The sequence below is a fragment of the Desmodus rotundus genome, chromosome X, assembly GCF_022682495.2.
Source record: "Desmodus rotundus isolate HL8 chromosome X, HLdesRot8A.1, whole genome shotgun sequence".
Classification (NCBI taxonomy): domain Eukaryota; kingdom Metazoa; phylum Chordata; class Mammalia; order Chiroptera; family Phyllostomidae; genus Desmodus; species Desmodus rotundus.
Genome location: NC_071400.1, coordinates 47,639,685 through 47,783,863, shown reverse-complemented (window position 1 = coordinate 47,783,863; position 144,179 = coordinate 47,639,685).

Here is a 144,179-nt window from a genome sequence, read left to right as displayed (position 1 = left end):
GTCTGTATGGTTAATTAATATTTGACAAAGGGGGCAGAAGCATAGTATGGAGTAAAATTAGCCTCTTCAATAAATGGTGTTGGGAGATCTGGACAGGTATATGCAAAAAAATGAAACTAGACCATTAATTTACACCATACACATGGATAAAATCAAGATAGATAAAAGACTTAAATATAATTCATGATGCCATAAGAGTTCTAGAGGAAAACATAGGCAGTAAAATTTTAGATATCCCATGCAGCAATATGTTTGCTGATATGTCACCTACAACAAGGGAAATAAAGGAAAAAATAAACAAATGGGACTACATCAAATTAAAAAGCTTATGACAGCTAAAGAAACCATCATTAAAATGAAAAGGGAACCAACCGTATGGGAAAACATATTTGCCAATGATACCTCAGACAAGGGCCTGATCTCCAAAATATATAAAGAACTCACACGACTCCACACCAGGAAGACAAACAACCCAATTAAAAAATGGGCAAAGGACCTGAACAGATACTTCTCCAGGGAGGACATACAAAGGGCCCAGAGACATATGAAAGGATGCTTGGCATCACTAGTCATCAGAGAGATGCAAATTAAAACCACAATAGTATACCACTTCACACCGGTCAGAATGGCCATCACTAATAAATGAACAAACAAGTGCTGGTGAGGTTGTGGAGAAAAGGGAACTCTCATACACTGTTGGTGGGAATGCAGACTGGTACAGTCACTGTGGAAAACAGTATGGAATTTCCTCTAAAAATAAAAAAAAAATGGAACTTTTTACTCAGCAATTCCACTGTTGGGATTATACCCTAAGAATCCTAAAACACCAATTCAAAAGAACCTGTGCACCCCAATGTTCATAGCAGCACGATTTACAATAGCCAAGTGCTGGAAGCAACCTGAGTGCCCATCAGTAAATGAGTGGATCAAAAAACCTGTGGTACATTTACAGAATAGAATAATTCACAGCAAAAAGAAGGAACCTCTACCCTTTGTGACAGCATGAATGGAACTAAAAAATATCATGGTAAGTGAAATAAGCCAGGCAGTGAGGGACAAATACCATATGATCTCACCTATAAGAGGAACCTAATGAACAAAATATGCAAATGTGCAAAATATAACCAGAGGCATGGAGACAAAGAACAGACTCGCAGCAACCAGAGGGGAGGATGAAGGGTGAAAGAAGAGCAAGGGACTAGTCAAGAAACATGTATGAGTGACCTATTGACACTGACAACAGGGTGGGGATTTACTGTACAAGCAGGGGTGGGCTGGGCAGAGGAGAGAGCAAAGGGGAAAATTGGGACAACTGTAATAGAACAATAATATATTTAATAAAAAATGAAGTTGCAATAACAAAGGCATCAGACAATAAAAACATTAAAAAAAAAGAAAAACACTAATTTTGGCCCTGACTGATGAGGCTTAGTTGGTTGGGTGTCATCCTGCAAGGTGAAACATTGCTGGTTCAATTCTCGGTTGGGGCACATGCTTGGCTTGTGGGTTTTCTCCCCAACTGGAGTGCTGCGAGAGACAATTGATATTTCTCTCTGACATCAATGTTTCTCTCCCTCTCTTTCTCCCTCCCTTCTCTCTCTAAAAATCAATAAGTAAATTTTTTTTTAATAAAATCAAATAAAAATACTGATTCTTCCGATTCACCCTACATCAACAAAATCAGAAGGTCTGGAAATAGGAGTTTAGTATGTGTATTTAAATTAAAAAAAATAATAGTTGACATACAATATTATATTAATTTCAGGTATACAGCTCATTATTCAACATTTATATAATTTAAGAAGTGATCACCTAGATAAATCTAGTACCCCTCTCACACCATATACAGTCACTACACTATTATTGACTATTTTCCCATCCTCCTAACCCCTCTCCAATCCAACAACTATCAAAATGTTTTCTGTACCTGCTAGGATTATATCCGAAAAACCCTGAAACACCAATCCAAAAGAACCTATGCACTCCAGTGTTCATAGCAGCACAATTTACAATAGCCAAGTGCTGGAAGCAACCTAAGTGCCCATCAGTAAATGAATGGGTCAAAAAACTATGGTACATTTACACAATGGAATTTTATGCAGCAGAAGAAAAGAAGGAGCTCCTACCATTTGCAATGGCATGGGTGGAACTGGAAAGTATTATGCTAAGTGAAATAAGCCAGGCAGTGAAAGACAAATACCATATGATCTCACCTTTAACAGGAACCTAATCAACAAAACAAACAAACAAGCAAAATATAACCAAAGACATTGGAATTGACAACAGGCTGACAGTGACCAGAGGGGAGAGGGGAGGGAATTTCAGGGGAAAAGGGTGAAGGGTTTGCAGGAACAATTATAAAGGACACATGGACAATAACTGGGGGGGTGGAAACAGGGGAGGGAGGTGGGGAGGGCTGGGATGTTGGGCTGGAGTTGGGGGGAAAGGCAGAAAACTATACTTGAACAACAATAAAAAAATTTAAAAAAATGTTCTCTGTATCTATGAGTGTTTCTGTTTGCTTGTTAGTTTATTTCTGTTTTTTATTCCATGGATAAATGTATGGTTTCCATGTCCTTTTCCATGCTGTTAAGTTTTCACTAAATTCCTCGAGCAACCTTATCATCATTTTTTTGAACTTTGTATCTGGTAGTTTGTTCACTTCCCTTTCATTTATTGTTGACATTTCTCCTTTTCTTTTATTTGGGACATGTTTCTTTGTCTTCTCATTTTGGTAACCTTCCTGTGTTTGTTTCTATGGATTAGGTAGAGTTGATAAGTCTCCCAGACTTGGTAGAGTGGCCTTATGTATAGGTTTTCTGTATTGTCCAGTGGCACAGCCTCACAGCCTCCCGAGCTGGATGTTCTGAATGAGCACACCACCCTCCATGTGGGCTGTGTGCACTGTCCTGTTGCAGTTGAGCCTTCATTGCTCTTGGCTTCACTGGTAGGGATTACTTACAGGCCAACTGGCTGTGAGGACCTGATGCAACTACAGAGAATGAGCTGCTGTGCAGGGACCAATCCCCCAAAGCAGTACTTGATTCAGTGGCGCTTTGGTGTTCGCCAAATCCATCACTTGAGTATGTTACTCATGAAGGTGGTTGGGTTGTAATCTGGCATGGTCTGAAGCTGACTACTGGATGCACTGGCCCTGCCACCTCCCAGGAGGTATAGGGCATCCACTGCCTATGCCCTGCCTAGGACTACTGAGCATGAGTTACAGAGTGATCTGCAGATGGCTGTTAGGTGTGCTGAGCTTAGGGGTACCCCATAGAGGCCAAGGTGTGAACTGAGGCTGGCTACATCTAATGCTATGTGTGGAGCCATTTAGCAAGAGGTGCAGGATATACAGAGGCCAGATACTGCTTTTTACAGATTTTAGGAAAGTCCAAGGCACGAACTAGAACAGGCAGTTAGTATGGAAAAGCCACTGGTAGCAGCTTGGGTAGGTCCATCAGTTGGGTGGGGTTGGGCCTTAGGGAATCACCAGAGTAAAGTAAACAGTGTGAGCCAGCTTGATGGAGACTCAGATATATTACCTGTTTTCAGGTTCTTTGTGGGGAATGGCTCAGCAAAGGAACAAAGGCCTCTGCCAGCACTTCTGTAATAGGGCAGCATGCATGGGGTCCAGCCATTTATTATTGTGTATGAGGTCAGTCCAGAAGGTATCTAGCCATGTCATATGAAAAATAGAAACATTTATTGAAGAAGATACAAGGTACAAGACACATTGCACGTAAGACAATGACACCTCAGTCCCCTTCAAAGTAGGCACCTTGGGACCTCACACAGTTTTCCCATCAGCTGCCCCATCGTATTTCCCTGAATCTCATTGACAGTCTGAAATCTCATCCCTTTCAAAGGTGATTTTAGTTTTGGGAAAAGCCAGAAGTTGCAGTACACCACATCTGGGCTGTAGAGGGGCTGAGTCACCTGGGTGATTTGATGTTTCACAAAAAAACTCTGTACGAGACATGATGTATAAACATTGTTGTGATGAAGCTGCCAATCACCAGTTTCCCATAGCTGTGGCCTTCTGAGTCATTCGACTAGTTTCCAGGGAGGAATGTCCAAGCTTAACGCAAAATTTGATGCAGATTTTTTGCTCTACTCGCTCAGTCATTTTGAATGCAGTGGCCACACAGCACACATGCTCACTCAACAGTGTCTACCACCCCCACTGACAAGTGAAGTCATCATTGTTCACACATGCACGTTCCAATCCACTCTCCTTGGCTGCCAGGTTACATCAGTGTCATGCAAACCATCCTCATTATATTAAAATGGCTGGACTTTTTATGGACAGACCTCATATAAATATAACACAAAGATTTGTGTGGTAGGAAATAGGGTTTTATTAAAAGGGTATCCAATTTGGAGGGGCTGGGAGTGTTCATATTCTGAATGCTTCTCTTCTACAAACACAGAACCTCCCTTGCTCTCAAAAAATATTGTAAACCAAAGTCATGCCCAGAAGTCCGTCATTATTGTTCATCCGTCCTTTTGAAGCTTAAGCTAGCCATGCAAATAGGTTTCCATCCTCTCTGGTATATGCAGTCATTGATTTCAGAGTCACCATCGTGTCATAAGAGCTCTCTCTCTCTCTCTCTCTCTCTCTCTCTCTCTCTCTCTCTCTCTCTCTCTCTCTCTCTCCCAGGGTCTGGGGTGCACTGCCAGGTTATTCCACATGCTTGTGCAGGACAAGCTCCACTCATGAGGAACTTCGCAGCTCATGCCTCCATGTGCTGTTCTCAGTTTCAGTGTGCTGCTCTCAGGGCAAGAGAGAGGAAGTTGCCCAGAACCCATGAGCCATGAGGCATTTGTTTATAGTGTCCCAAAGGCTGGAGCCTGGTGAGGCACACATCCCAGCGTGGAACCCTGCCTCTAGAGAGCTGGCTTCCAACCATGCTGTGCTTAAGCCCCAAGTGGGCCTGGCATCTTTCAGTCCCACAAGCACTCCCATCTATTGGGGCAAAGCAGGAGCCCAAGAAGCCAAGAAAGCGAGAGAGTGAGCCTCTGCCCATCTGCTGCTAAAAAGTCCTGTCCTAGAATCCCATGCATTTTGGAAGCCAGTCGAGTGTCCAGCTTTCCAACCAATGAGGGCCAGTGTTGGCCATATTTGTCTTTGCCCCTCTTCCAGCCATCATGTTTAGCAACAGGGCAGTCTTCAGTCATGTATGCTTCATACAAGGTCCCTTCTGCAGAGTTACGAGTTGCTCAGCTCTCTCGGGCAACCCATGCTGGCTTGTTTACAGTTTGCCTCAGGTAATCTTTCTGCTCTAGTGGCCCCTCCCTTTGGAGAACACAGGCCACTTTAATCTGCCACCTCAGCAGCTTTCCCCACTGCTTGCCTTCTCCTGGCAGGAGGGTGAGCAGCCTCTTGTACCAGATTGGAGTTCCTCTAGACTGTGGTCTCCCCTGTTCTCTGGTGATCTCTGGTCTGACTTACCTTGTTACACTCCTGTTTGAGAGAAAGCTGCCCCTCTAGTAATTGACCCAATCCCAGATAATTCAGTTCCCTCTGTATGCCCCCAGTACCTTTCAAGCTGCTGCTCAACTGCTGGAGCTCAGAGGGAATGAATTTGACTACGTCTGTGCACAGGCCCTATGAGAGGAACTGCCCAGGACTCCAGAAGCCCTCTGTCTCAGACACAATCCCCGCTGGTTTTTATAGCCAGAAGTTATGGGAACTTCTCTTCCTGACACTGGAACCCTGGGCTAGGATTTCTAATGTGAGGCTGGGACCCCTGCTCCTCAGGAGGAACCTCCACAGCTGAGATATCCTTTCAGATTTTTATCTGACACCCATGGGTGTGGGGCCATCCTGTTCTGTATCTCTGCCCCTCCTACCTTATTTTGATGTGACTTCTTCTCTATATCCTTAGTTATAGGACTTACATTTGGCTAGATTTCAGCCTGCTCTCCTTGATGGTTGTTCTTTAGTTTAGTTCTAATTTTGATGTGGTTGTGAGAGGTTCCAAGTACCGTGTTCACCTATGCCACGCCACCATCTTCTTTTCCAGTATGGGTGTTTTTTTAAAACCAGGGTTGAGAACTGCTTGGGTCTGATTCCTACAGCAAAAAAACCTAAGGCTGCTTCAACAGTAGTGAGTGGCCAAGGGTTCCTGTATACATTATGTCATTTAAGCCTCATGACAATCCTAAGAGATAGCTACTATTATTGTGATCCTCACTTTATAGATGAGAAAATAGAGGCTCAAGACATACTGCCTGTGTCAAAGCTGGGACTTTATCTGAGATCTGTTAGCCACAAAGGCAGTGAGTGACCTCAACCCATACACAATATTGCCTGTCAACCAAGCATGTTACTATGGAAGCACAGGCAGAGTTTTTGATGGATGAGCTGGCTGTTTATGAAGAGATCACTGCTTTTTAAATGACCTTTCTTTTTTATTGAAGGCTAATTTACATACACTAAAATTAGTCTTAAGTGTACATTTCCATGAGTTTGACAAATGTATAAACTCCTGTAATCACCACCCAGATCTTCTTGCCCACTCTCAGTTGATCCCCAACTCAAGAGGCACTCATTGTTCTAATTTCCATCATCATAAATTAGTTTCACCTATTCTTGAATGCCCTATAAGTGGAATCATACAGCATACACTCTAGTGTGTCTGGCTTATTTTGTTCACTATTCTGTCTGTGAGTTTCATAAGATCACTTTTTATGTCAGACAATGAATACTAAAATTCTAGAAGATGCTAAGTCAATCAGACTCAGGGCCCACCAGGGCTCAGGGCTTTAATTGCAGAGCTGGGAACTACTGTTGCTGGGAAGCCCTTTCCCACCCTGTCACTATTGTTGCAGCCATGCTCCCACAGCTAATATTATTAATGGGCCCCCCCATGTCAAATTTTTACTGAACTGTTTGAGACACTTGGAATACATTAACCTCATACAATCTGGGAAGCAGCAGAAGCCAGCTTCCTGGAGTGCTGCAATGAACTTGGCCTCCTGGAACACTGGACTTCTGGTCCTTCCAGTTTCAGAAAGCCCCCAAAAAGCATGATCAATATTCGGCAGGAGGTGGCGAGAGCATTTCTGGTGAAACCCCACCTTAGGAAAGTTCAAGTAAGTTCTCATATTCCACTATATTTCCCATAAGAGCTGATCCCAGAATGCCATGGCTGACCCCAAAATAAAACAAAGTATACACAGCCATGTTTCCTCTCCTTCCATCATCCTTTCACCCCAAGGTAATGCCAGACTCTTTTGTTCAGCTATTGTATTATTGTAGGCAGTTCCAAATTTCTAGATTTTCTGTGACCATTGCTATGTGTTAGCTCTTCTCCTCATATAGAATCCATATAACCATTTTGAATGGGTTTACTCATATGGACACAGATTTATTTATTTATTTATTATTATTTTTTTATTCAGTTACAATTGTCTGCATTTTCTCCCCATCCCTCCACCCCACCCCAGCCAGTCCCACCTCCCTCCCCCACCTCTACCCTCCCCCTTGATTTTGTCCTTGTGTCCTTTATAGTAGCTCCTATAGACCCCTCTCCCCACTATCCCCTCCCCACTCCCCTGTGGCTATTGTTACATTGTTCTTAATTTCAATGTCTCTGGTTATATTTTGCTTGCTTTTTTCTTTTGTTGATTATGTTTCAGTTAAAGGTGAGATCATATGGTATTTGATGGACACAGATTTAATCTCTCTCTCTCCATTCATTCAATGGTCTCCAGGACGACGTGAAAATAACTTGAGCTCACTCAATGTATAGAGTTTTCCAACCAGAGCTGTAAGTGACAGAGAATCACAATTCTTGTGTTCTATTTCCTGACTTTATTTTAAGGGTTTCCTTACTGTAACCTTGAACTTTCCCTTTTGGACTTTACTTGTAAGTCTACTGTAGTCTCCAGACATCAAGCTAACTCTTCCATATGGTGCCCTAGTATCTAGTGGAGTTTTTGCTTGATTGTTGTGTTCTTCATTGTTTGGATCTCTAATTTCTAACCTACTTGATCTCTCTAGTAGCAATTTTTACTTGCTCCCCACAGTATCCCTTGATAACTGAACCACTAGTTGAGAAAATACTATGTTTGAAGGCAAAAAACATCCAGGTTCTAGCCTTGGGTCTTTGACTTGCTGTCTAACTAACTTTATCCTTTGCTTTCCTCATATTTGGCAGAAATGTACAAATCCCAACCTTTCCCTGCTTCACAGAAACGTGCACAACATAAATAAGAGTATACACCTGAGGCTCTTAGCAATCATGCTGATATATAAATTCAAAAGATGATTACCATCAGAGTTGGGAAAGTGTGCAGGGTTTGAAACACGGGTGGATGACGTGGACTAGCAACACTGTGGAAGAGCCCCTGGATCTTATCAGGCTGAGCCTGGATGAGCGAATTTATGTGAAAATGAGAAATGACAGAGAGCTTTGAGGTAGATTACATGCTTATGATCAACATTTAAATATGATATTGGGAGATGTGGAAGAAACTATGACTACTATAGAAATTGATGAAGAAACATATGAAGAGATATACAAATCAACAAAACGGAATATCCCAATGCTCTTTGTCCAGGGAGATGGTGTTGTGCTGGTTGCGCCTCTGTTGAGAGTTGCCTGAAACAAAGAATTTATCCTACATGGAAATTAGGAGACTTTGTATAATTGCATCTTTAGATGTATAAGATATTCAAAAGAGAAGCCTGTGTAAATTTTGATGTTGAGAAATGACCAAGGATTCTTCTGCTCCTGAAATGAGTTTCTGTGCACATAACCTACAAGTTCTTAAGCTAAACGACATTTTTATTTTTCTCTAACCCTTCCAATAAATGTGATCACCAAGATGCAAAAAGAAAAAAGAAAAAAGAAAAAAAAGATGATCACCATCATTAAATCTTAACTAATGAGAAAATAATGCTTTCACAAGGGAAGCCGTTTAGAAGTGTTTGTCAGGTACATGCTAAGAAAAAAATTAAAACTTCAGTAACAGCACAAAAAATAAGGTTTTGTTTTGGGGTAAGCTAACTTTAAACACAAGCCAATATCATTAAAACTTTTACTCAGAATCTACAAAAGCCAAGTTCAACACTAACAAATTACTGCTTGAGCTTCCAAATTTAAACTCTCCCTTAATTTATTAACAACTATTAGTGGAGAAATGTTTTGTTGGCTTCTCATCCTTAGCTACTACTTACTCTGTCATCATAAAATAATTTTGGCGTCATTTGGTCATTTAAATCATGAAGCAGTCAGGCAGTTGTCTTTTTTCCCAGGGTTCCAAGAAAGGTCTACGGTTAAATGTCACAGGCTCAGTAAGAGTCAAAAACTTTCTGTGGCATACTGGGAAAAGCAGGGGAGTCTTTGGGTCTTGGGCTGCTCACTCCGCCCTTGACACAGCATGGGAAAGCCTGGCAGGATGGCAATATCACATAGTTAGTTGAACGAGAAGGAGGTAGGTCGGGAAGATGGCGGCGAGATAGGTGGAAGCGGAGTCCACTTCCCCTCAACACCAGTGAAACGCCTAGCTGATCTGAGGAGCAGAGCGAACAGCCAATGGCATTCCAGCATATATGAAGATCAGAGACCAAAGATAGAGGACATTGAAAGATCTGACGGTAAGAAGAGTGCTTAAGTACAGTAAGGTCCCTGGGACTTGCGCGGGGACCAGGGCGGCTGAAGCCCCCGGACTGGGCACAGGGTCTGCTGCAGGATGCTTGGGAGAGAGCCAGGCTGAGCTGTGTGAGCAGCCAGGTGCTTGTTTGGACCAGGGGGTCTTGAATAGGAAGAATTTCTCAAAAAGAAAAAGAAAATAGAGGCACTCAGCAGATAGTTAGAGAACTCTCCTCAGCAGCCGCGGCCTCTGGCACCACTCCCCTCTCAGCCCCTGGACTGTGAATGCTGGAAGAGCAGCCCCAGCGATCACCTGAACACCGGTTGCGCGCACCCAGATGAGCGGACTGGGGGCCCACACCTGAAACCTCGAGTGGGTGTGCACCGGGAGCAGAGGCTAGCTGCCCCACGCACAGGCCCAAAGTGGCGGACCGACTAGCCTTGCCAGACTCAGGCTCAACCCACAAGATCGGCTGATCAATGGCCTGGCTGCCTGGGAGGGACCACACCTAAAAGCACTGGTTCTGAACAACTCCCACCTAGCCCCTGCGCACTGAGCCCTGCAGGGCAAACTGGCTCTCTAAGACTAAGGCAGAACACCCAGCATAGGGGAGCTGCAGGGCTTGGGGAGACTGCATTTCCCGGAAAGACTCGTCCCAGTAGGGGGCTGAACTACCCCATAGCAGCACAGAGAGCCCCTACCATCTAAGACAGCAAAGATCAAGAATGGGGACAGTGAGTTGACCTAATTGGTGCAACTCAAGGACAGCACAACTGGTGAACTAAAGGCCTAGTGGGGAGCAGAAGGACCCTGAGGAACTAGACTGAAGGCTGAACAACAGCCAAGAGTGTGCCCCAGGAAGGCACAAAAGTGAAACCAATCCTTCCAACCACCCCCTCCCATATCACAGACAGAAAGACCAGAAGAACTAACCCGACTGGTTTAAAGCCAACAGAAGATTTTTTTTCCTTTTCTCCTTTCCCCCTGAATTCCTTCTTCCTTTCTGTCCTTCTTTCTTTTTTTATTCCTTCTCCCTTCCATCCTTTACCTTATTTATTCCTTCTTCCTGCCTTCTTTTATTTATTCTTTTCTTTTCTTTTTTCTTAAAATTCCTTCTTATCTTGCCTCCGATCATTCTTTATTCCTTCTTCCTTCCTTCCTTTCCTTTTCTATTCCCTTTCCCCTCCTTCCCCCTTTTTTTCTTATTGCCTCCATTCCTCTTTTTCCCAAAGGTGAGACAAGAAAACCTGGAGTGCTGAAAAGACCAGAGTTAGACTGTGTTACACCCATAAATGTCACCTCAAGACCAGTGAGCACAGGAGATTAAGGAGACAGCACCACTGAATCCCATTGGCATTCTACCATAGAAGTTCATACCATAAACCCAGGGAGTCAGAATAGAGCAATTTAAGAAGCAGAGGCTAACAAGAAGAGTCTCACAAACAATGGGAAGACAAAGAAACAATTCCCAAATGAAAACAAAGGAGGAAGCCTCAGAAAGAATGCTAACTGAAAAAGAGGGAAGTGAACTCTCAGATACTGGGTTCAAAGCAATGGTTATCAGGAAGCTCACTGAGCTCACTGAGCTCACAGAGAACTACCAGAAACTACAGGGAAACTACAATGAACTCACTGCAAACTATATCAACATGAAAAAGGAAATAGAAACTATCAACAAGGACCAAGAGGAAATGAAGAATACAATTTCTGAATGGAAGAACACATTAGAAGGAATGAAAAGCAGACTTGATGAAGCAGAGGATCGGATTGGCGAGCTGGAGGACAAAGTAGAAAAAAACACCCAGAAAGAGCAAGAAAAGGAAAAGAGGCTCAGAAAGAATGAAGAGGGATTAAGAGAAATGCAGGACAACATGAAACGTAGCAATATCCATATAATAGGAATACCAGAAGGAGAAGAAGAAGAGCAAGGGATAGAAAACCTGTTTGAAAAAGTAATGATGGAAAATTTCCCTAACGGGATGAGAGAAAAAGTCACCCAAATCCAGGAAACACAGAGAGTCCCAAGTAAGAGGAACCCCAAGAGGCCCACTGCAAGAGACATCATAATTAAAATGGCAAATCTCCAACAAAAAGAGAGGATCGTAAAGGCAGCAAGAGAGAAACAGGAAATAACATACAAGGGAGCCCCAAATAGGTTAGCAGCTGACTTCTCAATGGAAACGCTCCAAGCCAGAAGAGAATGGCAAAAAATACTCCAAGTAATGAGAACCAGAGGCCTGCAACCAAGACTACTTTACCCAGCAAGGCTCTCAATCAAGACAGAAGGCAAAATAAAGAGTTTCCCAGACAAAAGAATTCTAAAAGAATACACTTCCACCAAATAACTGCAAAGACAAAAATCACATGATCATATCAATAGATGTGGAAAAAGCATTTGATAAGATACAGCACCCATTTCTGATAAAAACACTCAGCAAAGTGGGAATAAAGGGAGCATTCCTCAACATAATAAAGGACATATATGAGAGACACTCAGCCAACATCACACTCAATGGACAAAAACTTAGACCTTTCCCACTAAGATCAGGAACAAGACAAGGATGCCCTCTCTCACCACTCCTATTCAACATAGTATTGGAAGTCCTAGCCACAGCAATCAGACAAGAAAAAGAAATAAAAGGCATCCAAATTGGAAAGGAGGAAATTAAACTGTCACTGTTTGCAGATGACATGATAGTATACATGGAAAATCCTATAGACTCCACCAAAAAGCTACTCAACCTAATAAATGAATTTGGCAAAACAGCTGGATAAAAAGTCAATACTCAGAAATCAAAGGCATTCCTGTACAACAATGAAACTGCAGAAACAGAAATCAGGAAAAAAATCCCATTTGATATAGCAACAAGAAAAATAAAGTACCTAGGAATCAACCTAACCAAGGAGGCAAAAGACCTGTCCTCAGAAAACTACACAACACTGAAGAAAGAAATTAAGGAAGCCACAAACAAATGGAAGCATGAACCATGCTAATGGATTAGAAGAATTAACATCATCAAAATGGCCATACTACCCACAGTGATTTATAGATTCAATGCCATCCCAATAGAGTACCCATGACATATTTCACAGATATAGAACAATCATTTCAGAAATTTATATGGAACCATAAATAACCCCTCATAGCTGCAGCAATTTTGAGAAAGAAGAACGAAGCAGGAGGGATCACAATACCTGATATCAAACTGTATTTCAAGACCACTGTAATCAAAACAGCCTGGTACTGGCATAAAAACAGGCACATAGACCAATGGAACAGAACAGAGAGCCCATAAATAAACTCAAGTCTTTATGGTCAATTAATATTTGACAAAGGAGGCAGAAGCATACAATGGAACAAAAATAGCCTCTTCAACAGATGATGTTGGGAGATCTGGACAGCTCCGTGCAAAAAAATGAAACTCGATCACCAACTTACGCCATACACAAAAATAAACTCAAGATGGATAAAACACTTAAATATAATTCGTATCACCATAAAAGTCCTCGAGGAAAACATTGGCAGGAAAACCTCAGACATTCCACGCAGCAACATCCTCACAGACATGTCCTGTAAAGCAAGGAACATAAGGGAAAGAATAAAGAAATGGGACCTCATCAAAATAAAATGCTTCTGCATGGCTAAAGAAAACAGCACCAAATTACAAAGACAACCAACAGTATGGGAAAATATAGTTGCTAATGATACTCAGACAAGGGCCTGATCTCCAAAATATATAAAGAACTCACACGACTCCACTCCAGGAAGACAAACAACCCAATTAAAAAATGGGCAAAGGACTTGAACAGACACTTCTCCAAGGAAGACATACAGAGGGCCCAGAGATATATGCAAAGATGCTCAGCCTCACTAGCCATCAGAGAGATGCAAATTAAAACCACAATGAGGGTACCATCTCACACCAGTCAGAGTGGCCAGCATAAACAAATCCACAAACAAATGTTGGAGAGGATGCGGAGAAAAGGGAACCCTAGTGCACTGTTGGTGGGAATGCAGACTGGTGAAGCCACTGTGGAAAGCAGTATGGAATTTCCTCAGAAAACTAAAAATGGAACTGCCCTTTGACCCAGCAATTCCACTGCTGGGATTATACCCTAAGAACCCTGAAACACCAATCCAAAAGAACTTGTGCACCCCGATGTTCATAGCAGCACAGTTTACAATAGCCAAGTACTGGAATGAACCTGAGTGCCCATCAGCAAACGAGTGGATCCAAAACTATGGTATATTTACAGAATGGAATTTTACGCAGCAGAGAGAAAGAAGGAGCTTATACCCTTTGCAACAGCATGGATGGAACTGGAGAGCATTATGTTACGTGAGATAAGCCAGGCGGTGAGGGACGAATACTATATGATCTCACCTTTAACTGGAACATAATAAATAGAAGAAAAAAGGAGACAAAAATATAACCAGAGACTTTGAAGTTAAGAACAATGTAACAATGGGTAGTGGGGAGTGGGGAGGTGACACTGAGGAGAGGGGATTACAGGAACTACTATAAAGGATACATGGACAAAATAAAGGGGGAGGGTGGAGGTGGGGGAGTGAGGTGGGTTCAGCTGGTGTGGGGTGGAGGGATGAAGAGAAAAGGCACACAACTCTAATTGAATAACAATACAAAATTAAAACTGAAAAAAAAAAAAAGAAAGAGAAGGAATGGACAGGCAGCCAGGAGACCTGGGTTCGATTTGGTTAACTAGCTTGGTCTAGTCACACCATTTCTTTAGGCTTCGTATTTCTCTTTTGGAATCAAAAGGATATCAGTCATTCACTTCTAAATTTTATTCTAGAGTATTAATATTTCTTGTAAGTAATTGGGATTGTTGGTGTGAAGAATCTGGCCTTAGGAATTTGGACTCCAGTTTGGAATCTTGGATATCTAGTTCATTTGTCTTTTAACTATCCATACCATGCTGAAGTAATGAAGGAATTGTTTTATTGAATTGAGACATAGACCTATTCATTTCAGGCTAAGGTAGCCACAGGTGTATAGATGGAAGACCCAGCATCTTTCTGAGGGAGGCTCATTTATAGTGGTTGTATTTCCTTACATCCTTTGTTATTGTTATGTCCAGAGAATATGCATCGAGAGCCACTATATGCCAGGAAATGTGTGCAAACTGGTATTTTATAGCTAAAACCTCATAGACAATATATATTTCAAACATTAGAATGCACAAATGCACATCCCTTGTTTGTTTGTGCAGAAGTTGAATATTGCAAGAAATATTTTAAGTCTATGATGTTGAGTTAACATGAAAGTATCAACTTTGTTTCATGAATTAATATTTGAATAAGAAAGTAAATGAACAAATCAGACCTGAAATCAGACAGTCAGGGATTCAATTCATTGTCAATAATGAGTTTGGTCAACCCCAGGCAAGTGGTTTAACCTCTCAGAGTCTATTTCCTCATGTATGATAGGTTATTGGTAGTATCCACCTTGCAAGGTGTCTATCAAGTAAGTCACTCAACAACTGTTTGCTTTGGGGATTGTTCTCCCTTTCCAGTTCCCGATATTCTTGTTGTAATCCTAAGACAGAAATCAAATCTACCCCAAGTGCATCAAGTGGGCCAATTTTTCTGTTGAATACTCTTTCACTTCAGTAGCCTCAGGTGAAACTGACATCCTATCTCACTACAACATAGCAGGGAGAGTTATTAGAAACTACACCTTTTCTTGCAGGGGAGGAAAAAGAGTGAAGAAAGGAGAGAGAGAGAGAGAGAGAGAGAGGGAGGGAGAGAGAGAGAGAGAGAAGAAAGAAAGAAAGAAAAAGAAAGAAAGAAAGAAAGAAAGAAAGAAAGAAAGAAAGAAAGAAAGAAAGAAGAAGAAGGAAGGAAGGAAGGAAGGAAGGAAGGAAGGAAGGAAGGAAGGAAGGAAGGAAGGAAGGAAGGAAGGAAGGAAGGAAGGAAGGAAAGGAAGGAAGGAAGGAAGGAAGGAAGGAAGGAAGGAAGGAAGGAAAGGAAGGAAGGAAGGAAGGAAGGAAGGAAGGAAGGAAGGAAGGAAGGGAGGGAGGAAGGAAGGAAGAAAAGTGAGCATCTAGTATACATGCAATTGATTTGGAGATGTGGGCAAGCTAGTTGTTTGTAGTTGCTCTTTTCCTGATGTGCAATGCTCTCAGAGATCAATACGCTGAAAGCAGTTTTGGAGAGCCATCTCGGGAACCCCTGGAGGATTCTAAGATCTTGCCCCACCCATTCTAGCTCTAGGCAAGTCCCCCAACCTAACCTGGTACTCTATTTGTAAGATAAACAGTCAGGGAACTGTCTCCTCCGTTACAGTGAAGATAAAGCTATCTTGACTCTCGGGTGAGGGTGGAGGCCAAGAACTTTGATTCATTGTTCTAGCAGTGGAGTCAGACAGGGAAGAGAAAATAGATTTTGTTTGACTTTAGCTCCCACTGGTAATAAAATGGAAGGGCAAGTTTCCAAGAATGCCTATGTTTCTAAATGCCTTTTGCCCAGAGTCTCATATGACCTGTGGCTTGTTCTTGCAAAATGACTGACAAGGTATGGAGGACCAATTTCAGGACAGGAGCACAGTCTTCTACTGTTTGGACCTGGGGAGTTGAAAAGCAAAGGAGCCACACAGGGTTTGGGCCCAGGACCTCAGCCTTATGATCACAATATTTGATCATCTGAGCACTTGGTTATACCTCCTACATTTAAAGATGGGTAGGCATTTTTTCACTTGCTGTTTCAAATCTGGAAGTGATTTGGCTCTTTCAAGGACTCATTTGGCATAGCTAGCATGTGCTTTCAAAACATTTGGGGATTGAATATCTTCAGAGCTGTTCCTTCTTAGATGGCATTCTCTGGGTAGTGATGGATTTGTTTCTAAGGAAACAGACTGAAAAAAACCAGAGGAATGAGAGACAGGAATCCTCGTTTCACCCTTGGATTTGTGTCCCTAGAATGCAAATCATATATATACACACTAGGAGTCCAAAAATGAATATTTTATACTCAGATTCATAAGTTTATCTCATTCACACCAGCCTCTTTCCAGAGCTTCTCCCACTTGATGCAACCCTTTGTGGAAGAGCGTTAAGTTCAGGGCCACTTTCTGCTCCCTTCCTTCGTCTCTTCTCCTTATCAACCTTCCATCTGTCCTTTCATCCATATTTTATTTCCAGATGTCCTCCTTCCACTGTGAAGAACATGCAACATGGCATTTATGTGACCCATATGGCTCCTGATTCGCTATTAGCCCACAGCATAGATGTAGATTCCATTCCTTTCCATATTTGATATTTTCTTTACTCTGGTTTAGAACAGTTTGTGGGGACTATACATAGAGAAAGGTCCCATTTCATCAAGGCAGGTGAATAAGATGTGGTGACTACAGGAGACTCAGATGGAAGTTTCTCCTTCAAAATGGGCCATCTCTGACAGTCTGTTCCCTGTCACATTTCCTGGTTCTTCAGAGATTACACATCATAATGCTATATGAACTTAATCATGTATTAATACATGAAGAGTGAAGAGATTGACTAAAGTAAACTCTAATTGGACTTTTAAAAGTATACATAGTAACATTCGTGGTGGTAGATGGCGGTGAGATAGGTGGGAGCGGAGTCCACTTCCCCTCAACGCCAGGGAAATACCTAGTTGACCTGAGGAGCAGAGCAAACAGCCAACAGTATTCCAGCATATATGAAGATTGGAGACCAAAGATAGAGGACATCGAAAGATCAGATGGTGAGACAAGAAAACCTGGAGTACTGAAAAGACCAGAGTTAGACTGTGTTACACCCATAAACGTCAGCTCAAGACCAGTGAGCACAGGAGATTAAGGAGACAGTACCACTGAATCCCATTGGCATTCTACCATAGAAGTTCATACCATAAACCCAGGGAGTCAGAATAGAGCAATTTAAGAAGCAGAGGCTAACAAGAAGAGTCTCACAAACAATGGGAAGACAAAGAAACAATTCCCAAATGAAAGCAAAGGAGGAAGCCTCAGAAACAATGCTAACTGAAAAAGAGGCAAGTCAACCATCAGATACTGAGTTCAAAGCAATGGACATCAGGAAGCTCACTGAGCTCTCTGAGCTCAAAGAGAACTACCAGAAACTACAGGGAAACTACAATGAACTCACTGCAAACTATATCAACATGAAAAAGGAAATAGAAACTATCAACAAGGCCCAAGAGGAAAAGACGAAATACAATTTCTGAATGGAAGAACACAGTAGAAGGAATGAAAAGCAGACTTCATGAAGCAGAGGATCGGATTGGCGAGCTGGAGGACAAACTAGAAAAAAACACCCAGAAAGAGCAAGAAAAGGAAAAGAGGGTCAGAAAGAATGAAGAAGCAATAAGAGAAATGCAGGAAAACATGAAATGTAACAATATCCATATAATAGGAACACCAGAAGGAGAAGAAGAAGAGCAAGGGATAGAAAACCTGTTTGAAAAAGTAATGATGGAAAATTTCCCTAATCTGAGGAGACAAAAAGTCACCCAAATCCAGGAAACACAGAGAGTCCCAAGCAGGAGGAACCCAAAGAGAACCACTGCAAGACACATCATAATTAAAATGGCAAATTTCCAAGACAAAGAGAGGATCTTAAAGACAGCAAGAGAGAAACAGGAAGTAACATACAAAGGAGCCCCAAACAGGTTAGCAGCTGACTTCTCAATGGAAACGCTCCAAGCCAGAAGAGAATGGCAAAAAATATTCCAAGTAATGAGACCAAGAGGCCTGCAACCAAGACTACTTTACCCAGCAAGGCTATCACTCAAGATAGAAGGCCAAATAAAGAGTTTCCCAGACAAAAGAATTCTAAAAGAATACACTTCCACCAAACCAGCTCTGCAAGACATGCTAAAGGGACTGCTTTAAGGAAAGGAAGGAGAAGAGAAAGACAGAGGAACACAGGTAGGAAAAAATGGCAATGAATAACTACCTATCGATAATAACCTTAAATGTAAATGTATTAAATGCTCCAATCAAAAGACAGAGAAGACCTAAATGGATAAGAAAACATGACCCACACATATGCTGCCTACAAAGACCCATCTCAGGACAAAAGATTACACAGACTGAAAGTGAAGGACTGGAAATAAATTTTCCAAGCAAACAGACAGGGAAGAAAAGCAGGGGTAGAAATACTCATATCAGACAAAATAGACTTCCAAAGAAGAGCCATAAAGAGAGACCCAGAAGGTCACTTCATAATACTCAAAGGAAGAATCCAGCAAGAAGACATAAACATTGTAAATATACATGCACCCAACATAGGAGCACCGAAATACATTAAGAAAATCTTGGAGGATTTCAAGAAAGATATTGACAGCAACACAATTATAGTAGGGGACTTTAACACCCCACTATCAAAAATGGACAGGTCTTCCAAACAAAATATCAACAAGGATTTTGTGTCACTGAACAATACCCTAGAAGAAATGGACTTAACTGATATATAGAGAGCTTTTCATCCCAAAGAAGCAAAATACACATTCTTTTCAAGTGTCCATGGAACTTTTTCAAAGATCGACTACATGATAGGACACAAAGCAAGCCTCAACAAATTCAAGAAAATTGAAATCATATAAAGCACTTTCTCTGACCACAAGGGGCTGAAACTAGAAACCAACCCCAAAGGAAAAAACCCAAAACACTCAAAATCATGGAGACTGAATAGCATGCTATTAAACAATGAATGGGTCAAGAACGAGACTAGGGAAGAAATCAAAGACTTTCTGGAAACAAATGAAAATGAACTCACAACAACGCAAAAGCTATGGGACACAGCAAAGGCAGTTCTGAGAGGGAAGTTCATAGCAATACAGGCCTACCTTAAAAACATAGAAACATTTCAAACAAACAACCTAACCCTACGCTTACAAGAACTGGAGGAACAACAACAAAGACAGCCCAGAGCAAGCAGAATAAAGGAAATAACCAAGATCAGAGCAGAGTTAAATGACATAGAGAATAAAAGCACAATTCTAACGATCAATGAATCCAGGAGCTGGTTCTTTGAAAAGATAAACAAAATCGACAAGCCTTTAAGTAGGCTCATCAAGAAGAAAAGACAGAGGATCCAAATAAACAGAATTAGAAATGAAAGAGGAGAGATTACAACTGATACCACAGAAATACAAAGGATTGTAAGAAATTACTACAGAGAACTGTATGCCAAGAAATTTGAAAACCTAGGTGAAATGGACACATTTCTAGAAAAATATAATCTTCCATAACTGAATGAAGAAGTGGAAAGCCTGAACAGACCAAAAACAGCAGACGAAATTGAAGCAGTCATCAAAAAACTCCCAACACACAAAAGCCCTGGACGAGATGGTTTCACAGGAGAATTCCACAAAGCATTTAAGGAAGAGCTAACCCCTATCCTTCACAGACTATTCGAAAAAATCCAAACTGATGGAACACTCCCAAACTCTTTTTATGAAGCCAGAATCATCCTAATCCCAAAACCACATAAAGACACAACGAAGAAAGCAAACTTCAGGCCAATATCTCTGATGAACATAGACGCTAAAATTCTCAACAAAATATTAGCAAACCGCATCCAGCAATACATTAAAAAGATCATCCACCATGACCAAGTGGGATTCATCCCAGGGATGCAAGGATGGTACAATATTCGCAAATCAATAAACATAATATATCACATCAATAACTGCAAAGACAAAAATCACATGATCATATCAATAGATGTGGAAAAAGCATTTGATAAGATACAGCACCCATTTCTGATAAAAACACTCAGCAAAGTGGGAATAGAGGGAGCATTCCTCAACATAATAAAGGCCATATATGAGAGACCTACAGCCAACATCACATTCAATGGACAAAAACTTAGAGCTTTCCCACTAAGATCAGGAACAAGACAAGGATGCCCTCTCTCACCACTCCTATTCAACATAGTATGGGAAGTCCTAGCCACAGCAATCAGACAAGAGAAAGAAATAAAAGGCATCCAAATTGGAAAGGAGGAAATTAAACTGTCACTGTTTGCAGACGACATGATAGTGTACATGGAAAATCCTATAGACTCCCCCAAAAAACTACTCGACCTAATAAATGAATTTGGCAAAACAGCTGGATACAAAGTCAATACTCAGAAATCAAAGGCATTCCTCTACACCAACAACGAAACTGCAGAAACAGAAATCAGGAAAAAAATCCCATTTGATATAGCAACAAGAAAAATAAAGTACCTAGGAATCAACCTAACCAAGGAGGTAGAAGACCTGTTCTCAGAAAACTACACAACACTGAAGAAAGAAATTAAGGAAGACACAAACAAATGGAAGCATGTACCATGCTCATGGATTGGAAGAATTAACGTCATCAAAATGGCCATACAACCAAAGCAATTTATAGATTCAATGCAATCCCTATTAGAGTACCCATGACATATTTCACTGATATAGAACAAACATTTCAGAAATTCATATGGCACCATAAATGACCCCGAATAGCTGCAGCAATTTTGAGAAAGAAGAACAAAGCAGGAGTGATCACAATACCTGATATCAAACTGTATTACAAGACCACGGTAATCAAAACAGCCTGGTACTGGCATAAAAACAGGCACATGGACCAATGGAACAGAACAGAGAGCCCAGAAATAAACTCAAGTCTATACGGTCAATTAATATTTGACAAAGGAGGCAGAAGCATACAATGGAGCAAAAATAGCCTCTTCAACATATGGTGTTGGACGATCTGGACAGCTACGTGCAAAAAAATGAAACTCAAGCACCAACTTACGCCATACACGAAAATAAACTCAAGATGGATAAAAGACTTAAGTATAATAGGTATCATCATAAAAGTCCTCGAGGAAAACATTGGCAGGAAAATTTCAGACATTCCACGCATCAACATCCTCACAGACACATCCCGTAAAGCAAGGGACATAAAGGAAAGAATAAAGAAATGGGACCTCATCAAAATAAAATGCTTCTGCATGGCTAAAGAAAACAGCACCAAATTACAAACAGAACCAACAGTATGGGCAAACATAGTTGCTAATGATACCTCAGACAAGGGCCTGATCTCCAAAATATATAAAGAACTCACACGACTCCACTCCAGGAAGACAAACAACCCAACTAAAAAATGGGCAAAGGACTTGAACAGACACTTCTCCAAGGAAGACATACAGAGGGCCCAGAGACATATGCAAAGATGCTCAGCCTCACTAGCCATCAGAGAGATGCAAATTAAAACCACAATGAGGTACCATCTCACACCACTCAGAGTGGCCAACATAAACAAATCCACAAACAAATGTTGGAGAGGATGCAGAGAAAAGGAAACCCTAGTGCACTGTTGGTGGGAATGCAGACTGGTGAGGCCACTGTGGAAAACAGTATGGAATTTCCTCAGAGAACTAAAAATGGAACTGCCCTTTGACCCAGCAATTCTGCTGCTGGGATTATACCCTAAGAACCCTGAAACACCAATCCCAAAGTACCCGTGCACCCCAATGTTCATAGCAGCACAATTTACAATAGCGAAGTACTGGAATCAACCTAAGTGCCCTTCAGCAAATGAATGGATCCAAAAACTATGGTATATTTACACAATGGAATTCTGTGCAGCAGAGAGAAAGAAGGAGCTTATACCCTTTGCAATAGCATGGATGAAACTGGAGAGCATTATGCTAAGTGAAATAAGCCAGGCGGTGAGGGACAAATACCATATGTTCTCACCTTTAACTGGAACATAAGCAATAGAAGAAAAAAGGAAACAGAATATAACCAGAGACATTGAAGTTAAGAACAATCAAACAATAGCCGGGGGGGGGGCAGTGGTAAGAAGGGATTACAGGAACTACTATAAAGGACATATGGACAAAACCAAGGGGGAGGGTGGAGGTGGGGGAGGGAGGTGGGTTCAGCTGGGGTGGGGTGGAAGAATTGGGGAAAAGGCATACAACTGTAATTGAATAACAATAAAAATTAAAAAAAAAATAAAATAAAAATAGAAAATGGGGAAAAAAAGAGAAAAGCAAACAAAATATAACCAGAGACATTGAAGTTAAGAACAATCTAACAATAGCCGGGGGCGGGGGGTGGGCAGTGGTAAGAAGGGATTACAGGAACTACTATAAAGGACACATGGACAAAACCAAGGGTGAGGGTGGAGGTTGGGGAGGGAGGTGGGTTCAGCTGGGGTGGGGTGGAGGGATGGGGAGAAAAGGCATACAAGTGTAATTGAATAACAATAAAAATTTAAAAAAAAAGTATACATAGTACAGCATAGTGCCTATAGTTGATAATATTGTATTGAATACTTAAAGTTTGCTAAGAGGGTAGATCTTCTGTTAAGTGCCCTTATCACAAAAATAAATAAACAAAGAAGTCAAGAAGAAAAATTTGGAGGTGATGGGTATGTTCGTGGCATTGACTCCAGTGATGATTTTATGAGTGTGTACTTATCTCCAAACTCATCAAGTTGTATATATTAAATGTGCACAGCTTTTCGTATGCCAATCTTACCTCAGTAAAGTGTTTTTTTTTAAAGCAAGCATAACTGGGTAATGAGTACACAGGATTTTTCAGTATTGTTTCTTACAACTGCATGTGAATCTATAACCATCTCAATTAAAGAGCTTAATTTTGAAAAATCAAGTAGAAGATCTTTATATACAGGATTTAGTCTGGAGTTTCTAAGAGAAAGAAATCAGTGGTTAATTAGGTATAAAATGTTCTGTTTCCCTCAAAAATCAAAGGACCGATTCTGAGTGCAGAAACCATGTCTAATGGGTTAATATTAAACCATGTCTAATATTAAACCATATTTAATAAATTAAATATTATTAATATTTAATTATTTTAAGGTAACGAAAACAAAAAATACAGTAAGAAGAATAAGATATTTTTCATTGTGTTTTCAGTTCTCTTTTTTTGTCCTCAATGTGATTTGTTCCACTCAGTTGGGTCCACTGCAATAAGTAAAGCTTACTTTAACCCAGGCACATTATCTTATTGGGATGGTCATGTAACTTTAAACACAAGGGAGCTACCCCAAATGGTGATTTTACAAAAAAGGATTTATCAACCTTCTAATGCCATTTACATCATCTATGGTTCTCCCAACCCTGCGAATCAATCTCTCTCTCTCTCTCTCTCTCTTCCCCCTCCCTCTCTTGTTCATCACATTATCCAAATATTGAATTTCAACCTGTTTTCTATAGGAGATAGACTAGGCTTGCCTGAAAAAAAAAAAAAAAAACCATCCCTGGAGAGATTAGACTGACTAATTCTCATTTCCAGTATCTAAAAGCAGAGGATTAGATTAAGAAACAAATAACATAACATAACACAAAACATGCTATGCTCCAATTGCAGTTCATGAGCTCTCTAATATATGGCATTTTTAATAGATGCCAGGCAACGTAGTTCTTAGAAGCAAATGGTGCATACTACATCGATGAAAGGCCCTGCACACCTAGGAGGAGAACAAGAGGCATAGCTAAGATTTAAAGCAGAGAAATTTTTTCTGGTTTTTCTTCTTGCTATGATATACAATATTCAGTTTCATAAATTTCACATTGATTATATGTTGTTTGCTTTTTTTCTTTTGTTGATTATGTTCCAGTTAAAGGTGAGATCATATGGTATTTGTCCCTCACCACCTGGCTTATTTCACTTAGCATAATGCTCTCCAGTTCCATCCATGCCAGAGACATTGAAATTAAGAACATTGTAACAATAGCCACAGGGGAGTGGGGAGCGGATAGTGGGCAGAGGGGTCTATAGGAGCTACTATAAAGGACACAAGGACAAAATCAAGGGGGAGGGTAGAGGTGAGGGAGGGAGGTGGGACTGGCTGGGGTGGGGTGGAGGGAAGGGGAGAAAATGCAGATAATTGTAACTGAATAAAAATAAATCAATTAATTACAAAAATTTCACATTGAAGTGTGTGTTTGGGCGGTTGGGAGAGCAGAAATGCTATTTTATTATAGTTTGTACCTATTATTAAAGGGAGCAAATAACTAGCATTAAGCAGGACTGGCTTGGATTTTCACTTGCTATTCCTTCTGATATCCCTCCAATGCCTTTCACTGTTCCTTCCTTCTTGTTTTTACCTTCTTTCTCTTCCTTATCCTGTCACCTTCCATTTCTCCTTTCCCCTGGCCCAGAAAATTTTATGTACTCTCAAATAAAGCTAAAAAGTGTCCAAATAGTGCCACCTGACTTGGAAACTTGGCAAGTATTTTGGTCAACCTCTCATCATCGGCCCCTCCTGCTCTGGATCAGCTTACATCTCTGGGGGTAGACATCTCAGCCACCTTGAATGGCTCGCAGAGTAACACAATGGATCTGGATGCCTTGTGAATAATGGAAGGAAGGTAGGTACAATATTTGCCTCTGTTAAGGGGACTTCTTTTGCTATTCTTCAAGTCCTGCAGAGGAGCATATTTGCAACAGGGTGACTCTGACAGTTCCCTGCTTCCCACCCCCCTTCTCACTCCCACCTGCCAAGAGTTTCACCCATTCCTTTGGGCAGGTGAGGAAACACCTGAAAAAATGACTATTGCTTCTTGGATTGCTATAATAACCAGTGAGAACAACATTAGAAGTCTATAGAGACTGAGAGAAGAAAAATGGAAGGGAGACAAAAAGTATTCTCTGCCCATTAAACTAGTATTACAAAGAAGACCAAGTAGTCACTGGCCTCTTTTATGGATTCCCTTTTCTTCCTGCAGTGAGAAATAAAATCAGAAGGGAGAAGGAAGGGCTTTAGGGATTCAGAAGAGAAGCAAAAATCATATTTCATTGATTTAACTATTCCCCTAGTTAAAGTTCCTGTATATATTTAATGGGTATTGTCTGGGTAGCATGTAGCATGGATTGTAGCATGGTAATTGACAGTAAGAGTTTGGGGAGATTGTTTGTTTTTTTGTTTAGGTTTTATTTTTTATTTATTTATTTTTAATCTTTTTGTTGTTTATGCTATTATAGTTGTCCCAATTCCCCCCCTTTTCCCCCTTCCCCCCAGCCACCGCTTCCCACGGTCAATCCCCACGCCATTTTCATGACCATGGATCATGCATATATGTTCTTTTTCTAATCCCTTCACCTTCTTTCAACCAGTCCTAAACTCCCCTCTCCCATATTAGAGCTAACAGTCTGTTCCTTGTTTCTGTGCCTCTGATTCTATTTTGCTCATTTGTTTATTTTGTTCCTTAGATTCCAGTTGTAAGTGAGATCATATGGTATCTGTTTTTCATTGCCTGGCTTATTTCACTTAGCATAATAGTCTCCAGTTTCATTCACGCTGTCGCAAAAGGTAAGAATTCTTTCTTTTTTTTTACTGCTGCACAGTATTACATTGTATAGATGTACCACAGATCTTTTTTATCCACTCATCTACTGATGGGCACTAAAGCTGTTTCCAAATCTTGGTTATTATAAATAACACTGCTACGAACATAGGGGTGCACATATTCTTTGCAATTGGTGTTTGGGATTCTTTGGAAATATTTCCAGAGTGGAATTGCTGGGTCAAAAGGCAGTTCCATTTTTAATTTTGTGAGGAAATTTCATACTGTTTTCCAGAATGGTTGTATCAGTCTGCATTCACACCAACAGTGCACTAGGGTTCTCATTTCTCCACATCCTTGCCAGCAATTGTTGCCTGTTGATTTATTAATAGCCATTTTTGCAGATGTGAGGTGGCATCTCATGTGGTTTTAAGTTGCATTTTTCTGACTGCTAGTGATGTTGAGCATTTTTCATATATCCATGGCCATCTGTATGTCTTCCTTGGAGAAGTGTCTATTCAGGTCCTTTGCCCCTTTTTTTGTTGTTGTTTTCCTGGTGTTCAGTGATACGAGTTCTTTATATATTTTGGAGAATAAACCCTTGTCCAATGTACCATTTAAAAATATGTCTTACCAAACACTGGGTTCCCCTCACATTTTGCTTATGGGTTCTTTAACTGTACAGAAGCTTTTCAAGTTGATGTTATCCCATTTGTTTATTTTTTCCTTTGTTTTCCTTGCCCTAGAGATATATTGGCAAAAATTTTGCTATGTGAGATATCTGAAACTTTACCCCCTATGTTTTCTTCTACAATTTTTATAGTATGACAACTTATATTTAAACCTTTTACCCATTTTGAGTTTATTCTAGTGTATGATGTAAGTTGGTGGTCCAGTTTCATTTTTTTTTTTTTTTGCAAGTACTAGTCCAGTTCTCCCAACACCATTTATTGAACAGACTGCCTTTACTCAATTGTATGCTCTTGCCTCCTTTGTCAAATATTAATTGACCATAAAAGTGTGGGTTTATTTCTGGGTTCTCTATTCTGTTCCATTGATATATGTGTCTGTTCTTATGCCACTACCAGACTGTTCTGATTACAGTCATGTTATAGTATAGTTTAATATCAGGTATTGTGATCCCTCTAATTTTTTAATTCCTTCTCAAGATTGCTGAGGCTATTCGGGTTCTTTTTTGGTTCCATATGAGTTTTTAGAATATTTCTTCTAGACTGGGAAATATGCCATTTTAAGAGGAATTTTGTTGAATCTATAGATTTCTTTGGGTAGTATGAACATTTTAATAATGTTAATTCTTCCAATCCATGAACACAGTATATGCTTCCACTTGTTTGTATCTTCCTCAATTTCTTTTTTCAATGTCCTATAGTTTTTCAAATATAGGTCTTTTACCTCCTTGGTTAAATTTATTCCTATGTACCACCTTTTGTTGTTGTTCTTGCAATAGTACATGGCATTGTTTTCTTAGTTTCTCTTTGTTATAGTTCATTATCGGTGTATAGAAATGCCATCAATTTCTGAATATTAGATTCCGGGAAGATGGCGGCAACATAGGTGGGAGCAGAGTCCACTTCCACTCAACGCCAGGGAAATACCTAGCTGATCTGAGGAGCAGAGCGAACAGCCAACAGTATTCCAGCATATATGAAGATCAGAGACCAAAGATACAGGACATTGAAAGATCTGACGCTAAGAAGAGTGCTTAAGGACAATAAGGTCCCCGGGGCCCGGGACCCGGGACCAGGGACCACACAGTACAAGGGCGGCAGAAGCCCCAGCCCAGGCGCAGGGGCTGCTGCAGGAGTCTTGGGAGAGGGCCAGGCTGAGCTGTGAGCAGCCAGGTGCTTGTTTGGACAAGGGGGGCTTGAATAGGAAGAATTTCTCAAAAAGAAAAAGAAAATAGAGGCACTCAGGGGCTGGTTAGAGAACTCTCGGCAGCAGCTGCGGCCCCTGGCGCCCCTCCCCCCTCTGCCCCAGGACTGCGAACGCGGGATAAACAGCCCCTGCGCTCACCTGAAGCCGGGTTGCGCACACGCAGATTAGTGAACTGGGGGCCCACGCATGAAACTCAGGCGGGGCGCCCACACCTGAAACCTCAGGTGGGAGAGCATCTGGAGCAGAGGCTAGATGCTCCACCCACAGGCCCAAAACAGCGGACCCAAGTGCCGCATGACTCAGTCCCAGGGAAGCCCAGCCCGCCCAAGCCTCTCCAGCCCAAAGTGGCTGGATCCACTGATCAACGGCCTGGCTGCCTGCCAGGGACCACACCTACAACGCCTAACTAACACCTGCACACAGAGCCCTGCAGGGCCTACTAGCTCTCTAGGACAAAGGCAGAACACCCAGCCGAGGGGAGCTGCAGGGCTGGGGGAGACTGCATTCCCCAGAAAGACACAACCCAGTAGGGGGCTGAACTACCCCATAGCAGCACCCAGAGCCCCTAGCATCTAAGACAGCAAAGAGCAAGAAGGTAGAGTGTGAATTGCACCTAATTGGTGCAACTCAAGGACAGCACAACTACTGAACTAAAGGCCTAGTGGGGAGCAGAAGGACCATGAGGGACTGGACTGCAGACTGAACCACAGCGAAGAGTGAGGCCCAGGAAGGGAGAAAAGTGAAACCAATCCTTCCAACCACCCCCTCCTCTTCCACAGACAGGACGACCAGCAGAACTAACCTGACCAGTTTAAAGTCAGCAGAAGATTTTTTTTTTTCCCCTTTCCTCCTTTCCCCCTGAATTCCTTCTACCTTTCTTTTTCCTTTTCATTCCTTCTTCCTTTCATCCTTTACCTTTTTTATGCCTTCTTCCTGCCTTCTTTTATTTATTCCTATGTTTTAATTTTTGTTAAAATTGCTTCTTATCTTGCCTCCGATCTTTCTTTATTCCTTCTTCCTTCCTTCCTTTCCTTTTCTATTTCCTTTTTCCCTCCTTCCCATCTTTTTTTTATCTCTTTTTTTTTCTTTCTTCCCCCCTTTCTCTTTTTCCCACAGGTGAGACAACAAAACCTGGAGTGCTGAAAAGACTAGAGTTAGACTGTGTTACACCCATAAACGTCAGCTCAAGACCAGTGAGCACAGGAGATTAAGGAGACAGCACCACTGAATCCCATTGGCATTCTACCATAGAAGTTCATACCATAAACCCAGGGAGTCAGAATAGAGCAATTTAAGAAGCAGAGGCTAACAAGAAGAGTCTCACAAACAATGGGAAGACAAAGAAACAATTCCCAAATGAAAGCAAAGGAGGAAGCCTCAGAAACAATGCTAACTGAAAAAGAGGCAAGTCAACCATCAGATACTGAGTTCAAAGCAATGGACATCAGGAAGCTCACTGAGCTCTCTGAGCTCAAAGAGAACTACCAGAAACTACAGGGAAACTACAATGAACTCACTGCAAACTATATCAACATGAAAAAGGAAATAGAAACTATCAACAAGGCCCAAGAGGAAAAGACGAAATACAATTTCTGAATGGAAGAACACAGTAGAAGGAATGAAAAGCAGACTTCATGAAGCAGAGGATCGGATTGGCGAGCTGGAGGACAAACTAGAAAAAAACACCCAGAAAGAGCAAGAAAAGGAAAAGAGGGTCAGAAAGAATGAAGAAGCAATAAGAGAAATGCAGGAAAACATGAAATGTAACAATATCCATATAATAGGAACACCAGAAGGAGAAGAAGAAGAGCAAGGGATAGAAAACCTGTTTGAAAAAGTAATGATGGAAAATTTCCCTAATCTGAGGAGACAAAAAGTCACCCAAATCCAGGAAACACAGAGAGTCCCAAGCAGGAGGAACCCAAAGAGAACCACTGCAAGACACATCATAATTAAAATGGCAAATTTCCAAGACAAAGAGAGGATCTTAAAGACAGCAAGAGAGAAACAGGAAGTAACATACAAAGGAGCCCCAAACAGGTTAGCAGCTGACTTCTCAATGGAAACGCTCCAAGCCAGAAGAGAATGGCAAAAAATATTCCAAGTAATGAGACCAAGAGGCCTGCAACCAAGACTACTTTACCCAGCAAGGCTATCACTCAAGATAGAAGGCCAAATAAAGAGTTTCCCAGACAAAAGAATTCTAAAAGAATACACTTCCACCAAACCAGCTCTGCAAGACATGCTAAAGGGACTGCTTTAAGGAAAGGAAGGAGAAGAGAAAGACAGAGGAACACAGGTAGGAAAAAATGGCAATGAATAACTACCTATCGATAATAACCTTAAATGTAAATGTATTAAATGCTCCAATCAAAAGACAGAGAAGACCTAAATGGATAAGAAAACATGACCCACACATATGCTGCCTACAAAGACCCATCTCAGGACAAAAGATTACACAGACTGAAAGTGAAGGACTGGAAATAAATTTTCCAAGCAAACAGACAGGGAAGAAAAGCAGGGGTAGAAATACTCATATCAGACAAAATAGACTTCCAAAGAAGAGCCATAAAGAGAGACCCAGAAGGTCACTTCATAATACTCAAAGGAAGAATCCAGCAAGAAGACATAAACATTGTAAATATACATGCACCCAACATAGGAGCACCGAAATACATTAAGAAAATCTTGGAGGATTTCAAGAAAGATATTGACAGCAACACAATTATAGTAGGGGACTTTAACACCCCACTATCAAAAATGGACAGGTCTTCCAAACAAAATATCAACAAGGATTTTGTGTCACTGAACAATACCCTAGAAGAAATGGACTTAACTGATATATAGAGAGCTTTTCATCCCAAAGAAGCAAAATACACATTCTTTTCAAGTGTCCATGGAACTTTTTCAAAGATCGACTACATGATAGGACACAAAGCAAGCCTCAACAAATTCAAGAAAATTGAAATCATATAAAGCACTTTCTCTGACCACAAGGGGCTGAAACTAGAAACCAACCCCAAAGGAAAAAACCCAAAACACTCAAAATCATGGAGACTGAATAGCATGCTATTAAACAATGAATGGGTCAAGAACGAGACTAGGGAAGAAATCAAAGACTTTCTGGAAACAAATGAAAATGAACTCACAACAACGCAAAAGCTATGGGACACAGCAAAGGCAGTTCTGAGAGGGAAGTTCATAGCAATACAGGCCTACCTTAAAAACATAGAAACATTTCAAACAAACAACCTAACCCTACGCTTACAAGAACTGGAGGAACAACAACAAAGACAGCCCAGAGCAAGCAGAATAAAGGAAATAACCAAGATCAGAGCAGAGTTAAATGACATAGAGAATAAAAGCACAATTCTAACGATCAATGAATCCAGGAGCTGGTTCTTTGAAAAGATAAACAAAATCGACAAGCCTTTAAGTAGGCTCATCAAGAAGAAAAGACAGAGGATCCAAATAAACAGAATTAGAAATGAAAGAGGAGAGATTACAACTGATACCACAGAAATACAAAGGATTGTAAGAAATTACTACAGAGAACTGTATGCCAAGAAATTTGAAAACCTAGGTGAAATGGACACATTTCTAGAAAAATATAATCTTCCATAACTGAATGAAGAAGTGGAAAGCCTGAACAGACCAAAAACAGCAGACGAAATTGAAGCAGTCATCAAAAAACTCCCAACACACAAAAGCCCTGGACGAGATGGTTTCACAGGAGAATTCCACAAAGCATTTAAGGAAGAGCTAACCCCTATCCTTCACAGACTATTCGAAAAAATCCAAACTGATGGAACACTCCCAAACTCTTTTTATGAAGCCAGAATCATCCTAATCCCAAAACCACATAAAGACACAACGAAGAAAGCAAACTTCAGGCCAATATCTCTGATGAACATAGACGCTAAAATTCTCAACAAAATATTAGCAAACCGCATCCAGCAATACATTAAAAAGATCATCCACCATGACCAAGTGGGATTCATCCCAGGGATGCAAGGATGGTACAATATTCGCAAATCAATAAACATAATATATCACATCAATAACTGCAAAGACAAAAATCACATGATCATATCAATAGATGTGGAAAAAGCATTTGATAAGATACAGCACCCATTTCTGATAAAAACACTCAGCAAAGTGGGAATAGAGGGAGCATTCCTCAACATAATAAAGGCCATATATGAGAGACCTACAGCCAACATCACATTCAATGGACAAAAACTTAGAGCTTTCCCACTAAGATCAGGAACAAGACAAGGATGCCCTCTCTCACCACTCCTATTCAACATAGTATTGGAAGTCCTAGCCACAGCAATCAGACAAGAGAAAGAAATAAAAGGCATCCAAATTGGAAAGGAGGAAATTAAACTGTCACTGTTTGCAGACGACATGATAGTGTACATGGAAAATCCTATAGACTCCCCCAAAAAACTACTCGACCTAATAAATGAATTTGGCAAAACAGCTGGATACAAAGTCAATACTCAGAAATCAAAGGCATTCCTCTACACCAACAACGAAACTGCAGAAACAGAAATCAGGAAAAAAATCCCATTTGATATAGCAACAAGAAAAATAAAGTACCTAGGAATCAACCTAACCAAGGAGGTAGAAGACCTGTTCTCAGAAAACTACACAACACTGAAGAAAGAAATTAAGGAAGACACAAACAAATGGAAGCATGTACCATGCTCATGGATTGGAAGAATTAACGTCATCAAAATGGCCATACAACCAAAGCAATTTATAGATTCAATGCAATCCCTATTAGAGTACCCATGACATATTTCACTGATATAGAACAAACATTTCAGAAATTCATATGGCACCATAAATGACCCCGAATAGCTGCAGCAATTTTGAGAAAGAAGAACAAAGCAGGAGTGATCACAATACCTGATATCAAACTGTATTACAAGACCACGGTAATCAAAACAGCCTGGTACTGGCATAAAAACAGGCACATGGACCAATGGAACAGAACAGAGAGCCCAGAAATAAACTCAAGTCTATACGGTCAATTAATATTTGACAAAGGAGGCAGAAGCATACAATGGAGCAAAAATAGCCTCTTCAACATATGGTGTTGGACGATCTGGACAGCTACGTGCAAAAAAATGAAACTCAAGCACCAACTTACGCCATACACGAAAATAAACTCAAGATGGATAAAAGACTTAAGTATAATAGGTATCATCATAAAAGTCCTCGAGGAAAACATTGGCAGGAAAATTTCAGACATTCCACGCATCAACATCCTCACAGACACATCCCGTAAAGCAAGGGACATAAAGGAAAGAATAAAGAAATGGGACCTCATCAAAATAAAATGCTTCTGCATGGCTAAAGAAAACAGCACCAAATTACAAACAGAACCAACAGTATGGGCAAACATAGTTGCTAATGATACCTCAGACAAGGGCCTGATCTCCAAAATATATAAAGAACTCACACGACTCCACTCCAGGAAGACAAACAACCCAACTAAAAAATGGGCAAAGGACTTGAACAGACACTTCTCCAAGGAAGACATACAGAGGGCCCAGAGACATATGCAAAGATGCTCAGCCTCACTAGCCATCAGAGAGATGCAAATTAAAACCACAATGAGGTACCATCTCACACCACTCAGAGTGGCCAACATAAACAAATCCACAAACAAATGTTGGAGAGGATGCAGAGAAAAGGAAACCCTAGTGCACTGTTGGTGGGAATGCAGACTGGTGAGGCCACTGTGGAAAACAGTATGGAATTTCCTCAGAGAACTAAAAATGGAACTGCCCTTTGACCCAGCAATTCTGCTGCTGGGATTATACCCTAAGAACCCTGAAACACCAATCCCAAAGTACCCGTGCACCCCAATGTTCATAGCAGCACAATTTACAATAGCGAAGTACTGGAATCAACCTAAGTGCCCTTCAGCAAATGAATGGATCCAAAAACTATGGTATATTTACACAATGGAATTCTGTGCAGCAGAGAGAAAGAAGGAGCTTATACCCTTTGCAATAGCATGGATGAAACTGGAGAGCATTATGCTAAGTGAAATAAGCCAGGCGGTGAGGGACAAATACCATATGTTCTCACCTTTAACTGGAACATAAGCAATAGAAGAAAAAAGGAAACAGAATATAACCAGAGACATTGAAGTTAAGAACAATCAAACAATAGCCGGGGGGGGGGCAGTGGTAAGAAGGGATTACAGGAACTACTATAAAGGACATATGGACAAAACCAAGGGGGAGGGTGGAGGTGGGGGAGGGAGGTGGGTTCAGCTGGGGTGGGGTGGAAGAATTGGGGAAAAGGCATACAACTGTAATTGAATAACAATAAAAATTAAAAAAAAAATAAAATAAAAATAGAAAATGGGGAAAAAAAGAGAAAAGCAAACAAAATATAACCAGAGACATTGAAGTTAAGAACAATCTAACAATAGCCGGGGGCGGGGGGTGGGCAGTGGTAAGAAGGGATTACAGGAACTACTATAAAGGACACATGGACAAAACCAAGGGTGAGGGTGGAGGTTGGGGAGGGAGGTGGGTTCAGCTGGGGTGGGGTGGAGGGATGGGGAGAAAAGGCATACAAGTGTAATTGAATAACAATAAAAATTTAAAAAAAAAGTATACATAGTACAGCATAGTGCCTATAGTTGATAATATTGTATTGAATACTTAAAGTTTGCTAAGAGGGTAGATCTTCTGTTAAGTGCCCTTATCACAAAAATAAATAAACAAAGAAGTCAAGAAGAAAAATTTGGAGGTGATGGGTATGTTCGTGGCATTGACTCCAGTGATGATTTTATGAGTGTGTACTTATCTCCAAACTCATCAAGTTGTATATATTAAATGTGCACAGCTTTTCGTATGCCAATCTTACCTCAGTAAAGTGTTTTTTTTTAAAGCAAGCATAACTGGGTAATGAGTACACAGGATTTTTCAGTATTGTTTCTTACAACTGCATGTGAATCTATAACCATCTCAATTAAAGAGCTTAATTTTGAAAAATCAAGTAGAAGATCTTTATATACAGGATTTAGTCTGGAGTTTCTAAGAGAAAGAAATCAGTGGTTAATTAGGTATAAAATGTTCTGTTTCCCTCAAAAATCAAAGGACCGATTCTGAGTGCAGAAACCATGTCTAATGGGTTAATATTAAACCATGTCTAATATTAAACCATATTTAATAAATTAAATATTATTAATATTTAATTATTTTAAGGTAACGAAAACAAAAAATACAGTAAGAAGAATAAGATATTTTTCATTGTGTTTTCAGTTCTCTTTTTTTGTCCTCAATGTGATTTGTTCCACTCAGTTGGGTCCACTGCAATAAGTAAAGCTTACTTTAACCCAGGCACATTATCTTATTGGGATGGTCATGTAACTTTAAACACAAGGGAGCTACCCCAAATGGTGATTTTACAAAAAAGGATTTATCAACCTTCTAATGCCATTTACATCATCTATGGTTCTCCCAACCCTGCGAATCAATCTCTCTCTCTCTCTCTCTCTCTTCCCCCTCCCTCTCTTGTTCATCACATTATCCAAATATTGAATTTCAACCTGTTTTCTATAGGAGATAGACTAGGCTTGCCTGAAAAAAAAAAAAAAAAACCATCCCTGGAGAGATTAGACTGACTAATTCTCATTTCCAGTATCTAAAAGCAGAGGATTAGATTAAGAAACAAATAACATAACATAACACAAAACATGCTATGCTCCAATTGCAGTTCATGAGCTCTCTAATATATGGCATTTTTAATAGATGCCAGGCAACGTAGTTCTTAGAAGCAAATGGTGCATACTACATCGATGAAAGGCCCTGCACACCTAGGAGGAGAACAAGAGGCATAGCTAAGATTTAAAGCAGAGAAATTTTTTCTGGTTTTTCTTCTTGCTATGATATACAATATTCAGTTTCATAAATTTCACATTGATTATATGTTGTTTGCTTTTTTTCTTTTGTTGATTATGTTCCAGTTAAAGGTGAGATCATATGGTATTTGTCCCTCACCACCTGGCTTATTTCACTTAGCATAATGCTCTCCAGTTCCATCCATGCCAGAGACATTGAAATTAAGAACATTGTAACAATAGCCACAGGGGAGTGGGGAGCGGATAGTGGGCAGAGGGGTCTATAGGAGCTACTATAAAGGACACAAGGACAAAATCAAGGGGGAGGGTAGAGGTGAGGGAGGGAGGTGGGACTGGCTGGGGTGGGGTGGAGGGAAGGGGAGAAAATGCAGATAATTGTAACTGAATAAAAATAAATCAATTAATTACAAAAATTTCACATTGAAGTGTGTGTTTGGGCGGTTGGGAGAGCAGAAATGCTATTTTATTATAGTTTGTACCTATTATTAAAGGGAGCAAATAACTAGCATTAAGCAGGACTGGCTTGGATTTTCACTTGCTATTCCTTCTGATATCCCTCCAATGCCTTTCACTGTTCCTTCCTTCTTGTTTTTACCTTCTTTCTCTTCCTTATCCTGTCACCTTCCATTTCTCCTTTCCCCTGGCCCAGAAAATTTTATGTACTCTCAAATAAAGCTAAAAAGTGTCCAAATAGTGCCACCTGACTTGGAAACTTGGCAAGTATTTTGGTCAACCTCTCATCATCGGCCCCTCCTGCTCTGGATCAGCTTACATCTCTGGGGGTAGACATCTCAGCCACCTTGAATGGCTCGCAGAGTAACACAATGGATCTGGATGCCTTGTGAATAATGGAAGGAAGGTAGGTACAATATTTGCCTCTGTTAAGGGGACTTCTTTTGCTATTCTTCAAGTCCTGCAGAGGAGCATATTTGCAACAGGGTGACTCTGACAGTTCCCTGCTTCCCACCCCCCTTCTCACTCCCACCTGCCAAGAGTTTCACCCATTCCTTTGGGCAGGTGAGGAAACACCTGAAAAAATGACTATTGCTTCTTGGATTGCTATAATAACCAGTGAGAACAACATTAGAAGTCTATAGAGACTGAGAGAAGAAAAATGGAAGGGAGACAAAAAGTATTCTCTGCCCATTAAACTAGTATTACAAAGAAGACCAAGTAGTCACTGGCCTCTTTTATGGATTCCCTTTTCTTCCTGCAGTGAGAAATAAAATCAGAAGGGAGAAGGAAGGGCTTTAGGGATTCAGAAGAGAAGCAAAAATCATATTTCATTGATTTAACTATTCCCCTAGTTAAAGTTCCTGTATATATTTAATGGGTATTGTCTGGGTAGCATGTAGCATGGATTGTAGCATGGTAATTGACAGTAAGAGTTTGGGGAGATTGTTTGTTTTTTTGTTTAGGTTTTATTTTTTATTTATTTATTTTTAATCTTTTTGTTGTTTATGCTATTATAGTTGTCCCAATTCCCCCCCTTTTCCCCCTTCCCCCCAGCCACCGCTTCCCACGGTCAATCCCCACGCCATTTTCATGACCATGGATCATGCATATATGTTCTTTTTCTAATCCCTTCACCTTCTTTCAACCAGTCCTAAACTCCCCTCTCCCATATTAGAGCTAACAGTCTGTTCCTTGTTTCTGTGCCTCTGATTCTATTTTGCTCATTTGTTTATTTTGTTCCTTAGATTCCAGTTGTAAGTGAGATCATATGGTATCTGTTTTTCATTGCCTGGCTTATTTCACTTAGCATAATAGTCTCCAGTTTCATTCACGCTGTCGCAAAAGGTAAGAATTCTTTCTTTTTTTTACTGCTGCACAGTATTACATTGTATAGATGTACCACAGATCTTTTTTATCCACTCATCTACTGATGGGCACTAAAGCTGTTTCCAAATCTTGGTTATTATAAATAACACTGCTACGAACATAGGGGTGCACATATTCTTTGCAATTGGTGTTTGGGATTCTTTGGAAATATTTCCAGAGTGGAATTGCTGGGTCAAAAGGCAGTTCCATTTTTAATTTTGTGAGGAAATTTCATACTGTTTTCCAGAATGGTTGTATCAGTCTGCATTCACACCAACAGTGCACTAGGGTTCTCATTTCTCCACATCCTTGCCAGCAATTGTTGCCTGTTGATTTATTAATAGCCATTTTTGCAGATGTGAGGTGGCATCTCATGTGGTTTTAAGTTGCATTTTTCTGACTGCTAGTGATGTTGAGCATTTTTCATATATCCATGGCCATCTGTATGTCTTCCTTGGAGAAGTGTCTATTCAGGTCCTTTGCCCCTTTTTTTGTTGTTGTTTTCCTGGTGTTCAGTGATACGAGTTCTTTATATATTTTGGAGAATAAACCCTTGTCCAATGTACCATTTAAAAATATGTCTTACCAAACACTGGGTTCCCCTCACATTTTGCTTATGGGTTCTTTAACTGTACAGAAGCTTTTCAAGTTGATGTTATCCCATTTGTTTATTTTTTCCTTTGTTTTCCTTGCCCTAGAGATATATTGGCAAAAATTTTGCTATGTGAGATATCTGAAACTTTACCCCCTATGTTTTCTTCTACAATTTTTATAGTATGACAACTTATATTTAAACCTTTTACCCATTTTGAGTTTATTCTAGTGTATGATGTAAGTTGGTGGTCCAGTTTCATTTTTTTTTTTTTTTGCAAGTACTAGTCCAGTTCTCCCAACACCATTTATTGAACAGACTGCCTTTACTCAATTGTATGCTCTTGCCTCCTTTGTCAAATATTAATTGACCATAAAAGTGTGGGTTTATTTCTGGGTTCTCTATTCTGTTCCATTGATATATGTGTCTGTTCTTATGCCACTACCAGACTGTTCTGATTACAGTCATGTTATAGTATAGTTTAATATCAGGTATTGTGATCCCTCTAATTTTTTAATTCCTTCTCAAGATTGCTGAGGCTATTCGGGTTCTTTTTTGGTTCCATATGAGTTTTTAGAATATTTCTTCTAGACTGGGAAATATGCCATTTTAAGAGGAATTTTGTTGAATCTATAGATTTCTTTGGGTAGTATGAACATTTTAATAATGTTAATTCTTCCAATCCATGAACACAGTATATGCTTCCACTTGTTTGTATCTTCCTCAATTTCTTTTTTCAATGTCCTATAGTTTTTCAAATATAGGTCTTTTACCTCCTTGGTTAAATTTATTCCTATGTACCACCTTTTGTTGTTGTTCTTGCAATAGTACATGGCATTGTTTTCTTAGTTTCTCTTTGTTATAGTTCATTATCGGTGTATAGAAATGCCATCAATTTCTGAATATTAGATTCCGGGAAGATGGCGGCAACATAGGTGGGAGCAGAGTCCACTTCCACTCAACGCCAGGGAAATACCTAGCTGATCTGAGGAGCAGAGCGAACAGCCAACAGTATTCCAGCATATATGAAGATCAGAGACCAAAGATACAGGACATTGAAAGATCTGACGCTAAGAAGAGTGCTTAAGGACAATAAGGTCCCCGGGGCCCGGGACCCGGGACCAGGGACCACACAGTACAAGGGCGGCAGAAGCCCCAGCCCAGGCGCAGGGGCTGCTGCAGGAGTCTTGGGAGAGGGCCAGGCTGAGCTGTGAGCAGCCAGGTGCTTGTTTGGACAAGGGGGGCTTGAATAGGAAGAATTTCTCAAAAAGAAAAAGAAAATAGAGGCACTCAGGGGCTGGTTAGAGAACTCTCGGCAGCAGCTGCGGCCCCTGGCGCCCCTCCCCCCTCTGCCCCAGGACTGCGAACGCGGGATAAACAGCCCCTGCGCTCACCTGAAGCCAGGTTGCGCACACGCAGATTAGTGAACTGGGGGCCCACGCATGAAACTCAGGCGGGGCGCCCACACCTGAAACCTCAGGTGGGAGAGCATCTGGAGCAGAGGCTAGATGCTCCACCCACAGGCCCAAAACAGCGGACCCAAGTGCCGCATGACTCAGTCCCAGGGAAGCCCAGCCCGCCCAAGCCTCTCCAGCCCAAAGTGGCTGGATCCACTGATCAACGGCCTGGCTGCCTGCCAGGGACCACACCTACAACGCCTAACTAACACCTGCACACAGAGCCCTGCAGGGCCTACTAGCTCTCTAGGACAAAGGCAGAACACCCAGCCGAGGGGAGCTGCAGGGCTGGGGGAGACTGCATTCCCCAGAAAGACACAACCCAGTAGGGGGCTGAACTACCCCATAGCAGCACCCAGAGCCCCTAGCATCTAAGACAGCAAAGAGCAAGAAGGTAGAGTGTGAATTGCACCTAATTGGTGCAACTCAAGGACAGCACAACTACTGAACTAAAGGCCTAGTGGGGAGCAGAAGGACCATGAGGGACTGGACTGCAGACTGAACCACAGCGAAGAGTGAGGCCCAGGAAGGGAGAAAAGTGAAACCAATCCTTCCAACCACCCCCTCCTCTTCCACAGACAGGACGACCAGCAGAACTAACCTGACCAGTTTAAAGTCAGCAGAAGATTTTTTTTTTTCCCCTTTCCTCCTTTCCCCCTGAATTCCTTCTACCTTTCTTTTTCCTTTTCATTCCTTCTTCCTTTCATCCTTTACCTTTTTTATGCCTTCTTCCTGCCTTCTTTTATTTATTCCTATGTTTTAATTTTTGTTAAAATTGCTTCTTATCTTGCCTCCGATCTTTCTTTATTCCTTCTTCCTTCCTTCCTTTCCTTTTCTATTTCCTTTTTCCCTCCTTCCCATCTTTTTTTTATCTCTTTTTTTTTCTTTCTTCCCCCCTTTCTCTTTTTCCCACAGGTGAGACAACAAAACCTGGAGTGCTGAAAAGACTAGAGTTAGACTGTGTTACACCCATAAACGTCAGCTCAAGACCAGTGAGCACAGGAGATTAAGGAGACAGCACCACTGAATCCCATTGGCATTCTACCATAGAAGTTCATACCATAAACCCAGGCAGTCAGAATAGAGCAATTTAAGAAGCAGAGGCTAACAAGAAGAGTCTCACAAACAATGGGAAGACAAAGAAACAATTCCCAAATGAAAGCAAAAGAAGAAGCCTCAGAAACAATGCTAACTGAAAAAGAGGCAAGTCAACTATCAGATACTGAGTTCAAAGCAATGGTTATCAGGAAGCTCACTGAGCTCTCTGAGCTCAAAGAGAACTACCAGAAACTACAGGGAAACTACAATGAACTCACTGCAAACTATATCAACATGAAAAAGGAAATAGAAACTATCAACAAGAGCCAAGAGGAAATGAAGAATACAATTTCTGAATTGAAGAACACAGTAGAAGGAATGAAAAGCAGACTTGATGAAGCAGAAGATCAGATCAGAGAGCTGGAGGACGAAGTAGAAAAAAACACCCAGAAAGGGCAAGAAAAGGAAAAGAGGCTCAGAAAGAATGAAGAGGCAATAAGGGAAATGCAGGACGACATGAAACGTAACAATATCCGTATAATAAGAATACCAGAAGGAGAAGAAGAAGAGCAAGGGATAGAAAACCTGTTTGAAAAAGTAATGATGGAAAATTTCCCTAATCTGAGGAGACAAAAAGTAACCCAAATCCAGGAAACACAGAGAGTCCCAAGCAGGAGGAACCCAAAGAGAACCACTGCAAGACACATCATAATTAAAATGGCAAATTTCCAAGACAAAGAGAGGATCTTAAAGGCAGCAAGGGAGAAACAGGAAGTAACATACAAGGGAGCCCCAAATAGGTTAGCAGCTGACTTCTCAATGGAAACGCTCCAAGCCAGAAGAGAATGGCAAAAAATATTCCAAGTAATGAGACCAAGAGGCCTGCAACCAAGACTACTTTACCCAGCAAGGCTATCACTCAAGATAGAAGGCCAAATAAAGAGTTTCCCAGATAAAAGAATTCTAAAAGAATACACTTCCACCAAACCAGCTCTGCAAGACATGCAAAAGGGACTGCTTTAAGGAAAGGAAGGAGAAGAGAAAGACAGAGGAACACAGGTAGGAAAAAATGGCAATGAATAACTACCTATCGATAATAACCTTAAATGAAATGTATTAAATGCTCCAATCAAAAGACAGAGAAGACCTAAATGGATAAGAAAACATGACCCACACATATGCTGCCTACAAAGACCCATCTCAGGACAAAAGATTACACAGACTGAAAGTGAAGGACTGGAAATAAATTTTCCAAGCAAACAGACAGGGAAGAAAAGCAGGGGTAGAAATACTCATATCAGACAAAATAGACTTCCAAAGAAGAGCCATAAAGAGAGACCCAGAAGGTCACTTCATAATACTCAAAGGAAGAATCCAGCAAGAAGACATAAACATTGTAAATATATATGCACCCAACATAGGAGCACCGAAATACATTAAGAAAATCTTGGAGGATTTCAAGAAAGATATTGACAGCAACACAATTATAGTAGGGGACTTTAACACCCCACTATCAAAAATGGACAGGTCTTCCAAACAAAATATCAACAAGGATTTTGTGTCACTGAACAATACCCTAGAAGAAATGGACTTAACTGATATATACAGAGCTTTTCATCCCAAGGCAGCAAAATACACATTCTTTTCAAGTGTCCATGGAACTTTTTCAAAGATCGACTACATGATAGAACACAAAGCAAGCCTCAACAAATTCAAGAAAATTGAAATCATATAAAGCACTTTCTCTGACCACAAGGGGCTGAAACTAGAAACCAACCCCAAAGGAAAAAACCCAAAACACTCAAAATCATGGAGACTGAATAGCATGCTATTAAACAACGAATGGGTCAAGAACGAGACTAGGAAAGAAATCAAAGACTTTCTGGAAACAAATGAAAATGAACTCACAACAACGCAAAAGCTATGGGACACAGCAAAGGCAGTCCTGAGAGGGAAGTTCATAGCAATACAGGCCTACCTTAAAAACATAGAAACATTTCAAACAAACAACCTAACCCTACGCTTACAAGAACTGGAGGAACAACAACAAAGACAGCCCAGAGCAAGCAGAATAAAGGAAATAACCAAGATCAGAGCAGAGTTAAATGACATAGAGACTAAAAGCACAATTCTAACGATCAATGAATCCAGGAGCTGGTTCTTTGAAAAGATAAACAAAATCGACAAGCCTTTAAGTAGGCTCATCAAGAAGAAAAGACAGAGGATCCAAATAAACAGAATTAGAAATGAAAGAGGAGAGATTACAACTGATACCACAGAAATACAAAGGATTGTAAGAAATTACTACAGAGAACTGTATGCCAAGAAAATTGAAAACCTAGGTGAAATGGACACATTTCTAGAAAAATATAATCTTCCATAACTGAATGAAGAAGAAGTAGAAAGCCTGAACAGACCAAAAACAGCAGACGAAATTGAAGCAGTCATCAAAAAACTCCCAACACACAAAAGCCCTGGACGAGATGGTTTCACAGGAGAATTCCACAAAGCATTTAAGGAAGAGTTAACCCCTATCCTTCACGGACTATTCAAAAAAATCCAAACTGATGGAACACTCCCAAACTCTTTTTATGAAGCCAGCATCATCCTAATCCCAAAACCACATAAAGACACAACGAAGAAAGCAAACTTCAGGCCAATATCTCTGATGAACATAGACGCTAATATTCTCAACAAAATATTGGCAAACCGCATCCAGCAATACATTAAAAAGATCATCCACCATGACCAAGTGGGATTCATCCCAGGGATGCAAGGATGGTACAATATTCGCAAATCAATAAACATAATACATCACATCAACAACAGCAAAGACAAAAATCACATGATCATATCAATAGATGCAGAAAAAGCATTTGATAAGGTACAGCACCCATTTCTGATAAAAACACTCAGCAAAGTGGGAATAGAGGGAGCATTCCTCAACATAATAAAGGCCATTTATGAGAGACCTACAGCCAACATCATACTCAATGGCCAAATACTTAGAACTTTCCCACTAACATCAGGAACAAGATAAGGATGCCCTCTCTCACTACTTCTATTCAACATAGTATTGGAAGTCCTAGCCACAGTAATCAGACAAGAAAAAGCAATAAAAGGCATCCAAATTGGAAAGGAGGAAATGAAACTGTCACTGTTTGCAGACGACATGATAGTGTACATGGAAAACCCTATAGACTCCCCCAAAAAACTACTCGACCTAATAAATGAATTTGGCAAAACAGCTGGATACAAAGTCAATACTCAGAAATCAAAGGCATTCCTCTACACCAACAACGAAACTGCAGAAACAGAAATCAGGAAAAAAATCCCATTTGATATAGCAACAAGAAAAATAAAGTACCTAGGAATCAACCTAACCAAGGAGGTATAAGACCTGTACTCAGAAAACTACACAACACTGAAGAAAGAAATTAAGGAAGACACAAACAAATGGAATCATGTACCATGCTCATGGATTGGAAGAATTAACATCATCAAAATGGCCATACTACCCAAAGCAATTTATAGATTCAATGCAATCCCTATTAGAGTACCCATGACATATTTCACAGATATAGAACGAACATTTCAGAAATTTATATGGAACCATAAATGACCCCGAATAGCTGCAGCAATTTTGAGAAAGAAGAACGAAGCAGGAGTGATCACAATACCTGATATCAAACTGTATTACAAGGCCACTGTCATCAAAACACCCTGGTACTGGCATAAAAACAGGCACATATTCCAATGGAACAGAACAGAGAGGCCAGAAATAAACTCAAGTCTTTACGGTCAATTAATATTTGACAAAGGAGGCAGGAACATAAAATGGAGCAAAAACAGCCTCTTCAACAGATGGTGTTGGGAGATCTGGACAGCTACGTGCAAAAAAATGAAACTCGATCACCAACTTACGCCATACACGAAAATAAACTCAAGTTGGATAAAAGACTTAAATATAAGTTTTAACACCATAAAAGTCCTCGAGGAAAACATTGGCAGGAAAATCTCAGACACTCCATGCAGCAACGTCCTCACACACACATCCCCTAAAGCAAGGGACATAAAGGAAAGAATAAACAAATGGGACCTCATCAAAATAAAAAGCTTCTGCAAAGCTAAAGAAAATAGCACCAAATTACGAAGAGAATCAACAGTATGGGAAAACGTAGTTGCCAATGATACCTCAGACAAGGGCCTGATCTCCAAAATATATAAAGAACTCACATGACTCCACTCCAAGAAGACAAACAACCCTATTAAAAAATGGGCAAAGGACTTGAATAGACACTTCTCCAAGGAAGACATACAGTGGGCCCAGAGGCATATGAAAAGATGCTCAGCCTCACTAGCCATCAGAGAGATGCAAATTAAAACCACAATGAGGTACCATCTCACACCAGTCAGAGTGGCCAGCATAAACAAATCCACAAACAAATGTTGGAGAGGATGTGGAGAAAAGGGAACCCTCGTGCACTGTTGGTGGGAATGCAGTCTTGTGAGGCCACTGTGGAAAACAACTATGGAATTTCCTAAAAAACTAAAAATGGCAGTGCCCTTTGACCCAGCAATTCCGCTGGTGGGATTATACCCTAAGAACCCTGAAACACCCATCCAAAAGAATCTGTGCACCCCAATGTTCATAGTAGCACTATTTACAATAGCCAAGTACTGGAAGCAACCTAAGTGCCCATCAGCAAACGAGTGGATCCCAAAACTATGGTATATTTACACAATGGAATTCTATGCAGCAGAGAGAAAGAAGGAGCTTATACCCTTTGCAACAGCATGGATGAAACTGGAGAGCATTATGCTAAGTGAAATAAGCCAGGCGGTGAGGGACAAATACCATATGATCTCACCTTTAGCTGGAACATAATCAACAAAAGAAAAAAGCAAACAAAATACAACCAGAGTCATTGAGGTTGGGAACAGTCTAGCAGTGGCCAGGGTGGAGTGGGATGGGAACAGTGGGAAGAGGGGATTGCAGGAACTATTATGAAGGATACATGGACAAACTTGGGGGGGGGATGGTGGGGGTGGGGGAGGGAGGTGGGTTCAGCTTGGGTGGGGGGGAGGGAAGGTGCGCAAAGGCATACAACTGTAATTGAATAAGAATAAAAATTGAAAAAATTTTTCTGAATATTGAATTTGTACCCTGTACTTTGCCAAATTCATTTATTAGGTCTTGTGGTTTTTTGTTGGAGCATATATGGTTTTCTGTGTACATTATCATGTCATCTGTGAATAATGACAGTTTCATTTCCTCCTTTCCAATTTGAATGTCTTTTATTTTTTCTTTTTTTTTGATCACTGTGGCTAGGACTTCCAGTACTGTGTTGAATAAGAGTGGTGAAAGCTGGTGTCCCTGACTTATTCTAATCTTAGAGGAAATGTTTTTAGTTTTTGCCCATTGTGTATAATGTTGACTTAGGTTTTCCATACATGGCCTTTAAACCCTCTGTTCCCACTTTGCTGAGAGTTTTTAGCATAAATAGGTGCTGGATTTTTTTTACCACATGCTTTTTCTGCATCTATTGATATAATCATGTAGTATTTATCTTTCATTTTTTGTGTGGTGTATCACATTTATTAATTTGCAAATATTGTATCAACCTTCCATCCCAGGGACAAATTCCACTTGATCATGGTGTATGATCTTTCTAATGCATTGTTGGATCTGCTTTGCTAGTATTTTGTTGAGGATTATAGCATCAATGTTCATCAGGGATGTCAGCCTATAGTTTTCTTTCTTTTTTGTGTCTTTTCCTAGGTTTGGAATTAGGATGATACTAGCCTCATAAAAAGAGTTTGGGAGTCTTCCTTCTCCTTGAAATTTTTGGAACAATTTGAGAAGGGTAGGTGTTAGTTGTTCTTTGAATGATTGGTAAAATTCACCTGTGAAATCATCTGGTTCAGGATGTTTGTTTGCTGGGAGTTTGATTACTGCTTCAATTTCATTAGTTGTTATCAGTATATTCAGGTTTTCTGTTTCTTTGTGATTCAAAATTTGGAGATTGTATGATTCTAGAAATTTATCCATTTTGCTCAGGTTGCCCAATTTCTTGGCATATAGTTGTTCAAAGTATTCTCTTACAATTCTTTGTGTTTTTGTGGTATCTGTTGTTATTTCTCCTCTTTCATTTCTGATCTTATTAATTTGGGTACTCTTTTTTTCTTAATGAGTCTGGTTAAAGGTTTGATAATTTTGTTTATTTTTTCAAAGACTTAGCTCCTGGATTCATTGATCTTTTTAATTGTTTTTGTAGTCTCTATGTCATTTATTTCTGCTTTGATCTTGATTGTTCCTTCCTTCTACTTCCTTTGGGTACTACTGTTTGTTGTTTTTCTAGTACTTTTAAGTGTATGGTTAGATTGTTTATTTGAGAGCTCTCTATCTTCTTGAGGTATGCCTATAATGCTATAAACTTCCCACTCAGGAATGCTTTTCCTGTGTCCCATAGGTTTTGGGTGTTGTGTGTTTAGTTTTACTTGTTTCAAGGTACTTTTTGATTTCTTCCTTGATCACATTGATGACCCATTCATTATTTAATAACATGCTATTTAGTCTCCATGTATTTGAATGATTTTGAGTTGTTGTTGTTGTTTTACTGAGTTTGATTTCTAGTTTCATGCCATTGTGATTGTAGAAAACGCTTGATATGATTTCAATTTTCTTGAATTTGTTAAGACTTCTTTGTGTCCTACCATGTGGTCTATCTTTGAGAATGATCCATGTGCATCTGAGAAGAATGTGTATTGTGATGCTTTGGGATGAAATGTTCTGTAAATATAAATCCATTTGATCTACTGTGTCATTTAAGGTCACTGTTTCCTTGTTGATTTTTTTTTTTTTTTTTGTCTGGAAGATCTATCCAATGGTGACAGTGGGGTGTTAAAATCTCCTACAATGGTCGTATTGCTGTCAATCTGTTCTGTAAAGTCCACCAAGGTTTTCTTTATATATTTAAGTGCTCCTGTTTTGGGTATGTATGTGTTTATAATGGTTATATTCTCTTCTTAGATTGATTCCTTTAGTATTATGTAGTGACCTTCTTCATCCCTTCTTATGGACTTGGTTTTGAAGTCTATTTTGTCAGATATAAGTATTGCTATCCCAGCTTTTTTTTAATCTTCATTTGCATGGAATTTTTTTTCCACTCCCTCACTTTCAGCCTGTGTAAATCTTTTGTTTGAAATGGGTCTCTTGTCAACAGCATATGCTGGTCATGTTTTCTTATCTATTCAGGTACCCTAGGTCTTTTGATTGGAATATTTAATACATTTATGTTTAAAGTAATTATTGGCAGGTACTTGTTCCTTGTTATTTTATTCCTTTATACCTATTCCTCTCCTTGTCTCTCTCTTTCTTTCTCTCTAACTTCTTCTTAAAACAGTCCCTTTAACATCTGTTGCAGTGCTGGTTTGGTGTTAATGAATTCCTTTAGTCATTTTTTTTTTTCTCTAAGAAGCTCTTTATTTTGACTTACATTTTAAATGAGAGCTTGCTGGATGGAGTAATCTTGCTTGGAGATCCTAGCTTTTCCTTTTTTTTATGTATATAATCTTTATTATATTTTCCCCATTACCAAGATCCTAGCTTTTCATTATTCTGAATATTTCATGTCAATTCCTTCTAGCCTGAAGTGTTTCTGTTGAGAAACCAGCTGACAGTCTTATTGGTGCTCCCTTGCATGTAACTGTCTGTTTCTCTCCTAATGCCTTTAAGATTCTCTCATTGTCTTTAAACTTTGCCTTTAAAATTTTAATTATGATGAGTCTTGGTGTGGGTCCCTTTGGGTTCCTCTTTATTGGGACTCTCTGTACTCCCTGAACTTAGCAGACTTTTTCTTCACCAGGCTAGAGAAGTTTTCTGTCATTATCTGCAAACAGGTTTTCTATCCCTTGCTCACTTTCTTCTCCTTCTGGTGTTCCTATGATATATTACTATGTTTCATGTTGTCCTGCAGCTCCCTTAAGCCCTCTTTCATTCTTTTTGATTCTTTTTTTTTGTTTTGTTTTGTTGCTCTGTCTGGATTTTTTTTTCTACCTTGTCCTCCAACTCGCTGATTCAATTCTCTGCTTCATCTGACCTGCTTTTAATTCCTTCTAGTGTATTACTCATTTCAGATATTTCATTCTTCATTTCCAGCTGGTCCTTATTCAAGGTTTCTATGCCCTTTTTCATGCTGATGTAGTTCCCACTAAGTTCCTTGCAATTCCCATAAAGTTCCTTCTAGTTCTCACTTAGTTCCTTGAGCATCCTTATAATAATTACGTTGAACTCTGTGTCTGATAGATTGCTTGCCTCCATTTCAATGAACTCTTTTTCTGGGTATTCCTCCTTTTCTTTCATTTGTGGGTTGTTTCATTGTCTCTCCACTTTAACTGACTCTTTTTGTTTGTTTCTACATATTAGATAGATCTGGTTTTACTCCTTGTCTTCATGGGGTGGCCTTTTGTGGGATTCAATGATGCAGTCTCCTTGATCTCCTGAGCTGGATGCTCTAGGAATCTAGGAATTTCCCTTGTGCAGTTTACATGGACTCTCCTGTTGCATTTGCATCTTGATTGTTGATGGTCCATTCATTGGTGGGTTCTCCCCTCCAGCTGGCTGACTGAGAGGCTCAATCCCCATCACATCTTATATGCTGTTATACTAGTACTGACAGAACAAAGCAAAACAACACAGAAAACAAAACACATACAAGCCAAAAAAAAAACAATAACAACAACAAATTCAATGATAAAAGAGCATAGAATAATAAAAGTGGAAAGAAAAGTAGAATATTATAAGAAAAACAATATTATGGTAAGACCAAAAGAAAGAAAAATGATTATGGGAGGATAGAGTGTGGAGAAACAATAAGAGTGAGGAATAGAAATGGGATCACCACAAAAAAACAAAGAAAGGAAAAAATAAAATTTCAAAAATTAAGAAAAGGAAGGAAGAAGGCAAAATGGAGTGACAAAACAGAAGAGTAAAATATGAGATTTGAAAGAAAAAATGGAGAAAAAGTAAATACTTGATGAAAAGTTGATATAAAGCTACACAAAAGAAAAAATAATGAAAATACTGATAAAGAACGAAGTGTTATTTATCTCAGCAGAGTTTAGTATGTTCCTGCTGGGTTCTTCCTCTGGATACAACTCTTATGTTGCCTGAGGCTGGTGCAAGTCAATTCAGATGCTGTCCATTCTAGCTTTAGGCAGCCTGTTTGAAGCTACAAGCAATCCACAGTTTGAGGCTGTTTCCTTTGGGCTTGGCTGCATCTGGGATGGGCCTCACTGCTCTAAAAGTCTGTATATTTGTCAGTACAGGGCCCAGGGTTGGGTCAACTAATGACTGAGGACACTCCTGGAACCACATACACCTGCTTCTGCCTGTGGTCCTGCTCTTTGTCTTAGCTTATGTGCTGATCCATCTGTTTCTGAGTGGGCTTCTGGTGGAACTGGGAGGATAGGACTATTGGATCTCTTATGAGAGGGGCTGTTCAGACTTCAGGGAAGATGGCGAGTATGTTCCCTTATCCCCGCAACAAAAATGGGTGCTGAATTTTGGAATTATATCCTAGAACTGGGAACCCAGCAGCCAGTCCCCCAAGCCTCCCACTCCAGACTCTCCTTGCGTGACTCCAAAGCATGCTGCCCTCCTTTCACCCATGCCAAGGTAAGTGGCTGGGAATGCAAAACCTGTGTGTAGGCCTCTTAGAACAAAAGAAAGGGGGAGAAAAGAAAAAAAGATAACTTTTTCTCCAGTGGGCTCTGTCTGTCTCCGGCAGGCAAAAACTCTGTGGCCTTTCACCACTGGGTGCTACCTGGGCAGGTGATCCCAGCACTGGTGCTCTATGCTTGGGAGCACAGTCTGAGGTCCAGGTTTCACTCCTCTCCAGGGGAGCACCCGCAATCCTGCGACCACCATGCCCACTGCCCTTGAAAGCAGTATCGGCCCCTTTCGTGTCTCTACCCTTTCTTCCCATCTGGAGGTGGTTTTTGGCCATCCTTGATTAAGTATGTCCTCTCTTCTTCAGGTAGTCTTCAGTTGTTTATTTCAGGTGGGTGTTCCCCTCTTTATTTTTATTTTCAGCTTGGTTCTATGAGGCGTGACATGATAAATTCTTCTACTTTGTTGCCATCTTGCCTCCTTGAGAATAAAAGTCTTTGGAAGTAAGGGAGATCTGGTTCAAACACTGGCTCCTTCACTTACTAGCTGCATTTGTGCTTGTAAGAACCTGTTTAAGAACATTGTTCCCCAAATTCTCACTTCTCTATTGTACCAATAATTTCTTTCTCTCTGCATGTTGCAGTATCTACCAAATAAAGTCCTCCATATATCCCACATCCCTCTCTAACTTGTATCCCATTTCTCTTCTCCCTGTTACAGCAAAATTCCTTGACAAAGATGTCTATATTCACTGTTTCTATTTCCTTTCCACTTCCCTCTTGAATTATCTACAATCAGGATTTCATCTCTATTACCCCATCAAAATAGCTCCTCTCAAGGTGACGAATAAACTTCCATTTTCTCAAATCAAATATGATCATTTTTGAGTTCTCATCTTGCTTTACATTGCATCAGCATTCTGCTCCAATCATACTGATCTCCTGGTGTTCCTTAAACATGCCACACATGTTTCCACCTTGGGGTCATTGAATAGTTGTGCCTCTGCCTGGAAAATTCTCTCTGGATATCAAAATGGATTACCCCTTAGCTTCCCACAGCTCTCTGCTCACATGCTGTCTCCTCAGAGAGCCCTTACTCACTTTTTTGTTTTCTTGACAAATATCTCCATCTGCTATATTATAATTTTATTTGACTAATGTCTGTCTCTTCCTAATGTCAACTTCTTGGGAACAGGGAATTTGTTTTAGAGTAGTGTCTAGCCCACAATATTCAATTAATATTTGCTAAATGAATTAGTGAATGAATGAATCTTTCTTAGAAGACTCCTACAAACAGATGGTGTCATATATAACAAGCCCTCTCTAATGTTTAGGCAAAGTATCTGAAAAATACTAGCTTACCCCAAAACAAAACAGATACACATCTCAGTGAAGAGTAACCTTTATATCGGAATAAATATTGACAATTCTGCATGTGTTTTTTACGCCTGATCCTCATAACTGGAAGTAAGAATAAGAATATTTTCTTTAAAATATTTTATTTATTTATTTTTAGAGTAAGTGGAAGTGAGGGAGAAAGAAAGAGAGAAACATTGATTGGTTGCCTCTTGTATGCTCCCCTACCAGGGATCAAACCTGAAACCCAGGCATGTGCTCTGACCAGGAATCCAACTGACAACCCCTTGCTTTGCGAGATGACACCCAACCAACTGAGCTACACTAGTCAGGGCAAGAAATAAAAATCTTTATTTTACAGATAAGGGAAATGATGAGACTCAGGGAACTTAAGTAATTTTTTCAAGGCCACATAGTTGGTAAAATTCATACTTTCATTTACTCATTCTTTCAACAAATATGTATTGAGCACTTACCATTTGCCAAGCACAGCTTTGGACACTGGAAATATAGCAGTGAACAAGACACATAAAATTTCTGCCCTTCATGGAGCTTAAACTTCAATGGAGTAAGTAAAACCTATGAACAAAAGGCACTTAAATGCTGCTAAAGGATTAGCTGATACCACTAGAACAGATCTTTTTAAAATGCAGATTTCTATCCAGTAGGTCTGTATGGGGCCTAGTTTTCTGCATTTTAAAATAAAATTCCCAGTTTCTGCTGGTACTCCTGGTCCAGGAACTACACTTTGAGCAAGGTCTTAGTGTAAAATGCACTGTCATGGAAATAGGAACATGTATTTGACCCCTGTCCTTTCATGTAACACACTCTAGACACACAGATTAATACAGCAATGGAGCAAATTTCAAGGTACCAGAATTTGGAATTTCCTGACAGGTGTGTTAAACAGGGCGCTAGGAACTCTAGAAGCAGCTGGTACTCAGGGATGCAGCTGTACAAGCAGTGCCAAGGAAGTAAGTCACAGGTTGCAAAGTTGCAGCCATTGGAGAATTTCAATTCTTGGGGAGGAGGAGGAAAAGGACTGGAAAGAACAGACCAGACTCCCAGTTATAGAGAATTATCAAGGTCCAAACAGAAGCTTAGGAACAAAAGGCCAGAATCAGAACAAAGAGAGAAGGGAGGGTCTTAGATTCAAGATGAAGGTTGAAGTCAACACCACAGTGTCTTGGCAAAGCTTGTTTTGAATTAGAGGCCCTTAAATTGCTAGAGGGCAGGATTGGTACCACAGATGGGGCAGAGCCACTGAGCCTGTAGGTCGGGGCCAAGTGGCTCCAAGAGGGAACTATGGAAAGAGGAGGACTTTGGGACAGGGAACCAAGCAGATTCCACACTGCTCCTATCAGGAGTTTTTAGAACTAGACTGTCCAAGAGGCAGAAAGTGTGTTGGGCTTTGTTGTGAATGGCATGGTCCAAAAAGGGGAAATTTAATGATCATTGGCCAGAGATAATAAAAAAAAAAACCCACTGATTTCTGTGTTATATATCAGGCTAGAAAGAATTTGGATATGAAGAATATTAAACTAATATTGGGAAGGAAGAGATAGCAGAGAGATCTGTCGAGAGTGAACTGATGGAAAAGAGACTGAGAAAAGGGGACAAAGGGAATCTGGTATTTTTTTATTTTTATTTTAAATATATATTTCTTCCTTTTTTTAATTTTTTTTTCTTTTTTTCTTTCTTTCTTTCCTTATTTATTTATTGTTATTCAATTACAGTTGTATGCCTTTTCTCCCCATCCCTCCACCCCACCCCAGGTGAACCCACCTCCCTCCCCCCTCTCCACCCTCCCCCTTGGTTTTGTCCCTGTGTCCTTTATAGTAGTTCCTGTAATCCCCTCTACCCACTGTCCCCGCCCCCACACTCCACCCCCGCCCTGGCTATTGTTAGATTGTTCTTAACTTCAATGTCTCTGGTTATATTTTGTTTGCTTTTTTCTTCTATTGCTTATGTTCCAGTTAAAGGTGAGATCATATGGTATTTGTCCCTCACATCCTGGCTTATTTCACTTAGCATAATGCTCTCCAGTTTCATCCATGCTGTTGCAAAGGGTATACGCTCCTTCGTTCTCTCTGCTGCGTAGAATTCCATTGTGTAAATATACCATAGTTTTTGGATCCACTCGTTTGCTGATGGGCACTTAGGTTGCTTCCAGTACTTGGCTATTGTAAATTGTGCTCTATGAACATTGGGGTGCACAGATTCTTTTGGATGGGTGTTTCAGTGTTCTTAGGGTATAATCCCAGCAGTGGAATTACTGGGTCAAAGGGCAGTTGAATTTTTAGTTTTCTGAGGAAATTCCATATTGTATTCCACAGTGGCCTCACCAGTCTGCATTCCCACCAACAGTGCACGAGGGTTCCCTTTTCTCCACATCCTCTCCAACATTTGTTTGTGGATTTGTTTATGTTGGCCATTCTGACTGGTGTGAGATGATACCTCATTGGGGTTTTAATTTGCATCTCTCTGATGGCTAGTGATGCTGAGCATCTTTTCATATGTCTCTGGGCCCTCTGTATGTCTTCCTTGGAGAAGTGTCTGTTCAGTCCTTTGCCCATTTTTTAATTGGGTTGTTTGTCTTCCTGGAGTGGAGTCGTGTGAGTTCTTTATATATTTTGGAGATCAGGCCCTTGTCTGAGGTATCATTGGCAAATATGTTTTCCCATACTGTTGGTTCTCTTTGTAATTTGGTGCTGTTTCATTTAGCCATGCAGAAGCTGTTTATTTTGATGAGGTCCCATTTGTTTATTCTTTCCTTTATGTCCCTTGCTTTAGGGGATGTGTCTGTGAGGACGTTGCTGCGTGGAATGTCTGAGATTTTCCTGCCAATGTTTTCCTCAAGGACTTTTATGGTGTTACGGCTTATATTTAAGTCTTTTATCCATCTTGAGTTTATTTTCGTGTATGGCGTAAGTTGGTGATCGAGTTTCATTTTTTTGCACGTAGCTGTCCAGATCTCCCAACACCATCTGTTGAAGAGGCTGTTTTTGCTCCATTTTATGCTCCTGCCTCCTTTGTCAAATATTAATTGATCGTATAGACTTGAGTTTATTTCTGGGCTCTCTATTCTATTCCATTGGTCTATGTGCCTGTTTTTATGCCAGTACCAGGCTGTTTTGATTACAGTGGCCTTGTAATACAGTTTGATATCAGGTATTGTGATCCCTCCTGCTTTGTTCCTCTTTCTCAAAATTGCTGCAGCTATTCAAGGTCGTTTATGGTTCCATATGAATTTCTGCAATGTTTGTTCTATATCTGTGAAATATGTCATGGGTACTCTAATAGGGATTGCATTGAATCTATAAATTGCTTTGGGTAGTATGGCCATTTTGATGATGTTAATTCTTCCAATCCATGAGCATGGTACATGCTTCCATTTGTTTGTGTCTTCCTTAATTTCTTTCTTCAGTGTTGTGTAGTTTGCTGAGTACAGGTCTTTTACCTCCTTGGTTAGGTTTATTCCTAGGTACTTTATTTTTCTTGTTGCTATATCGAATGGGATTTTTTTCCTGATTTCTGTTTCTGCAGTTTCGTTGCTGGTGTACAGGAATGCCTTTGATTTCTGGGTATTGACTCTATATCCAGCTGTTTTGCCAAATTCATTTATTAGGTCGAGTAGTTTTTGAGTGGAGTCTATAGGATTTTCCATGTACACTATCATGTCATCTGCAAACAGTGACAGTTTAATTTCCTCCTTTCCAATTTGGATGCCTTTTATTGCTTTTTCTTGTCTGATTGCTGTGGCTAGGACTTCCAATACTATGTTGAATAGGAGTGGTGAGAGAGGGCATCCTTGTCTTGTTCCTGATCTTAGTGGGAAAGCTCTAAGTTTTTGTCCATTGAGTGTGATGATGGCTGTAGGTCTCCCATATATGGCCTTAATTATGTTGAGGACTGCTCCCTTTATTTCCACTTTGCTGAGTGTTTTTATCAGAAATGGGTGCTGTATCTTATCGAACGCTTTTTCTGCATCTATTGATATGATCATGTGATTTTTGTCTTTGCTGTTGTTGATGTGATGTATTATGTTTATTGATTTGCGAATATTGTACCATCCTTGCATCCCTGGGATGAATCCCACTTGGTCATGGTGGATGATCTTTTTAATATATTGCTGGATGCGGTTTGCTAATATTTTGTTGAGAATTTTAGCGTCTATGTTCATCAGCGATATTGGCCTGAAGTTTTCTTTCTTCGTTGTGTCTTTATCTGGTTTTGGGATTAGGATGATGTTGGCTTCATAAAAAGAGTTTGGGAGTGTTCCATCAGTTTGGATTTTTTCGAATAGTCTGTGAAGGATAGGGGTTAGTTCTTCCTTAAATGCTTTGTAGAAATCTCCTGTGAAACCATCTGGTCCAGGGCTTTTGTGTGTTGGGAGTTTCTTGATGACTGTTTCAATTTCCTTTGCTGATATTGGTCTGTTCAGGTTTTCTGCTTCTTCTTCATTCAGTTTTGGAAGATTATATTTTTCTAGAAATGTGTCCATTTCATCTAGGTTTTCAAATTTCTTAGCATACAGGTCTTCATAGTAATTTCTTACGATCCTTTGTATTCCTGTGGTATCAGTTGTAATCTCTCCACTTTCATTTCTAATTCTGTTTATTTGGATCCTCTCTCTTTTCTTCTCGATGAGCCTACTTAAAGGCTTGTCCATTTTGTTTATCTTTTCAAAGAACCAGCTCCTGGATTCATTGATCCTTAGAATTGTGCTTTTAGTCTCTATGTCATTTAGTTCTGCTCTGATCTTGGTTATTTCCTTCCTTCTGCTTGCTCTGGGCTGTCTTTGTTGTTGTTCCTCCAGTTCTTGTAGGCATAGGGTTAGGTTGTTTGTTTGAACTGTTTCTAACTTCTTAAGGTAGGCCTGTATTGCTATGAACTTCCCTCTCAGGACTGCCTTTGGTGTGTCCCATAGGTTTTGGGTTGTTGTGAATTCGTTTTCATTTGTTTCCAGGAAGTTTATGATTTCTTCCCTAATCTCATTCTTGACACATTCATTGTTTAATAGCATGCTATTCAGTCTCCATGATTTTGAGTGTTTTGGGTTTTTTCCTTTGGGGTTGGTTTCTAGTTTCAGACCCTTGTGGTCAGAGAAAATGCTTGATATGATTTCAATTTTCTTGAATTTGTTGAGGCTTGCTTTGTGTCCTATCATGTGGTCTATCTTTGAAAAAGTTCCATGGACACTTGAAAAGAATATGTATTTTGCTTCTTTGGGATGAAAAGCTCTGTATATATCAGTTAAGTCCATTTCTTCTAGGGTATTGTTCAGTGACACAATATCTTTGTTCATCTTTTGTTTGGAAGACCTGTCCATTTTTGATAGTGCGGTGTTAAAGTGCCCTACCATAATTGTGTTGCTGTCAATATCTTTCTTGAAATCCTCCAAGATTTTCTTTATGTATTTGGGTGCTCCTATGTTGGGTGCATATATATTTACAATGTTTATGTCATCTTGGTGGATTCTTCCTTTGAGTATTATGAAGTGACCTTCTGGGTCTCTCTTTATGGCCCTTCTTTGGAAGTCTATTTTCTCTGATATGAGTATTGCTACCCCTGCTTTTTTTTCCTGTCCGTTTGCTTCGAAAATTTGCTTCCAGCCCTTCACTTTCAGTCCGTGTAAGTCTTTTGTCCTGAGATGGGTCTCTTGTAGGCAGCATATGTGTGGGTCATGTTTTCTTATCCATTCAGCTGTTCTATGTCTTTTGATTGGAGCATTTAATCCATTTACATTTAAGGTTATTATCGATAGGTAGTTATTCATTGCCATTATTTCCTACCTGTGTTCCTCTTTCTTTCTCTTTTCCTTCCTTTCCTTAAAGCAGTCCCTTTAGCATCTCTTGCAGAGCTGGTTTGGTGGAAGTGTATTCTTTTAGAATTCTTTTGTCTGGGAAACTCTTTATTTGGCCTTCTATCTTGATTGAGAGCCTTGCTGGGTAAAGTAGTCTTGGTTGCAGGCCTCTGGTTCTCATTACTTGGAATATTTTTTGCCATTCTCTTCTGGCTTGGAGCGTTTCCATTGAGAAGTCAGTTGCTAACCTTATTGGGGCTCCCTTGTATGTTACTTCCTTTTTCTCCCTTGCTGCCTTTAAGATCCTCTCTTTGTCTTGGAAATTTGCCATTTTAATTATGGTGTGTCTTGCAGTGGGTCTCTTTGGGTTCCTCTTGCTTGGGACTCTCTGTGTTTCCTGGATTTGGGTTACTTTTTGTCTCCTCAGATTAGGGAAATTTTCCATCATTACTTTTTCAAACAGGTTTTCTATCCCTTGCTCTTCTTCTTCTCCTTCTGGTATTCCTATTATACGGATATTGTTACGTTTCATGTCGTCCTGCATTTCCCTTATTGCCTCTTCATTGTTTCTGAGCCTCTTTTCCTTTTCTTGCTCTTTCTGGGTGTTTTTTCTACTTTTTTCTCCAGGTCGCTGATCCGATCCTCTGCTTCATCAAGTCTGCTTTTTGATTACTTCTACTGTGTTCTTCAATTCAGAAATTGCATTCTTCATTTCCTCTTGGCTCTTGTTGATATTTTCTATTTCCTTTTTCATGTTGATATAGTTTGCATTGAGTTCATTGTAGTTTCCCTGTAGTTTCTGGTAGTTCTCTTTGAGCTGAGAGAGCTCAGTGATCTTCCTGATGACCATTGCTTTGAACTCAGTATCTGATAGTTGACTTGCCTCTTTTTCTGTTAGCATTCTTTCTGAGGCTTCCTCCTTTCCTTTCATTTGGAGATTGTTTCTTTGTCTTCCCATTGTTTGTGAGACTCTTCTTGTTAGCCTCTGCTTCTTAAATTGCTCTATTCTGACTCCCTGAGTTTATGGCATGAACTTCTATGGTAGAATGCCAGTGGGATTCGGTTGTGCTGTCTCCTTAATCTCCTGTGCTCACTGGTCTTGAGGTGACGTTTATGGGTGTAACACGGTCTAACTCTGGTCTTTTCAGCACTCCAGGTTTTCTTGTCTCACCTGTGGGAAAAGGAGGAATGGGAGGAAAAAAGAGAGAGAGAGAAGAAGGGAAGGAGGGAAAAAGGGAATAGAAAAGGAAAGGAAGTAAGGAAGAAGGAATAGAGATATCTCGGAGGCAAGATAATATGGAATTTTAACAAAAATTAAAACATAGAAATAGATAAAAGAAGGCAGGAAGAAGACATAAAAATGTTAAAGGATGGGATGAAGAAGGAATGAGAAAAAAAAAAAGAGAGAGGAAGAAGGAATTCAAGGGGAAAGGAAAGAAAAAAAAAAATCTTCTGCTGGCTTTAAACCGGTCAGGTTAGTTCTGCTGGTGTCCTGTCTGTGCAACGGGAGGGGGTGGTTGGAAGGATTGGTTTCACCTTTCTCCCTTCCTGGGTCACACTCTTCGCTGTTGTTCAGCCTGCAGACTCTCCTCTCACTGCAGCTCACCTCTACTTGGTGTTCTGCCTTTGTCCTAGAGAGCTAGTAGGTCCTGCAGGGTGCGCACTTGTTAGGTAGGCGTTGTAGGTGTGGTCCCTGGCAGGCAATCTGGCCGTTGATCAGCCAATACAGCAGCTTTGTTCTTGGGACACGCAGGCAGTGGCTCCAGCTGCTTTCGCTTGGGACGCGTGCGTGCACAGCAGGGCGATCCAGCCGCTTTGGATGTGTGAAGCTCTCAAGCTGCTTTGTGCTCTGAGCGCGCAGCTGGCCGATCCAGCCGCCTGGGCTTGGGAGGCTGGCGCGCAGACGGGGGATTCAGCCGCCTTGGGGTTAGGACACTCGCCAGCAGCTTTGTGCTTCGAAAACGCGCATACAGCCGGCCCTGCGCTGGGTGAGCGCGCAGCCCGCCGAGCCAGAGGCTCTGTGCTTGGGGGGCCGATCCAGCCGCCCTGGGCTTGAGTCTCTCGGGCGGGCGGGGCCGCCCTGGGACTGAATCACGTGGCACTGGGTTCCGAGGTTTTGGGCCTGTGGGTGGAGCAGCTAGTCTCTGCTCCAAACGGTCTCGGAGGTTTCAGGTGTGGGCGCCCCTCTGGGGTTTCATGTATGGGCCCTGTTCGCTAATCTGCGCGTGAGACCGGACCTCAGGTGAGCGCCGTGGCTCCAGTGCTGCTTATCCCGTGCTGGCAGTCCAGGGGCGGAGGGGGGAGGGGCGCCAGGGGCCTCGGCTACTACGAGAGTTCTCTAACTAGCCCCTGAGTGTCTCTATTTTCTTTTTCTTTTTGAGAAATTCCTCCTTTTCAAGCCCCCCTGGTCCAATCAAGCACCTGGCTGCTCACAGCGCAGCCTGGCCCTCTCCCAAGACTCCTGCAGCAGCCCCTGCGCCAGGGCTGGCGCTTCTGACGCCCTTGTACCGCGCGGTCCCTGGTCCCGAGGACCTTATTGTCCTTGAGCACTCTTCTTACCGTCAGATCTTTCAATGTCCTCTATCTTTGGTCTCTGATCTTCGTATATGCCGGAATACTGTTGGCTGTTCGCTCTGCTCCTCAGATCAGCTAGGTATTTCCCTGGCGTTGAGGGGAAGTGGACTCCGCTCCCACCTATGTTGCCGCCATCTTCCCTCAATCGGGAATCTGGTATTTATAAACCATGCCCTTGATGAGATAAGAGGAAATGCAGGAGGAATCCGAGGAAGCCAGAACTTTACACTGTAAATGTTATAACAGTCAGTGTGCTCCACATGACCTTCTCAAAGAAGAGTGACTAAGACCTAGGTACTGGAAAGTCACTGAGGAGAGTGACCACAAGAGTCTTACATCTCTCAAAATGAGCCAGAAAAGGCAGGGTAACCCTGCCGACTCAGAGTTGTACAACAGCAATAGTACTGGTTATGAACATGGCTTCTAGAACCAGATGGGCAGAGGTCCAAATTCCAGCTCTGCCACTTAACTTCTCTGGGCCTCTGTTTCCTCATCTATAAATAGGGATGATAACAAAATTACCTACATCACAGAACTATGGTGAGAATTAAGTTACTCTATGCACATAAAGTGCTTAGAACAATGCCTTACATATCGTTAATGCTCAACAGATATTAATTTTTACTTTTGTTGCAACAAGGAAGAGCTGGAAGGGACCTGAGAGTGCCACCCACTCATTTGTTAGAAAAAGAGCATAAGGCCTGAAGAAAAGTAGGGAATTGCTCCAGGTCATCAGGAAGCTCAATGCAGGGTTAAGACAGCAACCAGGTCTCCTAATCTTGATGCCTTTCCCACCATATAACATTAATTTTTCAGAGGAGTGGCTTCCCTACTTAGATCACAAATACATTTTATACCACAACCTATACACATATACATGCATGCAGATAATGACCCAAAATTTTCATAAAATAATACTTTGACATACTACAGTTTCTCTAATATTTCCTTTTCTATTCTTACAAACAAAAATAATATTAATAATTGGGGATAAAACCCATCGGGATCAGGAGCCAAGAGTAGAAACTACAAAGCAAGCAGGAGAATATTACACCTGTGAGGAGTGACAAACATAAAAGCCTATGAGAGGCACTTCGATATCTATCAGACAGAGAACATAGAGGCCAAATCTGCCCTAGTTACACTAAATAACCATACCCCTTTCTTCTAATCACAACATCACACTCCCCCATTACTGGAGAAATCAGAAGCATTAGGAGAGAAGGACTGAAGAACAGACAGAACTCAAGTCTCTCTGGCCACAGGGCATGTCTGAACTGAGGGGCATGGGAAAACACCCGACATCAGATATAGATTGATGATTTCAATTAGGACAAAACTGATGTGATATAAAATTGGCAAGAAAACCAAGGGTGCTGCCCATATGCCATCATTTAAAAGGAGGAAAGGATATTTGAGCTAATTTAAAACTTTAATTGGAGAAAAAAAAATTTCATGTTTGTCTTCTTGTGTTCAGACTGCTCAATAACCTCTTTACATTTATAGTGGTACATACAAATATATACACACGAAGAGAAACAATGTTTTTATTAATAGAAAATAGATAATCACCATAAAGCAGTATGATGGATTACTATTACTTGGTTGAAAAGTATGCAGAATAGCTGTACATGGTGGCAGAAAATCTCAATCATATATTTTTCTTGACAAAAGAAAAATACAGAGGAGTGTCTATGGCCTTGACTATTCTGGACATTTCTTATAAACTTTACCATGCAATATGTGATGCTTTACATTTGGCTTCTTTCACTCAATGTTTTTCAAGGTTTGCCTATGTTGTAGCATATATCAGTATGACATTCCTTTTTATGCTGAAATAATATTCCATTTTGTTTATACATTCTTAAATTGATGGATATCTTGGTTATTTCCAAGTTTTGGTCATTTTGAGTAATACTTCTAGGAATATTCATACACAACTCTTTGTGTAGACATATATTTTAAATTCTCTTGGGTATATACTTAGGAGTAGACTTGTTTTGACATATAGCAACTCTGCATTTAACTTCTTGAGGAACTGCCAAACTGTTTTCCAAAGTGGTTGTACATTCCCAACAGAGATGTATGAAGGCTCTGATTTCTCCAAATCCACATCAATACTTGCTATTATCTTTTAAATTATAGCCATCCTAGTGGATGTGAAGTGGTACATCATTACTATTTTGATTTCCATTTCCCTAATTCTAGTGATATTAAGCATCTTTTCATGTGTTTACTTGCCACTGGTATTTTTTTTTAAAGAAATATATATTCAAATCCTTTGCTCATTGCCCTGACCAGTGTGGTTCACTTGATTTGGTATCATTCCAAGAAACAAAATCTCATCAGTTGGATTCTAGGTCAGGGCACATGCCTAGATTATGGGTTCAGTCCCCCATCAGGGCACTTATGAGAGGCAACCAATTGAGGTTTCTCTCTCACATCAGTGTTTCTCTCCCTCTCTTTTTCTCCCTGTGGGGAACTGTCCCAAGTGTGGGAAATATGGCTCAGCCCCCACTCAGAAAAGCCAGTGGGGAGGCAGGTTGGTGGGCAGGACCCACGTCCATGGATAGGTTCTCCAGTGGGAAATCAGGCCTGCATTGTACCTTGACTTCTATGAGATTTGCTCTTGCTAAAACTCCCTCACCCTGAATTGAGGCAGCAAATGTTTACTGAGTATCTTCATCTTCCTAAAATCTGTGCTAAACCACCCAAGTATGGAGTGTGAGCAGTTTCCCCCTCCAGCTGTAACATCCTTCTCTTTTAAGTAATTAGCAGTATTCTGTCCTTTGTTGTCCATAAAAAGTAATCACCTGTGGTGAACCTGTGCATAGTAAATGAGGACCATCCTCCATGTAATGTGGCCAGAAAAACAATAAAAGCCTGTCCGGGCGGGGATCATTTCTCTCTTTCTTTCTCTCTCTCTCTCTCTCTCTCTCTCTCTCTCTCTCTCTCTAGCCCTCTCTCCCTCTCTCACTTAGAGAGTGGCCATGCCATCCCTTTTCCTCCACGGGATTTCTGTAGTCCGTGTGTATTTGTATATTGCAGCCACAACACCGGATCCTATGGGCTGGGGTCCACGTCATCTCCCTCTTCCTTGTATCTAAAAATAAACAAAATCTTTAAAAAATAAATAAAATCTTTACAAAACCATTTGCTCATTTGAAAAATGCATTGTACAAAACCCCAATGATGTTATTTGCAGAAACGTTTTTAAAAATCCAATTATTGTTACGGAATTTCAAGTGACCTGAATAGCCAAAAACAATCTTGAAAAAGAAGAAAGCTAGAGGACTCACACTTATAGATTTTAAACTTACTACAAAGCTATAGTAATCAAAACCATGTGGAACTGAAAATATAAAATGTTAAAATATGAAAAGGTTTTTCAGCATATTATTCCAAAACATTTACCAAAGCTTGTACAAACTTTATTTAATAATCATAAGGACCAAAACCAAAATAAAACCAACCAACCAACCAACCAACAAAAACCAGTGTGGTACTGGCATAAAGACAGAGGTATATACCAATTGGATAAAACAGAGAAAGCTCAGAAATAAACTCCTACATATATGGTCAAATAATTAGCGACAAGATGAATCAATGAAGAAGGACAGTCTTCAACAAATTGGTGCCAGGAAAACTGAAGATACACACCCAAAAGAATGAAGCTGGAACCTTATAAAACAACAGAAAACCAATTAATTACCCATTCATGAGACAAATTACCAAGTAATGAGTTTACATTGATACAAATATTAAAAAGGAAATGAAAAAATATTGTGAATACTTTTATTCCTAAAAACTCAACACCTCAGAAAAAATGCACATTTTTGAAAGATACAATCTATGAAAACCCATTCAAGAATAGGTAATCTGAAGAGCACAATATCTATTAAAGAAATGGAATTTAGGTGGAGAGAGGACTGAAGATTGCGGCGAGATAGGTGGTAGTGGAGTCCACTTCCCCTCGGCACCAGTGAAATGCCTAGCTGATCTGAGGAACAGAGCAAACAGCCAACGGTATTCTAGCATATATGAAGATCAGAGACCAAAGATAGAGGACATTGAAAGATCAGACAGTAAGAAGAGTGCTTAAGAACAATAAGGTCCCTGGGACCAGCACGGGGACCAGGACAGCTGAAGCCACCGGCCGGGGTTCAGGGTCTGCTGCAGGATTCTTGGGAGAGAGCCAGGTGGGGCTGTGTGAGAGGCCGGGTGCTTGTTTGGACCAGGGGGGCTTGAATAGGAGGAATTTCTTGAAAAGAAAAAGAGAAAATGGAGGCACGCAGCGGCTGTTTAGAGAACTCTCCCCAGCAGCCATGGACTCTTGCGCCCCTACCCCCTCAGCCCCTGGACTGTGAACATCAGATAAACAACCCCAGCACACACCTGAAGCCCAGTTGGCGCCCACCCAGATCAGCGGCCTGGGTGCCCACAACTGAAACCCTGAGTGGGCATGCATCCTGATCAGCAATCCGGCTGCCTGGGCACATAGGCCCAAAGCTGGGGATCAGTGTGCACCCAGAACAGAGGCCCGGCTGCCTGGGTGGACAGGCCCAAAACCCCCCGATGGGTGCGTATACAATTAGTGGCCTGGGCACCCACACCTGAAACCTCAGATGGGTGTGCACCCTGATCAGCAGCACGGCTGCCCGAGTGCACAAACCCAAAGCCGGGGATCGGTGCCCAACCTGATCAACAGCCGGGCTGCCGCCGGGCGACCACATCTGAAGCACCAGGGACTGAACATCTCCCACCTAGCACCTGTGCACAGAGCCCTGCAGGACCCATTTGCTCTCTAGGAGGAAAGCAGAACACCCAGCAGAGGGGAGCTGCAGGGCTGGGGGAGACTGCAGTCCCCAGAAAGACTTGACCCAGTAGGGGGCTGAACTACCCCATAGCAGCACCTAGAGCCCCTAGCATCTAGGACAGCAAAGAGCAAGAAGGTGGAGTGTGAGTTTCCCCTAATTGGTGCACCTCAAGGGCAGCACCATTAGAGGACTAAAAGCCTAGGGGGGAGCAGAAGGATCTTGAGGAACTGGACTGGAGGCTGGACAACACTGAAGAGTGTGGCTCAGGAAGGGAGAAAAGTGAAACCAATCCATCCACCCACCCCCTCCCGTTTCATAGACAGGAAGACAAGCAGAACTGACCTGACCAGTTTGAAGCCAACAGAAGATTTTTTTCCCTTTCCCCTAAATTCCTTCTTCCCTTCTGTCCTTCTTTCTTTTTTTATTCCTTCCTCCTGCCTTCTTTTATTCATTTATTTTAATTTTTCTTAATATTCCTTCTTATCTTTCCTCCGATCTTTTTTATTCCTTCCTCCTTCCTTCCTTTCCTTTTTGATTCCTTTTTCCTTCCTTCCCTTCTCCTGTTTTTTTTCTTCTTTCTGCTTTCCCACAGGTGAGACAATAAAACTTGAAACTCTGACAAGACCAGAGTGAGACCCTGTTAGACCCATAAACGTCAGCTCAACACCAGTGAGCAGGAGATTAAGTAGACGGCACCACTGTTTCCCACTGGAATTCTACCATAGAAGTTCATACCATAAACCCAGAGAGTCAGAACAGATAAATTGAAGAAGCAGAGTCAAACAAGAACAGTCTCACAAACAATGGGAAGACAAAGAAACAATCCACAAATGAAAGGAAAGGAAGAAGCCTCAGAAAGAATGCTAAATGAAATAGAGGCAAGTCAATTATCAGATACTGAGTTCAAAGCAATGGTTATCAGGAAGCTCACTGAGGTCACAGAGAATTACCAGAAACTACAGGGAAACTACAATAAACTCACTGCAAACTATATTAACATGAAAAAGGAAATAGAAACTATCAACAAGAGCCAAGAGGAAATGAAGAATACAATTTCTGAACTGAAGAACAGAGTGGAGGAATCAAAAGCACACTTGATGAAACAGAGGATCGCATCAGCGAGCTGGAGGACAAAATAGAAAAAAAGACCCAGAAAGAGCAAGAAAAGGAAAAGAGGCTCAGAAAGAATGAAGAGGTAATAAGGGAAATGCAGGAAAACATGAAACATAATAATATCCGCATACCATGGATACCAGAAGGAGAAGAAGAGCAAGGGATAGAAAACCTGTTTGAAAAAGTAATGATGGAAAATTTCCCTAATCTGAGGAGACAAAAAGTCACCCAAATCCAGGAAACACAGAGAGTCCCAAGCAAGAGGAACCCAAAGAGGCCCATTGGAAGACACATCATAATTAAAATGGCAAAATTCCAAGACAAAGAGAGGACCTTAAAGGCAGCAAGGGAGAAAAACGAAGTAACAAACAAGGAAGCCCCAATAAGGTTAGCAACTGACTTCTCAATGGAAACGCTCCAAGCCAGAAGAGAATGGCAAAAAATATTCCAAGTAATGAGAACCAGAAGCCTGCAACCAAGGCTAGTTTACCCAGCAAGGCTTTCCATCAAGATAGAAGGCCGCAAAAAGAGTTTCCCAGAAAAAAGAAGTCTAAAACAATACACTTCTGCCAAACCAGCTCTACAAGAGATGCTAAAGGGCCTGCTTAAAAAAAGGAAGGAAAATACAAAGAGAGAGGAACACAGGTACGAAAAAATGGCAATGAATAACTACCTATAGATAATAACCTTAAATGTAAATGGATTAAATGCTGCAATCAAAAGACATAGAACAAACAGCTCAATGGATAAGAAAACATGACCCACATATATGCTGCCTACAAGCGACCAATCTCAGGACAAAAGACCTACACAGACTGAAAATGAAGGGCTGGAAACAAATTTTCCAAGCGAAGAGGCAGGAGAAAAAAGCAGGTGTAGAAATACTCATATCAGAGAAAATAGACTTCCAAAGAAGGGCCATAAAGAGAGACCCAGAAGGTCACTTCATAATAACTCAAAGGAAGAATCCAACAAGAAGACATAAACATTGTAAATATATATGCACCCAAGATAGGAGCACCCCAATACATAAAGAAAATCTTGGAGGACTTCAAGAAAGATATTGACAGCAACACAATTATAGTAGGGGACTTTAACACTCCACTGTCAAAAATGGACAGATCTTCAAACAAAAAATCAAGAATATTGTGTCACTTAACAATAGCCTAGAGGAAATGGACTTAACTGATATATAGAGAGCTTTTCATCCCAAAGAAGCAAAATACACATTCTTTTCAAGTGTCCATGGAACTTTTTCAAAGATACACCACATGATAGGACACAAAGCAAGCCTCAACAAATTCAAGAAAAGTGAAATCATATCAAGCATTTTCTCTGACCACAAGAGACTGAAACTAGAAACCAACCCCAAAGGAAAAAACCCAAAACACTCAAAATCATGGAGACTAAATAGCATGCTATTAAACAATGAATGGGTCAAGATCGAGATTAGGGAAGAAATCAAAAACTTTCTGGAAACAAATGAAAATGAACTCACAACAACCCAAAACCTATGGGACACAGCAAAGGCAGTACTAAGAGGGAAGTTCATAGCAATACAGGCCTACCTTAAAAAGATAGAAACATTTTAAACAAACAACCTAACCCTACGCCTACAAGAACTGGAGGAACAACAACAAAGACAGCCCAGAGCAAGTAGAAGGAAGGAAATAACCAAGATCAGAGCAAAATTAAATGACATATAGACTAAAAGCACAATTGTAAGGATCAACGAATGCAGGAGCTGGTTTGTTGAAAAGATAAACAAAATTGACAAGCTCTTAATCAGGCTCATCAAGAAAAACAGAGATAGGACCCAAAAAAACACAATCAGTAATGAAAGAGGAGAGACTACAACGGAAATCAATGAAATACAAAGGATTGTAAGAAATTACTACGAAGAACTGTATGCCAAGAAATTTGAAAACCTAGATGAAATGGACACATTTCTAGAAAAATATAATCTTCCAAAACTGAATGAAGAAGAAGCAGAAAACCTGAACAGACCAATCAGAGCAGACGAAATTGAAGCAGTCATCAAAAAACTCCCAAGACAGGAAAGTCCTGGACCAGATGGTTTCACAGGAGAATTCTACAAAGCATTTAAGGAAGACCTAACCCCTATCCTTCACGGACTATTCGAAAAATTCCAAACTGATGGAAGACTCCCAAACTCTTTTTATGAAGCCAGCATCATCCTAATCCCAAAACCAGATAAAGACACAATGAAGAAAGAAAACTTCAGCCAATACCACTGATGAACATAGACGCTAAAATTCTCAACAAAATATTGGCTAAATGCATCCAGCAATACATTAAAAAGATCATACATCATGAACAAGTGGGATTTATCCCAGGGATGCAAGGATGGTACAATATTCGCAAATCAATAAACATAATACATCACATAAGCAAGAGCAAAGACAAAAATCACATGATCATATCAATAGATACAGAAAAAGCATTTGATAAGGTACAGCACCCATTTCTGATAAAAACACTCAAAACAGTAGGAATAGAGAGAGCATTCCTCAACATAATAAAGGCCATATATGAGAGACCTATGGCCAACATCATACTCAATGGACAAACACTTAGAGCTTTCCCACTAAGATCAGGAACAAGACAAGGATGCCCTCTCTCACCACTCCTATTCAACATAGTATTGGAAGTCCTAGCCACAGCAATCAGACAAGAAAAAGCAATAAAAGGCATCCAAATTGGAAAGGAGGAAATTAAACTGTCACTGTTTGCAGATGACATCATAGTGTACATGGAAAATCCTATACACTCCACCAAAAAACTACTCGACCTAATAAATGAATTTGGCAAAACAGCTGGATAAAAAGTCAATACTCAGAAATCAAAGGCATTCCTCTACACCAACAACGAAACTGCAGAAACAGAAATCAGGAAAAAATCCCATTTGATATAGCAACAAGAAAAATAAAGTACCCTGGAATCAACCTAACCAAGGAGGTAGAAGACCTGTCCTCAGAAAACTACACAACACTGAAGAAAGAAATTAAGGAAGACACAGACAAATGGAAGCATGTACCATACTCATGGATTGGAAGAATTAACATCATCAAAATGGCCATACTACCCAAAGCAATTTATAGATTCAATGCAATCCCTATTAGAGTACCCATGACATATTTCACAGAGATTGAACAGACATTTCAGAAATTTATATGGAAGTGTAACTAATGGTCCTGGACTGGTGGACCCAGGGAGGTGGCAGATTGTGGAACAGGGCAGGCAGTGCCACAGCTAGTAGACCCCGGGGCCCTACATTCACTCATAGATAAACCGAGAGGAACGATGGGGGAGCAAAGCAGACTGCGTAACCCAGGGCTCCAGCGCAGGGAAATAAAGCCTCAAATCTCTGAGTGAGAACTCCTGTGGGGGTTGAGGCGGCAGTGGGAGAAACTCCCAGACTCACAGGAAGTACGTAGGAGAGACCCACAGGGGCCTAGAGCATGCACAAGCCCACCCACTTGGGAATCAGCTCCAGAGGGTCCCAATGTGATTGTGGTTAGTGGAGGGAGTGACTGACATCTGGCAGAGAGTGGAGCAAGCACCATTGCTCCCTCTCGGCCCCTCCCCACATAGGCATCACAGAGCAGCAACCAGCATTACCCTGCTCCAGTGAACACCTAAGGCTCTACCCCTTAACGTAACAGGGGCAGCAAGATAAAAAAAATGGCCTAAATGAAAGAATAGATCAAAGCTCCAGAAATAATACAACAAAGAGATAGCCAAACTATCAGATGTACAGTTCAAAACACTGGTAATCAGGATGCTCACAGAATTGGTTGAATTTGGTCACAAATTAGGTGAAAAAATGAAGGCTATGCTAAGAGAAACAAAGGAAAATGTACAGGGAATCAATAGTGATAGGAAGGAAACTGGGACTCAAATCAACACTGTGGACCAGAAGGAAGAAAGAAACTTCCAACCAGAAAAGAATGAAGAAACAAGAATTCAAAAAAATGAGGAGAGGCTTAGGAACCTCCAGGACATCTTGAAACATTCCAACATCTGAATTATAGGGGTGCCAGAAGGAGAAGAGGAAGAACAAAAATTTGAAAACTTATTTGAACAAATAATGAAGGAGAACTTCCCTAATCTGGCAAAGGAAATAGACTTTCAAGAAGTCCAGGAAGCCCAGAGAGTCCCAAAGAAGCTCCCAAGGAGGAACACACCAAGGCACATCATAATTACATTACCTAAGATTAAAAAGAAGGAAAGAATCTTAGAGGCAGCAAGAGAAAAGGACACAGTTACCTACAAAGGAGTTCCCATAAGACTGTCAGCTGATTTCTCAAAGAGACCTTACAGGCAAGAAGGGTCTGGCAAGAAGTATTTGAAGTCATGAAAGGCAAGGACCTACATCCAAGATTACTGTATCCAGCAAAGCTATCATTTAGAATGGAAGGGCAGATAAAGTACTTCTCAGATAAGGTCAAATTAAAGGAATTCATCATCACCAAGCCCCTATTGTATGAAATGTTAAAGGGACTTATCTAAGAAAAAGAAGATAAAAATATGAACAGTATGAACAAAACAAAAAAGCAAACAAAATATAACCAGAGATATTGAAATTAAGAACAATCTAACAATAGCCAGAGGGTAGTGGGGAGGGGATAGTGGGGAGAGGGGTTTACAGGAGCTACTATAAAGGACACATGGACAAAATCAAGGGGGAGGTTGGAGGTTGGGGAGGGAGGTGGTTTGGCTGGGGTGGGGTGGAGGGATCGGGAGGAAATGCAGACAACTGTAATTGAATGACAATAAAATTTAAAAAAAAGAAATATTAATCTCATCTAAAAAATATGAACAGTAAAAATGACAGCAAACTCACAGTTATTAACAACCACACCTAAGGCAAAAACAAAAGCAAACTAAACAAACAACTAGAACAGGAACAGAACCACAGAAATGGAGATCACATGCAGGGTTATCAATAGGGGAGTGGAAGGGGGAGACAGGAAGGAAAGGTGCAGAGAATGAGTAGCATAAATGGTAGGTAGAAAATAGACAGGGGGTGGGTAAGAATAGCATAGGAAATGTAGAAGCCAAAGAACTTATATGTATAACCCATGGACATGAACTATAGGAGGGGAATATGGGAGGGAGGGCGTGGGCAGGATGGAGTGTAGTGAAGGGGTGGGAATGGGACAACTGTAATAGCATAATCAATAAATATATATATTTTAAACAATTACTATTAGAACCAGCTTTTAAGTGATTGCTGGAGGCAAGGTATAGTAATGGCTCACATCATAGCCTTTGGAAATGGATAGACCTGGGTTCAATTACCAGTCCTGCCACTTACTAGGTACTTTTTCTTCAGTTATTCAAGCTTTGATTTCCATATCTGTGAGATATGATAATATCCCATACCTCAGTTGGTAATCACAACGATTAAATGTGAAATAGAAGTGTCCAAAGCACTTGCTCTGCCATTATCATGGTGTTTATATGTGGTTACAACACTGGAATCTATTTGAGCAGGAGTAGGAATCACCAAACAAAAGCTCCTACTAGTAAGGGCAGGAGTTCTTGTCTTTTATGGTATAACAGATTTATAATGTGAGGAAAATTCAGGTGCCTGGGTTCCACTGCCAGAGACTCTGATTCAGTAGTCTGAGGTGAAGCATTTTTTAACAAGCTTTCTGTATGATTCTGATAGATATGTTCCAAGGACTGTACTTTGTGAAAGACTGGCATAGGCCTGAAAAAAAAACTGATTTCAACAATCAAGCAATTATTGGCCTAACACTGTGATACTGACAAAAATTATATTTCGCCCTCTTGCTTGGAAATGGGGGTGAGGGGTCCCTAGCTTTGAGCTGTCTCTGTTCCATTAAGCCAAATATGTTTTAGAGTTAAAGAATAAAAACTTGCTATTTAATTTTCTTTGACTTCTTTTACTTGCTAATTTCTAAAGGCTTTTTCTCTCATTCTCATCTCTCAGGAGACATAACTAATTGCTGAACAAATAAAAGAGAGACTGTTGTAGTTATGGTTAATTAAGATGTTAAGTAAGGAGCACCCCATTTAACAATAGTCTAGTTCTCATCAAAGTTAGAACTGTGGAGTGGCTGATAATGGGACCAAGGATGCATCTTCCTTCTCTGGCTGGTACACACAGCCCCTGCAGTTCAAAATCCCCAGCTCCCTTGACGCCTGTCTGAACAGTTCGATTAGGATATTTGCTCCTTTTATTCTGAGGTCAGATGTTAGGACAAGACACAAATCCTGCCTCTTTGCACAAGACCCAACAAAATGATTCACCTGTTTTTAAACACACACACACACACACACACACACACACACACACACACACACACACACACACCCTCCCCTTTATTTGGCTAAGGTAGTGAGAATAAGGTCGAAGTTCCTACAAAAGGACCTGTACAGCTGTAAGATTGATGAGGTTTGCTTTGACACCACCCATCTTTACTCCATGATGAATAAAAGGTGAGAGAGCCAGCAAGCTTACTATGCTGGCCTAACTGAAAAATCTCTTATATTAGAGAAGAGATTCTAGGGTAGGAGGAATTTTTTATTTTTAGTAGAAGTAAACCATCTGTTTATTTGCATTAAAATATATTATTCATGAAGTATGCTCTTGAGTTCATAAGCTTTTAGCATGCCACAGCTTTGCATCAAACACCATATTCTTTTTTTTAAATTTTTATTGTTATTCAATTAGAGTTGATGTGTTTTCTCCCCATCCCTCCACCTCAACCTAGCTGAACCCACCTCCCTCCCCCACCTCCACCCTCCCCCTTCATTTTGTTCCTGTGTCCTTTATAGTAGTTCCTGTAATCCCCTCTTACTACTGTCCCCACCCCACTCCCCCTGGCTATTGTTAGATTGTTCTTAACTTCAATGTCTCTGGTTATATTTTGTTTACTTTTTTCTTCTATTGCTTATGTTCCAGTTAAAGGTGAGATCATATAGTATTTGTCCCTCACTGCCTGGCTTATTTCACTTAGCATAATGCTCTCCAGTTCAATCCACGCTGTTGCAAAGGGTATAAGCTCCTTCTTTCTCTCTGCTGCGTAGAATTCCATTGTGTAAATGTACCATAGTTTTTGGATCCATTCATTTGCTGAAGGGCACTTAGGTTGCTTCCAGTACTTGGCTATTGTAAATTGTGCTGCTATGAACATTGGGGTGCACAGGTTCTTTTCGATTGGTGTTTCAGGGTTCTTAGGGTATAATCCCAGCAGTGGAATTGCTGGGTCAAAGGGCAGCTCCATTTTTAGTTTTCTGAGGAAATTCCATACTGCTTTCCACAGTGGCTTCACCAGTCTGCATTCCCACCAACAGTGCACTAGGGTTCCCTTTTCTCCGCATCCTCTCCAACATTTGTTTGTGGATTTGTTTATGTTGGCCACTCTGACTGGTGTGAGATGGTACCTCATTGTGGTTTTAATTTGCATCTCTCTGATGGCTAGTGAGGCTGAGCATCTTTTCATATGTCTCTGGGCACTCTGTATGTCTTCCTTGGAGAAGTGTCTGTTCAAGACCTTTGCCCATTTTTTAATTGGGTTGTTTGTCTTCCTGGAGTGGAGTCGTGTGAGTTCTTTATATATTGTGGAGATCAGGCCCTTGTCTGAGGTATCATTAGCAAATATGTTTTCCCATTCTGTTGGTTCTCTTTGTAATTTGGTGCTGTTTTCTTTAGCCATGCAGAAGCTTTTTATCTTGATGAGGACCCATTTGTTTATTCTTTCCTTTATGTCCCTTGCTTTAGGGGACATGTCTGTGAGGGTGTTGCTGCATGGAATGTCTGAGATTTTCCTGCCAATGTTTTCTTCAAGGACTTTTATGGTGATACGAATTATATTTAAGTCTTTTATCCATCTTGAGTTTATTTTCGTGTATGGCATAAGTTGGTGATTGAGTTTCACTTTTTGCACGTAGCTGTCCAGATCTCCCAACACCATTAGTTGAAGAGGATGTTTTTGCTCCATTTTATGCTTCTGCTTCCTTTGTCAAATATTAATTGACTGTAAAGACTTGAGTTTATTTCTGGCCTCTCTGTTCTGTTCCATTGGAATATGTGCCTGTTTTGATGCCAGTACCAGGCTGTTTTGATGACAGTGACCTTGTAATACAGTTTGATGTCAGGTATTGTGATCCCTCCTGCTTTGTTCTTCTTTCTCAAAATTGCTGCAGCTATTTGGGGTCATTTGTGGTTCCATATAAATTTCTGAAATGTTCGTTCTATATCTGTGAAATATGTCATGGGTACTCTAATATGGATTGCATTGAATCTATAAATTGCTTTGGGTAGTATGGCCATTTTGATGATGTTAATTCTTCCAATCCATGAGTATGGTACATGCTTCCATTTGTCTGTGTCTTCCTTAATTTCTTTCTTCAGTGTTGTGTAGTTTTCTGAGGACAGGTCTTCTACCTCCTTGGTTAGGTTGATTCCAGGGTACTTTATTTTTCTTGTTGCTATATCAAATGGGATTTTTTCCTGATTTCTGTTTCTGCAGTTTCGTTGTTGGTGTAGAGGAATGCCTTTGATTTCTGAGTATTGACTATTTATCCAGCTGTTTTGCCAAATTCATTTATTAGGTCGAGTAGTTTTTTGGTGGAGTGTATAGGATTTTCCATGTACACTATGATGTCATCTGCAAACAGTGACAGTTTAATTTCCTCCTTTCCAATTTGGATGCCTTTTATTGCTTTTTCTTGTCTGATTGCTGTGGCTAGGACTTCCAATACTATGTTGAATAGGAGTGGTGAGAGAGGGCATCCTTGTCTTGTTCCTGATGTTAGTGGGAAAGCTCTAAGTGTTTGCCCATTGAGTATGATGTTGGCTGTACGTCTCTCATATATGTCCTTTATTATGTTGAGGAATGCTCCCTTTATTCCCACTTTGCTGAGTGTTTTTATCAGAAATGGGTGCTGTATCTTATCAAATGCTTTTTCCACATCTATTCATATGATCATGTGATTTTTTTCTTTGCTGTTGTTGATGTAATGTATTATGTTTATTGATTCGTGAATATTGTACCATCCTTGCATCCCTGGGATGAATCCCACTTGGTCATGATGTATGATCTTTTCAATGTATTGCTGGATGCGGTTTGCCAATATTTTGTTGAGAATTTTGGCGTCTATGTTCATCAGCTATATTGGCCGAAGTTTTCTTTCTTCGTTGTGTCTTTATCTGGTTTTGGGATTAGGATGATGCTGGCTTCATAAAAAGAGTTTGGGAGTCTTCCATCAGTTTGGAATTTTTCGAATAGTCCGTGAAGGATAGGGGTTAGGTCTTCCTTAAATGCTTTGTAGATTTCTCCTGTGAAACCATGTGATCCAGGGTTTTGAGTCTTGGGAGTTTTTTGATGATTGCTTCAATTTCGTCTGCTGTTATTCGTGTGTTCAGGTTTTCTGCTTCTTCTTCATTCAGTTTTGGAAGATTATATTTTTCTAGAAATGTTTCCATTTCACCTAGGTTTTCAAATTTCTTAGCATACAGTTCTTCGTAGTAATTTCTTACAATCCTTTGTTTTTCTATGGTATCAGTAGTAATCTCTCCTCTTTCATTTCTAATTGTGTTTATTTGGATCCTATCTCTGTTTTTCTTGATGAGCCTACTTAAAGGCTTGTCTATTTTGTTTATCTCTTCAAAGAACCAGCTCCTGGATTCATTGATCGTTAGATTTTGCTTTTATCTTTATGTCATTTAACTCTGCTCTGATCTTGGTTATTTCCTTCCTTCTGCTTGCTCTAGGCTGTCTTTGTTGATGTTCCTCGAGTTCTTGTAGGCGTAGGGTTAGGTTGTTTGTTTGAAATGTTTCTATATTTTTAAGGTAGGCCTGTATTGCTATGAACTTCCCTCTCAGGACTGCCTTTGCTGTGTCCCATAGGTTTTGGGATGTTGTGAGTTCATTTTCATTTGTTTCCAGGAAGTTTTTGATTTCTTCCCTAATCTCAATCTTGTCCCATTCATTGTTTAATAGCATGCTATTCAGTCTCCATGATTTTCAGTGTTTTGGGTTTTTTCCTTTGGGGTTGGTTTCTAGTTTCAGTCCCTTGTTGTCAGAGAAAATGCTTGATATGATTTCAATTTTCTTGAATTTGTTGAGGCTTGCTTTGTTTCCTATCATGTGGTCTATCTTTGAAAAAGTTCCATGGACACTTGAAACGAATGTGTATTGAGATGAAAAGCTCTCTATATATCAGTTAAGTCTATTTCCTCTAGGGTATTGTTAAGTGACACAATATCCCTGTTGATATTTTGTTTGGAAGACGTGTCCATTTTTGATAGTGGGGTGTTAAAGTCCCCTACTCTAATTGTGTTGCTGTCAATATCTTTCTTGAAATCCTCGAGGATTTTCTTTATGTATTGGGGTGCTTCTATGTTGGGTGCATATATATTTGCAATGTTTATGTCTTCTTGCTGAATTCTTCCTTTGAATATTATGAAGTGACCTTCTGGGTCTCTCTTTATGGCCCTTCTTTGGAAATCTATTTTGTCTGATATGAGTATTGTTGCCCCTGCTTCTTTTTCCTGTCTGTTTGCTTGGAAAATTTGTTTCCAGTCCTTCACTTTCACTCTGTGTAGGTCTTTTGTCCTGAGATGGGTCTCTTGTAGGCAGCATATGTGTTGGTGATGTTTTCTTATCCATTCAGCTATTCTATGTCTTTTGATTGGAACCTTTAATCCATTTACATTTAAGGTTGTTATCGATAGGAAGTTATTCATTGCCTTTATTCCTACCTGTGTTACTCTGTCTTTCTCTTTTCCTTCCTTTCCTTAAAGCAGTCCCTTTAGCATCTCTTGCAGAGCTGGTTTGTTGGAAGTGTATTCTTTTAGACTTCTTTTGTCTGGGAAACTCTTTATTTTGCCTTCTGTCTTGATTGAGAGCCTTGCTGGGTAAAGTAGCCTTGGTTGCAGGCCTCTGTTTCTCATTACTTGGAATATTTTTTTGCCATTCTCTTCTGGCTTGGAGCGTTCCCATTGAAAAGTAGTTGCCAACCTTATTGGGGCTCCCTTGTACGTTACTTCCTTTTTCTCCCTTGCTGCCTTTAAGATCCTCTCTTTGTCTTGGAAATTTGCCATTTTAATTATGATGTGTCTTGCAGTGGGTCTCTTTGGGTTCCTCTTGCTTGGGACTCTCTGTGTTTCCTGGATTTGGGTGACTTTTTGTCTCCTCAGATTAGGGAAATTTTCCATCATTACTTTTTCAAACAGGTTTTCTATCCCTTGCTCTTCTTCTTATCCTTCTGGTATTCCTATTATACGGATATTGTTACGTTTCATGGTGTCCTGCATTTCCCTTAATCCCTCTTTATTCTTTCTGAGCCTCTTTCCTTTTCTTGCTCTTTCTGGGTGTTTTTTTCTACTTTGTCCTCCAGCTCGCTGATCCGATCCTCTGCTTCATCAAGTCTGCTTTTCATTCCTTCTACTCTGTTCTTCAATTCAGAAATTGTATTCTTCATTTCCTCTTGGCCCTTGTTGATAGTTTCTATTTCCTTTTTCATGTTGATATAGTTTGCAGTGAGTTCATTATAGTTTCCCTGTAGCTTCTGGTAGTTCTGTTTGAACTCAGAGAGCTCAGTGAGCTTCCTGATGACCATTACTTTGAGGTCAGTATCTGATAGTTGACTTGCCTCTTTTTCAGTTAACATTGTTTCTGAGGCTTCCTCCTTTGCTTTCATTTGGGAATTGTTTCTTTGTCTTCCCATTGTTTGTGAGACTCTTCCTGTTAGCCTCTGCTTCTTAAACTGATCTATTCTGACTCCCTGGATTTATGGTATGAACTTCTATGGTAGAATGCCAATGGGATTCAGTGGTCACTGGTCTTGAGCTGACATTTATGGGTGTAACCCGGTCTAACTCTGGTCTTTGTAGCATCCAGGTTTTCTTGTTTCACCTGTGGGAAAAAGAGGAATGGGGGCAAAAAAAGAAAAAAAAAGAAGGGAAGGAGGGAAAAGGGGAATAGAAAAGGAAAGGAAGGAAGGAAGAAGGAATAGAGAGAGATCGGAGGCAAGATAATAAGGAATTTTAACAAAAATTAAAACAACAGAATAAATAAAAGAAGGCAGGAAGAAGGCATAAAAAAGGTAAAGGATGAAAGGAAGAAGGAATAAAAAAAGAAAGAAGGACAGAAAGGAAGAAGGAATTCAGGGGGAAAGGAGGAAAGAAAAAAAGATAAAAAGAAAGAAAAACTCCTCAGCTGGCTTTAAACTAGTCAGGTTAGTTCTGCTGGTCGTCCTGTCTGTGGAGCTGGAGGGGGTGGTTGGAAGGATTGGTTTCACTTTTCTCCCTTCCTGAGCCACACTCTTCGCTGTTGTTCAGCCTTCAGTCTAGTTCCTCCGGGTCCTTGTGCTCCCCACTAGGCCTTTAGTTCACCAGCTGTGCTGTCCTTGACTTGCACCAATTAGGGGCAACTCACATTCCACCTTCTTGCTCTTTGCTGTGTTAGATGCTAGGGGCTCTTGGTGTTGCTATGGGGTAGTTCAGCCCCCTACTGGGTCGAGTCTTTCTGGGGAATGCAGTCTCCTCTAGCCCTGCAGCTCCCCTCTGCTGGGTGTTCTGTCTTCCTCCTAGAGAGCCAGTAGGCCCTGCAGAGTTCTATGTGCAGGGGCTACGTAGGAGTTTTTCAGAACCTGTGCTTTTCGGTGTGGTTGCCTTCAGTCAGCCAGGCCGTTGATGGGGTTGTGTGGCCGATCTCTGCTTGGGACTTGGGTTGGCTGCCAATACCCTGCTTTGGGTCTGTGCACCGGGTCAGCCAGCCACTGATCTGATTGCGCGCCCACCCAGGCGCTTTTTTTCTGTGTGCCCAGGCAGCCGGGCAGCTTATTGGGATGCGCACCCACCCGGGGTTTCAGTTGTGGGCCCCAGCCCACTGGGGCACTTTGGGTCTGGTGCCCAGGCAGCGGGGCTGCTTATCAGGGCACGTGCTCACCCGGAGTTTCAGTTGTGGGCCCCTAGTCCGCTAATCTGGGTCCACACCAGCCGGGCATCAGGTGAGCACGGGGAGCTGCTTTTCTGCGTTCACAGTCCAGGGGCGGAGGCGGGGCGGGGCACCAGAGACCACGGCTGCTGCGGAGAGTTCTCTAACTAGCTACTACGTGCCTCTATTTTCTTTTTCTTTTTGAGAAATTCTTCCTATTCAATCCCCCCTGGTCCAAACAAGCACCTGGCTGCTCACACAGCCCAGCCTGGCTCTCTCCCAAGAATCCTGCAGCAGACCTTGCGCCTGGGCCGGGGCTTCAGCCACCCTGGTCCCCGAGCTGATCCCAGGGACCTTATTTTCCTTAAGCACTCTTCTTACCATCTGATCTTTCAATGTCCTCTATCTTTGGTCTCCGATCTTCATATATGCTGGAATACTGTTGGCTGTTCGCTCTGCTCCTCAGATCAACTAGGTATTTCACTGGCGTTGAGGGGAAGTGGACTCTGCTCCCACCTATCTCACCGCCATCTTCCCAGTTCCAAAGTGAAACACCATATTCTTTTTACTTTACTTTTGTTGAGTGGAGTGATGGGACAGGAGACCTTGATTTGCACAAGGAGGCATTCTCTACATTGTGAAATGAATCTACAGAATAAGAACTCTATCTCCACTGAGAATTCCCAATCCCAAATCATTTCCCTTAGTTCGGTCTTTTTAGTAACAAGTCACTAGCTACACATTACCTTCTCGAGCAAGCCCATTAAAGACACATGGATGAAGCCAAAGGAGGGTAGGTTGAGGGTGGGAGGTGTGGATGGCTGGGGTGGGTGGAAATGGTTGGGGGAAAATGGAGACAACTGTACTTGAACAACAATAAAATAATAATAAAGAAAAATAGAAAAATCAAACTTAAAAATTTAAAATTAATTGAATACAATTGGATGTCAGATAATTTTACTGTATTGTCCTTAAATCTTGTAATTTGCCATGGACCAATGATAGCTTTATCAATAATTGATACTACTCAGCCCATCTTAAAGAAAAAAGAAATATTTCTTTCCTGTTACCAAATATGTCTACTTTACTTCTTATGGGCCCATGTTAGGATTGTACTTCCCCTTCCCCTACTTTTAAAGTTAGGCATAGCTATGTAACTTGCTTTGGTTTATTAAATGTGAGCAGAAGTGGGAAAAAAAAAGAAGCTGCACAAAATCCCAATGGCTTTACTTTTTCCTGAATTTGGGTTAAATTAATTGAATTTAGTACTATTGGCCTTTCTCCATTCTGTGGAAAGAGGTCACTGGTTCAGAATAGTTTGTAAAACACTTTGCCTATTTAATTTTGATATTTCTGAAAGTCTACCATTCCATGACTGCAGAAATCTGACATTTCACACAGGCTCCACTGCATAATCTTTCCAGTGCTTGCCCTATCTGATCTAGCTAGAGACCATAGTACACTGCACAGAGCACAATACGTTGTTTTGCTGATAACCACAGGCAGCAAAGCACTGGCCTAAGAATAAGGAGATTTTGGTTCCAGTCTCAGGTCTGCTACCAACATGTTTTACAACCTTGAGCAAGTCCCTTACCCATCAGAGAATCAATTTCCTCATCTGTAAAATGAGCAAGAAGATCTCTGAAGAAAGTTTACGCCTGCTCTGCCATTCAATGAGTCTTTATATAAATATTTAATCAAATGCAAATTAGTCCTATCACATCAGCAATCCTGAAGCCTAAGTTCTGGTGTGTGTCAACATCTGCCAGAGAAGAAACTAGTTTTGGAAATTTATCCTACATCTGAAAAATGATATGTATACAAGGTAATCCATTGCATCCACTGACTGTATCAGCGGAAGACTGGAAACAATGCATGTGTCCATTAAAAAGTGGTCTTGGCTGGTGTGTCTCAGTTGATTGGGTGTATTCCCTCAAACTTAGAAGTCACTGGTTCAATTCCTGGTCAGGGCACTTGCTTGGGTTGTGGGCTCTGTGCTCCATCCACAGTCAGGGCACCTGCAGAAGGCAACCAAATGGTGTTTCTCACATCGATGTTTTCCTCCTTCTCTTTCTCCCTCCCTTCTTCTTTCTCTAAAATAGAAAAAAAAATTAAAAAAGAGTAACTGGTGAAATAAAGTCTGGTACAGCCATATAATAGACTAGTATGCAGCTGTGAAAACTAGTAATGAAATTCTCTATTACAGATATGGAAATATCTTTTAGTTTTATATATATATATTAGTTTATTTATATAGTATATATTATAATACAATATACACTATATATTATATTATAATATATACATTTCAGATGCAGAATAGTGTGTGAAGAGTGCTAACTTTTGTGGGGGAGGGAATAATATATATCTTCATTTGCCTGTATTTGATAAGAAAACTCTGAAAAGATTCATAAGAAATCAGTAGCAGTGGTTACCTAGGTTTGCATGGCAGAGGGGGTGGAGTAAGGTTGGAACTGGGTGCCTGAGGACAGGAATGGGAGAGATTTTCACTCTATAAATTTTTATATTCTTAAACTTTTGTGTCATGTAAACATATCATCTATTCAAAAATTGCATAATAAAATAGAATAACAGAATCCCCTTAAGAGCTAGTTAAAAACACTGAGCTTAATGAGACAGAAGTCCAGGAGTCAACAATCTACATTTTTAGCTACTTCCTCTAGTAGATCCTAATGTAAGTGGTGAGAAAAATATACTTACAAAAACACTTGCCTAAACACTTTGCAAAACAGGAAGAATGGCAAAATGCCTGTGGTGTAAGATAGGGCCTCTTTAGCAATGTCTCTACCAAGCAGCCCCATATTAGTTTGAAATTACAAGACTTCCAAATCCATCTGTTACCTTCCTACCTTCCTGCACCTTCCAGGGATGTGACCAAGCCTTCTTTAGGAAGTCTTGATATTTCTTGACGGTGTAAAATATTAAGCCTCTAGCACCTATGTTTGTATGGCTTTTTTATTTTGTAGTATCAGGCTAGCAGGATCTGCTCATTTAGAGGAGTAAGGGTTTTGGGGAAAGAGAAAAAACCCTCCAAAAAACAATTTCAAGAGTCATTTCACTTGCCTTACACTTCTGTTGCCAGCTGGTCTGAGCAGTGCTGCCCTTTGCAGAGCCAGCCACAGGAGCTGCAGTAGCAGGAGTACAACCACTACCTCCTATTAAAGGGAACTGCTTATGCATTTTGAGTCAGGGTGTGAACAATATTAAGGTTTTGCCCGGAACTGGCTTATGTAGGGAACTGTTCCACATGTGGGAAATGCAACTCAGCCCCCACTCGGAAAAGCCAGTGGGTGCGAAGTCCGGCATACAGGACCCATGCCCACGGACAGGTTCTCCAGTGGGGAATTATGCCTGCATTTTACCTAGGCTGCTATGAGACTTGCTCTTGCTAAAACTCCCTCATCCTGAATTGAGGCAGCAAATGTTTACTGAGTATCTTTAACTTCCTAAAGTCCATGCTAAACCTCCCAAGTGTGGAGTGTAACCAATTCAACCACTTTTCCCCTTGATCTGTAACATCCTTCTCTTTGAAGTAATTAGCAACATTCTTTCCTTTGTTATCTGTAAAAGGTAATCACCTATAGCAAACCTGTGCATAGTAAATGAGGACCATCCTTGATGTAATGTGCCCAGAAAAGCAATAAAAGCCTGTCCAGGCAGGGGTCGGGCTCTCTCTCTGGCATTCTCGCCCTCTCTCACTTAGAGAGTGGCCATGCTGTCCCTTTTTCTCCACAGGATTTCTGTAGTCTTTGTGAATTTGTCCATTGCTACCACAACACACAGATCCCATGGGCCAGGATCCACATCAGGCTTACACTTATACTTTTCCTGAGCCAATTTGGTACCCTTTTAAAAGTAATATTAGCCCTGGCTAGTGTGGTTCAGTGGATTAAGTGCCCGCCAGTGAACCAAAGGGTTGCCAGTTGGATTCCCAGTCACGGCACATGCCTGTGTTGTGGGCAGGGTCCCCAGTAGCAACCACACATTGATGTTTCCCTCCCTCTCTTTCTCCCTCCCTACCCCTCTCTAAAAATAAATAAAATCTTTTTAAAAAGTAGAAGTAATATTTATTGCTTATATGTTAAGCACTTACCACATGACCTTATTTTTTCAACCCTGCAAAGTAAGTACTGCACTGTTTTTATCTCCATTTTGCAGATATAGAAAACAAAGCTTAAGTAGGTTAAGTGATGAGCTGCAGGCCACATAGCTAATAAGCAGCACACTTGGGATTTAAATTCTGTCAGTTTGATGCTAGAGTCTGTCACTACCACTTTACTACACTGCCTCTCTTTGGTGGTGGGAGAGGGTTATTCCTACTGAAAGACACAGTCCAGTAATCCAATGGAAAGTTTCTGCAATTTTGTCCCAAGAGCTCAGGGAATCTCCAGAAGCCCTGTCTTTGACTTGCAGTCCTTATCTGTCTGGTTGATTGCTCTGGTCAGCTGTACATGGTTTTCTCTGGAAAAGCTCAGATTCTCTCCCATTGGGATTGGCATTTCAGTGAAGGACTGTCTGCCTGAATTTAACTTTCAGCTTCTCCCTTAATTACTGGCTTTCAGATCACCTTTGGCTTCAATCTCTGAAGCCTCCAAGCAAGTCTAACCCCAAGTTTAATCCAGATTCCCAGACCAGGCCCCCAGTGACTGCCCTGCACTGACCTCATCCTCAAAGACTAAATATCCCCACCTTACTTTTCATTTTAGTCTATGGAGAAATACATGAGACTTTATTCAGTTTTTTCCTGAAGATGTTTTTAATCTCATCATATATAATCTCTTGTGAGAATAGCAGAATTGTAAAAATCATGGACTATTGTCAGACTACTTGGGCCCACATATTACTCATATAACCTTGGGCAAGTTATTTAATCTGTCTCTGTCAAAGTCTCGTCTGTCAGATCAAGATGACAATGTTAGTAGTATCTACCTCATAGGGTGGTTATGAGGATTAAATGAGTCAATACATGTAACCTATTAGGAATAGTATCTGGCTCATAGTAAGTGTGAATATGTGTTAATTATTGCTATTGTTGCAGCTTATGTGTTTGATACTTTTTGTAGGTACCCTAGGATTTCCTTTTCTTCTTACTAACTTTACCTCTTCATACTCTGAGGAGTATCAATCTCAATTTTCTTATTTTAGGATTTAGATACAAAGCCAATTAGACAATGGTTAACATATATCAAACACTTAGGTTCCAGATTCTGTGCTAAATAGTTTACATACAAATTTCATTTACTCCTCAAAATCAAAGTCTTTTTTAAAATTAATTAATTTATTTTTATTCAGTTACAATTGTCTGCATTTTCTCCCCATCCCTCCACCCCACCCCAGCCAGTCCCACCTCCCTCCCCCACCTCTACCCTCCCCCTTGATTTTGTCCTTGTGTCCTTTATAGTAGCTCCTATAGACCCCTCTCCCCACTCTCCCCTCCCCACTCCCCTCTGGGTATTGTTACAATGTTCTTAATTTCAATGTCTCTTGTTATATTTTGTTTGCTTTTTTCTTTTGTTGATTATGGTCCTTTTAAGTTGAGGAAAATGAGAGCTAGAGAAATTATGTAATGGGAGACTGAATATGTCAACGGACAATGTCCAGACCATATATAAAAATAGAACCCTGACTACACCCTTCAGCTAATGCTCAGGAAACCAACCCTTTATTACAATCACCAGATCAGAAAGGCAGCCTGCTATAAGTCAGACTTGTAGAGGGTCAGACTGCTATCTCTGATAATCCAGGAAGCCAAATAATACTCCTTGTAACAACGAGCCCAAAATGCCCCAGAGCTGATTAATAAATGATATCTTCCCTAATTTTCTCCCTGATTCCAACTTGGGACTAATCAGAGAAGGCTCAAGATCATACAAAATATGCTGCTTCTAGTTAGCCTACGTCAGAGAGAAATTTTCTTCTACTCTTCTAGGTTCTTCTGGCTGGTGTAAGAATTATGTTGACATGCCACAGATTAACAGGAAAAAATCCAATTAAATTTAATATGTATTGCTGTTCACCATTTGTTCTATATGAAAATGAGAGCCCAAGGACAAACCAGGCAGTTGAGACTTATATGTATTCTTGAGCTACGGAGAAAAGGGTAGTGGTTTGGGGCTTCAAAAGGGAGGAAGGCAATTCAATGGTGATGGAAAAGCAAATGTTTACTGGGCCATGCAGGGAAAATGGGACACGGAGTGCACTTTGATATCTAGGCCCCGCCTAGTCTGTCCCACCACACTTAGCCCATATTCTTTGTAGATATATATCTATGGTGATAGCTCTATTCTGAGAACAGGCCCTTTATCTAAAATCTTTTAGGCAGTTAAGAGAGAAGTAACAAGAATAACTTCCCAAGTTTTCTGTTTCTTAAAAAATATCTAGTCTAAATTAATGCTTATGACAAAGATATATTTTTAAAATTTTTTATTGTTATTCAATTACAGTTGTATGCCTTTTCTCCCCATCCCTACACCCCACCCCAGGTGAATATATATCCAGAGACATTGAAGTTAAGAACAATCTAACAATAGACAAAGATACATTTTAAGGTGGCAAATTTTGTGCCCATACACCTGCCTACAGCTTTCCCATTGTAACAGCCACCTATTAGGGCATACCTGAAGACTTCTTTTTTCACTATAAAGCTTTTTCACTCCTTTCTCTGCCTTTGAGTATCTACCTAATCCTAGTGACAGTGGCTGACTCTCTTGCTACAGCAAGCTCGGAATGAAATAGTCTTCACTTCTTCTCACTTAATTGGTCTTTGTTTATTTCCACCGTGACATCGTAAGTGTCACAAAGCTATTAAGTGGCAAGCTAAGATTCAAACCCTTAACCAATATGATATACTGTCTCCCCATACATATTTTCAGGATGTTCTTGAATTATACATTTTGATGGCATCCTCTTCACCTTTCCCACTGAAAAGAATTCATCTGTCTAACCTTCCCATATGCAGCAGCCCCTGCCTCGACAATAACTGGAAACTCCCCGTCTTTACCTTCTCTAACTAATCGCACAAATGCAGGTGCAAACTACATATCATAATTACAGGGCTGGCAGCACCCAAGGTAAGAATACAGGTATGTGTTTTCTTCAGGGCTGGCACTTTGAGTAGGCAGTATAATAAAAATAAAGATATAACATTTGTTCACTATTTACTATGTGCCAAGCACCATGCTAGACACTTTATATGCACCAATGATCATATTTAATCTTCAGAACAACTCTAGGAAAAAAATAATTCTGTTATTCCTAGGTACAGATGATGAATCAGAAGAAGAGAGAGCTCCAGAAATAGTGGTATGACTTTGGGGATGGAGAAAACTTCTTTGCTCTCCAGAACACTTCTGGGTAGCTCTCTTTCTGCCTGAATCCCCATTTTTATTTTTTATTTATTTTTAAAGATTTTATTTATCTATTTTTAGAGAGGGAAAAGGAGGTAGAAAGGGAGGGAGAGAAACATCAATGTTCAGTTGCCTCTTGAGCATCCCCCAGTGGGGACCTGGCCTACAACCCAGGCATGTGCCCTGACTGGGAGTCGAACTGGCAAGCTTTTGGTTTGCAGTACGGTGCTCAATCCTCTGAGCCACACCAGACAGGGCTCAAATCCCCATTTTTAAAGAAATGCTGGTTTTATCAAAATACAAATCTCTCTAAAGGGGTAAAACATTGTCTTCCCAGCCCTTCAGATGGAAGTTTAATATTTTTATTTCTTGATTTGAGAGAGAGATTTGCTTTTCCACTTATTTATGCATTTATTGATTGATTCTTATATGTGCCTGACCAGAGATCAAACCTGCAACCTTGGTGTATTGGAACTATGCCCTAACCAACTGAGCTACTAAGCCAGGTGGAAGTTTCATTTCTGAAAGCTGGTTTTGACAGGTAGAAAAGTGGAGAAAGCAAGAACACACTCAGTGAGGGAGTAGAATTTGGGGCGCTTACTGAGGGATATAATTTAGGTAAGGGTCAAAGAGCTGGCCCTGGGTTCTGTTTCATTTCTAGTATCCTTTCCAAGAACAGTGTCTGAGGCCTTCTCATTTCTATTTTACAAGCTTTTCTTTTAAGTTCTGGATGAGGCCATTCCCTCCCCTTATCATGAAAATCAGGTTATGAAACCTTTCTTTTAAAGCTCCTTTAAATTATTACTTACCCCAAGTGGCCTTCTTTGTTAAGGTTAGATCTGTTTTCCCGAGTAAAACATTGTCAAAGCTTTTAGTTCAGCCTGACCATTCAGTTCTTATTATCCAAGGCACACTGCATGTTCCAATCTGTGTACTAATGGACTTTCACTAACCCCACAAGGTGACTGGGTGAGACTGATTTCAATATAATTTGGTTGTCTCATGTAGTCAGAGTGTAAATCATTACCCTATTTTCATCCCTCAGCCCATTCCATCTCCATTCCTATTTTTAAGAAGTTTCCAAATTGGTGATTTGGAGAAATCAGCTACCACCTACACAAAGCAATAGAAGAGAAAGAGAAAAACTAATAAATCAATATTCTGTACCCATCATTAGCTAAGCCTTTTATCTGTGGTCCAGAAATCATTCCTAAATTGGTGTTTTTATAACAGCTGGCTTCCTATGTTTCTCCCTAAACTAGGTGAGGGAAAAGGAGAAAGGAAGCTGGAGAGAAAGGAGAAGACATGTCTAAAAAATTTTCCTTATATGTCCCATCCTACACCATCCCTATCACAAACCCCAACCCTCAACTGAAAATGGAATTAGACAATTGAAGGTGGCTCTGGGTTGGAAGGGAACAGTAGCTTTTCCAATTCAGCCTGAGATTTAGTGACACTCTTATAGACCACACACCATCTTTTACATGTGTTTAAATATATAATTTCAAGCATACGCTTTCTCATATTGACCCCACTCTCACAAATATACACCCAGAAATACACAGTTTTATGGCTTTGTGTACCATACAAAGGTGACTAGGCCTAAGAAATGTATTTAAGTTTGCTTTCCCATGCTCCTGCTCTTTTTTCCTGCTAGTACTGGCTTCCCTTCAGCTGTGTGTGTGTGTGTATGTCTGGTGGGGAGGGGGCACTCAGTGGAGGTAAGGGAGGAGAAAGGGAGAGGAAGAGGAAGGCACCAGTCACTAGTTTAGGATCAGCTCCAAGAGTGGTCTAAACCAGGAGTCTATAAATGACAAGAAAGTAAATATTTTAGGTTTTGCCAGCCATACAGTCTCTGTTGCACCTACACAACTCTGCCATTTTAGCATGAAAACAGACATAGATGATATGTAAATGAATGAGTAAGGATATGATCCAATAAAGCTTTACTTATAAAAACAAGTGGTGAGCTGGATTTGGCCTGTAGGCTGTGTGGTTTGAAGACTTCTGATCCAAAATAATGAGAAGGCTGGAGATCATGACTATATGACCACTGTTTGAGCCTGTCAAGTTGAGTGCCTTGAAGCTTCACAGGTCATAATTTTGAACACCACTGATTACTACCCAGACATTCGAGTAAAAGTCATGGTACAGGAGGATGTAAAAGGATTAGGCTCAGGGTGGCCTGACCTCAAGACATACTCTGGTATTGCTGTTTTAATACATAAATCCCAAAAGGAGCTGGCTTTCTTTCTATTTCTACTACTTCCTAAAAATATAATGTGTATTTTGTGTGTAGGGGGGTAGGAGTTAGGAGGTTTCATATGGAGGTTTCCAGTGACTTGAGATTCTGATGAATTGGGTTCCAGTCAACTAAGTTCTCTCTACATCCAAGTTAGCAGCACAGCAAGCTTGCTCACCAGTCAGGGCTTAGCACTGCTAGGGCCAATGGACTTATCCATCAGTATCCAAGGTTCACATATGGCTTGATCATAACTCTTGCAGGCCTACACTATGACTGGGTCTCAATGCTCCTTGGAGGGCTTCTGTAATATGCCGGCAGGGTACACTTGCCCAGAGGATATGAATCCACTCGAGACCTGAGAAGACAAATAGGGTTTGCTTTGTGTGCCAGTACCAGCTGGTTGGTAGGTAGCTGCTGTCTTTTGAGAGTGATTTTGATACCTGCTATGGGCATAAGAGGAGAGGAGGAAGTATAAAGACACCAGATCTGCTCCAAGCCTGGCAAACTACAAAGGATATCTAAGAAATGCAGACTTATTTTCTGAGTCTTAACCTGTTAGCGACTGGCTGGCCAATGAGAGACATTCCTTCAAACATCTGAGTAGATCAAATGACTCAATGGGAAGTTGGTCCAGTCAGGGCCTATTTTTGTGGCTATTACCTGTGGCACACTCTAGAGCACACACTCCTTCCCAGGGTGTCCTGTAAAGAGGGCTGTGTTGACTTTCCACCACCTATATTCACTGTCCTAGTACTGAGGGGTGCAAATAGAGATGGGAAAGAGAATGGCCTAGCCACTAAGGTTTTTTCAATCTACTGGAAGAAACTAATATGCAAATTAGTATATAAACCATAAAGTAGATTGAAATGCATCCTGTAAAAACAGACTAAAGAAAATGATGTGGGAGCACAGAGGAAAAAAAGGAGCTTTAATTCAGAAGAAATGGGGTTGGGAACTTAGAAAGGTAGATTAGGGAAGTTCCATTGGAAGAGTTAGCCTATGAACTAGGCCTTGAAGGGGATGTCAACTTTAAGGGGCAGAGAGGATGGTGGAGATCTGCTTACATAAAGGTCCCCTTGCCTGTGGTCCAGTGGTATTCAGTGTTATTTATACCCCACCATACCTGAGCAATATGATATGTCCCATCCATTCACCTGTCAAATTTTTTGAGTACCTATGCATAGTGTGTCTAGTTGTCAGCCAAAGGCTGCAGTGGTGTGACCTAGCCTCTTTCCTAGGAGACTATGTTTCTCAGCGGGGTATCTCCACTCCAGCCTTCCATTCTGGCAGCCCACATTCCCACTGAGACCAGAGCCTGCCTTCTTGCTTTCATTTAAATTTTTAATCATTTTATTTATTTCTAGTAGGAAATGCATGCACATGATCCTCTAAATGCAAAAGGGTATAAATACACCCTGTCTTATCTAACCATTGTTAACAGTTCCTTATGTATTGTGCAGGAGAGAATCCATATAAACACAAGCAAATATGGACATGCTCTTATCAAAAATGACAGCATATCATACACATTGCTCAGCATCTTGCTTTTTTTACACAACCATGAAGCTTGAAGCATAAGCACATAAAACAATGAGCCATTTTTTGGATGTAAACTATTCCTTTGTATGGATGGCCATGAATTATTTAACCAGTGTCTTATCAAAAGATATTTAAGTTTTCCATAATATTTTGATACTGAATAATCTTTACACATGTGAGAGTATGTTTGTGTGATAAATTACTGAAAGTAGAATGGCTGCATCAAATGGTGTGACCATTTGTAACCTTTGCATACATATTGCCAAATTGTCCTCCATAAAGAAGGTCCAATCTATGCATCCAACAGCCCATTGTGTTTCCAAACTTATTCATATTCTTTAACCTGTTATATGAAATATGAGGTCTCATTGCAATATGAAATTTCATTTCTTTTATTATGAGTGACAGTGATCATGTTTTTATATGTTGAGTCATTTGTACTGTCTGTTTTATAATTTTTTACTTATAATTCATTTTTTATGGTTGTTCAAGTTCAGTTGTCTACATTTTCCCCACACCACTCTTCTACCCCCCAGCCATTCCCACCTCCCACTTCTGATCCTACCTTCCTTGGTTTTGTCCATGTGCCCTTTATAGATGTTCCTGAAAACTCTTCCCCCTTTTTCCCCCATTATCCTCTCCCAACTCCCTTGTGGTTACTGTCGGTTCATTCTTAATTTCAATGTCTCTGGTTATATTTTTCTTGCTTGTTTGTTTTGTTGATTAGGCTCCACTTAAAGGTGAGATCATATGGTATTTGTCTTTGACCATCTAGTTTATTTCACATAGCATAATGCTCTCCAGTTCCATCCATGCTCTCACAGAGGGTAGGAACTCCTTCTTTCTTTCTGCTGCATAGTATTCCATTGTGTAAATGTGCCATACTTTTTTGATCCACTTGTTTACTGATGGGCACTTAAGTTGCTTCCTACACTTGGCTATTGTAAATTTTGCTCAGATATTCCATGCAGCAATGTTTTCACCGATATGTCCCCTAGAGCAAGGGACATAAAGGAAAGAATAAACAAATGGGACCTCATCAAATTAAAAAGCTTCTGCATGGTTAAAGAAAACAGCATTAAAATGAAAAGAGAACCACTGTATGGGAAAACATATTTGCCAATGATACCTCGGACAAGGGTTTCATCTCCAAAATATATAAAGAACTCACATGCCTCCACTCCAGGAAGACAAACAACCCAATTTAAAAATGGACAAAGGACTTGAACAGACACTTCTCCAAGGAGGACATACAGAGAGGGCCCTGAGGTACATGAAAAGATGCTCAGCATCACTAGCCATCAGAGAGATACAAATTAAAAACACAATGAGATAACACTTAACACTGGTGAGAATGGCCATCATAAACAAATCAACAAACAAGTGTTAGAGAGGATGTGGAGAAAAGAGAACCTTAGTGCTGGTTCTGTTGGTGGGAATGGAGACTGGTGCAACCACTATGGAAAAAAGTATGGAATTTCCTCAGAAAACTAAAAATGGAACTGCCTTTTTACCCAAATTCCACTGCTGGGATTATATCCTAAGAACCCTGAAACACCAATCCCAAAGAACCTATGCACCCCAATGTTTATAGCAGCACAATTTGTATTTTCTTTTCTATGAACTGTTTGTTCATGTCTGTTGCCCATTTTTCTATTGGCTTAGTGGCCTTTTCTTTATTAATTTGCAACAGCTCTTTATATAGTAAGGAAATTAGCTATTTGGGAATTAAATTGCAAATATGTTTCCTAGGTTACAGATCTTTCACTGTAGTAGTGATATGTCTTATAATTTCTCCCATTTCTCACTCAGAGGAGGTAGTAAAGTAACTTTATTGAGGATTATTTCCTGCATCTACATACAGCCTAAGAAAGCTTCTCTCCTTTTGTCTGACCCCTATGTTCGAGATCCTATTTTTGCTTTCTTGCTAAAATATTACCTGGCTAGCAATCATCTGCCTTTTTCAAGTCAATGAATCTTTAAGAATCTGATTGGAAGATCCAAGATGGTGATAGAGTAGGTGGAAGTTACAATCATCTCCTCCCAGCACCAAATTGGAATTATAACTAAATTATAGAAAAATTGTCTTGAATAAACCAACTGAAGATAAGTCCTATAACCAAGGATTTACAGAAGAAACCACATCAAGATTGGTAGGAAGGGCAGAGATATGAAAAGGTCTGGCCCTGTTCACATGGGTGGTAGCTGAGATTCTGGAGGGATATCTCAGCTGCCAAGCTTCCCCCTGAGGAGTGTGGGGTCTCAACTCTATGTCAGCTACCCAGCCTAGAGCATCACTGCTGGCAAGAGGTGCCCACATAACATCTAAGTGTAAAAATCAGCAAGGATTCTGTCCACCAAGAAGAGACAGGGTCTACTAGAGACCCAGATGTCATTGTAAAAGGGCCAGCACATAAAATCTCATTCATAGCCACACACCCTGAGCTCTGGAGGAGGTAGGGCAGAGTGGACTAGAGTCGTGTGAGGAGAGGCTGAGGTTTTTGGCTCTTGTGAGAGAGCTGAAGTGACAGCCACCAGGATACCTATGCTGAGTCCCTCTCCCACACTGTTGATGCCATCTTTCTTGGATGGAACACTTCCCTCTATATGGCATCAGCCTGGAGAATGCAATAAACCCACCCTGCTTAATCCCTGTCCCCCACTCTTTGGAGCTCACACTCTGTAGAGGAATCAGCTGCATGGTTGGGTCCCTGGTGTAGAAGTACAGGCACACTCAGGGGGTGTCGGTGACTAAGTTGTGTGATTCTGCAGAAGAGGCCATTCCCCCCACCTTCCCATGAGCTGGAACAGGACCTCTCCCTTACAGGAGAACCACTAGGCCCACCCTCACAACCCTTGACAGCCCCCCTCATCCACGCTCCTGAGCTTGGGCTCACCAGAAGGTCTGGCAAGAATTCAGCAGAAACAGAATTGTGTGGTTCTAGCACAAGGGCCACTTTTCCCTTACATACCTCACCAGTGAAGAGCCTTATATTCACACGGCCAAATTGTAGTCTGTTTGGGCTTGATAAACTCTGCTGGCCTCACCCTGACTATTCCCTGAGACCCCACCCTACAACAAAGGTCTGTGGGCACCTAGTGGGTGACATCTAGTCTTGGTGTACCCTGGGACATTTGCTGAGTGGCCTCGGATCCAGCAATGACACCAAGTTTGAACCTGTATAAATCTGGTGAACACCACTCATCCCTACCTGGTGACTCACTGAGAACCTACCTCATGCCACTCAAGTACCAACAGAGGCACTTTCAGTGACTGAGCCAAATAAGCAGCGGGCAGGTGTAGGTAGGCAGAGGTGATCTCAGGGTGCCTTGGAACTTTTGCTGACCTGCCACTGAGCCCACTGCTGGTAAAGGCCAGCCTTGGTGCACAGCTTGGTCCTTTCCACACACACCCAGGCTCTTCAAAGGCAGCCATAAACTGTGGATCACTTTGTAGCTCCAAACAGGTTGCCCAGGGCCAGTCACAGGCAGCATCTGACATGGAGCTGCTCCAGAGTGCCTTCCAAGAGCCCCCAGAACCAACATGCCCAGTGGCCAGCTTCAGACAACATCAGAGAAGGATCCAATAAGCTTCACAAGTGGCATATCCAAAGGGAGATCTTGGCAGGCCCCAGACACTACAGAGGCAAATTGTGCTCCATGTGGTCAGCAGCTTGTACATTGTGTATGGGGTTGATCCTCACAGTCAGACAGCCTGAGGGTAGAACCCATGCACAAATGGACCAATAGCAATCAAGATTCAATTACAACAGGAAGGCCTACATAATCCACACAAGATACATTCCTGGAGCTCCAGCTAAGGTGATCAAGGAGATTGTGTCACTGGGTCCCACAGGACACCTACTACATAAAGCCACCTTACCAACACTGGGCTACATAGCAGATATACCTAATACATAGAAACAAACACAAAAAGGCAGCCAAAATGGGAAGATACAAAAACACACTCAAAATGACAGAACAGGAGATATCTCCAGAAAAAGAACTAAATTAAGTGGAGGCAAACAATTTACCAAATATAGAGTTAGGATTATAAGAATGCTCAAGAAACTTAGTGAGAATTTCAATAGCATGAAAAACAACACAGAAGTTATAAAAATAACTCTTTTCAGAAATGAAGAATACAATATCTGAAATGAAGAATACAGTAGAAGGACTAAACAATAGGTTAGATGAAGCAGAGGACTGAATCAGTGATTTGGAAGACAAGGTAGGAAAAAATCACCCAATCATAGCAGCAAAAAGAAAAAAGAATTTAAAAAAAAGAGGATAGTTTAAGGGACCTTTGGGACAACATGAAATGTAACAACATCTGCATCTTAAGGGTGCCAGAAAGGGAAGAGAAAGAGCAAGGGATTGAGAAGGTATTTGAAAAAATAACAACTGAAAATTTCCCTAACCTGGTGAAGGAAAAAGACAGAGAAGTCCAAGAGGTGCAAAGCATCCCTAACAAGATAGCAGCACAATTTACAATAGCCAAGTACTGGAAGCAACCTAAGTGCCCATCAGCAAATGAGTGGATCCAAAAACTATGGTATATTTACACAATGGAATTCTATGCAGCAGAGAGAAAGAAGGAGCTTATACCCTTTGCAACAGCATGGATGGAACTGGAGAGCATTATGCTAAGTGAAATAAGCCAGACGGTGAAGGCCAAATACCATATGACCTCACCTTTAACTGGAACATAATCAACAGAAGAAAAAAGCAAACAAAATATAACCAAAGACATTGAAGTTAAGAACAATCTAACAATAGCCAGGGGGGAGTGGGGAGGGGACAGTGAGGAGAGGGGATTACAGGAACTACTATAAAGGACACATGGACAAAATCAAGGGAGAGGTTGGAGGTGGGGGAGGCAGGTGAGTTCAGGTGGGGTGGGGTGGATGGATGGGGAGAAAAGGCATACAACTGTAATTGAATAACAATAAAAATTTTTAAAAAAGATGAACCTAAAGATGCACATATTAAGATACATCATAATTAAAATGGTAAAGGATAAAGACGTAGAGAGAATCTTAAAAGCAGAAAGAGAAAAACAGTAAACTACCTATAAGAGAGCTCCAATAGGCTGTCAGCTGATTTCTCAACAGAAACATTTTAAGCCAGGCGGGATTGGCACAGAATATTCAAAGTAATGAAAAAGAAGGACCTACAACAAGACTACTTTACCCAGCAAGGCTATCACTTAAAATTGAAGCAGAAAAAATAAAAAGAGCTTTCCAGTGAAGAAAAAGTTAAGGAGTTTATTACCACCAAACCAGTATTGCCAGAAATATTCAAAGGTCTTCTTTAAGAAGGGGAAGATGAGGAAAAAAAGGAACACAGTTATAAAAAATAAAATGACAATAAATACATATCTATCATTAATCACTTTAAATGTAAATGGCTTAAATGCTCCGATCAAAATACATAGGGTAGCTTATTTGAAAGAATATTTGCCCCCTTATGTTCATTGCAGCACTATTTACAATAGCCACAATTTGGAAACAGCCTAAGTGCCCATCAGTAGATGAGTAGATAAAAAAGTTGTGGTACATTTACATAATAGAATACTACTCGTCTACAATAAACTAGGAAATTTTACCTTTGGAACAGCATGGAAGTACCTGGGGAGTATTATGCTAAGTGAAATAAGTCAGTTAGAGAAATACAAATACCATATGATCTCACTTATATGTGGAATTTAATGAACAAAATAAACAAAATAGAAACAGACTCATAGATATAGAGATCAGACTGAGAGGTGTCAGAAGGGTGGGGTTTTGGGGAGCTGAGTGAAATAGGTGAAAGGATTAAGCAAAACAAACAAACAAACAAACAAACTCATGAATACAGACATGAGTATGGTGATTTGATTACCAGAGGGAAAGGGGTGTGAGCAAATAGAAGAGGGTAAAGGGGGAATAAATGGTGACAGAAGGAGATTTGACTTTGGGTAGTGAACACTCAATACAATATACAGATGATGTATTATAGAATTGTGCACTTGAAACCTATGTAATTTTATTAGCCAATGTCACCCCAAGAAATTCAATAAAATTAATTTTAAAAAGTGGGACAACTGTAATATCTTAATCAATAAAATATATTTAAACATAATGATAATTTAGTCAGAGCTATGCACCCAATTGAAATAAATGTACTCTTATATAACATACCTACAACTTTGCATTTACTTTTAGGGAGGTCATAACCATTCTGAACAGCAGTGTTGTTGTTTTTTTATCCTCAACCCAGGACAATTTTTTTTTCATTGCTTTTAGAGGGAGAGGAAGGAGGGGGGAGAGAGAGAGAGCAGAGAAGCATTGATGTGAGAGAGAAACATTGATTGGTTGCCTTCTCATAAGGGCCCCAACTGGAGATCAAACTTGCAATCTGGGTACGTGCCTTGACTGAGAATTGAACCCATGACTTTTCAGTCTATGGGACAATGCTCCAACCAATTGAGCCACACTGGCCAGGACTGGAGTAGTGCTTCCTGAAGTGTGACCTAAGGACAACCTATATCAGAATCTCTTGGGAACCTTGTTTAAAATGCAAGTTTCTGAGCCCCTCCTTAGGGTGAAGGAACCATACTCTTTGTAAATGAATGGAGTCATGGAATTGTATCTAAGTACATTCTTGTAACTATGATACACAAAAAAGCATCCCACAACCTAGGGGAATCCATGGATCCAGGTCAAGAACCCCTGGTTTAAGTGTCAATCCTCAGTTAGAGTGAATTCTGGTAGAAAAATTTGAAAGAGGAAAATCCTCAGGATTCAAGATTCAAATGAAGCTGTACAGGTGGAGTGATGGATGGGGAAAATGACTCTTGTTCAGAGGTTTCTTAAATTATACCATGTTGTCAGTCAATTATAACAGTGTGTGTGTGTGTGTGAGAGAGAGAGAGAGAGAGAAGAAAAGGGAGAATCATGTGTGAAGCTATCTTTATCTTTGTTGATATGTATACTAAAATGATCTTTTTAATATTTTTTCTCTTTCTCCCTCCCCACTTCCTCTTTGTCTCATTTTTCATTAAAGTGCAAGCAAAGCATTTCCTTACTCCAAGATGTAAAGGTGTTGTTAAACGATAAGTGGTTTATGGGCAAAGCAGGTTTTAGTAGCAGCCTAAATAATGCTAAAAGATACTGTTGATAAGGGTGATTTGATATGAATTTGATCTTTTCACAGAAGAGTGTGCTAAGGAGAAATAGTCACTTGGTTGTCAAGAACTCAGCTCTTGCTCTCTGCGGGCCACAGGACCATTCTTTCATGTTGGTGGCACTTTCCCATCCTATAAGCAGCCTCTCCCAGGGTACCCACTAGCCTTCTTTGTTGAGCAGTGTTTTCTATTCTCATGAAATACATAGTGTGGTCTCTTATAGCAGAGTATCTTAATTATGTGGTCCTCTATGTGGGCAAAAGCACCAAGCACACAATTTGCATAGAGTGCCACGTGTCTGTTGGGAACTGCCCTGCCTGGTTTCAGAAGCTGTAACCCCCATGGTTAAGGCTGAGTCAGAGACCTTGGGACTATAAGCCACTAAGGAGACAAAGCTTATCTCCCTGGCAGGTGTGCCATCTCTGCCCACTTCACCCTGCTTGGCCCTGAGCTTGACCAGTTAGCCAATGACAGGTAAGATTACTCAAGGGAGGAACGACCTAAGACAGGCATGGTCATGAAAAAGGCCTACAGGGAAGGACTTGGGGGGGCTATAGAAAAAAGGGGTGATGGACCCTCGCCCCTCGGCTTTGACATAGCCTGAGTCCTCATTCTGTGCAAGAAGTCTCCTAATCTCTTAGCTGCCTTACTTCCCTTGCCTGATTTAAGCCAGAAACAATGACAGAGGGTGGTGCAGTCCTGTGCTGGAAAGGGCAGATTCCCCGGGGAATCAGGCCTAAAAAAGAATGTGTAAAATCCTGTGAAACCTGCTTTGCTTATACCCTCAGCTTAAATGATAAGGGTCCAAGCCTGAAATGAGTTTGTTTCCCAAAGTTTTATAGCCCTTTAACTAACTGACCCTAACTCAGAATAAGCCCTCAAAGTTCTTTATATGTTATCCATTGCTTGACCCTTACTGCCTGACAATGATTGGTGAGCTTTACCTGTATTCCTGTGAAAAATGAACCTAATAAAAGCCCATGGAGGAAAAGGCTCTTGGCCCTTCTCCTTTGAGAGATCGGCCACCTCTCCTCCCCAAGCAGATCATGTCTTGGTAGATTTATTCTCATCCGTGGTGGCTGGGGGGGCTCTGCAGGTGGAGCCCCCCCACAGGTGTCCATGAACTTCTTGGAGCCTATCCATGAGCTCCCTAGGGCACTTCTTCCTAAACTCTAGTCCTGGACTTCTGAGCATCTGGATCACTCCAGGACCTTGGTAGAAATCCCAGAGCCTACACTTCATTCCAGACCTACTGAACCAGAATTTCCTGGACAAGCTCCCCAGATGGTTCTGATACACACTGAAATGTGGGATATATGGGGTCTGAGTTAAGAACCTGCTAGAGGGTTCCTTCTTGAGTTAACTAGTGGGATACTTCAGTTCCCATGGGAGTCTTCTCCAAGTGAAATCAGTGAGCTCAGGGGAGTGAAAGACACTGGGGTTCTACCATGTGAGTCTTCAAGAAATGAGGCTAACACACTGATTTTGTTTCCTTCCCAGATCAGATTCTATTGGGAGAATGCTGGAAGGCCAAGTATGTTTGGGAGATGAGAAAATAAGATATTCCAGCCTCAGAGCTAGTCAATGATTCTCGTTATAGATACAGTCGATCTAAGCCCTCTATCTGTAAACATGGACTTGAAAATTGAGGTGCACAGCCTGCTGCTGCTCAGCAAGGAGAGGAGGCTCAGGTGGACCAACTCCTAGTTAATAACAGAGCACCTGGCTGTGGCAGCCTGCCTAGCTTCTGGCAGCCTGAGAGTGTCTGGGGTGAGGTGAGGAGAAAGGCATCCTCTCCCCAGCTTCATTCCCCACACGTGCCCCTCCAACTCCTTTGAGCTCAGACAGAGGATACTCTCTGGGGAGCTGTATGACTCTCCAGTGCAGCCCCACTTCTGTCTTGCTAACTTCCTGCTAATAAACAGTCTTTGAAGAGATGAGGTGGGCAGCCCTCCTGGAGGGCTACACATACAACTGTCAGATGGTTGGAGAAGCCACAGCAGGGGGAAGGAGGCAGGAATGTTCACGCTGCTTTGTGTGCACACAGGAGATTGAAGATTCCACCCAACAGCCACTGCCAGATGCTGTGGCAAAATAAGCACATTATGGTTTATTTCTTGAACCAGAAGTGTACTTTAAGGTGGTCACCTTTAATGTGGGGCCTACTCTGCCACCAAACTCAGTTCAGCCCTCAGTTCCAAGAGGAACCACTGGGACTCAATAGAACCAACCAAGGATAAATAAATAAGCGCAGAAGGGTAATTTCCCAACCCAACCTCCAATTTCTTAGGATCATTGACAGTTCTATCTGCAGCAGCAATATATTCCCTTCTTGAGTTGGTTTGGGTAGGGGGTAAGCTGCTCCCAGCTCTCAAATATAACACATATCATAATGGGCTCTGTCTTTGTGCCTAAAAATCTTCAATTTAGGAGGTGCTACTTTTCACTGGGGTATGCATTCTCAATAGAGCAATATCAGCCCCAAAGGGACAAAAAACAGTTCTTAGGGATGGAGGGATCTTAGATATTACAGTGGTGTGAGGCCCCAAAGGACAACAGCACATAAACAGATACACATACAACTGTGATATTAAAATTTCATGAGGAGAAAGAGAATAGGGCATAAAATGCTTAAAAAGGCTCCTTAGTAGCACAATAATGCAAAAAAAAAAATTGGTAGAGAAGCACTCGTCTAGGGAAAGAAACACAACTTGTAATACTGGGGCTTAATCTGGTCCTTGGTCTGCTTATTTTCAGCCTGCTTATTTATTTTATTATTTTTAATTTTTATTATTATTCAATTACAGTTGTATGTCTTTTCTCCCCATCCATCCACCTGACCCCAGCCGAACCCACCTCCCTCCCCCACCTCCACCCCCCCCTTCATTTTGTCCAGTGTCCTTTATGGTAGTTCTTGTAATCCTCTCTCCCTGCTGTCCCCTCCCCACTCCCCCCTGGCTATTGTTAGATTGTTCTTAACTTCAATGTCTCTGGTTATATTTTGTTTGCTTTTTTCTTCTGTTGATTATGTTCCAGTTAAAGGTGAGATCATATAGTATTTGGCCTTCACCGTCTAGCTTATTTCACTTAGCATAATGCTCTCCAGTTCCATCCATGCTGTCGCAAAAAGTAGGAGCTCCTTCTTTCTCTCTGCTGCGTAGTATTCCATTGTATAAATGTACCACCGTTTTTGGATCCACTCATTTGCTGATGGGCACTTAAGTTGCTCCCAGTACTAGTTTTTTGTAAATTGCGCTGCTGTGAACATTGAGGTGCATAGGTTCATTTGGATTGGTGTTTCAGGGTTCTTAGGATATAATCCCAGTAGTGGAATTGCTGGGTCAAAAGACAGTTCCATTTTTAGTTATCTGAGGAAATTCCATACTGTTTTCCACAGTGGCCTCACCAGTCTGCATTCCCACCAACAGTGCACTAGGGTTCCCTTTTCTTCACATCCTCTCCAACATTTGTTTGTGGATTTGTTTATGTTGGCCACTCTGACTGGTGTGAGATGGTACCTCATTGTGGTTTTAATTAGCATCTCTCTGATGGCTAGTGATGCTGAGCATCTTTTCATATGTCTCTGGGCCCTCTGTATGTCTTCCTTGGAGAAGTGTCTGTTCAAGTCCTTTGCCCATTTTTTAATTGGGTTGTTTGTCTTCCTGGAGTGGAGTCGTGTGAGTTCTTTATATATTTTGAGGATCAGGCCCTTGTCTGAGGTATCATTGGTGAATATGTTTTCCCATACTGTTGGTTCTCTTTGTATTTTAATGCTGTTTTCTTTAGCCATGCAGAAGCTTTTTTATGTTGATGAGGTCCCATTTGTTTATTCTTTCCTTTATGTCCCTTGCTTTAGGGGACATGTCTGTGAGGATGTTGCTGCTTGGAATGTCTGAGATTTTCCTGCGAATGTTTTCCTCTAGGACTTTTATGGTGTTACGACTTATGTTTAAGTCTTTTATCCACCTTGAATTTATTTTTGTGTATGGTGTAAGTTGGTGATCGAGTTTCATTTTTTTGCACCTAGGTGTCCAGTCTTAAAGAGGCTATGTTTGCTCCATTTTATGCTCCTGCCTCCTTTGTCCAATATGAATTCAGCCTGCTTATTTAAAGTGCTGTTTCTTTGGTCATTGCTGTAGTAAGTGAGTAAATAATGTTTTCCTAGACAGGCTGCCCTAGGTGAGTGATTTTGAGGGAAGGGGTAGGTTGAAGGACAAATAGCTGTTGAAGATATGTGCAGAGTGCCAAACTAATAATTTGATTGGACTTTCAAGACTGAAGCCTAACCCCTAAATTAATTTCAAAAAGCACCTTTCTTTCTAACACTAATCTTAGAATTCTCAGAATTTATAGTTTCTCTTTCCACCTCAAATTAGATGAGGGTTTTCTAAATCAGAGAAGGGCCCTGAGTGATCTTTGCTATGAGTCAATGATCCCAGATGGCAAAATTGCTCCCCATCACTTGATTCAGGCATCAGTCTTCTTACCCAATGTTCTTTACCCCTGATGCTTAACCGAAACCTGGCTTTCTGAGCAGACCTCTCTAGTGGAGTTGGCTCTTTCCCTCCCAACTTAGCAACTTCTAGGCTAGCACGTGGGGTGTGTGTCCTTGCTCCTCAGTGCTACTTCCAGATCACTTTCCCTCCACCTTCATGTCAAAAACTCTATTCCTTTGAAGTTCCTCTAGCCAGCAATACCATATTTTCCTCTTGTGCATTACGGCCATTTTCTAAATTCCCCATTATTCAATGAATATATAGGCACCTGCCTCTCTGTCTTCTTCTCTATCCCAAGTTCTATCATCTTTCTGGATCTCCATTCAGCACTTTGAAAATTCAGTTTACATTCTCCCTACAGCAAAGTGATATTTTTAAAATATAAATTGAATCATATCTTTCATCTCTTTCTACCCTATAGTTGCCTTCCCATTGCTCTTAGGATGAAGCTTGTACAGTTACATGCTGCTTAACCATGCAAATAACTTTTGAGAAATGTATAATTATGTGATATTGTCATTGTGTGAACATAGAGTTTCCTTACAAAACCTAGATGGTATAGCCTAGAACTCACCTAGGTTGTGTGGCATAGCCTATCATTCCTAGGCTCCAAGCCTATACAGTCTATTACTGTACAAAATAAAACAAGATTAAATCAAGCATAAGAGAAAATGATGCGATCAAGAGTTGTGGTAAATATACTTCCTGTAGAGTAAAAAGAGTACACTAAAGTAATAATAAAAAAGAGAAGCAACTCAAGGACATGGAAAACAGTGTGGTAATTGGGGGGAGAGTGGAAATAGAAGAGGGGCTGGGGGGTAAATGGTGATCGAAAAAAATAAATTAAAAAATAGTCCCTAAAGCAAGGGACACAAAGGAAAGGATAAACAAATGGGACCTCATCAAAATAAAAAGCTTCTGCATGGCTAAAGAAAAGAGAACCAACCGTAATGGAAAACATATTTGCCAACGACATCTCTGACAAGGGTTTGATCTCCAAAATATATAAAGAACTCACATGCCTCCACTCCAGGAAGACGAACAACCCAATTAAAAAATGGTCAAAAGACTTGAACAGACACTTCTCCAATGAGGACATAATGAGGGCCCAGAGGCATAAGAAAAGATGCTCAGCATCACTAGCCATCAGAGAGATGCAAATTAAAACCACAATGAAATAGCACTTAACACTGGTGAGAATGGCCATGATAAACAAATCAACAAACAAGTGTTGGAGGGGATGTGGAGAAAAGGGAAACCTACCGCACTGTTGGTAGGAATGCAGACTGCTGTAGCCACTGTGGAAAACACTATGGAATTTCCTCAGAAAACTAAAAATGGAACTGCCTTTTTACCCAAATTCCACTGCTGGGATTATATCCTAAGAACTCTAAAACACCGATCCAAAAGAACCTGTGCACCTCAGTGTTCGTAGCAGCACAATTTACAATAGCCAAGTACTGGAAGCAACCTAAGTGCCCATCAGCAAATGAGTGGATCTAAAAACGGTGGTACATTTACACAATGGAATACTACGCAGCAGAGAGAAAGAAGGAGCTCCTACTTTTTGTGACAGCATGTTTGGAACTGGAGAGCATTATGCTAAGTGAAATAAGCCAGGCGGTGAGGGCCAAATAGCATATGATCTCACCTTTAACAGGAACCTAATCAATAAAAGAAAAAAGCAAGAAAAACATAACCAGAGATATTGAAATTAAGAACGAGCTGACAGTAACCAGAGGCGAGGTGAGAGAGGAAAACGGGGGCAATGGTTTTCAAGAGCAACTGAAAGGACACATGGACAAAACAAAGGGCTTGGGTGGAAGCAAGGTAGGGAGGTCGGTTTGGCTGAGTTGGGGGGGGAATGGTGGGGGGTAAAGGCAGACAACTGTAATTGAACAACAATAAATTTTAAAAAATAAAATAAAAGTAACTACAAAAAAATTAAATTAAAAACATTTAAAAACAAAAAATAAGATAATAATAAAAAATATAGTAAATACATAAACCAGTAACATAGTCATTTATTTTCATTATCAAGTATTCTATACTATACATAATTATATTTGCTGTACTTTTATAGGACTGGCAGTGCAGTAGGTTTGTTTACACCAGCGTCACCACAAACATGAGAATAATGTGTTGTGCTATGATGTCACAATGTTACATCACTAGGCAACATGAATTTTTCAGCTCTGTATACTGTTTTTCTCTTTTTAAAATATATTTATTAATTATGCTATTACAGTTGTCCCATTTCTCCCCCTTCACTCCACTCCATCCTGCCCACTACCTCCCTCCCACATTCCCCCCCTATAGTTCATGTCCATGGGTCATACTTATAAGTTCTTTGGCTTCTACATTTCCTATATTATTCTTACCCCCCCTGTCTATTTTTCACCTACCATTTATGCTACTTATTCTCTGTACCTTTCCCCTCTCTCTCCCCCTCCCACTCCATGTGATCTCCATTTCTGAGGTTCTGTTCCTGTTCCAGTTGTTTGCTTAGTTTGCTTTTGTTTTTGTTTTAGGTGTGGTTGTTAATAACTGAGTTTGGTGTCATTTTTACTGTTCATATTTTTGATCTTTTTCTTAGATAAATCCCTTTAACATTTCATAGAATAAGGGCTTGGTGATGATGAACTCCTTTAACTTGACCTTATCTGAGAAGCACTTTATCTTCCCTTCCATTCTAAATGATAGCTTTGCTGGATAGAGTAATCTTGGATGTAGGTCTTTGCCTTTCATGACTTTGAATATTTCTTGCCAACACCTTCTTGCCTCTACGGTCTCTTTTGAGAAATTAGCTGACAGTCTTATGGGAACTCCTTTGTAGGTAACTGTCCTTTTCTCTTGCTGCTTCTAAGATTCTCTTCTTCTCTTTAATCTTAGGTAATGTAATTATGATGTGCCATGGTGTGTTCCTCCTTGGGAGCTTCTTTGGGACTCTCTGGGCTTCCTGGACTTCCTGAAAGTCTATTTCCTTTGCCAGATTAGGGAAGTTCTCCTTCATTATTTGTTCAAATAAGTTTTCAATTTTTTGTTCTTCCTCTTCTCCTTCTGGCACCCCTATAATTTGGATGTTGGAACGTTTAAAGATATCCTGGAGGTTCCTAAGCCTCTCCTCATTTTTTTGAATTCTTGTTTCTTCATTCTTTTCTGGTTGGATGTTTCTTTCTTCCTTCTGGTCCACAGTGTTGATTTGAGTCCCAGTTTCCTTCCTATCACTATTGATTCCCTGTACGTTTTCCTTTGTTGCTCTTAGCATAGCCTTCATTTGTTCATCTAATTTGCGACCAAATTCAACCAATTCTGTGAGCTTCCTGATTACCAGTGTTTTGAACTATGTGTCTGATAGGTTGGCTATCTCTTTGTTGCTTAGTTGTATTATTTCTGGAGCTTTGATCTGTTCTTTCACTTGGGCCATTTTTTTTTTGTCTTGGCGTGTCTGTTACAGAAAGGGGCAGAGCCTTAGGTGTTCACCTGGGCAGGGTAATGCTGGTCGTTGCGCTGTGACAGTGTATGTGGGGGAAGGGCTGAGGGGGAGCAATGGTGCTTGCTCCACTCTCTGCAGGATTTCAGTCACTCCCTCTGCTACCCACAATCAAATTGGGCCCCTCTGGTGCTGATTCCCGAGTGGGTGAGCTTGTGCATGCTCTAGGTTCCTGTGGGTCTCTCCAATGAACTCTCCTGTGAGGCTGGGAGTTTCCTGTGGCTGCCTCAACCCCCATGGGTGTTTTCAATCAGAGGTCTGAGGCTTTATTTCCCCACACTGGGTTGTGCAGTCTGCTTTGGTTCCCTGCAGTTCCTTCTAGTTTATCTGTGTGCGAATGTGGGGCCGCAGCGTCTGCCCACCTCACTGGGTCCACCAGCCACTGCCTTGCTGCGAGTCCTCTCCGACCTGGCTGCCCGTCTCTGCCCCTCCTACCTCTATTGATGAATGTTTCTTTATCTCCTTGGTTTTCAGACTTCCATACAGTTCAATTTTCTGTCAGTTCTGGTTGTTTTTTGTTTTTAAATTGTTGTTGTCCTTCTTTTGGTTGTGCGAGGAGGCACAGTGTGTCTACCTCCGCCTCCATCTTGGCCAGAAGCTTGAGCTCTGTGTGAACCTATGGGACCACCATCACATATGCAGTCCATGATTGACCAAAACTTCACTATGTGGTCATGATTGTATTTCTCACAAGGCCTTGTGAGATATGACTCCCACCGAATTCTGGTCTCTTTTGTGGGGTTCTTGGGTTCCCTCACTCTGCTCTATCCATATGAACTTACTGAACTCATTTTCTGAAGTCTCTTACATTTGCTCTTCCCTCTCCCTGGCAAGTTTTTCTCCCACATTTCTGCATGGATTTTGAAAAATTTCCATTTCTCCCAAATTTCTCATCCTCCCAGCTAAAACGGCCACCCATATAAAATAACCCCCTACCACCACCCTATCCAGTTACTCGCGTTCACATTATCTTATTCTATTATTTTCATAGCACATAATCATGTTCTTAAATGATCTTGTCTGTTTTTTCTGCCTCCTTCAATTTGAATGTATTAACAACAGCAACAAAAAAGGCTTTTTTCTATCTTGTTCACTGCTGTATCTTTAGCACCTAAAATAGTGCCCTGTGCATAGCAACTGTGGTAGGCAGTTTCTAGGATTGCTCCCATAATTCCTTTCTCTTTTTATTCATACCCTTGCATAACCCCCTCTCCTTGATTGTGGCCTAAACTCTGACTCTCATGTAGCAAATAAAATACAATGGAGTTGACAGATGTCATGTCAGAGATTATGTTACAAAAGACTATGGCTTCTGACTTGAATGCCCTCTCTCACACTTTTGCTCATTCACCCTGAGGGAAGCCACCTGCCATGGCTTTCTCTGGGGGAGTTCCTCCATGGAAAGACTCCCTTGGTAAGGAACTGATACCTCTGATCAATACCCACAGAGGCCCTGAGGCCTGCCAGCTGTCACGTGAGTGACCTTGGAAGGGAATTGGAAGTAGATCCTCGGTCAAGCCTTGAGGTGCAGCCCTGGTCAACACTTTTATTGCAGTCTGCAGGAGACACTGAGATAGAGGTAATTAACTAAGCTATGCTCAGATTCCTGACTCACAGATAATGTGAGATAACAAATGTTTGTTGTGTTAAGCCTCTAGCCTTTAGGGTAATTTGTTGCACAGAAATAAATAGTTAATACAGTAGATCCTCAATAAATGCCTGTTGGATTGCTGAATTTGTGGTGACCTCAATACCCATGTACTTTCCTCATCCTCTATGATCCTGCCTTTCATCCCACTTCAGCCACCCACTGTCTTGACCACACCCTTGTCCTTGTCACCATTCAGAACTGCTCCATCTCTAAAATCATGAATTATAACATGCCATGCTGTGACCACTCTTGTCTATCCTTCCAAATCACTCATCACTCCCAGTATACTAGGTCTTCAGTGTCACTGGGACACATGTCACTGGTTGGTTTCCCCAAGAAGCAAACTCTCAGAGGGTGTTTAGTGTAGAATGTTTATTAAGAAGTGCCTGTGGGATTAATACCTATAAAAAGTGGAGAAGGAAGCAGAATTGGGCAGAAGTTGGGATGCAATGCAGGCCCAGTGACAGCCTTGGTCAATCCCATATGGAAGCTATGAAACTACAATGGTCCTTAAGTATTGTTCTGAGTGGGCCATGATGACTAGAGCTTTCTACCCATGTCTTAATGAGTCATTGGATGTGGGAGAAAAGGGAAAGTGTGTGCCTTTGGTTAAGGCAGCTACCTCTCTCTGCATCTGTGAAAGAGCCGAAGGCCCTGGTAGCACAGTTTGAAGGCATTCCCAACTATTGAGGCAAAAAGTCCTTCACTTAAAGGTGGTCAGTGTGTACCACACTTCAATATGTCAGCCTTGTTTCTGTCCTCATTTCCTTCCCTACTCAGCTTATGTGCCATTATTCATCATTCCAACTACACTGAAGTAAATACCCTCAAACCCTTATTTCATTGTCTCTGTGTTACCTCCCTAGCCCAAACCTCCAACATTAAGTAAATTCAAGTAACCTTCTCCATTACTGTACCTGCACTGCCGAATACAGAGGAAATCAAATTACTGTGCATGCTGGTGTTTCCAGAAATCTGTAGTCCCAAACTCAACTGAGTCCTCAATGTCATCTATCAGTCTTAATGATTCCCTTGTCAGCAATGTCCCACTCACAACTCCAGCTATTTCAAGCCTTCTCCATGTCCTTTAAACCACTAAACTCCTCTTAACAAATGTCCTAACCTCTTCTTCAAGGAGAAAATTGTTATCAGAAGAGTTTTTACAACTTCTTTCTTTGGTTCGCAGGCTGGCACTCAATCCACTGAGCCACACCAGTCAGGGCTCTTACAACTTCTTTCTAACAAATATCCAGGTAGACAAAATCTATTGATTCTACCTCTCTAACTTTCAAACCCATATTCTTACCACCTGTACATCCATCCCTATTTGAAGTCGCTACCCTCTTACATTTGAATGGCTGTAGCCCCCTTCTAACTGATATTCTCAACTCCAGATTTTTTTCTCTCCCGTTGGAGTAAAACATCATGCTTACTTTCTTCTCTCTGCCTTCACACATAAGTTCCTCTGTGCCCAGAATACTTTATATTCTATAACTATCCCTACATCCTTGTTAATTCCTGCGTTCTGTTGAGGTCTCAGTTTAATTGATCCTCAGAAAGAACTTACTTGACTCTTCAAACTTGATTAAGATCTTCTGAGGTATGTTTTCACAGTACCCTGTACTTTCTTTTTCATAGTACTTACATACCTTATGTTAGTTATCTATTGCTATGTAACAAATTATCCCAAATCATAGAGGCTTGAAACAACTATTTATTATTTCACAGTTTCTGTGGTCAGGAGTGTCTTAGCTTGATGATTCCAATTTAGGATCTCACATGAGATTGTAGACAACATGTAGTCTGAGATTGTAATCACCTGAAACCTTAACTGGGGTTGGAAGATCTACTTAAAAGAGGGCTCACTCACGTGGCTTTGGCAGGAGCCCTCAGTTCCTTACTATACAGACCTTTCTTTAGGGCTTTTTGAGTGTCATCACTGTATGGCAGTGATTTGTCCCAGAGCAAGTGTTCCAAAAAAGGGAGAAAGAAGGAAACTGCAATGCCTCTATGATCAAGTCTTGGAAGTTGTACATTGTTACTTCTGCCACATTCTACTTATTGTAATTGAGACACTAAGTCCAACTCACATTCAAGAGGAGAGGAATTAAGTTCCACATCTTAAAAAACAATATATAAAAGAATTTGTGGACATATTGTAAAAACCCCATATATCTCTTCATAAATGTGTGTTTGTCTTCACCAGACTACAAGCTCCATTAGTGCTGGTACCATATCTGTCTATTTCACTCCTGTGTCTCCAACATCTAGCACAGTGCCCAGAGCATAATGGACATTCAATAAATATTTGCTGAGTGAAGAAAATAATTAATTAATGAGTAAATGGCTTTTATTAGACTGGGAGAGGAAAAACTACACAACAACGTTTTATGAATCAGTAGCCTCTTAGATCAAATTAGTATGTCAGGTTAGCTTTAGAAAGAATTGGGTTCACATGGGTTGCAGTTATAAGAATGGAAAGCCTTGATGGAGGCAATGCTAACTCTGCATCCAAAACTGAGAAGTTGTTTTCTAAAGATCCTGAACCTTAGAAATAGTTCCTGAAGAGCCACATAGGATGATGGAGCTCTTTTTTGCTTTCCTTTTGGTAGGGAATAAATGGTAGAAGCAAAAAATATGTCTTTCATTCTTAGGACCTGCTAAATTCTCTCTTCTGTAATTGACCATACAGCTGACTCGTTAGACCACAATGAGATAAAATTGTAGGACAATTGTCAAAAAAAGAGATCAAATGCAAGAGTCTCTAAGCAATCTTTAGTTATCATCACTGCTTCCAGCCCTCTGACTGAAGGTGGAAATCACCAGGAACTCAAACAATGCAAACCATGGCACCTAGTTCTTGGAGTTGTTTTTGTTGATGTTAGTGGTAGAAGTGATCTCTTAACCAGGTTAAGTCCATGGTATGGTTTTGAATACTATTCCTTACTTCTTTGTTTCAAGTATTGCTCTCTACCCCCTCCCAAATATTCTGCAAACTATTTTTAAAATATTTTATTTATTTATTTTTTAGACAGAGGGGAAGGGTGTTGGGAACTGTTCTGCCTGGTTTCAGAAGCTGTGACCCCCCCATGGCTAAGGCTGAGTAAAAAGATGTTGGAACCATAAGCCACTAAGGAGACAAATCTTATCTTCCCAACAGGGGCACCACCTCTTCCGCCTTTACTTCCCCCTGTTTGGCCCCGGGCAGATGACTGGTTAGCCAATGATGGGTAAGATTCCTCAAGGGAGGGATGACCTAAGACATGCACGGTTGTGATGGGGCCATCAGGGAAGGACTTAGGGGACTAGAGAAAAAGGGGGGATGGACCCTCGCCCCTCAGCTTTGACATAGCCTGAGTCCTCATTCTGTCTGCAAGAAGTCTCCTAATCTCTTGGCTGCCTTACTTCCCCTCCCTGACTTAAGCCTGAAACAATGCCAGACAGCAGTGCAGCAATGGGCAGTTTCCAGAGCAATGAGGCCTAAGAAAGAATGCATAAAGTCCTATGAAACCTGCTTTGCTAAGAATGCCCTCAATTTTCTGATAATGGTCAAAGCATGAAATGAGTTTGTTTTCCAAAGTTTTATGGCCCATTAGCTATCTTACCCTGACTCAGAATAAGCCCTCATAGTTCTTTGAATATTATCTACTGTTTGATCATTACTGCCTGACAATGATTGATGAGCTTTACCTGTATTCTTGTGCAAATTGAGCTCAATAAAAGCCCATTAAGGAACAGGCTCAAGGCCCTTCTCCTTTGAGATATTGACCACCTTTCCTACCCAAGTAGATTATGTCTTGGTAGAATTATTCTCACCCATGATAGGTGGGGCAGCTCTGCTGGACAAATCTCCCCCACAGAAGGGAGGGAGAAAGAGAGGGAGAGAAACATGAATGTGTGGTTATCTCTTATGCATCCCCTTCTAGGGGCCTGGTCCATCACCCAGGCATATGCCCTGACTGGGAATCCAACTAGCGATCCTTTGGTTTGCGGGCCTGCACTCAACCCACTGATCCATACCAGCCAGGGTGCAAACTACTTTAAATAAACCTATTTCTCTTTAAATTAACTATGGTCAGTTTCTGTTGCATGCAACTAAGCACCCCGACTAATATGGAGAACTCAAATTATTTCCCCAAAGTTATCCAGACAATGAACGAAAATTTTGCTTCAAACATAGGTATGTCTGACTTCAGGGCCTAGACTCCTAACATTCCTCACACTTCCTTCCTGGGAAAGGCTTCTTTTCAAACCACAAGGCTCCCCACTCTGTAAGGGAAACCTATAGCCCAAATGCCATCCTGAAATCAGCACATCAAGAATCTGACAAAAAGTATGAAGTTCCTAGTTTGAAAAATATAAATCTAGGTTCTTGGAGTGAAGGTGGAAGATCACATGAAGATGAAAAAGGTATTTTTCCTTCTTTTGGGAGAGCCAGTATACAATCATACATTAAAAAGCAAGTAGGCGAGAGGAGAAGATGGCGGCAAGATAGGTGGGAGCGGAGTCCACTTCCCCTCAACGCCAGTGAAATACCTAGCTGATCTGAGGAGCAGAGCGAACAGCCAACAGTATTCCAGCATATATGAAGATCGGAGACCAAAGATAGAGGACATTGAAAGATCAGACGGTAAGAAGAGTGCTTAAGGACAATAAGATCCCTGGGACCCGCGTGGGGCCCGGGCGCAGGGTCAGCTGCAGGATTCTTGGGAGAGAGCCAGGCTGGGCTGTGTGAGCAGCCAGGTGCTTGTTTGGACCAGGGGGGCTTGAATAGGAAGAATTTCTCAAAAAGGAAAAGAATATAGAGTCACGTAGTAGCTAGTTAGAGAACGCTCTGCAGCTGCTGTGCGGCCTCTGGCGCCCCTCCCCCCTCAGCCCCTAGACTGTGAACGCCAGCTCCCGCGCTCTCCTGAAGCCCGGCTGGCGTGCACTCAAATTAGCAGACTAGGGGCCCACACCTGAAATCCCGGGTGAGCGCAAGCCCTGATAAGCAGCCGGGCTGCCTGGGTGCCAGACCCAAAGAGCCCCAGTGGGTGCATACCGCAATCAGTGGCCTGGGGCCCACACCTGAAACCCCGGGTGGGCGGGTGCCCTGATAAGCGCCCCGCGGCCTGGGCGCACACACAAAAAGCTCCTGGGTGAGCACGCAACCGGATCAGTGGCTGGCTGCCCCCGCACAAAGACCCAAAGCTGGAGATCGGCAACCAACCGAAGTCCAAAGCGGGGATTGGCCACACAACCCGATCAAAGGCCTGGATGCCTGCAGGCGACCACAGCCAAAGGCACTGGTTCTGAAAAACTCCTACGTAGCCCCTGCGAACAGAACTCTGCAGGGCCTACTGGCTCTCTAGGAGGAAGGCAGAACGCCCAGCAGAGGGGAGCTGCAGGGCTACGGGAGACTGCATTCTCCGGAAAGACTCGACCCAGAAGTAGGCTGAACTACCCCATAGCAGCACCGAGAGCCCCTAGCATCTAAACAGCAAAGAGCAAGAAGGTGGAGTGTGAGTTGCCCCTAATTGGTGCAACCCAAGGACAGCACAGCTGCTGAATTAAAGGCCTACTGGGCAGCAGAAGAACCCGGAAAAACTAGACTGAAGGCTGAACAACAGCGAAGAGTGTGGCTCAGGAAGGGAGAAAAGTGAAACCAATCCTTCCAACCACCCCCTCCCAGTTCCACAGACAGGAGGACCAGCAGAACTAACCTGACAGGTTTAAAGCCAGCAGAAGACTTTTTTTGTTTGTTTGTTTCTTTCCTTTCCTCCTTTGCCCCTGAATTCCTTCTTCCTTTCTGTCCTTCCTTCTTTTTTTATTCCTTCCTCCTTCCATCCTTTACCTTTTTTATTCCTTCTTCCTGCCTTCTTTTATTTATTCTGTTGTTTTAATTTTTGTTAAAATTCCATATTATCTTGCCTCCGAGATCTCTCTATTCCTTCTTCCTTACTTCCTTTCCTTTTCTATTCCCTTTTTCCCTCCTTCCCTTCTTCTCTCTCTCTCTTTTTTCCTCCCATTCCTCTTTTTCCCACAGGTGAGACAAGAAAACCTGGAGTGCTGAAAAGACCAGAGTTAGACCGTGTTACACCCATAAACGTCACCTCAAGACCAGTGAGCACAGGAGATTAAGGAGACAGCACCACTGAATCCCACTGGCATTCTACCATAGAAGTTCATACCATAAACTCAGGGAGTCAGAATAGAGCAATTTAAGAAGCAGAGGCTAACAAGAAGAGTCTCACAAACAATGGGAAGACAAAGAAACAATCTCCAAATGAAAGGAAAGGAGGAAGCCTCAGAAAGAATGCTAACAGAAAAAGAGGCAAGTCAACTATCAGATACTGAGTTCAAAGCAATGGTCATCAGGAAGCTCACTGAGCTCTCTCAGCTCAGAGAGAACTACCAGAAACTACAGGGAAACTACAATGAACTCACTGCAAACTATATCAACATGAAAAAGGAGATAGAAACTATCAACAAGGGCCAAGAGGAAATGAAGAATACAATTTCTGAATTGAAGAACACAGTAGAAGGAATTAAAAGCAGACTTGATGAAGCAGAGGATCGAATCAGCGAGCTGGAGGACAAAATAGAGAAAAACACCCAGAAAGAGCAACAAAAGGAAAACAGGCTCAGAAAGAATGAAGAGGCAATAAGGGAAATGCTGGACAACATGAAACGTAACAATATTCGTATAATAGGCATACCAGAAGGAGAAGAAGAAGAGCAAGGAATAGAAAACCTGTTTGAAAAAGTACTGATGGAAAATTTCCCTAATCTGAGGAGAAAAAAAGCCACCCAAATCTAGGAAACACAGAAAGTTCTAAGCAAGAGGAACCCAAAGAGACCCACTGCAAGAGACATCATAATTAAAATGGCAAATTTCCAAGACAAAGAGAGGATCTTACAGGCAGCAAGGGAAAAAAAGGAAGTAACATACAAGGGAGCCCCAAATACGTTAGCAGCTGACTTCTCAATGGAAACGCTCCAAGCCAAAAGAGAATGGCAAAAAATATTCCAAGTAATGAGAACCAGAGGCCTGCAACCAAGACTACTTTACCCAGGAAGGCTCTCAATCAAGCCAGAAGGCCAAATAAGGAGATCCCCAGCAAAGGAAGTCTAAAAGAATACACTTCCACCAAACCATCTCTGCAAGAGATGCTAAAGGGACTGCTTTAAGGAAAGGAAGGAAAAGAGAAAGACAGAGGAAAACAGGTAGGAAAAAATGGCAAAGAATTACTACCTATTGATAATAACCTTAAACGTAAATGGATTAAATGCTCCAATCAAAAGACATAGAATAGCTGAATCTACAAGAAAACATGAACCACACATATGCTGCCTACAAGAGACCTGCCTCAGGACAAAAGACCTACACAGACTGAAAGTGAAGGGCTGGAAACAAATTTTCCAAGCAAATGGACAGGAAAACAAGCAGGTGTAGCAATACTCATATCAGACAAAATAGACTTCCAAAGAAGGGCCATAAAGAGAGACCCAGAAGGTCACTTCATAATACTCAAAGGAAGAATCCACCAAGAAGACATAAACATTGTAAATATATATGCACCCAACATAGGAGCACCCAAATACATTAAGAAAATCCTGGAGGATTTCAAGAAAGATATTGACAGCAACACAATTATAGTAGGGGACTTTAACACTCCACTGTCAAAAATGGACAGGTCTTCCAAACAAAATATCAACAAAGATATTGTGTCACTTAACAATACCCTAGAGGAAATGGACTTAACTGATATATAGAGAGCTTTTCATCCCAAAGAAGCAAAATACACATTCTTTTCAAGTGTCCATGGAACTTTTTCAAAGATAGACCACATGATAGGACACAAAGCAAGCCTCAACAAGTTCAAGAAAATTGAAATCATATCAAGCATTTTCTCTGACCACAAGGGACTGAAACTAGAAACAAACCCCAAAGAAAAAACCCAAAACAATCAAAATCCTGTGGACTGAATAGGATGCTATTAAACAATGAATGGGTCAAGAACGAGATTAGGGAAGAAATCAAAAACTTTCTGGAAACAAATGAAAATGAACTCACAACAACCCAAAACCTATGGGACACACCAAAGGCAGTCCTGAGAGGGAAGTTCATAGCAATACAGGCCTACCTTAAAACTATAGAAACATTTCAAACAAACAACCTAACCATATGCCTAGAAGAACTCCAGGAAGAACAACAAAGACAGCCCAGAGCAAGCAGAAGGAAGGAAATAACCAAGATCAGACCAGAGTTAAATGACATAGAGACTAAAAGCACAATTGTAAGGATCAATGAATCCAGAAGCTGGTTCTTTGAAAAGATAAACAAAATCGACAAGCCTTTAAGTAGGCTCATCAAGAAGAAAAGAGAGAGGATCCAAATAAACACAATTAGAAATGACAGAGGAGAGATTACAACTGATACCATAGAAATACAAAGGATTGTAAGAAATTACTACAAAGAACTGTATGCCAAGAAATTTGAAAACCTAGGTGAAATGGACAAATTTCTAGAAAATAATAATCTTCCAAAACTGAATGAAGAAGAAGCAGAACACCTGAACAGACCAATAACAGCAGACAAAATTGAAGCAGTCATCAAAAAACTCCCAACGCACAAAAGCCCTGGACCAGATGGTTTCACAGGAGAATTCTACAAAACATTTAAGGAAGACCTAACCCCTATCCTTCACAGACTATTCGAAAAAATCCAAACTGACGGAAGACTCCCAAACTCTTTTTATGAAGCCAGCATCATCCTAATCCCAAAACCAGATAAAGACACAATGAAGAAAGAAAACTTCAGGCCAATATCGCTGATGAACATAGACGCTAAAATTCTCAACAAAATATTGGCAAACCGCCTCCAGCAATACATTGAAAAGATCATCCACCATGACCAAGTGGGATTCATCCCAGGGATGCAAGGATGGTACAATATTCGCAAATCAATAAAAATAATACATCACATAAACAACAGCACAGACAAAAATCACATGATCATATGAATAGATGTGGAAAAGGCATTTGATAAGATACAGCACCCATTTCTGATAAAAACACTCAGCAAAGTGGAACTGCAGGGAGCATTCCACAACATAATAAAGGCCATATATGAAAGACCCTCAGCCAACATCACACTCAATGGACAAAAACTTAGAGCTTTCCCACTAAGATTAGGAACAAGACAAGGATGCCCTCTCTCACCACTCCTATTCAACATAGTATTGGAAGTCCTAGCCACAGCAATCAGACAAGAAAAAGCAATAAAAGGCATCCAAATTGGAAAGGAGGAAATTAAACTGTCACTGTTTGCAGATGACATCATAGTGTACATGGAAAATCCTATACACTCCACCAAAAAACTACTCGACCTAATAAATGAATTTGGCAAAATAGCTGGATACAAAGTCAATACTCAGAAATCAAAGGCATTCCTGTACACCAACAATGAAACTGCAGAAACAGAAATCAGGAAAAAAATCCCATTTGATATAGCAACAAGAAAAATCAAGTACCTAGGATTAAACCTAACCAAGGAGGTAAAAGACCTGTACTCAGCAAACTACACAACACTGAAGAAAGAAATTAAGGAAGACACAAACAAATGGAAGCATGTACCATGTTCATGGATTGGAAGAATTAACATCATCAAAATGGCCATACTACCCAAAGCAATTTATAGATTCAATGCAATCCATATTAGAGTACCCATGACATATTTCACAGATATAGAACAAACATTTCAGAAATTTATATGGAACCATAAATGACCCCGAATAGCTGCAGCAATTTTGAGAAAGAAGACAAAGCAGGAGGGATCACAATACCTGATATCAAGCTGTATTACCAGGCCACTGTAATCAAAACAGCCTGGTACTGGCATCAAAACAGGCACATATTCCAATGGAACAGAACAGAGAGCCCAGAAATAAACTCAAGTCTATGTGGACAATTAATATTTGACAAAGGAGGCAGGAGCATAAAATGGAGCAAAAACAGCCTCTTCAACAGATGGTGTTGGGAGATCTGGACAGCTACGTGCAAAAAAATGAAACTCGATCACCAACTTACGCCATACACGAAAATAAACTCAAGATGGATAAAAGACTTAAATGTAAGTTTTAACACCATAAAAGTCCTTGAGGAAAACATTGGCAGGAAAATCTCAGACATTCCACGTAGTAACATCCTCACAGACACATCCCCTAAAGCAAGGGACATAAAGGAAAGAATAAACAAATGGGACCTCATCAAGATAAAAAGCTTCTGCATGGCTAAAGAAAACAGCACCAAATTACAAAGAGAACCAACAGCATGGGAAAACATATTTGCCAATGATACCTCAGACAAGGGCCTGATCTCCAAAATATATAAAGAACTCACACAACTCCACCCCAGGAAGACAAACAACCCAATTGAAAAATGGGCAAAGGACTTGAACAGACACTTCTCCAAGGAAGACACACAGAGGGCCCAGGGACATATGAAAAGATGCTCAGCATCACTAGCCATCAGAGAGATGCAAATCAAAACCTCAATGAGGTACCATCTCACACCAGTCAGAGTGGCCAACATAAACAAATACACAAACAAATGTTGGAGAGGATGCGGAGAAAAGGGAACCCTAGTGCACTGTTGGTGGGAATGCAGACTGGTGAGGCCACTGTGGAAAACAATATGGAATTTCCTCAGAAAACTAAAAATGGAACTGCCCTTTGACCCAGCAATTCCACTGCTGGGATTATACCCTAAGAACTCTGAAACACCAATCCAAAAGAACCTGTGCACCCCAATGTTCATAGCCCCACAATTTACAATAGCCAAGTACTGGAAGCAACCGAAGTGCCCATCAGCAAACGAGTGGATCCAAAAACCATGGTATATTTACACAATGGAATTCTACGCAGGAGAGAGAAAGAAGGAGCTTATACCCTTTGCAACAGCATGGATGGAACTGGAGAGCATTATGTTAAGTGAAATAAGCCAGACGATGAGGGACAAATACCATATGATCTCACCTTTAACTGGAACATAATCAATAGAAGAAAAAAGGAAACAAAATATAACCAGAGACATTGAAGTTGAGGACAATCTAACAATAGCCGGGGGGCCGGGGGGGGGGGGACATGGGAAGAGGGAATTATAGGAACTCCTATGGAGGACACATGGACAAACCCAAGGGGGAGGGTGGAGGTGGGGGAGGGAGGTGGATTCAGTTGGGGTGGGCTGGAGGGATGGGGAGAAAAGGCATACAATTCTAGTTGAATAACAATAAAAATTAAAAAATAAAAAAAGCAAGTAGGCTAGCTCTGGCTGGTGTGGCTCAGTGGATTGGGTTCCCATCTGCAAACTAAAGGGTCACCAGTTCGGTTTCCAGTCAGGGCACATGCCTGGATTGCAGGCCAGGTCCCCAGCAGGGGTTTGACAAGAGGTAACCACTCATTGATGTCTCTCTCCCTGTTTTTCTCCCTCCCTTCCCCTGTCTAAAAATAAAATAAATAACATCTTTTTTAAAAATTTAAAAACCCAGTAGGCTAAAATAAATGCCCTTAAATGGCTAGAAATTGCTGTGGGGAACAGACTTCCTAGAAGGAAATGTTGATATCCAGATAGGAGAACCAAGAATAGGACAAGAGTGTGACATTCATCTAAAGTATGGGAAACTCTACAAGACAGACAACACATTTTCTTCAAGAAATAAATTAAAGAAGAAAAGAAGAAAAGTTGGAGGTATCTAGAAATTAGTAGATATTAAGAGATTTTTCAAAGATACTCACCATTTCTAATCATTAGGGAAATGCAAATCAAAAGCACAATGTAATCTCACCTCCCCCCTGTTAGATTGACTATCAAACATAATGTATTGTTTTCTTTATCTATTCATTTATCAATGGACACTTAGGTTGTTTCCATATCTTGGCCATTGTGCATAATGCTGCAATGAATGTGGAGGTGCACATATCTCTTTAAGGTACTGATTTTATTTCCTTCAGAAACATACCCAGAAATGGGATTGCTGGATCATATGGCAGATATTTAAAATTTTTTGAGGAACACACACACACAGGCATATTATTCAGCCATAAAAAGAAAGAAATTCTACCTTTTTAAACAATATAGATGGAGCCACTTGCGGGTATTATGCTAAGTGGAATAAGTTAAACAGAGATAAACAAATATTGTATGATCTTATTTACATGTGATACCTTTAAAAAAGAAGCCAATATCATAGAAACAGAGAGTAGAATGGTGGATGCCATGTACTGGGAGTGGGGGAAAATGGAGAGATGCTGGTTAAAGAGTACAAACTTCTAGTTACAAGATGAATTAGTTTTGGGGATCTAATGTAGAGCATGGTGACTATGGTTAACAATACTGCATTATACTTGAAAGTTACTAGGAGAGTAAATCTTAAAAGTTCTCAGGATAAAAAATAAAAGTGATGTAATGAATGTGTTAGCTAAATTTATTGTAATAATCATTTTGCAACATATACATGTATCAAATCATAATGTTGTATGCCTTAAACTTATACAATGTTTCTTCTTAAGGTTCCACATATAAGTAGATCATATAATTTGTCTTTCTTTGTCCGACTCATTTCACTAAACATAATGCCCTAAAGGTTGTTACAAATGGCAATATTTTATTCTTTTTATGGCTGATAATATTACCTTGTCTGTATACATCACAGTTTCTTTATCCCTTCATCAGTAAATAAACACTTAGATTGTTTCCATATCTCAACTACTGTAGATAATGCTGCAATGAGTACAAGGATTCATATACCTTTTCAAGTGTGTGTTGTAATTTTCTTTGGACAAATACCCAGAAGTACGATTGCTAGATCATATGGTAGTTCCATTTTTAATTTTTTGAGGAGGTTCCACACTATTTCCCATAGTGGCTGCACAATTTACGTTTCCACTAACAGTGCACAAGAGTTCCCTTTTCTCCACATCATTGGCAACACTTGTTATTTCTTGTCTTTTTGATAATAGCCATTCTAAAAGGTGTAAGGTAATAGCTCATTGTCCTTTTGATTTGCATTTCCCTGATGATTAGTGATGTTGAGAACCTTTTCATGTACCTATTGGCCATTGGTATGTCTTCTTTGGGAAAATGTTTATTCAGATCCTCTGTCCATTTTTAAATTGGATTGTTTTTCTGGTTTTACTATTGAGTTTTGTGTGTTCTTTGTATATTTTGGATATTAACCCATTATCTGATATATGATTTGCAAATATTTTCTACCATTCAGTATGCTGACTTTTTAGTTTGTTGATGAACACAATGTTAAATGTCAATTACATCTTAATAAATCTGAAAAAAGTTGGGGAAGTGTTTTAAAAAGAGACATTTCAACCAATTGCAATATGTAGATTTTATTTTTCTTGATTCAAACAAGCTACTAAAAGTACAAATTAATAATATATATACTGGATATTTCATGATATTTAAGGAATTTATGCTTATATTTTTAGTGAGATAATATATTTATGGTTGTTTTTAAAAAATAGTTCTTATAGAAATATATAGTCAAATAGCTACAGAAAAAAATCATAACATTTGCTTCAAGATAATATTGAGGGAGTGGAACTATAGATGAAATGAGGTTGGCAATGAGTTGATAATGTCTCAATCTGGATGATGCGCAAATTACGATGCATTGAACTATTCTTTCAACATCTGTAAATGTTTGAAATATTTTATTTAAAAAGTTACAAAAGTAGCCCTGGCTGGTGTAGCTCAGTGGATTGAGCACAGGCCTACGAACCAAAGGGTCCCCATTTGAATTTCCAGTCAGGGCACATGCCTGTGTTGCAGGCCAGGTCCCCACTAGGGGGCGCATGAGAGGCAACCACACATTACTGTTTGTCTCCCTCTCTTTCTCCCTCCCTTCCCCCCGAAAATAAATAAATAAAATCTTTTTTTAAAAAAGAAAGTTTTTTGAAAAAATAAAATAAAATAAAAAGTTACAAAAGTAGCCCTGATCCATGTAGCTCAGTTAGTTGGGCACCATCCTGCAAAGTAAAAAGTCGTCAGTTTGATTCCCTTGTCAGCACACGTTTCTGGGTTGCCATTCAGTTCTTGGCCAGTGTATGGGAGGCAACTGACTGATGTTTGTCTCTCACATAGATGTTTTTCTCCCTCTCTTTCTCCCTCCCTCCCCCTCTCTAAAAATAAATTTAAAAAAATTTTAAAGTGACAAGAGTAGGAGGAGAAGACATTATAATATTGCCTAGAAGTCCAGAATGTGAGCTCTGGAGTTGCATAGCCTTACTTCATATTCTGTCTCTGTTTTTAAAAACTTTGTGCCTTTAGGCAAGTGACTAGTCAGGGTAGAAAGAACCTTGGTTGAAGGAGGGTTCACCATCTTGTGATGCCACCATATCAACATATGACCTCTGAAGATGCTGCAGAAGAAGAAAATGTAGGAGGGATTTCTAGGATGCTTTTAAGGGCCAGGCCTAGGAGTGCTTATATTATTTCTTTCCTCGTTATGTTGGTCAGAAGCCAGTCATGTGGTCTTAGCCTAATTACAAGGGAAGATGGGAAATGTGTGTACAGGAAGAGAAAGATGAAACAGATTTGGTGAGCATATAGCATATTTTGTGCCACAGGAAGTTACTTAACTTTCTTGTTTTAGTTTGCTTTTCTGAAAAAAATGGAGATGATAGCAATAGCATAGGCTTATTGTAAGAATTAAATGATTTAATACATGTAAATCTCTTAGAGTAAGGCCTAATTCATAGTAAGTACTTAATAATGTTTATGTATTTATGTATGTATTTATCCAAAAATTGGTCCTGACACATGTGGGAGATTATTAACAGCCAAAGAAGGTATTGGTGAGTCTATTTCACAAACAGAGTGGACACCATGAGCAAAGGAGCAAAAGGTATAAGTATGGGGTGTGTTCAGGATATAAGGAAATCCTCCAAGATTTTCTTTATGTATTTGGGTGCTCCTATGTTGGGTGCATATATATTTACAATGTTTATGTCTTCTTGGTGGATTCTTCCTTTGTGTGGTGTGCAGAGGGGAATGGGGGACATATCTGGAATGTTAGATTGAAGATTGATCATGGAGGGCCTCAAACATCTAAATATAGCAAGTGAAGCACCACCGTTGAAAAAATGGTAGCAGCGGGATGACAACAAAAAACCATAGAATCATATAGAATTATAATGCTGAAATAAACACTATACAGCATATACATAATCCAATCCCCTCATTTTACAGAGAATGTGATTATGACAGAAAGCGAATTACAAGACTATTGACACGACTTGTTGATGACATGGCTGAAGTGAGTTCAGCTTTCTTAACTCTCCAGCCTCTGGCTTTCAACCATACCTTACTCTTCTTAACAATATTAAGAGACTAGGAAGATGACCTTGTCAGGTTCTAACCTCAAGTTTGCCACTAATTCACTATGGTCAAGTTACTTCATTTATGACTCAGTTGCCTCTTCTGTAAAATGCAGATTTGCCACACGATCTCTAAGGTACTTCTTTTAGCTCTAAAATTACAATTAAATTAGAATTGAGAAAGTTTAAAGTGAGTTCAGTTTTATATTCTAAGACAGAATGATAGTTGTCTCCCAGTATCAGTTCTCTTTTCTTGGTATAGAGTTCACAATTTTTAGTTAGGAATATGGCTTCTAGAATAAAATTTATAGTTCCAGCCTTTATATTTCCTATATAAATTTCAAAATTTATATTGGAACTATGAATGGCTATAAGTTCTGGACAATGGGCTATAAGCTATATTTTGGTGGTAGATACAACTTTCAGGAAGTGTCCTTCAAGGGAAGGTACTTCTGGGTTTCTTTTTTCCTCCTGGCAAGAATTCAGACATGATGGCTGGAGCTGGAGCAACCATCTTGAGTTTTGTCATGATGTGACATTGACCCATGTGTGGAAGCTGTATGTTGAGAAGTGCTGAGAAACAGGGTAGAAGAACTCTGGATCTGAGTGATTGTGGAGCTTTCATTAGTCCTGGACTCCCTATGTTAACATTTGCAAACACTTAACACCTTGTTTCAGCCATTGTCATCTTTGGTGTTCTGTCACTTGAAGCTGGACCTATATTATAACTGATACAAGAGATAATTGATATACCATATTGGAATAACAGCCTCAATTTTCAAAGTTTGGAAGCAGAGACAATAAAAAAGCACAAGTGAGTTGAAGATTATTCCAAAGTTCTGCACCTAAATGACCATTATGAGAAATAGGGAAGCCAGAGAAAGAAAGGGTTTGAGAGGAAAGATAATGAATTTAGTTTTAAATATGACTAGAAGCTTCATCAGGAGATTACATGAATATTTAATGCCCACATGGCACCAAATGCATGCTCTCAGAGACACTTGCAAAGGGAGGAATTTAGCCTTCCCTCAAAGACTCCCCCAGTTACTTTTGTGAGTCCCCATGGGCATTTCATTTTATGCTTAGAAACATGTCCTTTCATGTGCTTTCACCCTAGCTTCCTTTTCAAGGCCTTTTGTCATTGCTTTTGCCCCTATAAGAACAGCCTGGATCATGCAAAGCTGACCTCTGCTGGTGGCCAACTTAATGGTACTGTTGTCTACATCAGAGTGGTAGCCAGGGAGAGGGCTGGTTATTTCCCCAACTTTGTGACTCACTTTGTCACCTGAGCTATAAAGCAGCACACCTTATACCCAGAATCATCCAAAGTATATGGCTTTTCTACCATATGGTTCTAACTGGACTCAATCTCTTTGAAACCACTAGAGCAAAGACCCAGTAATTGTGGTGAACAGACTCTAATATGACCCTTAATAATCCTCATCTCCTGGCACATCGTTGTGTAATCCCCTTCCCTTGAGTGTGGGTTGGCTTAGCAACTTGCTTCTCACCAATAGACTATGGCAAAAGTAGTGGGAATTTCCTTTCGTGATTATGTTACATAAGATTTTAACTATCTTGCTAGCTGATTTTATTGCCTTCATGGATTACATGCTTTGATGGAGCAAGCAGCCTATTGGTAAAGAAATGAGTGAGGGAAATAACATGGTGAGGATGAAAACGAGATGGTTGTGTAGATAAACGCAGTACTTCACTCCTCCCACAACCACATCAAAATTACAACTAAACTACAGAACAATCATCATTTAGAACCATCAGAAATTGAGCTGAATGGAAGTCCTACAGCTATGGAAATAAAGAAGAAGCCACCTGAAAGTGTTAGGCAGGGAAGAGAAATGGAATGGGCTGGTCCTATACCCATATGTGGCAGATAAAAATCAGGAGGGATATCTTGGGAGTGAGGGGTCTCAGCTCTACACTAGACTCTCCAGCCCAGGCTTCCAGTGACATGAAAATAAGTCTCCATAACTTCTGACTGTAAAAACCAGTGGGGATGGAAGGCTGTGGAAGATAGAAACTTTTGGCTTCCAAGGCAGTTCCTTTTAAAGTGTCCCTACACACACTTACTTGGATTCACTCCTTCTGATCTCCAGCATGGGGGCAGCAGATTGAAAGGCACCAGTGGCATTCAGGGAGGGGTGGGGGGAGGGTACTGAATTATCTGGCATCAGGGCGAGAGCTGGGGGACAGCTTTCTCGCAGACAGAAGTGCTGGCAGAGTCTAATGCTCCTTTTCTGGGCTCTTCCCCCCTATAGGGAAGGCAGATGGGGGCCATATCCAAGACTCCATCAACCTGGCTCCCACTGTTTGCCCCACCCTGGTGATTTCCAGAGAGTCTACTTCACCCAACTCTCAGGCTCACCCAAGTTGTTTCCCATGGCTTTTCCATACATGTGGTTTGTGTTAGCCCATGATTCAGATTTCCTAAATTCTCTCAAACAACCAGCATCTGGCCTCAGTAAGCCCTGTACCTCTTGGTAAGTGGCCCCAGGCCTGCAGCACCCAGTCTTGGTTCACAGCTTGGCCTCACTTGGGCACTTCCAAGCCCAGCAAGTATACACAGAGTGTAAGGAGACTCTGGGACAACTGCAAGTGTACTAACATTCACATCATGGGGGTGCCAGAAGGAGAAGAGAGAGTGCAAGAAGTTGGAAACATATGGGAAAAAATAATGACAGAAACTTCCACAACTTGATGAAGGAAATAAACGTACAAATCTAAGAAGCACAGAGGGTCCCAAATAAGATGGATCCAAAGATGCCCACACCAAGACACATCATAATTAAAATGTCAAAGGTTAAAGGCAAAGAGGAAATCTTTTTTTTTAATTTTTATTGTTATTCAATTACAGTTGTATGCCTTTTCTCCCCATCCCTCCACCCAACCCCAGGTGAACCCACCTCCCTCCCCCCCCTCCACCCTCCCCCTTGGTTTTGTCCATGTGTCCTTTATAGTAGTTCCTGTAATCCCCTCTTCCCACTGTCCGCATCCCCACCCCCCCCACCCTGGCTATTGTTAGATTGTTCTTAACTTCAATGTCTCTAGTTATATTTTGTTTGCTTTTTTCTTCTATTGATTATGTTCCAGTTAAAGGTGAGATCATATGGTATTTGTCCCTCACCGCCTGACTTATTTCACTTAGCATAATGCTCTCCAGTTTCATCCATGCTGTTGCAAAGGGTATAAGCTCCTTCTTTCTCTCTGCTGCGTAGAATTCCATTGTGTAAATATACCATAGTTTTTGGATCCACTCGTTTGCTGATGGGCACTTCGGTTGCTTCCAGTACTTGGCTATTGTAAATTATGCTGCTATGAACATTGGGGTGCACAGGTTCTTTTGGATTGGTGTTTCAGGGTTCTTAGGGTATAATCCCAGCAGCGGAATTTCTGGGTCAAAGGGCAGTTCCATTTTTAGTTTTCTGAGGAAATTCCATATTGTTTTCCACAGTGGCCTCACCAGTCTGCATTCCCACCAACAGTGCACTAGGGTTCCCTTTTCTCCACATCCTCTCCAACATTTGTTTGTGGATTTGTTTATGTTGGCCACTCTGACTGGTGTGAGATGATAACTCATTGTGGTTTTGATTTGCATCTCTTTGATGGCTAGTGATGCTGAGCATCTTTTCATATGTCTCTGGGCCCTCTGTGTGTCTTCCTTGGAGAAGTGTCTGTTCAAGTCCTTTGCCCATTTTTTAATTGGGTTGTTTGTCTTCCTGGAGTGGAGTCATGTGAGTTCTTTATATATTTTGGAGATCAGGCCCTTGTCTGAGGTATCATTGGCAAATATGTTTTCCCATACTGTTGGTTCTCTTTGTATTTTACTGCTGATTTCTTTAGCCATGCAGAAGCTTTTTATTTGATGAGGTCCCATTTGTTTATTCTTTCCTTTATGTCCCTTGCTTTAGGGGATGTGTCTGTGAGGATGTTGCTGCATGGAATGTCTGAGATTTTCCTGCCAATGTTTTCCTCAAGGACTTTTATGGTGTTACGACTTATATTTAAGTCTTTTATCCACCTTGAGTTTATTTTCGTGTATGGCGTAAGTTGGTGATCGAGTTTCATTTATTTGTACGTAGCTGTCCATATCTCCCAACACCATCTGTTGAAGAGGCTGTTTTTGCTCCATTTTATGCTCCTGCATCCTTTGTCAAATATTAATTAACCGTATAGACTTGAGTTTATTTCTGGGCTCTCTGTTCTGTTCCATTGGAATATGTGCCTGTTTTGATGCCACTACCAGGCTGTTCTGATTACAGTGGCCTTGTAATACAGTTTGATATCAGGTATTGTGATCCCTCCTGCTTTGTTCTTCTTTCTCAAAATTGCTGCAGCTATTCGGGGTTGTTTATGGTTCCATATGAATTTCTGAAATGTTTGTTCTATATCAGTGAAATATGTCATGGGTACTCTAATAGGGATTGCATTGAATCTATAAATTGCTTTGGGTAGTATGCCCATTTTGATGATGTTAATTCTTCCAATCCATGAACATGGTACATGCTTCCACTTGTTTGTATCTTCCTTAATTCCTTTCTTCAGTGTTGTGTAGTTTTCTGAGTACAGGTCTTTTACCTCCTTGGTTAGGTTTATTCCTAGGTACTTTATTTTTCTTGTTGCTATATCCCATGGGATTTTTTTCCTGATTTCTGTTTCTGCAGTTTCGTTGCTGGTGTACAGGAATGCCTTTGATTTCTGGGTATTGACTCTGTATCCAGCTGTTTTGCCAAATTCATTTATTAGGTCGAGTAGTTTTTTAGTGGAGTCTATAGGGTTTTCCATGTACACTATCATGTCATCTGCAAACAGTGACAGTTTCATTTCCTCGTTTCCAATTTGGATGCCTTTTATTGCTTTTTCTTGTCTGATTGCTGTGGCTAGGACTTCCAATACTATGTTGAATAGGAGTGGTGAGAGAGGGCATCCTTGTCTTGTTCCTGATCTTAGTGGGAAAGCTCTAAGTGTTTGTCCATTGAGTGTGATGTTGGCTGTAGGTCTCTCATATATGGCCTTTATTATGTTGAGGACTGCTCCCTTTATTCCGACTTTGCTGAGTGTTTTTATCAGAAATGGGTGCTGTATCTTATCGAACGCTTTTTCCGCATCTATTGATATGATCATGTGATTTTTGTCTTTGCTGTTGTTGATGTGATGTATTATGTTTATTGATTTACGAATATTGTACCATCCTTGCATCCCTGGGATGAATCCCACTTGGTCATGGTGGATGATCTTTTTAATATATTGCTGGATATGTTTTGCTAATATTTTGTTGAGAATTTTAGTGTCTGTGTTCATCAGCGATATTGGCCTGAACTTTTCTTTCTTCGTTGTGTCTTTATCTGGTTTTGGGATTAGGATGATGTTGGCTTCATAAAAAGAGTTTGGGATTCTTCCATCAGTTTGGATTTTTTCGAATAGTCTGTGAAGGATAGGGGTTAGGTCTTCCTTAAATGCTTTGTAGAATTCTCCTGTGAAACCATCTGGTCCAGGGCTTTTGTGTGATGGGAGTTTTTTAATAACTGCTTCAATTTCCTTTGCTGATATTGGTCTGTTCAGGTTTTCTGCTTCTTCTTCATTCAGTTTTGGAAGATTATATTTTTCTAGAAATGTGTGCATTTCATCTAGGTTTTCAAATTTCTTAGCATACAGTTCTTCATAGTAATTTCTTACAATCCTTTGTATTTCTGTGGTATCAGTTGTAATCTCTCCTCTTTCATTTCTAATTGTGTTTATTTGGATCCTCTCTCTTTTCTTCTTGATGAGCCTACTTAAAGGCTTGTCGATTTTGTTTATCTTTTCAAAGAACTAGCTCCTGGATTCATTGATCCTTACAATTGTGCTTTTAGTCTCTATGTCATTTAGTTCTGCTCTGATCTTGGTTATTTCCTTCCTTCTGCTTGCTCTGGGCTATCTTTGTTGTTGTTCCTCCAGTTTTTGTAGGCATAGGGTTAGGTTGTTTGTATGAACTGTTTCTAACTTCTTAAGGTAGGCCTGTATTGCTATGAACTTCCCTCTCAGGACTGCCTTTGCTGTGTCCCATAGGTTTTGGTTTGTTGTGAGTTCGTTTTCATTTGTTTCCAGGAAGTTTTTGATTTCTTCCCTAATCTCAATCTTGTCCCATTCATTGTTTAATAGCATACTATTCAGTCTCCATGATTTTGGGTGTTTTGGGTTTTTACCCTTGGGGTTGGTTTCTAGTTTCAGACCCTTGTGGTCAGAGAAGATGCTTGATTTGATTTCAATTTTCTTGAATTTGTTCAGGCTTGCTTTGTGTCCTATCATGTGGTCTATCTTTGAAAAAGTTCCATGGACACTTGAAAAGAATGTGTATTTTGCTTCTTTGGGATGAAAAGCTCTCTATATATCAGTTAAGTCCATTTCCTCTAGGGCATTGTTCAGTGACACAATATCTTTGTTCATCTTTTGTTTGGAAGACCTGTCCATTTTTGATAGTGGGGTGTTAAAGTCCCCTACTATAATTCTGTTGCTGTCAATAGCTTTCTTGAAATCCTCCAAGATTTTCTTTATGTATTTGGGTGCTCCTATGTTGGGTGCATATATATTTACAATGTTTATGTCTTCTTGGTGGATTCTTCCTTTGAGTATTATGAAGTGACCTTCTGGGTCTCTCTTTATGGCCCTTCTTTGGAAGTCTATTTTGTCTTATATGAGTATTGCTACCCCTGCTTTGTTTTCCTGTCCGTTTGCTTGGAAAATTTGTTTCCAGCCCTTCACTTTCAGTCTGTGTAAGTCTTTTGTCCTGAGATGGGTTTCTTGTAGGCAGCATATGTGTGGGTCATATTTTCTCATCCATTCAGCTATTCTATGTCTTTTGACTGGAGCATTTAATCCATTTACGTTTAAGGTTATTATCGATAGGTAGTTATTCATTGCCATTATTTCCTACCTGTGTTCCTCTGTCTTTCTCTTTTCCTTCCTTTCCTTAAAGCAGTCCCTTTAGCATCTCTTGCAGAGCTGGTTTGGTGGAGCTGTATTCTTTTAGACTTCTTTTGTCTGGGAAACTCTTTATTTGGTCTTGTATCTTGATTGAGAGCCTTGCTGGGTAAAGTAGTCTTGGTTGCAGGCCTCTGGTTCTCATTACTTGGAATATTTTTTGCCATTCTCTTCTGGCTTGGAGCGTTTCCATTGAGAAGTCAGCTGCTAACCTATTTGGGGCTCCCTTGTATGTTACTTCCTTTTTCTCCCTTGCTGCTTTTAAGATCCTCTCTTTGTCTTGGAATTTTGCCATTTTAATTATGATGTGTCTTGCAGTGGGTCTCTTTGGGTTCCTCTTGCTTGGGACTCTCTGTGATTCCTGGATTTGGGTGACTTTTTCTCTCCTTAGATTAGGGAAATTTTCCATCATTACTTTTTCAAACAGGTTTTCTATCCCTTGCTCTTCTTCTTCTCCTTCTGGTATTCCTATTATACAGATATTGTTACGTTTCATGTTGTCCTGCATTTCCCTTATTGCCTCTTCATTCTTTCTGAGCCTCTTTTCCTTTTCTTGCTCTTTCTGGGTGTTTTTTTCTACTTTGTCCTCCAGCTCGCTGATCCGATCCTCTGCTTCATCAAGTCTGCTTTTCATTCCTTCTACTCTGTTCTTCAATTCAGAAATTGTATTCTTCATTTTCTCTTGGCCGTTGTTGATAGTTTCTATTTCCTTTTTCATGTTGATATAGTTTGCAGTGAGTTCATTGTAGTTTCCCTGTAGTTTCTGGTAGTTCTCTTTGAGCTCAGAGAGTTCAGTGAGCTTCCTGATAGCCATTGCTTTGAACTCAGTATCTGATAGTTGACTTGCCTCTTTTTCGGTTAGCATTCTTTCTGAGACTTCCTCCTTTCCTTTCATTTGGGAATTGTTTCTTTGTCTTCCCATTGTTTCTGAGGCTCTTCTTGTTGGCCTCTGCTTCTTAAATTGCTCTATTCTGACTGCCTGAGTATGATATGAACTTCTATGGTGGAATGCCAATTGGATTCGTTGGTGCTGTCTCCTTAATCTCCTGTGCTCACTGGTCTTGAGCTGACTGTTATGAGTCTAACACGGTCTAACTCTGGTCTTTTCAGCGCCCCATGTTTTATTGTCTCACCTGTGGTAAAAAGAGAAAGGGGGGAAGAAAGAAAAGAAAAAAAACAAAAGCAAAAACAAAACAAGGACAGGAAGGAGGGAAAAAGGAAATAGAAAAGGAGGAAAGGAAGGAAGAAGGGAAGAAGGAATAAGGAAAGATCGGAGGCAAGATAAGAAGGAATTTTAACAAAAATTAAAACAGAAATAGATAAAAGAAGGTAGGAAGAAGATATAAAAATGGTAAAGGATGGAAGGAAGAAGGAATGAAGAAAAAAAAACAGAGAGGAAGAAGGAATTCAGGGGGAAAGGAAAAAAAAGAAATGAAAAAAAATCTTCTGCTGGGTTTAAACCGGTCAGGTTAGTTCTGCTTGTGTCCTGTCTGTGCAACGGGAGGGGGTGGTTGGAAGGATTGGTTTCACTTTTCTCCCTTCCTGGTTCACACTCTTCACTGTTGTTCAGCCTGCAGACTCCCCAATCACTGCAGCTCCCCTCTGCTAGGTGTTCTGCCTTTGTCCTGGAGAGCTTGTAGGACCTGCACGGTGCGCAAGTGTTAGGTAGGCGTTGTAGGTGTGGTCCCTGGCAGGCAATCAGGCCATTGATCAGCCAATCCAGCAGCTTTGTTCTTGGGACACGCAAGCGGAGGCTCCAGCCGCTTTGGCTTGGGACGTACGCGGGCAGCAGGGGGATCCAGCCGCCTGGGTTTGTGAAGCTCTCAAGAGGCTTTGTGCTTGGAGCGCGCAGCCGCCCGGATCCAGCCGCCTGGGCGTGAGAGGCTGGAGCGCAGGCGGGGGATTCAGCCGCCTTGGGGTTAGGACGCTCGCAAGCGGCTTTATGCTTGGAAAACGCGCATCCAGCCTGCCCTGTGCTCGGTGAGCGTGCAGCCGGCCGAGCCAGCGGCCCTGTGCTTGGGGGGCCGATCCAGCTGCCCTGGGCTTGAGTCTCTCGGGCAGGCGGGGCCACCCTGGGACTGAATCACGCGGCACTGGGTTCCGAGGTTTTGGGCCTGTGGGTGGAGCAGCTAGCCTCTGCTCCAGATGATCTGGGAGGTTTCAGGTATGGGCGCCCCTCCGGGGTTTCCTGTATGGGCCCCGTTCGCTAATCTGCGCGCGCGACCGGACCTCAGGTGAGCGCTGTGGCTCCGGTGCTGCTTATCCCGCGCTGGCAGTCCAGGGGCGGAGGGGGGAGGGGCGCCAGGGGCCTTGGCTGCTACCGAGAGTTCTCTAACTCGCCCCTGAGTGTCTCTATTTTCTTTTTCTTTTTGAGAAATTCCTCCTATTCAAGCCCCCCGGTCCAATCAAGCACCTGGCTGCTCACAGCTCAGCCTGGCCGTCTCCCAAGACTCCTGCAGCAGCCCCTGCGCCAGGGCTGGCGCTTCTGCCGCCCTTGTACCGCACGGTCCCGGGTCCCAGGGACCTTATTGTCCTTGAGCACTCTTCTTACCTTCAGATCTTTCAATGTCCTCTATCTATGGTCTCTGATCTTCGTATATGCTGGAATACTGTTGGCTGTTCGCTCTGCTCCTCAGATCAGCTAGGTATTTCCCTGGCGTTGAGGGGAAGTGGACTCCGCTCCCACCTATGTTGCCGCCATCTTCCAAGTTCCATGTTTCTTTATTCATCTCTTTACACTGTTGATGTTATTTCTTTGATTCCAGTTTCTTTCTTGAGAAGCAACTTTATTAACTTGAGAAATAGTAACGCAACTTTCTTTTTTTTTTTTTCGTGTGCATTATTTCATATAAGCCTCACAACAAACTAGTGAGAGGATACTCTCATTACCATGTTACATATGGGAAAACTGAGGCTTAGAGAGGTTATATGGGATTTGCCTGAACCCACACCACTAGGGGAAGGAAACCAGATAGTCTGTTCACTGATCCTGTGCTCTTAACCAATTCATCATTATGCCTTTCTAAGAGAAGAGGGGATTATGAACCAGGAAACCACCCCGCTTTGTTAAAACCTCTGGAATAAATCTGTTATACTCATTCTCACTGATGGATACTGACCTTTTCAGGGAGATTGGTGTTTTCATCAGCTTACCTCATCTGGGACTCTTGTACCCATAAAGAGGTGGTGCATAAGTGAGTTTTAGGAATTCCAAGAATACTCTGAAATTGTATGTAAAATATTGTAGGTATGTGCATTTTTCTAAAGAGAGCAGTCATAGATATGATGGGTCCATGATTTTAAAACAAATGTACAAACTACTGGCTAGGAAAACTTAAGGTGAAGAAATGCACTTTTATTTATGTTACTTCAGGTGCAATGAGCTAGGGTGCAAGGCAGGGATTTTCCAAGAGTCCTTAAAAATCACATGGAATTCATGAGCAAACTCATAGAAGGTTAACCTGGGAGAGGTGGGTCTTCTTGAGACAGACTTAAGGAAACAGGAGAAGAAGGCAGTAGAAGAGGTAGCAGAGATGTCAGGGAATTTGAAAGGGGGGAGTGTAATAAAATCATAGCCAGACATATTGATGTAACTTGAGCAGAGGAGCCAATCTGAAAATGCTCTGCAGAGCTTGGCTGAGTGAGAGACATGAGATCTGAATGTCTGGAAGCCAAAGCTGTGTTAAAGAGGATTTGTGTTTAACTGTAATATGTAATATTCCCTTGCAAAGCAAAACAGAAGCAATGAATGTGAAAGTAAGGAGCAGCTGCTGCTTCCCAAATACTGTCAACAAGACAGAAAATGTGTGAGGTGTTGTGAATAATGGCTGTGACTAAAGCAGTGTGGCAATTCTGGTAGGATAAGCAGGGCTCCCAAGATTAGGATTATCAAATGCAGTGTCTCTGTGTGCATAAGTGTACATGTGTGCAAGTGTATGTGAATACATTCATATGTTCCTATATGCATATGTACACAAATGTAGGGAGTTGAAACACATGGACATAATCTGGAGAAAGCATCATCGACAGGAAGGGAAAGGTGACATAAATGACACTTGATGGTAGGGGATGATAAGAGAAGGGGAAAAGGAAGAAAATGGAGAAGAGAGGTGAGAGAAAGGATTGGCTTTCTACTGTACAGGACAAGGTTCAGGAACCTATCATACCTGGCCACATACGTTGTATATGTCTACACACATACACACAGTTAGTCACTTTCACTACATAATTTTTCATGAAATAATTTTACTTCTCTCTAATTTTACTTTCTTAATTACTGCTTTCTTCATTGAATTGTAAGTTCCATGAGGACAATGACCACATCTGTCTCATTTATAACTTGTAATACTCAGTTTAAGCTAACTTCTGCTGCAGTAACAAATGACTCTCCAAAACAAAGATTTTGAAGATGGAGGCATAGGTGGATACGCTGTATCTCCTCATACAACCAAAAGAAGGACAACAACAAATTTAAAAACAAAAAACAACCAAAACTGCCAGAAAATCAAACTGTATGGAAAGAAGTCTGACAACCAAGGAGTTAAAGAAGAAACATTCATCCAGAACAGTAGGAAGGGCGGAGATGGGCAGCTGGGTGGAGAGAACTCACGGCAAGGTGGTGATGGCTGGAGGACCAGGCAAGGTGGCGGCTGGTGGAGCAGGCAGTTCCACATTTGCATGCAGACAGACCAGGAGAAACAAATGGGGAGCAAGACACACTGCGCAACCCAGGGTTCTAGTGTGGGGAGGTAAAGCCTCAAGACCTCTGACTGTAAAAACCTGTGGTAATTGTGGCAGGGGAGAAACTCCCATTCTCACAGGAGAGTGTGATGGAGAGACCCACAGGGTCCTAGAATGTACACAAAACTACTTACCTGGGAATCAGCACCAGAAGGGCCCAATTTGCTTGTGAGTAGTGGTGGTGGGTACTGGAAGCTGGCAGAGAGCTAAGCAGGCTTCATTGTTCTCTCTCGGATCCCTTCCCCCCACACAGCTCCACAGCACAGCAACCTGGTTGCCCCACCCTGGCAAATACCTAAGGCTCCACCCTGTTACTATGTAACAGGTGTGCCCAAACAAAAACAAAAGTAGGCCAAATGAAAGAATATATCAAAGCTCCAGAAAAAATACAACTAAGTGACGAAGAGATAGCCGACCTATTAGATGCACAGTTCAAAACATTGGTAATAAGGATGGTCACAGAAATGGTTGAGTATGGTTACAAAATAGAGGAAAAAGTGAAGGCTATGAAAAGTGAAATAAAGGAAAATGTACAGGGAAGCAACAGTGACGGAAAGGAAACTGGAACTCAAATCAATGGTTTGGAGCAGAAGGAAGAAATAAACATTCAAGCAGAACAGAATAAAGAAACAAAAATTCAAAATAATGAGAAGAGGCTTAGGAACCTCTGGGACAACTTTTAATGTTCCAACATCCAAATCATAGGGGTGCCAGAGGAGAAGAGGAAGAGCAAGAAGCTGAAAACTTATTTGGAAAAATAACGAAGGAGAACTTCCCCAATCTGGCAAAGAAAATAGACTTCCAGGAAGTCGAGGAAACTCAGAGTCCCAAAGAAGTTGGACCCAAGGAGGAACACACCAAGACACATCATAATTACATTGCCCAAGATTAAAGATAAGGAGAGAAGCTTAAAAGCAGCAACAAAAAAGGAGACAGTTACCTACAAAGGAATTCCAATAAGGCTATCAGCTGATTTCTCAAAAGAAACCTTGCAGGCAAGAAGGGGATGGAAAGAAGTATTCAAAATCGTAAAAAGCAAGGACCTACATCCAATATTACTCTATCCAGCAAAGCTATCATTTAGAATGGAAGGGCAGATAAAGAGCTTCCCAGATAAGGTCAAGTTAAAGGAGTTCATCATCACCAAGCTCTTATTATATGGAATGTTAAAGGGACATATCTAAGAAAAAGAAGATCAAAACTATAAACATTAAAATGACAACAAACTCATAGCTATCAACAACTGAACCTAAAACAAAAACAAACTAAATGAACAACTAGAACAGGAACAGAATCACAGAAATGGGGATCACATGGAGGGTTATCAGTGGGGAAGGGTAGGGGGAGATTGGGGGTAAAGGTACAGGAAATATGTAGCATAAATGGTAGGCATAAAATAGATAGTGGGAGGGTAAGAATAGTATAGGAAATGGAGAAACCAAAGAACTTATATATACGACCCATGGACATAAACTAAGCGCGGGGTGGGTGGTGGAATGCAGGTGGTAGGTGGTGTACAGGGCTGAGGGGAATAAAGGGGGGGACTCGGGGAACAAAAAGAAAGATTTCTTGCTCGTATTACATATTGGTTGTGGATTGGTTATGGCTGTATTCCATGTGTCTTTAGTCTGTGACCCAGATTCACAGAGTAGCCCCTATCTGGGATTTCAGTGTTCTCATGTCAGAGAGAAGACAAACCATAGTGTTATCACCCTATGTCTCTGAAAGCATCTGCTTGGAAGTGTCATAGTCACACACACATGTCTTTGGTCAAAGCAAGTTGCATGGCCTCTCCTGAGTTAAACAGGATGGGGATATAAACTCAGACATAGGTTACAAATAAAATTAAACAGTAATACAATCTGCTACACCACTGCATTCTCAGCACCTAGCACAGTTCCAGGAACAAAGTGTATTATTCTATCAATGATTCCTCAGGGCCCTTTGGCTCCTGGGAAAATTTGTTCTAATGTGTGCTGTGAGATTGGCCATAAGAAGTATACTCCTGGTTTGTATTACGTGATGTTGAAAATTAACATTTTCTCAATCTTATGTAATGTGCAAACAAAAGCAGCTTCAGAAAGTTGCTCTTTTTACTGTTTTGTATCACTCAATCCAAATGAAAATCATGTGATTCTTTTTTATGCAAAGGCAGCTTCAAGAAAAGTCCCCTAGCTCCCTCCCAAACAGGTTGCTTTCTTTTAGCTCCTTCAACACAGAAATTTCAAAACTGGCACTAGGTAGGGAATTTAAGTGCTGTGACGTGACCGGCTGGGGTGAGAGCTTTGGATCTTTCCAAAGAATTCAGGGAGCTGAAAAACAGTCTGTGGGAGAAACACTGAACATTGAGGCATCTATTAGGCACACCAAACTCATCATGACCAAAGCTGAATCTGATATTCCCCTTCCCTCAAAACCTTCTCCACCTCAGCCTTTTCCATTTCATTAAATGCTAACTATCTCTTTCCAGTTGCTCAAGCCAAATTCTGAGAATTGTACTGGAATATTCCATTTTTCTCTGTCTCTCTCTCATAACGCACATACAATTCATCAGCAAATACTGTCATTTCTGCTTTCAAAATATATCCAGAATATGATCATTTACTATCATCTCCAATGCTATCACCTTGGTCTAAAACATCATCTTTTGGCTGAATTATCACGTCCATCTCAATCTGTGAACTATTGCTATAATGATATTGCCAAACAACCCCCAAATGTTAACTGCTTACAACATTTGTTTTGCTTGCTCATGGGTCTGTGGGGGTGACTGGAATGGTTCTGCCTTGGGCTGAGAGTCAAGTTCATATCCTCTCTGTATATGTCTTCATTGTGGTACCAGTAGCCAGCTGGGACATATTCTTTCCACAGCAGATGGTAGATGCACAACAGGTCAAGCTAAATTAGGCAAGTACGTTTAAAATTTCTGCTATCATCATGTCCACTGACATTCCACTGGACATAGCAAATCACTGGCCATGTTCAGCAGCAATGTGGTGATGAAATATATGCTGCTTGCTCTAAAAGAATATATTGCAAAGTCACATGATAAAAGGACACATATAAAATATATAACAGGAATGGAATGAAAAATTGAGAATAATCCTATAACATATTCCCTAACTGTTCTCCTTGCTTCTGTCTTTTGCTTTCTAGAGTCTATTCTCAACATAATTCCCTCCCTCACCTCTTTCAGGACTTTGTTCGGAGGTCACTTTCTCAGAGAGAACTCCCCTGTGCATACTACTTAAAGTTGTAATCCTCCTCCACAACCATCCCCATCTCTACCTCCCTTCCCTGTTTTATTTTTCTCCAATAACACTTGTCACCTGACAATCTTGTGTATTTTGCCTATTTAGTTCATTGTTTTCTTTCTTTCAATACAAGCTCCCTGAGAGCAGGTATTTAGGTCTCATTTGTTCACTGCTGTATCTAGAGTGCTTAGAACAGCATCTAGCACACAGTAGTCTTCAATAAATATTGAATGGACAGCTTATTCATTCATTCATGTAGGAACAAGGAGCTGGCAAAGTGAAAAGTGGGAAGAGGTTGGGCATGGAAGTGGAATGGGGAACTTTATGCCAAAGGCCTTGATATTTTTGAGGAGGGGAAGTAAGGTGATACCAAAAGCACCTCTGCTGGAGGGGAGATAAAAATGCATTATTTTATTCATGGTCATTTGAAGTCTATAGGCACTGAGGTGATATGATGACTTAGGAACAAAAGTCTGCCATATTTTGAAGCAACCTGTTTCTTGTCTGCCTCCATTCGCATGCAGAGAGGAAAAACCAGAATAACAAATTTAGGTGTCCTGAATTCCTTTCATCCACTCTCCTTCCTTGGTACCATACAGCAAGCAATCTTCAATGGCTGAATACTCACCTGAGGGAATGGGGTCTGTCAGGCTGCCTGATTTTTCCCTGTGTTAGTCCCAGTGGGTCACTGCCCTGGGATAGAGCTCTATTTCAGAAGCTCACCTTGTTTCTGTCACAGAAGAAAGAAGAAATTCCATTCAAGTAGGACCCAGGGTCAGCCTTACAAACATCGTACTCTAAGTTATTGGGGTCTGGGGATACTTGGCTAAGCTATTGGAAGGGACAATAAACATAAAGCAGGATTTAGGCCTGAAAATGGATCCCAACACTCACTAAGCATCTTGAAGTGGAGTCAATGGTTATGGAGTATTGGTTAAAATACCTGTAATGTTTGGCTTTTTCTTCCTTTTTAAAGTATATTTTGTTGATTATGCTATTACAGTTGTCCCTATATTTTTGCCCCTATATCCCACTCCCCCCAGCATCCCCCCTTGTTTCCTATCCATGTGTCATACATATAAGTTCTTTGGCTTCTCCATTTCCAATACTATTCTCAACCTCCCCCTGTCTATTTTATGCCTACCATTTATGCTTCTTATTCTGTGCATCTTTTCCCTATTCTCCTCCTTCTCTCTCCCCACTGATAACTCTCCATGTGATCCCTATTTCTGTGAATCTGCTCCTGTTCTAGTTGTTTGCTTAGATCATTTTTGTTTTTTAGGTTCAGTTGTTGATAGTTGTGTTTGTTGTCATTTTACTGTTCATAGATTTGACCTTCTTTTTCTTAGATATGTCCCTTTAAAATTTCATATACTAAGAGCTTGGTGATGAGGAACTCCTTTAACTTGACCTTATCTGGGAAGCTCTTTATCTGCCCTTCCATTCTAAATGATAGCTTTGCTGGATAGAGTAATATTGGATGTAGGTCCTTGCTTTTTACGATTTTGAATACTTCTTTCCATCCCCTTCTTGCCTGCAAGGTTTCTTTTGAGAAATCAGCTGAGAGTCTTATTGGAACTCCTTTGTAGGTAACTGTCTCCTTTTTTGTTGCTGCTTTTAAGTTTCTCTCCTTATCTTTAATCTTGGGTAATGGAATTATGATGTATCTTGGTGTGTTCCTCCTTGGATCCAACTTCTTCAGGACTTTATGAGCTTCTTCGACATGTACGTGTATTTCCTTTGCCAGATTGTGGAAGTTTTCCTTCATTATGTTTTCAAATAAGTTTTCAACTTCTTGCTCTTCCTCTTCTCCCTTTGGCACCCCTATGATTTGGATGTTGGAACATTTAAAGTTGTCCCGGAGGTTACTCAGCCTCTCTTCATTGTTTTTTTTTTTTTAAATTTTATTGTTGTTCAATTACAGTTTTCACATTTTCTCCCTACCCCTCTGCCCCACCCCAGACAAACCCTCCTCCCTGCCCAACTCCCAACATCTTCCTTGGTTTTCTCCATGTGTACTTTACAGTAGTTTCTGAAACCCTTCTCACTACTGTCCCACCCTCCAAGCCCTCTGTCTATTTTGGATTATTCTTAACATCTATGTCTCTGGTTACATATTGTTTGCTTTTTCCTTTGTTGATTATGTTCCAGTTAAAGGTGAGATCATATGGTATTTTTCCTTCACTGCCCGGCTTCTTTCACTTATCATAATGCTCTCCAGTTCCATCCATGCTGTCACAATGGGTTTAAGCTCCTTCTTTCTCTCTGCTGCATAGAATTCCATTGGGTAAATATACCATAGATTTTTGATCCACTCATTTGCTCATGGGCACTTAGGTTGCTTCCAGGACTAGTTTTTGTAAATCGTGCTGGTATGAACATTGGGGTGCATAGGTTCTTTTGGATTGGTGTTTCAGGGTTCTTAGGGTATAATCCCAGCAGCGGAATTGCTGGGTCAAAGGGCAGTTCCATTTTTAGTTTTCTGAAGAAATTGCATACTGTTTTCCACAGTGGCCTCACCAACAGTGCACTAGGGTTCCCTTTTCTCCACATCTTCTCTAACATTTGCTTGTTGATTTGTTTATGTTGGCCACTCTAACTGGTGTGAGATGGTACCTCATTGTGGTGTTAATTTGCATGTATCTGATTGCTAGTGATACTGAGCATCTTTTCATATGTCTCTGGGCCCTCTGTATGTCTTCCTTGGAGAAGTGTCTGTTCAAGTCCTTTGCCCCTTTTTTAATTGGATTGTGTGTCTTCCTGGGGTGCAGTCATGTGAGTTCTTTATATATTTTGGGGATCAGGCCCTTGTCTGAGGTATCATTGGCAAATATGTTTTCCCATACTGTTGGTTCTCTTTGTAATTTGGTGCTGTTTTCTTTAGCCATGCAGAAGCTTTTTATTTTGATGAGATCCCATTTATTTATTCTTTCCTTTATGTCCCTTGCTTTAGGGGACGTGTCTGTGAGGATGTTGCTGCATGGAATGTCTGAGATTTTCCTGCCAATGTTTTCCTCTAGGACTTTTATGGTGGTATGACTTACATTTAAGTCTTTTATCCATCTTGAGTTTATTTTTGTGTAACATCTGTAAGTTGGTGATTGAGTTTCTTTTTTTTTTTTTTGCCTGTAGCTGTCCAGATCTCTGAATACCATTTGTTGAAGTGGCTGTTTTTGCTCCATTTTATGGCCCTGCCTCCTTTGTCAAGTATTAATTGACTGTAGAGACTTGGGTTTATTTCTGGGCTCTCTGTTCTGTTCCATTGGCCTATGTGCCTGTTCTTATGCGAGTACAAGGCTGTTTTGATTACAGTGGCCTTTTAATACAGTTGGATGTCAGGTATTGTGATCCCTCCTGCCTTGTTCTTCTTTCTCAAAATTGCTGCAGCTATTCGGGGTCATTTATGTTTCCATATAAATTTCTGCAATGTTTGTTCTATATCTGTGAAATATGTCATGGGTACTCTAATAGGGATTGCATTGAATCTATAAATTGCTTTGGGTAGTATGGCCATTTTGATGATGTTAATTCTTCCAATCCATGAGCATGGTACATGCTTCCATTTGTTTGTGTTTTCCTTAATTTCTTTCTTCAGTGTTGTGTAGTTTTCTGAGTACAGGCCCTTTACCTCCTTGGTTAGGTTGATTCCTAGCTACTTTATTTTTCTTGTTGCTATATCAAATGGGATTTGTTTTCCCAATTTCTCTCTTTGATGTTTCATTGTTGGTATACAAGAATGCCCTTCATTTCTGAGTATTGACTTTGTATCTGACTGTTTTGCCAAATTCATTTATTAGGTCAAGCAGTTTTTTGGTGTAGTCTATAGGATTTTCCATGTACACTATCACGTCATCTGCAAACAGTTACAGTTTCATTTACTCCTTTCCAATTTGAATGTCTTTTATTGCTTTTTCTTGTCTGATTGCTATGGTTAGGACTTCCAATACTATGTTGAATAGGAGTGGTGAGAGAGGACATCCTTGTCTTGTTCCTGATCTCAGTGGGAAAGCTCTAAGTTTTTGTCCATTGAGTATGATGTTGGCTGTAGGTCTCTCATATATGGCCTTTATTATGTTGAGGAATGCTCCCTCTATTCCCACTTTGCTGAGTGTTTTTATCAGAAATGGATGCTGTATCTTATCAAATGCTTTTTCCGCCTCTATTGACATGATCATGTCATTTTTTTCTCTGCTTTTGTTTATGTGGTGTATTATATTTATTGATTTGCAAATATTGTACCATCCTTGCATCCCTGCGATAAAGCCCACCTGATCATGGTGCATTACCTTTTTATTGTATTGCTGGATGCCATTTGCCAATATTTTGTGGAGGATTTTAGCGTCTATGTTCATCAGTCATATTGGCGTGAAGTTTTCTTTCTTTGTTATGTTTTTATCTGGTTTTGGGATTAGGACGATGTTGACTTCATAAAAAGAGTTTGGGAGTCTTCCATCTTCTTGAATTTTTTGAAAAAATCTGTGGAGGATGGGGGTAGCTCCCCCTTAAATGTTCTGTAGAATTCTCCTGTGAAACCGTCTGATCCAGGGCTTTCGTGTGTTGGAAGCTTTTTGATTACTTTTTCAATTTCATCAGGTGTTATTGGTGTGTTCAGGCTTTCTGCTTCTCCTTCGTTGAGCTTTGCAAGGTTATATTTTTCTAGAAATTTGTCCATTTCATCTAGGTTTTCACGTTTGTTGGCATATACTTCTTCGTAATACTTTCTTACAATTATTTGTATTTCGGTGGTACCAGTTGCAGTCTCTCCTCTTTCATTTCTGATTGTGTTTATTTGGGTCCTCTCTCTTTTTTTCTTGATGAACCTGCTTAAGGGCTTGTCGATTTTGTTTATCTTTTCAAAGAACCAGCTCCTGGATTAATTGATCCTTACAATTCTGCTGTTAGTCTCTATGTGATTTAATTTTGCTCTGATTGTGGTTATTTCCTTCCTTGTATTTGCTCTGGGTTGTCTTTGTTGTTGTTCCTTGAGTTCTTATAGGCATAGGATTAGGTTGTTTGTTTGAAATGTTTCTGTCTTTTTTAGGTAGGCCTGTATCTCTATGAACTTCCCTCTCAAGACTGTCTTTGCTGTGTCCCATAGGTTTTGGATTGTTTTGAGTTCATTTTTGTTTGTTTCCAGAAACTGATTTCTTCCCCAATCTCATTCTTGACACATTCATTGTTTGATAGCATGCTATTCAATCTCCATGTTTTTGAGTATTTGGGGTTTTTTTTCCTTGAGGTTTGTTTCTAGTTTCAGTCCCATGTGGTCAGAGAAAATGCTTGATATGATTTCAATTTTCTTGAATTTGTTGAGGCTTGTTTTGTGTCCTATCATGTGGTCTATCTTTGAAAATGTTCCATGTTCATTGGAAAATAATGTGTATTTTGCTTCTTTGGGATGAAAAGCTGTATATATATCAGTTAAGTCCATTTCCTCTAAGTTATTGTTCAGTGACACAATATCCTTGCTGATATTTTGTTTGGAAGACCTGTCCATTTTTGACAGTGGGGTGTTAAAGTCCCCTACTATAATTGTGTTGCTGTCAATACCTTTCTTGAAGTCCTCCAAGGTTTTCTTTATGTATTTGGGTGCTCCTATGTTGGGAGCATATCTATTTACAATGTGAAATCTTCTTTGTTGATTCTTCCTTTGAGTATTATGAAGTGACCTTCTGGGTCTCTCTTTATGGCCCTTCTTTGGAAGTCTATTTGGTCTGGTAGCAGTATTGCTACCACTGCTTTTTTTTCCTTCCCATTTTTTTTGGAAAAAATGTTTCCAGCCCTTCACTTTCAGTCTGTGTAGGTCTTTTTTCCTGAGGTGGGTCTCTTGTAGGCAGCATATATGTGGGTCATGCTCTTATCCATTCAGTTATTCTATGTCTTTTGACTGGGATGTCTAATCCATTTACGTTTAAGGTTATTATCGATAGGTAGTTATTCATTGCCATTGTTTCCTACCTGTGTTCCTCTCTGTTTTTCTTTTCCTTCCTTTCCTTAAAGCAGTCCATTTATCATCACTTGCAAAGCTGGTTTGGTGGAGGTGTATTCTTTTAGACTTCTTTTGTCTGGGAAGCTCTTTATGTGGCCTTCTATCTTGATTGAGAGCCTTGCCGGTAAAGTAGTCTTAGTTGCAGGCCTCTGTTTCTCATTACTTGGAATATTTTTTGCCATTCTCTTCTGGCTTGGAGCGTTTCCATTGAGAAGTCAGTTGCTAACCTTATTGGGGCTCCCTTGTATGTTACTTCCTGTTTCTCCCTTGCTGCCTTTAAGATCCTCTCTTTGTCTTGGAATTTTGCCATTTTAATTATGATGTGTCTTGCATTGGGCCTCTTTGGGTTCCTCTTGATTGGGACTCTGTTTCCTGAATTTGTGTGACTTTTTCTCTCATCCTGTTAGGGAAATTTTCCATCATTTCTTTTTCAAACAGGTTTTCTATCCCTTGCTCTTCTTCTCCTGGTATCCCTATTATACGGATGTTATTACGTTTCATGTTGTCCTGCATTTCCCTTAATCCCTCTTCATTCTTTCTGAGCCTCTTTTCCTTTTCTTGCTCATTCTGGGTATTTTTTTTCTACCTTGTCCTCCAGCTCGCCAATCCGATCCTCTGCTTCATTGAGCCTGCTTTTGATTCCTTCTACTGTGTTCTTCAGTTTAGAAATTGTATCCTTCATTTCCTCTTGGCCCTTGCTGATAATTTCTATTTCCTTTTTCATGTTGACATAGTTTGCAGTGAGTTCCTTGTAGTTTCCCTGTAGTTTTTGGTAATTCTCTGTGAGCTCATTAAGCTTCCTTATAACCAATTCTTTGAACTCAATATTTGATAGTTGACTTCCCTCTCCTTCATTTGGCATTCTTTCTGAGACTTCCTCCTTTCCTTTCTTTTGTGGATTGTTTGTTTGTCTTCCCATTGTTTTTGACACTCTTCCTGTTACCATCTGCTTCTTAAGTTGCTGTGTTTTGGCCCCCTGCATTTATGGTGTAAACTTCTGTGGTAGAATACCTGTGAGATTCAGTGGTAC